Genomic DNA, 144,179 nt, shown 5'->3' with positions numbered 1-144,179 from the left:
AAGAATATAGGATATTATCATCTCACCAATCACTTGTGATACAATTCATGAAGTGATCCAAGTTAGCGTGAGTTTAATCCAATGCTCAAATCATATTCGTAAGCACTCATGAACGTTGCAGCAAACATTTGCTTATGTCTAATGCTCTTTAGACAATCCACACACCAATTCACGACAGTCTTCATTCATACCTACTTCCAACATATGAACGACTGTGGCCTGTTCGAATAATTTGACTGTTCTCAACCAATTAAATTATTCAGGAAGTCAAAACATGCAAAGTGAAACACAAGAATAATACTAATCCCATATGGCCTCAAACCTTTGAGTATAAATAAAACACCTTTTATTTATCACCATATCGATTACTCATTATTTGTTGTTTCGGGTAATCAACTTCTTACTTGAACTATTACAACACTTGTCCCATGCTCTTAGCATGCACACAATGTTTACCTACAGTTCTTACTTTGTGAAATAGATCAAATAAACACATTTTCAATCATACTCATTTCACAACTCCCAATCCCTTTTAAAAGTGTAAGAATATCAAATTCTTGCCACTTATAGAATATGCTAGATTTTAACATTTTATGCAATGATCCTTTCGTAATGTCATAGCACAAAAGTCACAATGACTATTGCCAATGAAATTACAAAGTTCTCTATGATTGTTACAATACAATTCCATAGACGTGATGTCTCTCACTCAAAGTACATTCCTTTGAACATCCTTTTGCATAAAATTTCTAATATAGATTCTCAATATCCAACTCCCAATATAGAAACATTTCCATATTTTTCCATATGACAACTCATTCTTAATAGAATCTTCTCTATTCATAATAATGTCGATGTGGTCCATCCAATATCATACTTCCAACTACTCACAAGCGACCAATCCTCAGCGAGCTTTGGATCGTCCTTTGATAGTTGTTTAATTATCTTAGTCAAAAACGATTCTTGTCCTTTTTCCCTCTAAATGCGCTAGACATTTGGAAAAATTTTAGAATGGTCAAATATTATAGCATTTGCAATCGATCCTTTACCCGAAGCGTATAGGACACGATGCATAATGTTCTTACATAAAGATACGATATTTTATCAATCTTTTGCCATAATATTTTATGTGTCATGTTCTCATAATTCGAACTATGAAGAGGGATGCCATAATCATAATCGAAATTTGAGAACGCACTATGTATCCTTGACTAAATTTATTAACATTCCACAACCTAATCCTTTAGATTTGAAATGAAGCATAATATTCTCTCCCTTAATTATAGAAAAACAACTATTCAACCCTTACAACTTTGCAAAGTATGACTCTTGTTTTCTATAATTAATATTGCTAACTTGCAATACTTGCCTTAATAATCATACAATCATAACATTTATGCTCCCACTATCACGATGATTATTATAAACATAACATTTATGCTCCCACTAGCTTTGACATGTATTTAGAAACAGCTTAACTTTCAGAAAAACAATACTTATTGAATTTCTTAAGTTCATGTTTCTAATACCTAATGCTTTGATAATCTTTTATCTAAGCTTATACACCTTTCCCTTAGATAGCTCATATGTGTGTCTAAACAATTTAGACTAATTGCCAAATCTCACAATTCGAATCATGGAAAGGGATACCGTAACCATAATCGAATTCGAGAATCCAATTTTCACAATTACTATCTTCTTAAAATCTCTCTTAGTGAAAGCATTTCCTCACAGTCATTTTCATGAAGGAGGGAATCTTATGACACTTAGATTTTAATGGTGTATGTGTTCCTATCCATGTGAATTTGTCAAAACCAAGGTTTGCGACAAATTCAAACTCATATGGACCGAACTTTCTCAATCTTGATTTCTTGCCTTGTGATAACACGGCTGCCCACCATGTCTTCCAAGTAGTTAAGCAGCTCGCCCTTTTCTATCAATGTACTTTTCATTGATCAAGGCCCTTGCCTTTTATGCATTCAAATGAGAACTCATAGTACTCACACGCATAATTAACTCGATTGGAACGGCACAGAAACAAGTTAATGTCAACACGATATGTTGTAAACCTCTACTCGTGTGCTAGTGATGATCGATAAGGTTTATTCTTGATTAGTTCTTAAACTTTTTCAAGACCATTAAGACTACCACTGACTCCTTGACATATCAGATTCTCTTGTCAATGAACATTTCTTGACAACCAAATATTCAAGAGTTAGTGCAGCTTTTATCAAGAAAAACACCACATAAAATTGGTCCTAGTTGGTCTTTGTCTTATCCAAGACATCACAACTTTCCAATTTCAAATGTACGAGAATAAGAAAACCTTTTCAAATTCCACATTTGATGAATGATATAAACCTTCTTAATACTTGTCACTCAATGTCACAATCTTAACACTAAGAGTTGTTATTGGAACGAAGTATGATTGACTTTTTGATTTAACCATTTCCTCAATTCTCGATTCCTCTTCTTAGACATACAATTGTACTAAGACTTACTTAGAGTATTAATTGAGATATGGTTCTTAATCATTAAGACCTATCATAAAACATAATAAAAGGTGCTCTCCCTTCTTCTTAGAATAGAGAAACTTTTATCTTTCTGCCTACTTGATTCTTCTTATTCGTTCTTGCTATTGATTTAAACCTTTTTCAATCAATTCATAATTACACTTAATCTTATAAGTATAATCATATTTACTAAGCCTTTAGTAAATCATGACGAATATCTTTGTTACTCTTGTGGTGGATTTGATCAACACACAACTTTGTGTACTCGATCTCCTAGTCCTTCACTTGACACTTTGTCAACGAATTCGTCTAATTTCCAAATATGAAATTTCTCATTCATCATGCAACCAAGTTGCATGATTCCAAGTTTCTGTCCATTTGAAACTTCGGTGATGAGAAACTCTCCTTATTTGGTAATTTTCGACATTTCCACAAACAACATAATTAAGAATAACATCTACTCGTTGTAGAAATATACGAACATCAATTTTTCATAACGATTTTATTGCAAGGAAGTAAATAAATAAATAAATGAGTCAAAACAAAATTTATTTTATTCATAAAAGCAGCGGAAAACATTTGTCCTTACAATGCAAAATCAACTGAAAAACTATGTAGTCAAATATTCCTAAAAACTCTATCATAACTCTCTAAGCTCAAAATCTAATCTTCAAATCCATGCGATCGAGATCCATTTCTTTGTGATTAGACTCATCTTGCTCTTTCATCAAGCTTCCTCTCTTTTCACTGATCCTGCAAAACATTCAAATGCAATCTTATCACATCATGTATTAAGAATCAACGAATAGGAACTTAATGGAGTTAGATAGTGGATTTTACCTAAAGTACAGCCATACTCTTTGACTCTCCCATCTTCTGGACTCTTCAGGCTCTTAGGGCAGACTTGTATCCAATGCCCTTTCTCTTGGCAGAAAACGCAGGTCGGTTCTCCTAGAACGTCCTCTGAAGTATGGTTGGTTGACTTTCCCAACAAATATGCTCTATTGCCTTGCCAAATCATTTCTGATTCAGCAGCAATGAGCATGTAAGTTAAGTCAATGAGGCTTACGTCATGATCCATCATATGATACTTTCTTTCGAACTCATTATATGATTCAGGGAGTGACTGCAGAACCCAGTCCACAGCCAACTTATCAGGGAACGACGCACCCAACATTATCAACCTATCGATGTGTGATTTCATTCCCAGAACGTGGGCACACACGGGTTTAGCATCTTCATGTTTCATTTCCAATAGGGCTTTAGTAACATTGAACCTTTCAATTATTCGATCTTGCGGGTTAAGGAGAATAATTGGAGGAGGTGGAGGAAGTGAAGCATGATCTCTTGTTCCTCGATCGAATCTGGAATACCATCTTCATGTGGAATGCTTGTTCCACGGGATTTGGGAAGACCATAGTTGTCGTACTTTTACATCTACAAAACGGGAGAAAACAAATTCAAGTTAGTTGATTGATTGAGTCCTTAATAAATCACCCAAATGTGATACTAAGGCTAAGACCCAACACAATATTCTACAACTCGGGAGAGGGATGCCGTAACCCAAATTGCAGAACATTCGAAGGTAAGTGAATGGCGATTCACTAATTTTCCACCATGAAAAACGAAAAAACCGATTAAGTTTTAAATGTATTGAAAATTCCTAGATCCTTTGAGATTCATTGAACCTTTCAATGGCATGTTTAAATCTCGATATGCCCCTCTAGTTTGTGACTGGGATACCGAGGATCACAAATCGGGTGTGAATAACCATGCAAACATATATGGTGCCCCCACATGTTACAGTCACCTATTTGATGTGTCGGTTAACCACACACGCTCCACCGAAGTATGACAAACATTGAGTCACCCTTTGCTACCTTTGATTAGAACCATTTAGTGTGTCGGTTAACCACACACGCTCCACTAACGTCTTCGCAAGGGTACAAAGTGTAATTTCATGGAATTGCATCAATTCACTTTTGCCTAAAGTAACTAAGATTGGGAATTTGTAAAAACATTTAGTTACTTTTGTACTTCATTATACTTATAATGGAAGGTTTCTGTCCTATCCTACCCGTTCGGCTAACGACCCTCCACTAGTCAAGAGTGCAGTGGGTAAGAGTGGATACCCATTCAATCGCTATTTTATAGTCAATTTCCTTAAACACTCCTTATAGACCAGCTTCGTGAATGAGGCCTACTAACGGTAAGACTGACTTTTACTCATACATATATATAATGTTAGACTTTTAATGTTATATATAGTATAGGGTGTATTTTACACTTTTAAAATACTAGGTGGTCAATTTTAACAATTATACTTATAATTCAATTAAATTGTGAACCAAAACTTTATGGATTTATTAAACCTCCTTTAATTATACACCTTAATCAATTAATAAAACCATAAGGGTGTGATTTGAACTTTTTCAAAACAATACTAGGGTTTTAGAATTTAACATTCCTAAATTAAACTTTTAATCAACTTTTAAATTCCAAAACTTGAGGGCAAGTTTTGAAACATTTCAAAACATTAGGGATTAGAATTTAAATATTTCAAAATCAAACCTTTTAATCAAAATTTAAATTCCAAAACTTGAGGGCAAGTCTTGAAACTTTTCAAAACACAAGGATCAAATAACAAATAACTTAAATTAAACAATTAATCTAATTATTATCTAATTTGACCTAAAATCATTTTCTTGCAAGATAAGTTACCCAATTAATACAAATAATCAAGATTTAATCAAATAAGGAAGTTATCATCTAATCAATTGGTAATTATCTTTTGTTTAATCAAGGATATACTCATAAATATGTTTAAAATCGGATTTTAATGACCTAAAACAGATAAGGCAAGTATTCATGAGTAAAACAGCAAGAAATCCCGAAATCCCCTCTTTCTGGCGCTCGAACTCGCCGAGTACCCCTATGGACTCCCCGAGTAGGGGCCTACTCGTCGAGTCCACAATGGGACTCGCCGAGTTCATCAGGTAGGGAGGCCAAAAAATGATTTTGCAGCTTGAACAAACATACAAGGCATCAATACAATAGAAACCAATCAAGGCTCTGATACCACTGATGGGTTTTAGTCACAAGAATATCCTATGTGCTCATACAAACCCTAATGCTTAGATCTAGATTTCTCTATTGTACATGCAATTCATCCAAGACTTTAAACCCTAGATCTAGCATATGATAATCAATATTAACATAACAATGGGTTTAAGATATTACCTTGATTGTTATGTAGTAATAACAATCTCAAATCCTCCTTGTAATGACTTTAGAAAGCATAGAGTCACAAATGTCACTCCTCTAATGATTCACAAACACCAAGAGCAAGATGATGAATAGGAGAAGAGAAGAGGCTACCCAAAACCGTCCAAAACCCTAAGGATTTGCTTCCCCACGTTTTTTGGTGCTCTAGGGGTCTTTAAATAGTGAAGCTATTAGGGTTATCAAACAAGGAAACCCTAATTTGGATGCTTAAGCCCTAAGCAACCCATGGACTCATTCCTCAAAGGCCTAGGACAATTTCTAATGGGTTTCCCCATAGAATTCATCCACTCCTTTAATATGGAGTCCATTAGCTCAATATTCAACTATCATACAATTGACAGTTCCAGTCCCTTAAGTTTAATTAATCTCTTTTAGCCACAAAACTAATTATCAATTAATTCTTGACTAATATTAATTAAACAATATGATTTCTCCTTTAATATATTATTCTCATAATATATTAATAAATCATAATTAATCCTTTCTCTCTCATAATTCATCTTATTAAGTTGCTTTGGTGAAGGCAACCCAAAAGGACCATGCACCATCGGGTCAAGTACATAGTTATGGACTTAGACACTAATCCAACAGGATGGACTTAAGCAATGGCTTGAGGAAGCACCTTCGTTGCATTCCTCAAGAAGGGGAAGTGAAGAAGAAGAACAAATCCAACACTCTGATACTTTTATCCATCAGAGTCCCCCTCTCACCACTGAAAAAATTCCAACACCGCAACCCTCACTGCAACCATCACAACATACTCCATCTCCCCACACTTCACCTCCAAAAGATACTCCCAAAAAGCCTGATACTCCTCCTCGCTTCAAAAATCTTGAGGAAAACATGTCATTCGCAAGCTCCACAAACTCCCCTGCCACATCCCAAAGAAAGCATGATTGGAAGGCGGCCAAGCTTGCTGAACTGATCTAGAGAGAATGCGGATTCGACATTATGATAGATGAGTCTTTGATTAACTCATGGGTCAATCTGCACCGCAGGCTATTGGATGAAGACTACACCCCCCCCACCACACATATGTTGAACCCCCTGCTGATGGATACTGGGATATTCCAATTTCTCCAAATGCCAAGTACTTTGCTGTATTTGAGTCATTTGACTGCAACCTTCCTGCTCACAAACGACTGCCAATGGAGTTTGAAAGACTTAACCAATTTTATGCCAAGCATGGCTCCCCCATTGAAAATATATGGTCTAACGATAGACCATCCGCAATCAAAAACTACAAGATGCGGAAGTTCATGAAGGCTTATTTCATCCAGTATACTCTCACCAGAAGGGAGCATGACTACATCCGCACCCAGGCAGACTTCCCTTGCATGAATCCAGAAGAAATCTTTCTTATTGCCAGGGTGTTCCAGAACAAGGCAGAAAAGCACCCTAAGATGCAAATAGTGCTTGAAAAAGCCAACTCTTTTTTGAGGGATACAGTCTATGACTTTGCCAAAATAGATGTGGATATCTACCACACCATCATCAAGAAGTTTGATCTCCCACCACTTGAACACACCAATGCCTACCGAAGGCTTCGAAGAAAGATCACTAAGCACAAACAAACTTCCCTGAACTTGGTATCATATTCAAACGAAAGACTGACAACGTCAAATACTTCATTCCGATGAATGCCATGCACCGCTTGCCCAAGAAACAACTTGACATCTGCCAGACCGCAGTTGAAAAAATCGAAGCATACTACTGCAGAAGTCAAGTTTGAAATTTCGAGAAGAATCACATGTTGGAAAATGTTAGGAAGTTCTGGTGGATTTTGAACAAGTTTCTCAAACTTGATAGCTGAACCGGAGTTAAAGAGGTCACTTAGGGGGAAATTGTTGAATCATAAAAGTGACCCTCTTGAACTCAGCTACCGCAACGGTTCAGCACCCGCATCCAATCCAGCACCCGGAGTCAGTTCTTCATCAGCAACCGCAATCAGTCTTTTGCTACCGCAGTCTACGTATCTAGATTACTTATTGTCTTTTATGTAATACACTCTATTATCCAGTATGCCTTGCATGGCTGCTTATAGAGTTGTAGTCTAGAATAGTTCAGAGTCTCTATAAATAGAGACTCATTGTATTGTATTAACTATCTCTACACTCAATCACTGATAACTTGAGTATTATTCTGAATACATTTCTCCAAGTTATCTTCTTCGTTTCTCTAGCTTTCTATTCTTCTTACTCTCAATTATTACTAAAGCATATCTGATTATAACCTCTCTCCGGAGCAAATCTTTAAGACTTAATCACTAAGTTTGATCTTCCTTATTAACTCGGAGTGATTTCATTCCTTGTTATGAATAAGCTTAAGTGTATTCTTGATATAACAATTGCTGTCATTTATATTTCTTTACTTTCCGCAACTAACTCTCTAACTATCTAACTATATTATTGTTGAGCTTTAGATCTTTTGAGATTAACTATTCCACAATATACTTGTTCTAACGTTTGTTCAAGTGTGTCTCCAAGTTTTTCTCTCAACAACTCTTGGGCCTTGTTAAAGGAATTTGGACCTAGTATTTGGGCATATGCCTTGAGTCATAACCATATTCTAATTAGGTTAAGTTTTGTATATTCAGTGTGAGATTCTCCAGATCACTAACGGAGTAGTATATCTTTAGCAGACTGAGGTGAGTCTTCTCATTATACCAATAGGTAGAAGGCACCAATATCGGCCCATTACTTGATAGGTGGTTTCAATAATTATTGTTGATACATAAAGTGACCCTCTTAAATTTGATGATTTGCATCCATATCTCCTATCGCAATATGCTCTTCCTACCGCAATCTGTTTTACTACCGTAACCGCAACCTGAAGATGCAACCGCAATCAACTCATCCACAGTAGAGTTTATAGTTACATCATCTGACTTGTTTTACTAGCATTGTATTATCCAGTGAACCTTGCATGGTCACGATAAGTCAATAGTTTAGTATTTTATATTCTCTATGTAACTTTTTGAGGCTCTATAAATAGAGTCCTCTTCTTGAAGTAAAACTTACCACTTATTATCATTTCTTTTCCCTTCTTATGATCTATTGTGTAGCACCCGGTTCCTGGTACGTAAATGTTATCTGAGTATTTCCTTTCTTTTAGCCTTGGACTCGGCGAGTCATAGGTCCGACTCGCCGAGTGGATGCGGGACCCAGGACACGTTTAAGTTGGTGACTCGGCGAGTCCATATCCTGGACTCGGCGAGTCATAGCTGTTGGATGAAACCCTAAGTTTCAGGGGTTTGCACCCTATTTAAAGGACTTATCAGCCCCAAGCCGGCCCCTATTGACCCTTAAAGCCCTGTATCTCTCGTTCTAAGCTATTCTTTGAGAGTTTGAGGTTAGTGTGTGTGTTTTTGAAGGTTTGGAAGGAGGAAGGAAGTAGATCCAGAAGAAGGGAAGCCATCCAGGCATTATTTGTGTTCTTCCAGCAGTTCCTTTGAGGTATAACCCGTTTTCCCCTTGATTCTATGCTTAAAACTTCATTTGGGTCCTTCTTGGTCAAATCCCCAAGCTTGTATGTGCATTGTATGTCGTAATAAGATGTTTGGCCTCTGGATCTAGGCAAGATTGAGCTCCAGGAGCTCAGATCTGTTAGCTTTATGGCCCCATGTTGCTTGTTAGCCCTAGATCTACCCTTTTGAGACATTTTGAGCCCTAAAATCCATATTGGTGAATATCCACACGTAAAGTTAGAAACTTTACGTGTGATTAGTGTCCTAGAAGTCCAGATCTATGAATGGCATGGACTGGAATCGAGCAAATCCGTGTATTCAGTAGGTGCATGGCAACGACTCGGCGAGTCGTTCATATGACTCGGCGAGTCTGTTCGCGAGTCTCCGAGTTTGTCCCCCTTTCGTAGTGTCGAGTGAGCAGTGAGTCACGGGGTGTGACTCAGTGAGTCGGAAGCTTAACTCATCCATGGAGGTACTCGGCGAGTCAATGCCCTGACTCGGCGAGTTCTAGACAATCTCCTTAGATCAAGAACAGACTCGGCGAGTTGTTCATACAACTCGGCGAGTCTTAGCATAAGTGTTCTTCGGATGAAGATGAACTCAGCGAGTTGTTCATACAACTCGGCGAGTAGAATGAAGGACTTGAATATTGGTTAAGAAGGTGAACCCGTCGAGTCGTCGCCTAACTCGACGGGTAGGATCGGGTTTCAGGGCAGTCGTTTGGGTAGGGACTCGGCGAGTTGGAAAGCCAACTCGGCGAGTCGGGTCAACTGAAAGTTGAATCTGGATTTGGCTTAGGGCAAGGTCAGGGGTAAAATGGTCATTTTACCCAAAGTTCAGCGAGAAGTGTTTGATTGAGTATATTGTGGGAATTGCAGCCGGAGGGTTTCCGGAGCAGCAGCAGCAGTAGTAGGTGATCAATTCCCACACAGACCAGCAGCTAATTCGAGGTGAGTTTCCTTTCCAGTAGGAGCGGGTCTAAGGCACCAAGGCCGACCCGTCTAGACGAGATGCTAGTACTAGAGTGTGGGCTGAGCCCGTATCTCTGGGTTTAGTCAAGTATGATATATGTGTTAATATGATAGAGTTGCTTATACTTGTTGTCTGCGTGATACTTGTATGTTATGGGTTAGCGGTTGAGTGTGGGCAGGGCCCGTATCTCTCCGAGGTTGGAGTGTGGGCTAGGCCCGTATCTCCCAGATAGCGAAGTGTGGGCAGGTCCCGTATCTTCACAAGTGTGGGCGAGGCCCGTATCTCCCGGCTAGCGAAGTGTGGGCAGGGCCCGTATCTTCCCGAGTGTGGGCAAGGCCCGTAACTCCTAGCTGAACATTGGTTGTTATATGTTGCATGGTATGGGGTATTATGGGGGAACTCACTAAGCTTTGTGATTACAGTTTCAGTTTTGGTTTCAGGTACCTCCTCAGCTAGGGGAAAGGAGCCGGCGCGGTAGCAGCATGTCACACACACACTCCCTTGTTTCCGCAGCTACGAGCTTCACTGGGATTGATACTCTGATATTTTGATTAGTTGTATGATTTGGTTTTTAGACATGGTTCACTTTATGTTGTGGTTGATCAAACGATGTTAGTTATTAATATTTTCTAAAGTAATGTTTTTAAAACAAAATTTTTGGACGTGAAAAATTGGGTCGTTACAAGTTGGTATCAGAGCCCTGGTTTGAGGGATTCGGACACATCTTCGGAAGTGTTTGAACTCAAATCGAGGGATTAAAAGATTTTCTAAAGGAAAATGTTTTCAAAAATTGGGAAAAGAGTTTTGAGAAAGAACGAAGTGTGTGATGTGCGCGACCGGCCGAGCTCAAGTAAGTATCCCCAAAGTACCCATACAAGTTTATGTTACGTTTATCAGCTTTTGTAGAACAGCATGCTAGAATAGGACTAAGGATCTAGGAGTGATGCCTTATGTGCCTGCTTAATGTGTTTCAGTTGTGTGAGAACTTGCATGCTAGTTTCTGAGCAGACAGTACGTAGGGTGGCCTGATTAGGTTATGCCTGGTAGTATGAGCTTAGCACTTTATGCTAGCTCAGTTCCTGAAAGTGGATAGAGTTAATTGAGATTGTTACCCTTATCTGAATGTTGCTTGCTTCGTGCTTCGTGGGACTCTGAATAATGGGAGTTAGCCATTAGGCGAATGCGTCACGTCACATGTGATCAGGGTTGAATAATCTTAGAGTGCCGGATTTGATCCTACTGTGCAGCTCTTGTTTGAGTCCAACCGTTGTAGGGACGAGTCCGATACTCGAAGGATTATCTGAGCCTCGTCACATGTGATGGTATTCGGGTAATGGCTAATTGGCATTACAAGGAGGCCTGCAGCAGCTGAGGACTGGTTAGAGTGGAATTAGAGATTTCCCTAGGGTAAGCCTAGGATGAGTATAGCAGTGATCAGCAATAGTGAAAGGGATCTGGTGGAGTCGAGGCATACCTTGGAAAAGGTACGGATAGATGTGGAAGGTAGTATGGGCCCGTACTACTGAAAGCAGAGGATCCGTACCCGAACCGAGGGAGGCCAGGATAAGACCAGGGAACTTGTGGTAGTTATGATCCCTCAGGGAGTGTCAGTATCACTAATGATTGTCATTTATGTATTGCAGAATGGTGGTACTTCGATCGAGGCCGGTGGATGGCGGTTCAGGAGAGGGGTCAGGTTCGGGATCAGGTTCCGAGCCGATTGATGAGGGACTACACGAGTTCATCGCGTCAGAGATCACCAGGGGTATCCTTGAGTCGACTCCCATTATCTTCGGGTCGATCAAGGAAGGGATCATCGAGTTGATGGAGGATCGCCTCAGGGCGTTCAGGAGCGACATGGCATCTGGCCAGTCGGGATCTCGCACACTATCCTTTAAGGACTTCAGGGGCAGTGGTGCGCCGGATTTCCATGGGGTGAAAGACCCCATTGCTGCCAGGCGATGGATTGCAGACATCGAGTCTGCCCAGTTGACTAGCTTCTGCCCCGAGGGGTCGAAGGTGAGGTATGCAGCAGGATGTTTACGGGACCGAGCCCGGGATTGGTGGGAGTCAGTGGGTGACTCGTTGGGAGCCTCAGCTATCGAGGCTATGACCTGGTCGGACTTTGTGACCAGGTTCAAGGCAGAGTTTGCGCCGGCTGTCGATCTTCAGCAGCTGGCCAGGGAGTTTCTAGACATGAGGCAGACGACGGAGACTGTGGCGGAGATCACCGCCAAGTTCCGGGAGAGGGCTTTATTGGTGCCCCAGTATGCTGGTGACGAGGACATGAAAAGGACTCGTTATCATGATATGCTACGAGCTGACATCCGAAAGCATGTTAGTTTTTCGGCTTGCCCTACCTTGGACTCTATGATTGCCAAGGCAAGGGAGAGGGAGCTAGATTTGGAGCACATCCGGAAACGGAAACTAGAGGAGGGTCAGGCAGGAGGGGCTTCGGGGAAGAAGTCCAGGGGATCAGATGGTAGGCCGAAAGGCCAGTCAGGACCGAGCCGCTGCGGGAAATGCGGCAGGACGCATGTGGGGGCATGTAGGACGGGATCAGTAGGCTGCTACAAGTGCGGCAAGACAGGGCACTTTAGCAGGGATTATACTACTCCAGTTTCAGCTATTCAGACATCGGAGTTGCTGTGCTTTCACTGCAACCAGAGGGGCCACAAGAAGGCCAATTGCCCCCAGATGACAGTTTCAGCGCCGGTGAAGGCGCCAGCTCCAGCGACCCTGCGGATCACGGATGGTCGGCAGGGCAAGGCAGAGGCTCCAGTGGTGAGGAGCCGGGCATTTCAGCTGACTACCGAGGAGGCACGCGCCGCACCCGATGTGGTGACGGGTATGATTCGTTCCCCCTATCTTATTTTATGATGTTATGTTATTGATATGTGCTTTGTATGTATATGTATGTATTAGGATCGTTCCATGTGAACGGCCTCCCAGTTCAGGTGTTATTTGATTCGGGTGCATCCCGATCATTCGTTTCCCTTGCGCTTAGCAAGAAGTTTCATGAGTCATCGGGCGAGTTAGATTGCCCTTTGGAGGTGGAGATTGCTAACGATCGACCGGTGCGAGCATCGATGGTATTTCGAGATTGCGTGTTGCGTTTGTTTGAGGAACGCTATTTGGTAGATTTGGTTCCCATTCCGTTGCGTGGGAACAAGGTGATTATAGGCATGGATTGGCTGAGCCCTAATGGGGCGGTGATAGATTATGCGCAACAGCTAGTGCGGGTCAGGACCCCAAGCGGGGGGGAGTTAGTGATTCATGGTGAGAGGCCTCAGTGTGGACCCACTGTATGTTCAGCTGCGAGGGCTAGGCGCTACCTTCAACAGGGATGCGCAGGTTATGTCGCGTATGTGATGGATACCCGGGAGACGGGTAAGGCGACAGTGAGCGAGGTTCCGGTGGTCCGAGACTTTGCATACGTTTTCCCAGAGGAGCTTCCTGGGATACCTCCAGAGTGACAGGTGGAGTTCAGGATTAACCTTGTTCCTGGCGCGGCTCCGATAGCCAAGGCGCCGTATCGGTTGGCTCCTCCCGAGATGCAGGAGTTGTCTACGCAGCTGCAGGAGCTGCTAGACAAGGGGTTTATTCGCCCGAGCAGTTCGCCCTGGGGAGCCTCGATTCTGTTTGTGAAGAAGAAGGAGGGGTCGCATCGGATGTGTATAGATTATCAGGAGCTAAACAAGGTAACGGTGAAGAACCGTTACCCGCTTCCGAGGATTGATGACCTCTTTGACCAGCTTCAGGGAGCATCTTGGTTCTCCAAGATTGATTTGCGTTCGGGTTATCATCAGATGAGGGTCAGGGAGGAGGATATGCAGAAGACCACGTTTCGAACACGCTATGGCCATTATGAGTTTGTGGTGATGCCGTTTGGGCTCACCAATGCTCCTGTCGCGTTCATGGACCTCATGAAGCGCGTATGCAGACCGATGTTGGATCGGTCTGTGATAGTCTTTATCGATGACATCTTGGTTTATTCCAAGACTCGGGAGGAACATGAGTAGCATCTGAGAGAGGTGTTAGAGACCCTGAGGAGGGACAGCTTGTATCCCAAGTTCTCCAAGTGTGAGTTTTGGTTGCACAAGGTGCAATTTCTAGGACACCTCGTCAACCAGAACGGGATTCTCGTCGATCCGGCCAAGGTCGAGGCCGTGATGAGATGGGAGGTTCCGAAGTCTCCATTTGAGATTCGGAGTTTCCTGGGATTGGCAAGCTACTATCGGAGATTTATCCAGGATTTCTCCAAGATAGTCGTGCCCCTGACACGGCTGACGAAGAAAGCCGTGGTCTTTCGGTGGGGGCCCGAGCAGCAGGCTGCATTTGAGACGCTGAGACAGAGATTGTGTGAGGCGCCGATCTTAGCCCTGCCAGAGGGCGTAGAGGATTTTGTGGTTTATTGTGATGCGTCCATTTCTGGGTTGGGCGCGGTACTGATGCAAAGGGGGCATGTCATTGCCTACGCTTCGAGGCAGCTCAAGCCTCACGAGGCGAACTACCCGACGCACGATTTGGAGTTGGGGCGGTGGTCTTTGCCCTCGAGATTTGGCGGCATTACCTCTACGGGGTTCGATGTACCATCTACACGGACCACAAGAGTTTGAGGTACCTCATGGATCAGCAGAATCTGAACATGAGGCAGCGTCGGTGGTTGGATGTGGTAAAGGATTATGATTGCGAGATCCTTTACCACCCGGGGAAGGCCAATGTGGTGGCCGATGCGCTTAGCCGCAAGGCGGCGCCGATCAGGGACGTCTGCTTGAGGATAACCGTGGTGACTCCCCTGTTGGGGCAGATTCGGGAGGCTCAACAGGAGGCTATCAAGGAGAAGCATCGGAAGAGCGAGCGCGTGGTGGGTCAGGTTTCCTCCTTTGATTATGATAGTCGAGGACTATTGACACTACACCGTAGGGTGTGGGTGCCATATCACGGAGGCGTGCGCCAGATTTTGATGGAGGAGGCGCACAAGTCCCGATTATCTATTCATCCAGGGCGACGAAGATGTATAGGGATCTTCGTCTGGATTACTGGTGGCCCTGCATGAAGCGGGATGTGGCATGGTATGTCGAGCGGTGTTTGACCTGCAGGAAGGTCAAGGCCGAACATCAGAGACCGCATGGCAAGATGCAGCCGTTGGATATTCCACTGTGGAAATGGGAAGATATCACGATGGATTTTATCACGAAGCTTCCCAGGACCGCACGTGGAGTGGATTCGATTTGGGTCATCGTGGATAGATTAACCAAGAGTGCTCACTTTATTCCGATTCAGGAGAGCATATCGGCAGAGAAATTGGCCGACATCTATATCAGAGAGATTGTGGCACGGCATGGGGTGCCAGTATCGGTGATCTCGGACAGGGATGTGCTTTTTACTTCTAGGTTTTGGAAGAGATTCCATGACGAGTTGGGCACTCGTCTGCATTTTAGCACTGCCTTTCACCCGCAGACGGATGGGCAGAGCGAGCGGACCATCCAGACTCTGGAGGATATGTTGCGGGCGTGCGTGCTAGATTTCGGTGGTAGCTGGGATACCTATCTTCCCCTGGCCGAGTTCTCCTACAACAACAGCTATCACGCGAGTATCGACCGCCCTCCCTTCGAGATGTTGTACAGGCAGAGGTGTAGGACCCCGATATGCTGGGGTGAAGTTGGCCAGAGGGTCATGGGGAGCACCGAAGTGGTGCTCAAGACGACCGAGAGGATCCAGCAGGTCCCCGGAGCAGGCTTCAGACTGCTCAGAGTCGGCAGAAAAGTTATGTCGACAAGCGTCGATCCGATTTGGAGTTCCAGGTCGGGGATATGGTTCTCCTGAAGGTGTCGCCGTGGAAAGGCGTCATTCGATTCAGGAAGCGGGGCAAGTTGGGCCCGCGATTCATCGGACCGTTCAGGGTCGTAGCCCGGGTGGGCAAGGTAGCGTATAGGCTGGATCTGCCAGCCGAGCTTAGCCAGATCCACAGCACTTTCCATGTTTCTCAGTTGCGAAAGTGCCTAGTGGACGATTCTGCAGTAGTACCTTTGGAGGATATTTAGGTTGATGACAGCCTGAATTATATTGAGCGCCCAGTCGCAATCCTCGATAGGAAGTCGAAGGATTTGAGGAACAAGAAGGTGGAGCTAGTGAAGGTGCAATGGCAGCACCGCAAGGGTTCGGAATGGACTTAGGAGCCGGTGGACGAGATGATGGAGCATTATCCCGAGCTGTTTCAGGATCGAGCAGCAGACTTCGAGGACGAAGTCTAAAATAAGTGGGGGAGATTTGTAGCACCCGGTTCCTGGTACGTAAATGTTATCTAAGTATTTCCTTTCTTTTAGCCTTGGACTCGGCGAGTCATAGGTCCGACTCGCCGACTGGATGCGGGACCCAGGACACATTTAAGTTGGCGACTCGGCGAGTCATAGCTGTTGGATGAAACCCTAAGTTTCAGGGGTTTGCACCCTATTTAAAGGACTTATCAGCCCCAAGTCGGCCCCTATTGACCCTTAAAGCCCTGTATCTCTCGTTCTAAGCTATTCTTTGAGAGTTTGAGGTTAGTGTGTGTGTTTTTGAAGGTTTGGAAGGAGGAAGGAAGTAGATCCAGAAGAAGGGAAGCCATCCAGGCATTATTTGTGTTCTTCCAGCAGTTCCTTTGAGGTATAACCCGTTTTCCCCTTGATTCTATGCTTAAAACTTCATTTGGGTCCTTCTTGGTCAAATCCCCAAGCTTGTATGTGCATTGTATGTCGTAATAAGATGTTTGGCCTCTGGATCTAGGCAAGATTGAGCTCCAGGAGCTCAGATCTGTTAGCTTTATGGCCCCATGTTGCTTGTTAGCCCTAGATCTACCCTTTTGAGACATTTTGAGCCCTAAAATCCATATTGGTGAATATCCACACGTAAAGTTGGAAACTTTACGTGTGATTAGTGTCCTAGAAGTCCAGATCTATGAATGGCATGGACTGGAATCGAGCAAATCCGTGTATTCAGTAGGTGCATGGCAACGACTCGGCGAGTCGTTCATATGACTCGGCGAGTCTGTTCGCGAGTCTCCGAGTTTGTCCCCCTTTCGTAGTGTCGAGTGAGCAGTGAGTCACGGGGTGTGACTCAGTGAGTCGGAAGCTTAACTCATCCATGGAGGTACTCGACGAGTCAATGCCCTGACTCGGCGAGTTCTAGACAATCTCCTTAGATCAAGAACAGACTCGGCGAGTTGTTCATACAACTCGGCGAGTCTTAGCATAAGTGTTCTTCGGATGAAGATGAACTCGGCGAGTTGTTCATACAACTCGGTGAGTAGAATGAAGGACTTGAATATTGGTTAAGAAGGTGAACCCGTCGAGTCGTCGCCTAACTCGACGGGTAGGATCGGGTTTCAGGGCAGTCGTTTGGGTAGGGACTCGGCGAGTTGGAAAGCCAACTCGGCGAGTCGGGTCAACTGAAAGTTGAATCTGGATTTGGCTTAGGGCAAGGTCAGGGGTAAAATGGTCATTTTACCCAAAGTTCAGCGAGAAGTGTTTGATTGAGTATATTGTGGGAATTGCAGCCGGAGGGTTTCCGGAGCAGCAGCAGCAGTAGTAGGTGATCAATTCCCACACAGACCAGCAGCTAATTCGAGGTGAGTTTCCTTTCCAGTAGGAGCGGGTCTAAGGCACCAAGGCCGACCCGTGTAGACGAGATGCTAGTACTAGAGTGTGGGCTGAGCCCGTATCTCTGGGTTTAGTCAAGTATGATATATGTGTTAATATGATAGAGTTGCTTATACTTGTTGTCTGCGTGATACTTGTATGTTATGGGTTAGCGGTTGAGTGTGGGCAGGGCCCGTATCTCTCCGAGGTTGGAGTGTGGGCTAGGCCCGTATCTCCCAGATAGCGAAGTGTGGGCAGGTCCCGTATCTTCACAATTGTGGGCGAGGCCCATATCTCCCGGCTAGCGAAGTGTGGGCAGGGCCCGTATCTTCCCGAGTGTGGGCAAGGCCCGTAACTCCTAGCTGAACATTGGTTGTTATATGTTGCATGGTATGGGGTATTATGGGGGAACTCACTAAGCTTTGTGCTTACAGTTTCAGTTTTGGTTTCAGGTACCTCCTCAGCTAGGGGAAAGCCGGCGCAGTAGCAGCATGTCACACACACACACTCCCTTGTTTCCGCAGCTACGAGCTTCACTGGGATTGATACTCTGATATTTTGATTAGTTGTATGATTTGGTTTTTAGACATGGTTCACTTTATGTTGTGGTTGATCAAACGATGTTTTTAGTTATTAATATTTTCTAAAGTAATGTTTTTAAAACAAAATTTCTGGACGTGAAAAATTGGGTCGTTACATATTGAAATCTCATGCAAATATCATTCTCTCTTATCTCTATCTTACATCCAAGATCCTCTTCATCTTAAACTGGTCACACTTACTAACTCGTGTTTGATTGCAAATCATGTTAAGAATCAGTTTGATGTATACTGGATATAACTTGTTGCTATTTACATTTCCTTTACATTTTCCGGAACTAACTATCTAACAATTCTAACTTGTTATTGTTGAGCTAATATGATCCTTTGAGATTAACTTATTCTGCAACTATATCTTGTACTAACGTTTGTTCAAGTGTTTCCCAAACTTTTTCTCTCAACAATGGGTATCAGAGCCAAAGTGGTTGCTTTTTAAACATAACTCAGATTTTGAAAAGCCTTCTATACCACTAAAGTTCATTCTTCAAATTAAAAAAAAAATTAAAAAAAAACAAAGGAAATATGGCACAAGCTTTCTCATTGAATGTTTCCAATAGTGTTGGAGGCTCTAACAGAGTACCAATACTTGTTGCAAATGAATACCACCACTGGTCACAAAGAATGGAAAGGTGTCTCAAGAGGCTTGGAAGAGATGTGTGGAGATCCGTGGAAGAAGGACCATGTGTTCCTGTTCTTACTCATGTTCAAACAGATGGTACTCAAGCAAGACTAGGTGGAGGTCCAGTCTCAATGAATTGACCAACCAAAGATGATCTTGACAAAATGGAAAATGATGTTATAGCCTTCTATGAAATCTCTTGCAGTGTAGCTCTAGACAACTTTTACATCATCATCAACTGCAAATCCGCTAAGGAGATTTGGGATGTGCTTAAAAATCTTTATCAAGGGTCCAAACAAACTCAAGATAAGAAGCTCACCACTGCTCTCAATGAGTTCAACAACTTTAAAGCTCTTCCTAATGAAATTCTTGATGATTCATTCAAACGGTTCAACCTCATCATCACAAAGCTATCAAATAATGGTACAGTTCGAAGCAACCATGAAACAAATCTACAGTTTCTTAATGGTTTGGGAAGACATTGGTCCACTGCAAAGATGGTTGTACAAGGAGATAGAGAGATTCATACTTTGTCTTTATTCAAACTGTACGGAGAACTTCAGGCACAAGAATCAACCGTGCCCAAAGATTGTGTTGATCTTGGTGGTCCACTTGCCCTGATAGCTCAAACTCCACAAGTCAAAACTCTATAGTTTTCATATCCTGTTGAACCATCTTATCCACTTTTATATGACAACTCACCGCAGTCATATGAAGTTGACGCTGAAATGGATGAAGAAGAAGAATTCCAAAATGCCATAGCTTTAGTTAGCCAACAATTCAACATGCTACCACCACCATCATTGTGTAAGAATCAACAGTTCACAAAACCACCATTCAACCGCAACTTCAATCCGTACTGTAATCACTCAATATATCCTCAAAACCCTCATCACCCAATGCAACCACAGAATGCACAACATTCCAAAGAGGCACCACAGTCCAATAAGCCATCAGACTACGGTACCTCAACTGAAGAGAAAAATGACATCATCATCTGTCACAAATGTCAGAAAGTAAAACACTTTGCCAAAGATTGCAAAGCAAATGTGATTAACGATGTGGCATTATATCTTAGAATGGCCCAAGAAATGGAAGAGAAAGAAAAGGCAAGAGCATATGTTGCTAATGTGAAAAGAGATCATCAAGTGTGGTCATCCGGAGATGAGGATGAAGACTTCAATAACAACAAGGGAAAAGGGAAGATTTGCATGTTTTTATCTTCTGAAAAGGATGGATCAACAAAGTTGGAAAGAAACTACTGCTACATGGCCAAAGATGGCACTCTCAGAATCGTCAAGCAGGCAATGTGCAAGGAGGGACAAGAAGAGGAGTGGTTAATTGATAGTGCATGATCCTTGCACATGACTGGAAGGTTAGAATACCTTTGCGACTTTAGGCCTATCTATAATGGTGTAAATGTTACGTTCGGGAACAATGCCAATGAAATAATAAGAGGATACGGTGTATTGACCACGGGAAATTTCTCAATTCAAAAGGTTGCTTACAAAGAAGGCCTTAAGCACAACTTGATTAACGTGGGCCAACTATGTAAAGTTGGTCATATGGTTGAATTTGATAATGCATACTACTACATAATGACAAGTGATAGAAGCACCTGCTTGGTCAAATCCAAATCCGAAGGGACAATGTACCCTTTGGATGTCTCACTAATCACTAGAAAACCGCATTTGTGTTTTCTATCCAAAGCAGTATCCGAAGTTAGCTGGTTATGGCACCGCAAGCTAGCTCATTTAAACTTCCAATGTATCAACAACCTAGTCACTGAAGAACTTATCTGTAGTCTCCCCATTCTAAAGTACAACAATGATACACTTTGCCCAACTTGTGAGTGTGGAAAGCAAACAAAGGGAAGCCATCCATTGGTTATTGAATCTTCAATATCTGAACCATTAGAGCTACTTCATATTGATCTCTACGGTCCATCTACCGTAGCCAGTCTTCATCACAAAAAGTATATTTTGGTTATAGTCGATGACTTCACACATTTCACTTGGGTCTTCTTCCTAAGACTCAAATCCGATACACCACAGGTCATGATCAACTTCATAAAGGAACTCGAGCTTCAAATCAAGTTACCAGTTAGAAGAATAAGAAGTGACAATGGTACTGAAATCACTAATCACCTCCTGAATAGTTTCTTGGTTTCTAAGGGCACCAGTCACAACTTTTCAGCTCCCTACACACCGCAGCAGAATGGAGTAGTAGAGCGAAGAAACCGTACATTGGTCAAAGCAACAAGATCAATGTTAAACTTTGCCAACCTTCCTCTATACTTCTGGGCCAAAGTAGTGGCAACTGCTTGCTTTGTTCAAAACTGAAGCATCACCTGCAAGCGTCTTAACAAAACTCCATATGAGGGTCTTAACCTAAGTAGTTAATATCGGCGATTTCCAGGTGATTTCCAGGTGGGATATCGGTTATTGGTACTTTTCAAAATAGCGGTGTCAAATATCGGTCCAAAATATTGGACCGCAAATATCGGTGATATTTACCGATATTTAACCGATATTTACCGATATTTACAGGCGATTTCCAGGTGGGATATCGGTTAAGTAATTTTACTTGCTTTTTTTTAGTGTTAAGTCATGGCCTTAAGTCTTATGGACTTAACTTAAGTGAACCTACTATTATGTTAAGTACTTAATTGTTAGTTTTAGGTCATAGACTCATGTTTAAAGTATTAACCGATCTTATTGTTATGTTAATTGTTACATACTTAAGTGTTAACTTGCTAGATTCTATAGTTTTGATCAGCAGATGTGTTAAGTACATAATTCTTAAATGATGATGATGCTATTAATTAGAGTTCATGTGGATGATCTAGATAAAATAATTGGATGCCTTGGTTGATGTGGACTTGGAGGAAGATTACATGGCTTACATAAGATTATGTTTCGAACATTGATAGTTTTGAATTTTGACTTTTTATATTACTTTTATATATGTTTTATGTTTATATATATTAATTATGCATGATATAAAAATATCGATATCCCACCGCGATAATCTATATCCCAAATATCGGCCCTTGACCGATATTTGATTTTGGACCGCTATAACTGCCTAGGTCTTAACAACCACAAACCCAATGTCAGATTCTTCCATATTTTTGGATGAAGATTTTTTGTGTGATCAACAACAAGGATCACCTTAAAAAATTTGCACCGAAATCAGATGAAGGCATTTTCCTGGGCTACACACCCAATAAAGTTGCCTACCAGCATCTCATTAGACGCACAAGACTCATAGTAGAAAGCATCGATGTCAAATTTGATGACCACTATGTACGCAACACTGCTCTGTCAACTGAAACAAAAGCAATCCTGGAAAGTGATATCCCAACCTCTTCGGGTCCCTTAAACATATTTGAAATAAACTATGATGACCTTTTTGACCCTGCAGAGACTGCTCGTCTCTCTGAAATCCTGGTGTCTCCGGTAGCTCAACAAAAACATGCTGAAGTATCTGGTCCAACCTTATCTGAAGATTTCTCACTCAATACTTCCACCTCACCGGTTGAGGGGGAAAGTTCAACTCTGGTTCCTATGACAAACATCGAGATTCCAGTACTAGAAGATGCAGCTCCGGTGTCTAACCACAGAATCTCAATTCCATCAAATGTATCTTCAAAATCTGAGGATGAAGAGGTTGAAAACAAAGACACATGATCATATCCAAAGGTTATAACTCAATCATCAATCCAGGGGGAACCATCTTTGGTTCAAGGGGAATTCCCATCCTGAATTACGTGGGAACCTCCATCAACTGCTATCGTTCAAATTCCCTCAGTCCAAGATATTTCTGCAGGCTGCTCCCAAATCGAGGGGAACGACCTTCTCCCACAGCAGAGTCATCTGACATTGAAGATATTCCCTCCACAACAGCTTTTGATCACCAACAAACTCATCTTCACATCTGGACGAAGTATCACCCACCGGGTCAAATTTAGAAACCCATCAGCAGGTATACAAACTCGATCCTCTAGTGATTTAATGGATCACTGCCACTATGTAGCCTTCATGTCCTCAGTCGATCCTCGAACCATAAACTAAGCACTCATGGGGCCCGACTGGATCACCGCAATGCAAGAGGAGTTAGCATAGTTTGAAAGAAACAAAGTATGGAAACCAGTACCGAAGCCAAAAGACTAGACAATTGGTGGCACTAGATGGGTATATAAAAACAAGCTTGATGAGTCTGATACGGTAGTTAGAAACAAAGCAAGGCTAGTGGCTAAGGGGTACAACCAACTTGAAGGCGTCGACTATGATGAAACTTATGCCCCTATACCCAGAATGGAAGCAATACACATTTTCCTAGCGTATGCGGCACACAAGAATATCAAAGTACATCAAATGGATGTCAAAAGTACCTTTCTAAATGAAGAACTAAAGGAATAATTTTATTTTCAACAACCTCCAGGCTTCGAGATTCAAGAATTTCCAAATCACTGCTACAAGCTAGAAAAAGCAGTATACAGTCTTAAACAAGCTCCAAGGGCATGGTATGAGACTCTTTATGAGTTTCTTGTCACGTATGGATACAAAAGAGGTGTGATTGATCCCACTTTGTTTAGAAGAGCAAATGGTAATCACTTAATGCTCATCCAAATATATGTGGATGATATCATCTTTGGATCCCCAGATCACGGTATAGTGAATGACTTTGCAAAGCTCATGACAAGTAAATTCCAAATGAGCATGAATAGAGAGATTATTTATTTCTAGGACTTCAAGTCAAACAAGTCCCTCAAGGGATATTCATTTATCAAGAGAAATATACCTCTAAGCTACTAAAGAAATTCTCAATGGACAATTGTTCCTCAGTCAAGGTCTCGATGGCCTTCGGATACAAGATTTTAGCTGATCCTACCGGAGAATCAGTTAACCACAAAACTTATCATGGAATGATTGGATCATTGATGTAACTCAACACAAGCAGACCGGATATTGTCTTTGCAACTGGCTTATGTGCTAGGTACCAAGCGGATCCCAAAGTATCTCACTTGACCGCAGTCAAGCAAATTATCAGATACTTAAAAGGAAGTAAAGCGTTAAGCCTCTGGTACCCCACATGAAATAACTTCAGGCAGCTCCCTTTCCAATTCCTAACCCTCGTCCGGCTTTTCAAGGCCCGACGCCTGATTGGGTGGAATGCTTGGAAACATGGAGCCAAGGACAAGATCAGCCCATGCCATTTAATGGTGACCGAAACTTCTATGACCTAAGCAATGGGGGCTCAACAGACAGAATCTTGCCAATCTTGGTCCGCAGAGTGGCCCGAAATAAGATTCAAGGCAAGACAGCCCTACATCAGATCACCGAAGTTGTCGCCGATGCGAGAATGCATACCCTCCGCACCATTCGTCTAGAAGATGCTCGCGAGGGATCTGAGAGAAACCATGAAACCCTGTTGCAAGCACTGGCTGAATCACGAGCCGAATTCATAGAACTCTACGTACGCCATAGGGTGTACGAAAGACACTTGCTTGATGTGGAACGTCAACTGGCTGAACTGAGAGTTCACCAGAGGGATGACCGTCGCCAGTAATAGATGTTTTACTTTATTTTCCTTGTTAAAAGGAATAGTTTTTCTGTCTATGCCCGATGTGGCATTTTCTATGAAATTATCTTGTATCGTAAGTACTTTTGGTTAGGTCTTTATGCTTTCAAGGACGATCTTCTCTAGATATGATGTAAGACCTTTTGCAAGGTCATCCTCCCGAACTGTTACGTCATAAATATCAAAGATATTGACAGTCGGCTAACTTCTGTGTCATTCTTTATTCAAGTACTCTTATCATACTTTTATTGGATCCTATCTGGAACATGCTTTAGTCAAGTCATTGGACTATAGTAATTTAACTCCGAAGACATTTCCAAGTCTCTTTCAGTGGTTCGATCATGTTATTCACCAACCAACGATACCTCGGCTTGAACGACAAACGTCTTGAGACCATTCTACGAACTCACTTCCACTCAGTACTAGGACTGCATCATAGGGATGTAGGTCAAACCTTCACGAATATACTTCCAATCCGTACTAGGACTGCATCATAGAGATGTAGCTCAAATTGTCGAAAACATACTCTTACTCCTTACTTGAACAATCGAAGTACATCTAGGGTCAACCAAAATCGCTCACAAAATCCTTATCTTTCGTGTAACATAACCATGTCGTCATCCGGAAACAATCAGCCGAGCAACGAAACCCCTGCCTTTCCTATGGACGCCGCTACTTTTCAAGCCGCCGTTACAGCTGCCGTGATGGCTGCCGTGACAGCTGTCCTTGCAAACCGCAACACTGTAAATGCAAACAAGACTGAAAAAGGGGTTGACAATCCCGATCGTGTTAACGATCCGAGAAATCAACAAATAGTAACAGTCGCCACCGCCCAAAACAACAACTCAGAGTTCAAGAAACGAAAACGTCAAGCCCAAGTAGAGCGCAAGCGATTTCAGAGAATTACCATGCAACAACAACAAGTGGAAACCGCTGCCATCCCAGTACAGAGCAGACCATATGAAGGAACACTCCTGAAGTGCGACCGGTGCAACTATCACTACAAGGGAATTTTCCGAGTCCAGCAATGCAATAATTGCAACAAGATGGGGCACATTGCTCGTTTCTATAGAACTACCTCCACCACTGGAGCAAGCCTAGTTTGGTATAGTTGTGGTGAGGCAGGGCACTATTACAGAAATTGCCCAAAAGAGAAGATCAACGAAAGCAACCGTGTCCCCATGACTCCTACTCGACACTTCACTTCCGCCACCAATGTTGGTGCTATCCAGATATGCCACCAATACGGTGAAATTGGACACCTCAAGGAGGATTACCCGATAGCGCAGAACTCTGGCGCAGACAGGAAGATTCTCAGGATCACAGCTACAGGAGAACCTACTCCGAAACCGCGTTAATGTAATTTAGGCGTTTTGATGTAACAGACTTATAAACCGTCCAAAACTAGTGCAACCAGAGTCTTACCTTTTACAAGATCCCGTCGGTAGGGATGCACGTGCTGCGTATACTTGTCTTTTGTAGTATACCTTATCCGCAGCAATAGTCTTGTAGTAAGTCTAAAGTACTATAACTCTGTTGATGGTTACACGGTTGTGTTTTGTCTGTAACGCCTTATGTTCAAATCTAATGTGTTTAAGTTTCCTTATGATTCCGACATTATCATACGACTCGGTTCAATTTGATCCGCACAAAACCAGCTTCATACGTACATCTCTTTCTTCGAAATCGCCTTTCCAGCGAAGCCGTCATATCAGAACACCAAAGTACTCATGCATGGAGTACCTCATAGTTCTTTTCCTTCCGAAGAAATCCCCGAAGTACCACTAGTACAGTACGTCAAGTTCAATCCAAAGATCCATACGGTTGATCTGTCGCTGAAGAATGTATACATAGGGGTGATATAAAATCAAGGGTCTACAGGTTTAGAATTGATGATTCCACTTTAACTTCTTTTTCCTCGATGGGATGTGAGCTTAAAGAAGAATCAGTTATTCGACTACCTTTTCAATCTTAATTGTATATGACTCGTATACACGAGATTGTGATTGTGAAACCATGTATGAATTCTAAAAGGAACTTCAGGACGGAGACTGCCCAAGACTACGAGTAATCGCATTGTCATGTGAACAAACTTAGAACCCAGTATGACTCCTGTAAACAGATCTCCCTACAGTCTAAACAACTACGGAGATACAAGAACAGTCCGGACAACTTAGAGAACTGCACAGAAATAGAATTGGAAGACTAGGCTTCTCACCCTGGAGAGCTCCGGTCTTATTCTTCCAGAAGTCGACGGATTGCATCATATGTACCTCGGCTATCGAGGACTTCGTCAAGATTTCCATTAGAGATCGTTACCTCTTCCTCGCATAGATGAATTAATTGAGCAAACACAAGGAACGAGTTACCTTTCAGAAATGGATCGAGATCCGAATATCAGCAGTTTCGAGTGTTAGGGAAGGATGTCCTGAAGACTACCCTCCGAACTCGATGCGGACGCTTCGAGCCCGTAGTGATACCCCTCGGATAGGACCAATACGCCCGAAGCATTCATGAGTTTAATGATTAGGGTCCGTCTTTCTTACTTGGATCAGTTCGTCCTTTTCCATGTAACGACTTACTTATCTACTCTCTGAGCACGAGTTTTGGAATTAAAGAGTCAAAATTTCCTAAGACACGCTATTAGTGAGGGGAAATTCTTGAGTACTCTGTCAATTTATCCAAAACCGTTGGGAAATTGTCGACGCCAGAGACGCCGACAGAAATTCGCCAAATTCTAGGTCTTATAGACCTACTGTCATAGTTCATCCAGAACTCCTCGCAAATCACAGAAACCCTTACGACTTTGACCCAGCAGGGGGTGGCCCTTGACTGGGAAGTTAAACAAGAGAAAGAACCTTTGGAATTCCAAGTGAGAGACCAAATTCTTTAGGAATTCTCACTCTGGGAATGGCTTAATACGCTTCGTAAAGCATGGAAAGCTAAATCCAAGATAGTGAGGACCTCCGAGATTCTTACCAGAATCGGTCCTGTATCTCGCAGACTAGATCTGCTCCGCGAACTCAGTAACGTACATTTTACCCTTCGCGTCTCAATCTTGAAACCGTACCTTTCCGTTAGGACTCTCGTAAGTCCACTAGAAAAGATAGAAATTCACGAGATCCTCGCCTTCGTATAAGAACCGTAGTAACTCTCGCCCGAGAGGTCAAGCGGACGAAGCAGCACCGCCTCCCTTTAGTGAAGGTTCGTTGGAATACCAACCGAGGACCCGAATTCACTTATGAGCGCGAGAACCAATCGATTAGGAAGTTTCCACCTCATGACTCGATCATTCATACCTACTTCCTTACCTAAATTCTAATTTCGGGACGAAATTCCCTCTAACAGGGGGATGATGTGACAACCCGAAATTTTCATTCGGTCAAACCCTAAAAGTCAATCACTCCATATTATAAGTCAAGTTCAATTTTACCTGTTTTTAGGAAATTAAAGTTCGTTTGATTATTTTAATAATTAATCTTTAAACGAATGGGTGATCGGATGGGCCGTCTCGGGTCTTGAAGTTTCTAAACCGCGAATACCACGTAGCTTAGAAGTTCACGGCCAAACTTTGATGTTTGGGTCGTAAACACCCTAAAAAAACCGTAAACTCATGCCTTAAGCATGAGTTTACTCCCCAAAGTAGGACACTTTTCATTTTTCCCCAAAAGAGTAAACTCCAAAAACTCTCTCAAGTATCATCCAAGTTTTTGCTCAATATCTTCAATCTAGTAAGTGTTTCTAGCCCTTTCAAGTTAGTATAACACTTAATCTAGTGATCATACATCTTTTCATCCATCCATTTATGTGTTTTGACTAGATTTCCAAAACACCAAGAACACACACTAGTGTTCTTGGACTTTAAGTTCATTTCAAGCTTCCACAAAGTAAGTACTTCTATCCTAGAGTCATTTAAAGCTTGCTATACATATTTATACCAAGGAAAAGTCCCAAGAACACCAAGAACAAGGTGTTCACGGTTTTGGGAGGCTCCCAAAACCATAAACACCAAGTTTAGTGCCAAAGGGTGCTTTAGGGTGTCTAGATGCTTCGCTATGCCTTAGGGACTTGTCTAGATCCATCCTTGATGTGTTTATCACATAAAAGAACAAGAAAACAATCATTTATATGTTTTTATGGTTTGGGGATCTCCCAAAACCGTAAACACCCCAAAAGGTGTTTAAATGTCCCATATTTACTCCTTATGCCTAGAATCTAACCTAGGCTATTACCTTGAAGTGTTTTGAACTTGAAAACACCAAAATACATAAGTCCATGAGAGTTTACAGCAGTAAACTCATGGAGAAATGGTCATTAGATCGTAAACTCCATTTAGGAGTGTTTTGATGCCACACAACACTTCCTAAAGCTTAAACATGAAGTAGGAATGCTTGGAATAGCTTAGAAGACTTCAAAACAACAAATGGTCAAAAGGTAAGGAGCTTAAGGCCGTAAACTCAAGAGTTTACGACCGTAAACTCAAGGGGTGTTGGTCTTTAGGGAGTAAACTCATATTAGGGGTTCCCTTGAACCCTAAAACCCAATAGCCTTGCCCTACAACACTTAGATGCACTCCTTAGCACTTATACCACTTATACAAAGTGTTTATCATGTCCTAGAGTGTCTTGACTTGTTTATTAGTTGTTTAAAGACTAATTGGATACATATATGTGATATTATATGTTAACTAGGATCATAGAGTGTGTTCAAGACTTCACTTGACACCTAGCATCCTGTTTCAGTCCGTTCATCCCAACCACTTGCTAACAGGTGAGTTCAGACCCCTTAATCAATGTTTTAAATGTTTTTAAATGTTTTATGGGGGGATACAAGTAGAATCATGCTAGTTATTATATCAATCACATGTGATTAATAAGCGACATTCAAATGATTTACTACTCATTAACTGTTTTACCAAACAGTTTTCTTCACATGATTTTCATAAACGTTTTAGATGTTTAAAACTCCTTATTAAACTGTTCATTTTACACTGTAGGTTTCATTTCAAACTCATTTACAATGGTGTTTCAAACAAATGTTTCTTTATACTTAAACTGTTTTATCAAACACATGCTTTCAACCCGTTTTATAGATTGACATCATGTCGACCTTTTCTTAGATAGTAATCATGTTCAAAGGTTTTACCAAACTTATTTTATGCTTTCATATTATCAATTGCATGTCTACGTATGTATATTTATATAAACAATGTTTAAAAGGCTTAGGAAGGCCTACCCGCCCTATTTCCTTTTCGCGCTTGAGATGTGGTCTGGTGGGATATCGGGTACCCGTCCGAAGGTCGTTTAAATATTAGTTATATATCATGTGTACATATATAGTCATAAAGGTTCTTCCAGTTCATTCAGTACCCTTGGGTAGCAAGGGTATACCTCCATGTTCATACGTACCAGTTACATTACTAGTAAGCTACTATATGGGTAGTTTAGGAAGATACTAGAACTATTACTAGAACGCGATATCATACAATGAGTCAGTTCATTCATGAGTCAATACTTGCTAGATAGAGAGAACACACAATACAGCTAGTACACCCAGAACATTACAATACTTGCTAGATAGAGAGAACACGCAATACAGCTAGTACACATAGAACATTACAACACTTGCTAGATAGAGAGAACACACAATACAGCTAGTACACACAATACATACAATACTATACAGAGAGAACATACAGGCTAGACAGAGGGAGAACATACAATACAGCTAGCATACATTACATATACATTACATTCAGTTATGTGAGCTATTAAACGGGTCATGGCACTACCTGCCATGACCGTTTCTGGATCCATAATCTCCTTAATTGGGGAGCGTATGAGTTTGCGTATAGATCTATACTGGATTGACTATCCTACACCTTGTTGCTCGCTATAGTGGGACTTGCAAGTCTACGGGTGCCAAATGTCATTTCTTACGGCGTCTTACATCGTCATTTTACTATTGAGTCGGTAGCAGGATACAGGCCGATCACATGTTACTTTAAATTTAATTTGGTTTAAGGTAGTTTGTACAGCAGTAGTCACTTAGTATAAAACTACAGTACTTTATTATTTCCCCATTACATTCACATCGTGAACATTCACACGATGCACGGTAATGTAAATACTATATTTTTGGTTAATGATAGTTAGATTTGGGAAAATACACACTCGTACAATAGACATAGATAGATACTAGATGCCTTGGTAGAAGGATACTTTTAGTAGGAAACATATGGTTTTCTAGGATGTTCAAAACGTTTTCATACTTACATTTCAAATACATACAAATACTCACATTTCAAATACATATAAATACTCACATTTCAAATACATACAAATACTTACATTTCAAATACATACAAATGCTTACATACAAATTAAGACACTAAAATACTTATGATCTCACCAGCTTTAAAGTTGATACTCTCTTTCAAAATAACTTGTATCCTCAGGTCAACAGTAGACAGGTACCGATGCAAGGTTTAGAGAAGATGGAGCTCGTTCAAGACTCATCTTTCATTTTGATTTATACTTTAGTGTTTATCATAATTTTACAGAACACACTTGTATTAAAATTATATTATTAATGCAATGGATGATGTTGTTGCTTGTTTACTACTTTTCATTGTTGTGATATTGTACATGACATCCTCCGCCCCAGAACGTTTCCGCCGTTCATGGTTTTGGGGTGTGACAATACTTACACAGATGAGCAGTTAATTTCAAGAAAAATCAGGTTTTTTGAGGTTTTAAGAGAGAGAGGTTCTTTCGGGTGTGCGATAGTACTCAGAAAGTGAAGAAAAAGAGTGAGTCCGGCCACACCCTCTTTATATACTCCCCCTTACACCTAGTAATGGGTTGCAACCCAACAACATTGAACTCAAGCCCAACAACCCAATAGACTTTAAAAATAATGCATTTCAAGGACTAAAAATAAAATAAAATGAAAAATAAAATAAAATTGAAATTAAACGAGACTAATTTCTAATGCAGATAATATTTTTGTGAGATTGGGATCAAAGTGATTGGATAGCCTTCATCCATTTGTCGGTATCTCCCCTTTCATGAATAAATCTGGTCGATCGCCGGTATTGAGGTCCACTTAAACACAAAATATTTGTGACAAATTTGGACAGACTATAAGTGACAAAGTATTTGACCCTATGTTCCTAGATAAACTTTCTAAAAGACCATTCATCTGACGGCGACCAAGGATATTGTTGTCCACCTAAATTGAGCAGCGAGATCTACAGACAACCTATAAATGTTCAATTTTAGTTGTACTAGAACGTGTTTCCCGCTTCCTGATATACCCCAATAATCAAGGACTTCCAGAATACTCCTTACTTCAGATGAGCAGACAATTATTAAGGAAGAAGTCAGATTTAGAATGCATATGCTATACACTCAGGTCGGATCTCTTCCAATCACGCAGAGAGTGAAACATATGGCTAACTAGAGTTTAGAGGTATTGAGAAGTAGAAGGTTGCATATGTTGTGTACCAGGTCAGATTGTTAATCACACAAAGGATACAACATATGGCTAACATGTAGAAAGAATAGCATATAAGAAGAAGCAGAGAGACAGAGTTGCATATGTTGCAATACAAGTCGAATCTCTTCCAATAAGCAGAGGAAGCAACATATGATTAACAGATAGAAAGAAAGAAAATAACTTTCTACAGACCTAATTTATCGGAATTCCCCAGTTGCCCCGTCGATACCGGAATTAAAGACAAAGTCCGCACATCGAGGAAAAGTTAATCCACAGTTCTAGATACATATTATTTAATGTATCCGCAGATTCCCATGTATATCTCTCTACTCAACCTACCCAAGCATTGTATTGTCGGGCTAAATGGAATTATCTAGGTCAAGATTTGTCAGGTCTCTAAATTCCTTAAGTTCATCTGATCCTAGTCAAGTCCATTTTAAAACTTTCATGCCTACCAGTGCATCAAACACAGAGCTTAGACAATTCAACTTTGGTACCTTACACAGATTCAGATTGCCTGTTATCACTTGTTTATATCATTTCCCAACACATCACCTATTGGATTTTGAGTGTTTTTTTAAATTTTTGTTTGTTTTTTTATTATCTCTCCCCCTAAATTTGTGCATGAGAGAGAGAATGAAATTAAAATGCGCAAATTTAAATTAACCTAAAACAAAAATTAGTCCTCAAAAGGTATCATTTTCAAAAAGCTCACAAGCACATCGAATCGAGCTTTGTTAAACGGCTTTGTGAACAGATCCACCACATTATTAGCAGTGGGAACCTGTTCGAGCCGAATAAGCGAACACTCATAACAATCTCTGATGAAATGAATTTTGATATCAATGTGCTTGGTTTTCGAATGTTGGATTGGATTTTTAACAATCTGAATTGCAGCCTCATTATCACAAAAAATAGGGGTTTCTAGATAGTTCAAACCGTAATCCAACAGCTGATGTTGGATCCAGATAACTTAAGAACAACAAGCAGAGGCAGCAACATATTCCGCTTCTGCTGTTGAGGTTGAGACGGTGTGCTATTTCTTGCACTACCACAACACCATACGATCACCGAGAAATTGACATCATTCTGAAGTTGATTTCTTGTCAAGCTCACAGCCTCCATGATTACTGTCAGCAAAAGCATATAAATCAAATTCAGAATTTTTTGGATACCGAAGACCCAGTTTTGGGTTGCCTTTGAGATACCGAAAGATTCTTTTGACAACAATAAGATGTGAAAGTTTAGGATTGGCCTGATATCGAGCACATTGGCAAACTGCAAACATGATGTCTGGTCTGCTTGCAGTTAGATACATCAACGATCCGATCATCGATCTGTAGTCGGTCTGATCTATAGTTTCGTCATCAGTATCCGGAGTCAGCAGGGGTCTTTCGGCCATCGGTGTCAGTGTAGGTTTAGCGTCTCGGAACCCGAAATTCTCCAGAATATCCTCCACATACTTAGCTTGATGGAGCAGGATTCCGGTTGACTTCAGTTGGACCTAAAGCCCCAAAAACATGGTCATTTCACCCAACACACTCATCTCAAACCTCTTTTTCATAATGTGACAACCGTCAATTCAATTCAAAGTCAAACCGCTCAAACTTAACTAGTACTTCTATGATAAAAGTTATTCAATGTATAAAAATGTGCATTTGTATGTCAAGAATTCAAGTGTCTCGGAGAATCTATGTGTTTATCAATGTAAAACCCTAAGAAGGGAGTTAAACGCATCAAAACACGACTATGGACCCTTTTGGGGACTTAAAATAATCATAAACGGCGCATAACGGGGTTCACGAACCTTGCATTGCGAGGCTATACAATAATATTGACTAAAAATAAATCTATCCCAAATCTCTCTCAACTTTTTATAGTCATCCAGGTCATCCCGACCCTTAGCTTGGCCAAAAACCGCTTGAAACGGGAAGTTTACTTGAAAAACAGCCATATAGGACCGAAACCCTAATGGAACCGAGCCTCTTGGAAGCGAAACCCTAAGAAGCGAAACACCTCTTTTGGGACCGAAGCTACTTATGACTGAACCCTCTCAGGACAGAAGGTCCCCTTTAGAACCGAAGTCAGCAGTCTCGGACCGAACCTCATCAGCAATCGAAATGCATCAAGCCTTCGGTCCATTTTGCTTCCATTTCCCTTCGGACCCGATACCCACCTTCGGTTCCTTCTTCTCCCTACCCTCGGTCCTTAACTCCAAGAACCGAACCCTCGCAGGTTCGCTCCTATTGTCCGGTTTTCAACTACTTTTGCCTGTTAAGCCCGTTTTTGACGGGGATTTTTCACCAAATTCATAGTTTTATCATTTTAAACTCCCTAAACTCATATTTTATTCATATATCAAGGATTTATTGAATATAAATCATTATTTTACAATAAAGAAAATAGCTTAGAATATCAAGTGGGTCAAGTGTGCCCACTTGCCTTCCATGCGTCTCCTCCTCATTAGCCAACCCTATCCACATCACACAAACCAAGGAAAACATCCTATCAATCTTGAAAATTTCTCCAGCAACCTCCTATATAAAGAAATCCATTGACGATTTATTGTTTTGCCTTGATCATTTCCTTCACCATCAAACACTTAAACTTCTCTTACCCCTCAAGAAAGCTTCTTTTTCTCTCTACTTCCAGCCACTTTTTGAAGGAGGTCTTGAGCTATTAATTCACTTTTTGGTAAGTATTTCATCTAAACTCAAGTGTTATTCCATGTTTTCATAACATCCTTGAATCATCTACACACATTTTAACACCAAAAATCGTTCTTAGGATCATCCAAAACTTCACGTGTTCATCAAGTGTTCTTGACTTGATACTTCTCATCTTCAACCTTCCGCTCTTCAAGAAATCACTCAAGGTGAGTTCATAACCCTAAATTTTTCAATTTTATTTAGTTTTCAGGGGGGGATACAAGTTAAAACACCAAAACATATTTAAAACTTAACTTGACAGCTTACAACAGAAAAGTTGTGACCTGTTCACGAACTGTTTGACCCGACTTAAACTTGATATTTTTCAAAACTGTTTAATATAAAAATATTTCAGGTTTATACCTTTAAAATGAATACTTGCACATCTCCATATGATTTTTCTACAATTTATGGTGATTTTTAGAAAACTACCTATCACCACAACAACAAAATCGAACCAGGCTGTGAAGATGAACATTTTCACACTGGTTTGTGACCACCAAAAATTATAAGAAAATTTATGAATACAGTAGACTCATTTTCCAAATTCTCAGATTTTACGGATTCAGTTTTCGACTTATGATGATTTTTCTATAAATATTCTAAAACAGGGATAGTTAAGGGTAAAACTGTCAAAAACAAGTTTAAGAGTTACTCACACCTTGTAAAATGTTGAGCAAGGTGTGTAAGATTTACACTTAGTAATTTCAATGTCATTTTTATTGTAATACAAAGTAATGCATATCAAGGTTTCATTAAATCATAAAACACTTTCGATAAACTATAATAGGTATAGTTTGAGCACCCCGCTTAACAAAGAAACGGTAATACAATCGATTTACAATACGAGTATTTCATTACAAACTACGTGAACTCGTTAATGAATAAAATTGTGAGACATTCACATTTAGGGTACCCTTAAGTACCAAAGAAAATTCCTTTAGTTATAACCAAAATCTCTTGTAGGGAGAGCGTGTCATTTGTGTGTAGATCTATATTGGGTCAGACAAACCCGCACCTAAGCTGCTTGCAACAGCTAGACCGGCAGGTCTGGGGTGACAAATGCCATAACATTCCGACGCCTGAAGAACATCCAGTACGAGGTCTTCAATTTTTAGCATGGTTATAACAACTCACATGGGGAATTAACAAAACACACAGTTCGCGGGGATTTAAGAATACCACACAAAGGAGTTTTATTTAAATATAAAACCACACATAAGTATGACAATTTACTTACATATACTAAGTCTTGGTTCAGTTAAGACTACAATAAACCTTTTAGAAAATATTGGATTTTCTGGAAACAAACTTGTAACAAACTTTAAGGAACAACATCCCTTTTTCATTCATAATTTGCTTATGAACTCACCAGCTTTAATGTTGATACTCTTTCAAAAACAACTTGTATTCTCAGGTATTCAGTAATACAGGTAACCACAAGATTTTGAAGGCAAGACGCGAAGGCGCATATTTTTGCAATATTTTGACATCATATGTAATTTATTTGGAAACATGTATTTTTGCAACGGTGTAACCTTTTAAATTATATTTATGATGGTTGTGTTTACTTTCTTCACTATGGTTATGATACTGAGCATGACGTCCTCCACCCCTGAACGTTTCCGCCGTTCCGGTTTGGGGGCGTGACAGATTGGTATCAGAGCTTTGTTTATAGTGAACTAAGTATATTGAACCACATAAGATATACAAACTATAAATACAACAGGACAAAATTCTCTGACGTAGCTTTTAAAAAAAATACTTTAACAATAAGAATTACTATTTTTATAAAAATATAAGTACAATCGCACTCATTAATTCGGTATCATAATGGCAATAACATAAAAGTATTGAGACAAGTTGGACACCATGATCTAGCTTCGGGGTATGTAGTCAGATCTTGGATGAATATAGTCTGATCAACTATATTTAGCCAAGGTATGACCGACGTATGCCAAAGAAGAATCATGATGAGCAACAAGTCTACAACTTACCAAAAACCTCGAGAATCAAATATAAAAATACTATCGAAGTATTTTAACACAAAAACTGTAATAATCACATTTTAAATTGCGATAACTAACTCCTTATACCAAAACTTCTCACGATATTCCTCATATCCCTATTCTCATACAGGTGCAATGGCAGGATTTCACGTACCGGGTGATCCCTACTTCCCCAACCAAGGGAATGTCGGTTGGATTGTGGAAGACCCAGAGGAAGATTCCGAAGAGGAACCCATGGAGGATGAAGAACCCATGGAAGAGGAAGAATCGGTAGACGGTGAAGAGGAAGAAGACTCAGATGGAACCGACTCACAACCCGAAGTTTACAATCCACACCCTGCCCCTATCCCTCCGCAACACTGCCAAGGCCTGACGCCCCGATGGGCCGAAACTATACATAGATGGAGCCAAGAGCAAGGTCAACGTCCTCCCTATGGCATGTAACGAGATTTTTACAACCTCAGCAGAGGAGGATCAGCTAACAGAGCCCTTCCTATCATAGTTCACTGTATCGCACGCCACGAGGAGAAAACAAGGCTAAACACCCACCACCTCATGGAAGTTGGTGCCACCAGCCAAGTCAACTCCGTTCGTCTTCGTCGGTTGGATGATGACCACAATCGGACTCGAGACCGCACCGAGGTTCTTCGACGGGAAATGGTCGCGACCCGAGGTGATGTACAAGAGCTCCAAGAACACCGATCCACTTTAAAAGGACGTCTGGCAGAAGTAGAGCAACAAGCAGCAGAATCCAGAGCTGAAATAAGGGAAACAAGGAACTTCGCGATCCTTAGAGCTTCAATCGCCACAAGTAGTGTTTTCACAGCTCGCTTCAGTTTTATCTAGTTTTGCGGATAAATATTACTATTATTTTCTAGTATTTTATGTTCGATCTCGCGATTTAAGTGTTTACACTTCCGGGATCTGATAGTCGGTCAAAAAATTTCCATACATTGATGTAGCATAGACCCCTCGTAGGGTCAAAATTTCCCCAATATTGTATACTAAGTTATATCAATGAAATTGACACGCTATTTGTTTTATTGGGAACATTACATCAAGTTTATGACAGGGATTGTTTTTAGACTAAATTTAATGGTGTCCGATTTATGATTGTTTGATGTATAAATCAAATTTATATATAATTAAGACCATGTCGACCTAGAAATGTTGGTTCTGCCTTGGATCATGTTCCTTGTTTGGTTGTGGGCCCAGGGCAGACCCATTAGATTCGAAAGTTTATTTAATCTTAATTATATATAAATATTATACATCAAACGATTGATGGATGGTCCCGGTATGGTACTATCACAGACATTTCATGTGAATCAAAACTATCAACATTCATAAAGTCTATATTTCATTATCTATAGACCTCTAGTATGAATGGATTCATAAAATATCTTTACAAGTTGGAATCATTATGCATATAAAGAATTAATAATGTTTAGTTTTAACTCTCGACTTGTGAGTGTTATCAAAGACTTATTGTCTTTTCATTCTTGATATGGCAGAAGATGCCACCTCGTAGAAATCCTAGACGTGGCGGCGCCACAGGGACTGCAGCGCCACCACCACCACCCCCTCAGTTCGACCCAGTTATGTTCCAGGCGGCCGTAACATCCGCAGTAGCAGCCGCAATGTCTCAAATCAGCACCAATAATGTGGATGGTGCGGGTAATGGTGCCACAAATTCTAACCACGGGGACATTCAGGGACGCTCGAGAGAGTGTACCTACAAAGACTTTACAAATGTCAAACCTAAAACCTTCAACGGAAGCGGAGGTGTCATAGCATTGCTGCAATGGTTCGAGAAAACCGAATCCATCTTCAAAATATGCACATGACCTAAAGCGGAGGTGTCATAGCAGCATGCACATTCTCTGAAAGGGCCCTCACCTGGTGGAATGGCCACGTCAAAGCATTGACACTTCTGGTGGCTAATTCGATAACATGGGAAGACCTGAAAACCATGTTAATGAAGGAGTACTACCCAAGGGGCGAGATACAGAAGTTGGAAGAAGAACTTTGGGGTCTCAAAATGACAGGCTCTGACATCCTATCTTATACCTCCAGGTTCAGCGACCTAGCCATGCTGTGTCCCGGGATGGTTCCTTCAGAAAGCAAAAAGGTGGAAAGATACATATGGGGACTATCTCCCCAACTTCAAGGAAACGTATTGGTCTCAAAGCCAACTACCTTTGACAGTGCCAAAGAACTGGCATAGCAACTCATCGACCATAAAGCCAGCCATGGCACTGTGACAACCACCCCCGAACAAGCGAAAGGGGGAAGTAACAAAAGGAAGTTCTGGAACAAGAAGAAGAGTCAACCTGCTCAAGACCCTGCCAAAAAGCAACAAGTGGTTGTTGTGCACGCTGCCACAACCACTGCCACCCCAACTCCGATAATGCAATACGCCGGCAACCTACCCAAGTGCAACATTTACCACAACGGCGCATGCCGTGAAATGCATTGCACCAACTGCAACAAAAAGGGGCACACCGCCCGATTTTTGTAAAGCTCTCGTCCAACAGAACGCACAAGCTGCCAACGTTGGAGCAAGTCGAACCTGCTATGGTTGTGGAGAAGCAGGACAATTCAAGCGGAACTGCCTGAAGGCTAGAAACCCCAACTCTGGTGAAGTGGGCAGAGTTCTGGCGATAGGTCATGAGGAAGCAGTTGCATATCCAACTGTGATCACCGGTACGTTTCTCCTCAATAATACATACGCATGCATTCTTTTCGATAGTGGTGATGAGAAAAGCTTCATGAGCCATCAATTTAAACGCTTGCTTAAACAAAAACCACAAACACTAAAAGACACATTCACCGTAGAAATGGCTAACGGAAAAACAGAGAACACTAACGACATTTACACCGGGTGTACCCTCACCTTAAACAATCACTCTTTCCAAATCAACCTTATGCCGGTCACCATAAAAAGTTTTGATGTCATCATTGGCATTGATTGGTTATGCCTTGACCATGCTGAAATCCTATGTCACAAAAAGGTTGTTCGCCTTAATCTGCCAAATGGCGAAACCCTCGTCATCTATGGCGACAAACCTAGCTCAAACTTTCAGATCATCTCTTGTGTCAAGGCTCAAAGGTATCTTCGTAAGGAGTACCGCGCCTTCCTAGCCCACGTCGTAGACAAGAACAAGAAGTGAAAAATATCAAAGACATTCCGGAGGTCTGTAATTTCCACGACATATTCCCGGAAGACCTTCCAGGAGTGCCCCCTGCTAGACAAGTCGAATTCCGAATCGACCTAATCCCTGGAGCTACTCCCGTAGCCAAATCGCCATATCGTCTAGCCCCAACCGAAATGCAGGAATTATCCATTCAATTGAATGAACTGCTAAGCAAAGGTTTCATTAGGCCAAGTTTCTCACCTCGGGGAGCATCGGTCCTATTCGTCAAGAAAAAGGATGGATCGTTCTGTATGTGCATTGACTACCGTGAATTAAACAAACTCACCATTAAAAATTGATACCCTTTGCCTAGAATCGATGACCTCTTCGACCAGCTACAAGGAGCAAGTTTCTTCTCAAAGATTGACCTTAGATCAGGGTACCATCAACTACGAGTTCAAGAGGAGGATATTCCCAAGACATCCTTCAGAACGCGCTATCGTCACTACGAGTTCGTAGTGATGCCTTTCGAATTAACAAATGCACCTGCGGCGTTTATGGGCATGATGAATCGGGTGTGTCAACCTTACTTAGACAAGTTCGTGATTGTTTTCATCAATGATATACTAGTCTACTCCCGAAGTGAGGAAGAACACAGCCAGCATTTACGTCAAGTCCTGGAGACACTGAGGGCGGAGAAATTGTACACAAAATTCTCAAAGTGCGAGTTCTGGATTCGAGAAGTGAGTTTCCTCGGACATGTAGTCAGCAAGGAAGGAATACATGTGGAACCTTCAAAGATCAAGGCAATCAAAAACTGGGCAGCGCCAAGAACACCCACAGAAATCCGACAATTTTTAGTACTCGTCGGTTACTATCGAAGATTCATTCAAAACTTCTCCAAAATCGCAAAACCACTCACCACCTTGACTAAAAAAGGAGTGACCTTCGTCTAGGGGGATAAGCAAGAGGCTGGGTTCCAAACACTGAAGCGAACTTTATGCAGTGCTCCGATCTTATCCTTACCAGATGGAACAGAGGACTTTATGGTTTATTGCGATGCATCAAACCAAGGTCTAGGATGTGTGTTAATGAAACGAGGAAAAGTCATTGCCTACGCCTTAAGACAGCTGAAGACGCACGAGGTAAACAACACAACGCACGACCTCGAACTGGAACAACAGTTTTCGCCCTAAAAATCTGGAGACATTACCTCTACGACACCAAGTGCACTATCTTCACCAATCACAAAAGCCTTCAGCATATCCTCAATCAAAAAGATCTCAACATGAGACACAGACGATGGGTGGAATTACTAAATGATTACGAATGTGAGATTTGTTATCACCCAGGAAAAGCCAATGTGGTTGCAGACGCTTTGAGCAGAAAGGAATACTCGGGCTGCTGAGTAAAGGCATTAACCATGACCATCCATTCACACCTGTCCGCACAAATTAAAGAGGCACAAGAAGAAGCCTTAAAACCAGAGAACGTGGCAGGTGAAGCGTTGAGAGGAATGGCCAAAAATCTTGAAGTCAGGGATGACGGGGTTCGTTGTCTCATGAACCGGATCTGGACACCAAAATTTGGTGGATTCAGGTACGTTGTCATGAACGAAGCTCATAAAACTCGTTACTCCGTGCATCCTGGTTCATACAAAATGTACTTAGACCTCAAGAAGTTGTACTGGTGGTCGAACATGAAAGTCAAAATAGCTACCTTTGTGGGCAAGCTCCTAACTTACACCAAGGTTAAGGTGGAGTATCAAAAGCCCTCGGGGGTACTTCAATAGCCAGAGATACCTGAGTGGAAGTGGGAGCAGATTACGATGGATTTCATTACCATGTTACCTAAGACAACGTGTGGACTTGACACCATTTGGGTAATCATCGACAGATTAACCAAATCCGCACACTTCCTACCAATAAAGGAGACAGATAAAATGGAGAAACTGACAAGGATCTACATTAAAAAAGTTGTGCGACTTCACGGAGTACCGATATCCATTATCTCTGATAGAGATAGTCGGTTCCGGTCACGGTTCTGGCAGTCACTACAGAAGTCTATGGGAACTAGACTGGACATGAGTACAGCCTACCACCCACAGACCGACGGGCATAGTGAAAGGACCGTCCAAACGTTAGAGGACATGCTAAAAGCTTGTGTGATAAACTTTGGTAAAGATTAGGATGCTCACTTACCCCTTATCGAATTCTCATACAATAATAGTTATCACACTAGCATCAAAGTTGCTCCGTTCGAATCCCTCTATGGCCGTAAGTGTAGATCCCCCCTGTTTCGGGCTGAGGTGTGCGATACGCAACTAGCAAGAGGGCAAATTCCTAACAACGCACTCACTGGCCTGGAGATCATAAGGGAAACAACAGAAAAGATCGTCCAAATTCGAGAACGAATGAAGGCTTCACAAGACCGACAAAAGAGCTAAACGGATAGGAGACGGAAGTCTTTGGAGTTCCAAGTTCGGGATCGAGTACTACTAAAAGTATCACCTTCAAAGGGATTAATACGTTTTGGAAAATGGGGGAAACTAAATCCAAGGTATATCGGACCATTCGAAATCCTAGCCAGGATTGGCCTGGTGGCATACAAGCTACGGTTACCATAGGAACTCAACCGCGTTCATCCTACATTTCATGTGTCAAACTTAAAGAAATGTTTGTCTAACGAGACCCTTGTTATTACTTTGGAACAAAATGAGATCAATGAGAACCTCCACTTCGTCGAGGAAACTGTTGAAATCATGGACCGAGAGGTCAAATCGACGAAACAAAGCCGCATTCCTATCGTAAAGGTCCGCTGGAACGCCAAGCGAGGACCCAAATTTACTTGGGAACGTGAGGACCAAATGAAGCAAAAATATCCACATCTATTCCCCAACCCTTGAATTCCCACTCAGAATGCAAATTTCGGGACGAAATTCCTTCTAACGGGAGGATAATGTGACAACCGTCAATTCAAGTCAAAGTCAAGGTCAACAAGTCAAACCGATCAAAATTAACTAGTACTTCTATGATAAAAGTTATTCTATGAATAAAAATGTGCATTTGTATGTCAAGAATTCAAGTGTCTCAGAGAATCTATGTGTTTATCAATGTAAAACCCTAAGAAGGGAGTTAAACGCATCAAAACACAACTATGGACCCTTTTGGGGACTTAAAATAATCATAAACGACGCATAACGGGGTTCACGAACCTTGCATTGCGAGGCTATACAATAATATTTACTAAAAATAAATCTCTCCCAAATCTCTCTCGGAATCTCTCTCAACTTTTTATAGTCATCCAGGTCATCCCGACCCTTAGCTTGGCCAAAAACCACTTGAAACAGGAAGCTTACTTGAAAAACAGCCATATAGGACTGAAACCCTAATGGAACCGAGCCTCTTGGAAGCAAAACCCTAAGAAGCAAAACACCTCTTTTGGGACCAAAGTTACTTATGACTGAACCCTCTCAGGACATAAGGTCCCCTTTAGAACCGAAGTCAGCAGTCTCGGACTGAACCTCATCAGAAACCGAAATGAACCGAGCCTTCGGTCCATTTTGCTTCCATTTCCCTTCGGACCCGAGACCCACCTTCGGTTCCTTCTTCTCCCTACCCTTGGTCCTTAACTCCAAGAACCGAACGCCCGCAGGTTCGCTCCTATTGTCCGGTTTTCAACTACTTTCGCCTGTTAAGCCCGTTTTTGACGGGGATTTTTCACCAAATTCATAGTTTTATCATTTTAAACTCCCTAAACTCATATTTTATTCATATATCAAGGATTTATTGAATATAAATCATTATTTTACAATAAAGAAAATAGCTTAGAATATCAAGTGGGTCAAGTGTGCCCACTTGCCTTCCATGCGTCTCCTCCTCATTAGCCAACCCTATCCACATCACACAAACCAAGGAAAACATCCTATCAATCTTGAAAATTGCTCCAGCAACCTCCTATATAAAGAAATCCCTCGAGGATTTCTTGGTTTTCCTTGATCATTTCCTTCACCATCAAACACTTAAACTTCTCTTACCCCTCAAGAAAGCTTCTTTTTCTCTCTACTTCCAGCCACTTTTTGAAGGAGGTCTTGAGTTATTAATTCACATTTTGGTAAGTATTTCATCTAAACTCAAGTGTTATTCCATGTTTTCATAACATCCTTGAATCATCAACACACATTTTAACACCAAAAATTGTTCTTAGGATCATCCAAAACTTCACGTGTTCATCAAGTGTTCTTGACTTGATACTTCTCATCTTCAACCTTCCGCTCTTCAAGAAATCACTCAAGGTGAGTTCATAACCCTAAATTTTTCAATTTTCTTTAGTTTTCAGGGGGGGATACAAGTTAAAACACCAAAACATATTTAAAACTTAACTTGACAACTTACAACAGAAAAGTTGTGACCTGTTCACGAACTGTTTAACCCGACTTAAACTTGATATTTTTCAAAACTGTTTAATATAAAAATATTTCAGGTTTATACCTTTAAAATGACTACTTGCACATCTCCATAAAATTTTTCTACAATTTATGGTGATTTTTAGAAAACTGCCTATCACCGCAACAACAAAATCGAACCAGGCTGTGAAGATGAACATTTTCACACTGGTTTGAGACCACCAAAAATTATAAGAAAATTTATGAATACATTAGACTCATTTTCCAAATTCTCATATTTTACGGATTCAGTTTTCAACTTATGATGATTTTTCTATAAATATTCTAAAACATGGATAGTTAAGGGTACAACTGTCAAAAACAAGTTTAAGAGTTACTCACCTTGTAACATGTTGAGCAAGGTGTGTAAGATTTACACTTGGTAATTTCAATGTCATTTTGATTGAAATACAAATTCATGCATATCAAGGTTTCATTAAATCATAAAACACTTTCGATAAACTATAATAGGTATGGTTTGAGCACCCCGCTTAACAAAGAAATGGTAATACAATCGATTTACAAAATGAGTATTTCATTACAAACTACATGAAATCGTTAATGAATAAAATAGTGAGACATTCACCTTCGGGGTACTCTTAAGTACCACAGAAAAGTCATGTAGTTATAACCAGAATCTCTTGTAGGGAGAGCGTGATATTTGTGTATAGATCTATATTGGGCTGACAAACCCGCACTTAAGCTGATTGCAATAGCTAGACCGACATGTATGGGGTGACAAATGTCATAACATTCCGACGCCTGAAGAACGTCAAGTACGAGGTCTTCAAGTTTTAGCATGGTTATAACAACTCACATGGGGAATTAACAAAACACACAGTTCACGGGGATTTAAGAATACCACAAAAAGGACTTTTATTTAAATATAAAACCACACATAAGTATGACGATTTACTTACATATACTAAGCCTTGGTTAAGTTAAGACTACAATAAACCTTTTAGAAAATATTGGATTTTCTGGAAACAAACTTGTAACAAACTTTAAGGAACAACATCCCTTTTTCATTCATAATTTGCTTATGAACTCACCAGCTTTAATGTTGATATTTTTTCAAAAACAACTTGTATTCTCAGGTATTCAGTAATACAGGTAACCACAAGATTTTGAAGGCAAGACGCTAAGGCGCAGATTTTTGCAATATTTTGACATCATATGTAATTTATTTGGAAACATGTATTTTTGCAATGATGTAACCTTTTAAATTATATTTATGATGGTTGTATTGGATTAATGTCTAAGTCCATAACTATAATTGGTAATACTTGACCCGGCCTGGCATGGTCTATTTGGGTTGCAAGGCATCATGCATTTGGATAGACTATAATGAGACAAATAACACTAATGGTTTATTAATATATTATAAGTTCTAATATATTAATAAGATTATTTAATTAGTATTGATCAAGAATTAATTAAGTGATCAAAAGAAGACTAATTAAATATATGGGTTGATTGTGTAAATCATCCATACTTGTATAGTGGGCTAAGACTCCATGGATTATCAAGTTGGGCTAAAACCCATAAGATGCTCCATGGATGCTCCATGGTATATTTGAACCCATAGATCCAAGGAAATGGAAATCCATGACAATTAGGGTTTACTCTAATTGTCACTAACTATATAAGCATCTTATTGTTGACAAAATCGGTACTAGATTATATGTGAAAGGGCTAGCCGATTTTATGAAGTGTTCCAATTTCTCTCAAGTCATTCCATGTGTATTTGATGTTGTGTGAACCATTTGAGGTGTCACACTTGGGGCACTAGGCACTCAATCTTCATGAAGACATTCTACATCAAATAGGTATGTAATTCTAACTTAATATATTCATATAAATCAATGTTATTATGCTAGTTAGGATGAATACCTTGGAAAGTTCATATTTGCATGTATATTAGAGAAAACATAGATCCAAGGTATTTAGGGTTGCATGTACACTTAGGAGTGTTAGAATGCTCAAAACCCAACAGTGGTATTAGAGCCTAGGCTTGTTTTCTTGTTATACTTGCAAAATTAACTGAAAATTGAATTTTGGTGCTGTCTGCACAGAAGACTCGCTGAGTCCACTGATGGACTCGCCAAGTCCAAGGCAAAAAGCATCCAACTTGCCGAGTTGGTTCGTGCACTCGACGAGTTGGACCCCCAGACAGCATATATTCGACTGTTTTGGCTAGAATTGGACTAGGAACATTACCCTAAGATGTTTTTGAACTTATAAACTTGGAATCCAGGTGAAGAAGGGTACAAGGGAAGCCAAATACGCGGAAATTACTAACAAATGGCTTGTGACCATATAGAATTTTGTACGGAGTCTTCATCTGGACTTTCTTGATCAAAGCACGATTATGAACATAGCATGTTGTGTTGATCGCCTCAGCCCAAAAGAAAACTGGCAGCTTTGAGTCACACAACATCGTCATTGCAGCGTCTTGCAATGTTCGATTCCTCCGTTTAGCAACACCGTTTTGTTGAGGCGTGCGAACAGAACTATATTGACGCACAATTCCCTTTTCTGCGCAAAAGTGATCAAGAACCGCATTCTTGAATTTTGTTCCATTATCAGTTCAAAGCGCCTTCACCCGGTTATTGGTTTTGCTCTCTATCATTATGATGAACTTCTTAATCAAATCAAATACCCCAACTTTGTTGGATAAAAAGAAGACCCACGTAAAACGCGAGAAGTCAACGATCACAACTAGATAGTATGAATTTATGTTGATACTTAGGAAATTGACCAGACCAAATAAATCCATGTGCAATAATTGGAGCCCCTGGCTGATTGAATTGACCTGTTTTGGGAGGTGTGGTTTTCGGTGATGCTTTCCCTGGGCACATGACACACACTTTTCGAATGTTATGAAGTCTCTGACAAGTAGACCACACACCATTTCATTTTCAGCAAGACGATTCAGATTTTTAGCGTTCACATGATCGATTCGTCGGTGCCACAACATAGCATTTTGTTCTGATACTTTTGAAAAGAGACAGGTGACTTGTTTAGGAATGTTGCTATTCATGTCGATGATGTATGCATTTCCATCCCACTTTGATTTAACAAGAATCCACTCATCCGGGATGACAATGCCTAGCTTTAGAATCAGACATTCCTTATCAGTGAAGTGAGTTGAATAACCCATGTCACAAATCTGAGAGACGCTCAATAGGATATGCTTTAACTCGGGAGCATATTTGACGTTCTCGAAACTCAGCACTCCATTTAACACAGTTCCTTTCTGAGTAATTTTTCCGCCTTCTCCGCCCGCAAAGGAAACGAATCCCCCATTAAAAGTTTGAATGTCGTTCAACTGGGAGATGTCTCCTGTCATATGTTGGGAGCAGCCGTTGTCGACATACCAAGGTCTGACAACATTCATCCGCAACTATCCCTGCAGAATGAGCGGGACCATTTAGATTTGGGGACCCAGGTCATTACTTTCCTGGGTTGACCCTTTATGATCACAGATTTATCTTTTAAAGTTTTTGATTTTGAATCATCATTTAAAACATTTTCAGAGGATGATGATGACTGGTTGGAAATTACTTTGGGCACCCACTGTTATTTAGTTTTCTTAAAAATCACGGGTGTTTTTGAAACATTTTTCCTTCCCGTTTGCTTTGGTCATTTAGATTTTCTACCAGAACTGGTTGAAGATCCAGATCCGCTCTTTGACGAAACCGACCTCGGCTTAGCCTTATTCGATTTTGGCAAACTATTTGTGACTTTATTATTGAAAACCTGTTTGTTCTTTTGAAAAAATGCCCTTTTCTTGTTTTGATTAGCCTTCCAATCATCATCTCGAGGACGAGATCTCGAGGGCTTTCTAGTTAAAGACCTTCCTCGAGTCTCGTTCTCTACTCTTTGAGATAAAAAAATGCACAAATTCCCTATTAGGACAATTCCTAGCGATGTGACCGACAGCGCCACAGTTAAAACAAATTTGCTTATTATTATTGTAACCGGTACTGCCTTTGTCTGATTTACTTTCTTTACTGACACCCTTACTTTTCCCACAAGAACATGTGCAAGAATTAGATTGTGTGATTGATGAGGGTGAACCATTTTGTGTGATTGGTGAAGTGGATGTGCTTGAAACAGAAACATCGCTATTGTCAAACAAATCATCAAATATATCGAAAAAGTTTGAGTTATCATTTTGTGATGCAAAATCATCACAAGATACATCATTTATTTTAACATCAGAAACAAACATGTTATCATTTGAAATAGAAACAGCAGGTTCAGAAACATTTTTATTTCAATAAACACATCCTTCAGCTTCTTGCTTTAATTGACTTAAAGATTGATCTGCATGGGAAGTAGAAACATTAGTATTTTCAACATTAATATTACCTCCTGACACAAATCCATATTTAAGAAATGGATCTCTGTCCATCTCTTCTTCAGTCAATGGTTTAAACTGATAATTATGATTAAAAGGAGGAGACACTTTATCATATCCTAAACCCTTTTGTTGGTTATTTTTGAATTGCAAATTATGTTCTATCATGGACGCAACTACTTCACTTGACACATCAAATTTTCTAAAATTAAAATCTGCATTTTCAAATTTGTTTTTCAATGTGTCAAGCTCAGCAGTTAACTCAGCGAGTTGTTCAGTCACAAATCTATAATTGGCACACTTATTGCTATACTCTTCCTGAAGTTTTCTAAAATCATTTGTTTTTGCTTCTAATTGAGCTTTTAGATGTTTTTGTCCTTTCTTAAGTTGATACCCTTCATATTTTAGGTCCTCGTTCTCTCTACGCAATAATTATATATGCTCAAGTAAAATTTTGACATTATCAATGCATGTTTGAGAACAGGAAGATTGACTTAGCTCTTTCATCTCAGGTTCTGGAGTAGAAGATACCATAAAGGCAAACTGCAACTCCATCATCTCTTCTTCAGGATCAACCTCAGCTTTCTCTTCTGGAGCATCATCGATTTGAGCAAAGTGAGCACTCTCAGGTCCTGAAATATTTAGTGCCTGAATCTGGTCCTCCCAGTCAAAGGACTGAGCAACCACTGCCAGATTAGTAGTCTCACTGTTCATAGCAGCACTTCCACGACTATTTCTCACTGGAACCATTATTCTATCATTGCTTACCCTTCTGTCTGGCTTTGGACACTCACGAGAAAAATGACCTGACTCGTGGCAATTGTAACATCGAAGCTTTCCCTTGTTAAACCCAACCTTCTTGTCAGCATTCATCCCCCAGTTGTTCTTTCCTATCTTCTTTGCAAATTGCTTTGCCCTGAACATTGTCATTGATATCTACCAAGTAATATCCATTTCTTCCACATCTTTTGGATGAATTAGATCCAGATCAGCAAATAAGAGTTGAGGTGGAAGCTCTCCAGCTACAAAAGCGTTGTAGCAATTGACAAGTCCAATGGCAAGAGCTAAGTTTTCATCGCTTTCTTTGGAATTGGGAGAAGGAACCATAACTAGTACTTTGGAGGAGGAAACAGGTTGTGGAACAACAAAATACTGACTTTGTGGATGAGACATAGATGATGAAGCAACAAATGGTGCAGTTGATGAAGCAACAAAAGTTTGATTCTGAGGTTGTTGAACGGCAAAAGCTTGACTTGGAGAGGAGGTAAAAGATGAAAAGGCATTATTTGAATAAATCCCAAGATTTGCAGTCGAGTGGGAATTCACATGATTGATCTCTCTTTGCTTATCATCAAGATCACAAGCTTTGATGATTGCCATAGTTTCAGCAAGACTGAGACGATTGAGATCTTTCGTCTTCTTGATGACAACCACGTTCATATCCCATGCCTTCGGAAGTGAATTCAGCAGCTTTTTGTTTATCTCAAACTTAGTCACGTAAATCCCAATTGAACTCATTTCAGTGGTGAGTGTGGTAAAACACTGCAACTGGGCTTCTAGAGTTTCTCCAAGAACATAATTAAACATATTGAATTTCTGTCTTAACATGTCTTGGCGACTCTGTTTCATGTCTTCATTAACCTCATAGACCTCAATTAAAGCTTCCCACATTGCCTTGGCTGAATCATACTCTTTGAATCCTTGAGTAATATCAGGAGATAAAGCCATAGTTAAAGTAGCCAACGCCCTTTCCTGTTCTTCAACCTTTTCGAAGTCTTCATCCGTGTAATCAGTATACACTTTGTCAATTATTTGTCCATTCGCAAGAGTAGTAGTGATTTTGGCTGGGCCTCTGAGAATGCTTCGCCAAACCTTAAAGTCTTTCATCTTGATGTATTTCTCGATCCGGTGTTTCCATTCCAGGAGCCCGTCTGCAGATAACAAGCGTGGAATGTGAGTGGTTGTTCCCATGATTGAATCCAATTCATGATGAGTTGTTGAGATTTGGGAGTCCATTCTTGTTTGTTGTTTTTGACTTTTCAGAGATGAACAAATAGAGAATCAATCAATAAAAACACTTAAAATTAAGAAGTTCAAACAACTGAGGAGTTTACGGTCGTACACTCCATCTGTACACACTCAACCGTACACTGCAGTTGTACACTTCCAACCGTACACTCAACCGCACACTCTTAACCGTACACCTTCAATCTTCAACCGTACACCTTCAACCTTCAACCGTACACCTTCAATCTTCAACCGTACACCTTCAACCTTCAACCGTACACCTTCAATCTTCAACGGCACACCTTCAACTGAGCTCAACCGTACACTCCAAAAGCACTTGATTTTCAATCCAAAGCCTTAAATGATGTTTCAGAAACAGATAATCTATAAGAAATTTCGAATTATCTTCAAAAATGGTGAATTTACTATGGCCGTACACTCACAAGAATCCAAATTGACACTGATTTGGCTCTGATACCAATTCTAAAGTCTCAAATCTTAGATCCAAATCAGTGATCAAATGATATTGTAATCAATCATAGTGTAGAAGGAGTAGAAGAAGAATTAAGTCAAGCCTGCACACATTTATATCACATAAACGTCAAATACACCTTGGGAAATACACACTTACGTCACCCTAAGACTGACACAGACACCTACTATTTATAGCACCCCTAGCAGTACACGAGTGTACAGACGCACATGCGTGTACGGCGGTACAAAGGGTGTACGCCCGTACACACATGTCCAGTCATACACAGCCACACAAAAGTTACAACCACCATTACAAACACCAAGACATACCAAGACCTATACAATATGGATGCCTAGCTCAAACCACTATATTATAACCTATCAGTTGTTTGTGGTAGTGTCGAAAATTTACCAAATAAGGAATGGTTCTCATCACCCAAGTTTTAATTGGACAGAAACTTAGAATCATGCAATTGGTATTGTATAATGAATGAGAACCTTCTTATTTGGGAAATTAAGACTAATTCCTTGTTCACATAAGTATATGAGTCAAGTGAAGGACTAAAAGATATAGTACGCATTGTTGTGCACCAGGTCAAGTCCACCAAAAAGAACGATAAGAATATTCGTCATGATTTGCTAAAAGTTTAGTAAACATGGGTATGCTTACAAGATTAAGTGTAATTCTGGATCATTGGAATAGTTTCGATGTATAGCAGAACGAATAAGAAGAATCGATTAGGAAGAAAGATAAAAGATTCTCCAATCTGAAAGGAAGGAAGAGTACTTATGTATCGTGTTTTATGATTAACTTAGTGATTATGAAACCGTTTCACAATTGTGTAACATCCCGAGTTCAGGTATACCTCGTAACCCTTGGTCTTTTGAGTAATTGGCCATTTTAGTCCCTTTATGAGAAAAGGTGGTGAATGAGTATGCGGGGCGTACGCGAGTGTACGCTCAGCGTACTCATATGCATGCATTTGACGCGGAAGACACCTAGTACGCTGGGCGTACTAGGCTCAAAGTGAAAACCCTAATTTAGGGTGAGACCCCTATTTAAAGGAAATGATGGCCTCATTCCTGGCCACCATTCTCAGTCACCAACCCTCCTAAACCCCAGTTTTCGTTCTTAGAGCTTGTGAGTGCATTTGAGAGCCTTGGGAGCATTCTTGAGTTTCTTTGGAGTGAAGAAGGAGTCTTGAAGAAGAAGGAGTGAGATTTCAGGCCTTGGATCTGAGCTTATCTTAGTGTGAAGCTTCATTTTGAGGTATAAAGCTCAGAGCTTTCTCACTCTTTTGGTTTTTGCATCTTAGTAGAGTATTCTAGGGTTTTGTCCCAAAAGTTGGAGACTCTATGTGATATTGTACTCCAGAGACCATGATCCACCCTCTTTGAGTATATTCAGTGGTGTAGTGTCATAAAAATCCTATCTTGGACGTTGGGATCAATCCATGCATGGGATATGTGCTTTTTGTCATAAGAGGGTGAGTGTTTTGTGTGTTTGGGACCTTTCCAGCCATGAAAAGGCTTAAAGTACCTGACTTTATGGGTTAAGAGCTATTAGAGAGTCTAGATCTGAAATATGAGCCAAGGTCTTAACTGTTTAAGACCAAACAAGTGAGAAGGGTGAAACTGGAGCGTACGTCGGGCGTAATTCCAGTACGCGCAGCGTAGGGGTCGCGCATCCCCGATGTCTGCATGGCAGCCGAGTACGCCCAATGTAAGGAGCTGGTATGCGCGGCGTACTCCTTGTCGTTGAATTTTGTTGACTTTTAGGGTTTGGTCAATTTATGGACATTTTGGGCCATTGAGGGTTAAAATGGTCTTTTGGCCTTCTGTGAGTTAGTGTAGCCTCTTGAGAGTCGTGATTAATTAGGGATAATTGTTGTGTATGTTAGGTGGAGGCTAGACCGGTGATTTGAGTTCAATTTTTTGCTGACTTCTTGCAAGGTGAGTCTTCTCACTATACTTTCCTTGAGTGGTACCTTGTGTGATTAAGTTGTTTATTGTGATTATCTGTGTATTTGATATTTTGCATTATGTCTTTGTGATTTATGATGAGTATTGTTATTATGAGCTTACTGATTTGGGACCGAAGGGTCCCACTGAGACACATTGACCGGAGGGTCTTATCGAGTTATAGCCTAAAGTGGCTAATGAGCTGTATGTGATATTTTGGGGAACTCACTAAGCTTCGTGCTTACCGTGTTATGTGTTATATGTTTTAGGTAGTTTCGATGATCGCGGGAAGGCTCCGGCTTGATTGTACACACACACTCGCATTGGAGATATGTCTTGGAGGATCCTAGTTTATGTGATAAACAACTTTTGATAAATAAATTGTATTAATGTTGATACTTGAGATTTTCGGGAAATACGACATGTGATTTTTATGTTAAAAATGAAAATTTTGGTTTGAAAAATTTTGGTGTTACAAATTGATCCTCCAAGGACACCTTAGTGAACTAGTATGACTAAGAAGAGGAATCGACAATTGTTGAAATGGTTAAATCAAAAAGTGAATCATACTTTGTTCCAAAATCAAGTCTTAGAGTCGTACTCCAAGATTATGACTTGAGTGACATCATCTCAAGAAGGTTTAAAACACTCATCAAATGTGGAATAGAAAAATGTTTTTCTTACTCTTGCACATTTGAAATTGGTAAATTGTGATGTATTGGATAAGACAAAGACCAACTAAGACCAATTGTGTGAAGTGTTTGTCTTGATAAGAATCCGCACTAACTCTTGAATATTTGTTTGTCAAGAAATGCTTCTTGATAGGAGAATCTTATATGTAAAGAGGTCAGTGGGAGTCTTAATGATCTTGAATAGCTTCAGGAGCTAATCAAGAATAAACCTACTGTCTATCACTAGCACACAACTTGAGGTTTATAACCTATCGTGTTGACATATTCTTGTTTTATGTGTCATTCCAGTTTAGTTAACTATGCATGTGAGTCCTAAGAGTTCTCAATTGATTGCATAAGGCAAATCACCTTGATTGGTGAAAGTTCATTGATTTGTATGGGTGAGCTCCTTAAATACTTGGAAGACATGGTAGGCCCTTGTGCTGCCAGATGGCAAGAAATGAAGATTGAATAGGTTCAGTCCATATGAGTTTGGATTTGTCACAAACATTGTCTTGTGATAATTGTTATGAAAAATTCACATGGATAGGAACACATATACCTTAAAATCAAAGTGACAAGTTTTCTCTCTGTTTCATAAAAATGATTGTGAGGAAACACTTTCACTAAGAAGATTTAAAGGAGATAGAAATTGTGTAAATTGCATTCTCAAATTCGATTATGATTACGGCATCCCTCTTCATAGTTCGATTTGTGAGATTTGGCAATTAGTCTGAACATTTGGGACTTATTGTTGTAAGTTCTAGAATTGTTTAGACACACATATGAGCAATCTAAGGAAAAGGTGTATGAGTTTGAGGAGCTTAGATAAAGCTTATCGAAGCTTCTTGTATTAGAAATATGAACTTTGGTAAAGAAGTCAATAAGTATTGATTTCTAGAAAGTCTAACTAATTTCTAAATACATCTCAAAACTAGTGGGAGCATAAGTGTTATGCTGGTAAGGATATAATTATCATGTTAGTGTGAGCATGATTATATGTTAAATGTTGCGAGTTAGCAATATTAATTATAGAAAACAAAAGTTTCAATTCGCAAAGTTGCAGAGGTTGAAAAATTGTTTTGCTATAATTAAGGGAGAGGAACTTATACTTCATTTCAAATCTAAAAGCTTAGATCGAGAAATTTTAATCAAATTTAGTCAAAGGACATATATGAACGTTATGTTGGAAAGGTTCAACATAAGGAAATTCCATATATGGCAATATTATAGCAGGAGACTGGTAAGTATCATGTCTTTATTATGTATTGTATCCCATACACTTCAGATATAGGATCGATTACATATGTTGTAATATTCGACCGTTCTGTCTATTCCAAATGTCTTAGGGCATTAAGAGGGAAAAAGGACCAGAACCGGTTATGACTAAAATAATTAAACAACTGTCAAGGACGATATAAAGCTCACTAAGGATTGGCCACTTGTGGGCAGTTGGAAGTATAGTAATGAATGAACCATATCGAAATTATTATGAATAAATAGGATTCTATTAAGAATGAGTTGTCATATGGCAAATATGGAAATGTTTCCATAATGGGAGTTGGATATTAAGAATCTGTGTAGATTAGAAACTTTTATGCAAGAAGGATGTTCAAAGGAATGTACTTTGGATGTGAGACTTCATATCTGTGGAGTTGTCTTGTAACAATCTCCAATAGAGCGTTTTGTAATATCATTGGCAAAGTCTTTGTGACTTCGGTGCTATGACATTACAAAATGATCAATGCATAAATTGTTAGAATCTAGCATATTCTAATAGTGACAAGAATTTGGTATTCTTACACTTGCAATAAGGATTAGAAATTGTGAAATAAGCATCATTGGAAATGTGTACCGTTGCTATATTTCACAAAGTAAGGACCATAGGTAAACATAGTGTGCATGCTTGGAGCATATATGGGACAACTATTGTTATAATTCAAGTATTAAGTTGATTATCCAAAACATTATACAATGAATAATGTGTAATCAAAATGGTGATTAAATAATAAGTGTTTTATTTGTACTCAAAAGTTTTGAGACCATATTGAATTTGATTATTCTTGTGTTTCATTTCACATGTTTTGACTTCCCGAATAACTAGATTTCGTCCATGGGCTCTAAGGAAGGAGTTCATGGGTTGCTTGTTGCCTAAGTTAGGTATTAGGGTTTACACCTGAAAACCCTAGCAGCCCACACAACTATAAAAGGACCCCTTTACTAGTGGAATTCACCCCTATGAGTTTCTGGGAAGCCCCGACCGAATTCTTATTCTCTCCTAAGTCATCTTCATGCATTGGGTGTTTGTGACTCCATTAGAGATGCAACACTTGGGGCACTAGGCTTTCAGAAGTCAAGATCAAGAAGGATTAAACTTGTTATTACTACATAACAAGAGAGGTAAAGATTATAACCCTAATCATATGTGATTTTTGATATATGTATGCTAGTAATATGGTTATTGCTTTGGTATTCATAGTTGTATGTTCAAATTAGAAAACCTAGATCCAAAGCAATTAGGGTTGCATGTACACCATAGGAATGATGTTACGCTCAAAACCTAACACATTCTTACATAATAGTATGTGTTTATGAAAACCATGTCTTACACTGCCCAAACGAATATCACCCAAAATAGTCAAATAAGAGTGGATGACTAAACATGCATTCTAGCCTGATTTCATATTCATAAGCAACACAAGTTCAACAAGCATGCTTCTTTTAACATACATTATGATTTTAGCAAAAAAATAATAATAATAAAATTTTGAAAAAAAAAGACGCAAGAGTACTTCGGGGGACAGAGGAATGGCACAGAGGGGTCGATGACAATATCTTAATTGAATTTTAAGTCTCTTCAAATTAAAGTATGTTATTTTAACCATCCAAACGTTTTCAATGTTTAATGGTTAAGAGACAATATTTTAATTGAATAGTTAAGAGATAAAACAAACACCTTTTTAGCCATAAAGACTACTTCCAATGAATTTCAAAATCAAAGACCATCTTTGCAATAAATTTATCGCAAGACCAACCTCGACAATATTCTATAAATATGTTATTTTGTTGTTTAAAAAAAGGGTTAATGTCATAAAACCCCTCAAGTTTTCAGGGTTTTGTGGGTTTTGCCCAAAGTTGAAATTTATGTCGATTTTGCAAAGTTAATATAATGGTAACCTGTTATCACCAGTAAAAGGGTAAACCGAACATTTTTAGAAAAATGTTAGGGTAAAAATTAACATAAAATTCAACTTTGGGCAAAATTGATAAAACCTTAAAAATTTGAGGGTTTTTATGACATTAGCCCTTAAAAAAAATGTAATTTAATTTCGATCATTTTATGTCATCATTTGGGCTTACCCGCAGTTCAAGCCCGGCAAATTATACCCTGAATCGGTGATCCGAATACAACAGAACACAAACACAAAGGCAGCAAGAACATGGCGCCTTTCATTTCAAATTAACCTCTTCTCCTAATCAGACATCCATAGTCCAATTGATTCCCCTTCCAATCTTTCGAATTTGGAGTTCATAACCGGAGACAAAGATGATCGTAAGAACGCCTTTACCTAAGAAACGAAAGCCTGAAACGACCGGCAATTCGGAGAGCCCTAACTCTGATGGCCATTTGGTGATATTCGAGGACTTGCCGGTGCCGGAACCCTCACACCAACATTCCGACCAGATGATGTGCACTTACCAGTGTCGGCAAATGGTAGTACTTTTTCTATTACTTTACCACTGATCAGTAAAGCTCATCTATCAATTTGCGATGCATTGATTCGATTTTATGTGTTACTCTCGTTACCCAAATCGAGAGATAGAGAGATAGTTTGGGTCGGACGTAGTACTTTTCAAATTCAAAGGATTTGTGCGTTTTTTGTTTTGATTTTTACTAAACTTTAGCGTAGTCCTGTTCCCAGGGATTTGGCCCCTTTTTTGCTGTACGTACCTCCATACGTGGCGTAGTATAAATACTTTGATACTTCTTATAGATTTTGTATTTTTTTATCAAATGTTTGTTTCACACCTAAAGGTGAAAATACTTTAACGGATGGAGCAATAGATTGTCACAAATCTTTTTTACTTTTGCACAGGTTTTACTTGTAACTGCTAATTGCTAATTTTCTGCTTTTCATCTTTTGGGTGTAACACCTGTTGCCATTACAGGTCAAAGCAGATTTCTTAGATGCTTTGAGTAGTGCAGAGAAGCAATCACAAAACTATCATTCCAAACTTGAGGCCATGAATGATGACTTATTGAAATCTGGTGAGTAATAAACTCAATTCTAATGTTGTTGAATGCCTACCTACATTTCCTTCGTTCAATGCTTTTGGCACATACATCATTCTTTATTGTTTCATAGTAGTTGCTGTTGTTTTTTTTTAACTATATCACTTTTTAGCCCACCACTTTTCATTATCATGTCTTTGAGAATTTACATTTACAGCCTTAGTTTAAGAGTGACTTTCACTTGCTGCAGAAGCTGAAAGGATGAAATTTCACGATCAGATTCTATATGCAGAACAAGAACTAGCTGCTGCAAGAGGGCGTGAAGAGGCTCTGCAAGACCAGCTTTTGAAAGAGATAAATGAATCTCAAGAACGACTAAGAAAGCAAATCCATATCCATAGTGAACTTGAGGTTTAATATTAAACCATAACTATTCTAATATACTTATTTTTCATTCAAGTTTAAGTTCATTGCATAAGGGGCTGTACCTTTTTGTCTCATGAAGTTTTGGATGGGTAAAGAATGGCTGAATGGGTAATGATGTTTGTATGGATAAAGTGTTATCTACATGAGGTCTTTTTTCTTTTCTAGACTGAATAAACCGTCTGAATGAGACTAAATTACCATTTTACTGTTACATTCCAAAAAACAAACTTAGAGCATTCACAATGGTGAGTTCAATGGGAGAGTTGAATGAGGTGGCAAGTCTATGTGTTATTCAATGGATGGAACTCTACCATTGTGAGATGCCACCATGGCATTCAATGGATTTGGAGTTCAATGGCCATTGAACTCTTCAATGGGAAAAAGGAAAGTTTTTAATTCATAAATATTTACTATAAATTACATTTTGTAATATTCTATTGAACTTTGTAGAGTTCAATGCATTGTAGGAAAAAAATTGTAGAGTTGTATGGATTGTAGATGCCCTTAACAATACTCATCAATTTTAACTGGAGAGGAGTTTGGGAGTAAAAAAGAAGGGCAAATAGGTAAAGTGTTAGTGTCTGAATACATTAAGCTAGGTTTTTTTGGCTTAATCCGTTAAGTCACTCTATCCAGATTAAGTCAAAAAAGAAATAACCATGTATAGCCATCCAGATTAAGTGCTTATCCATTAAGCCCATTAAGTAAAAAAAGAAACAGCCCCTTGGACTATCTAAATATTAGTTGATGTTTTTTTATAGAGTGCAATCTTGATATTTCTCTGATTCTCTTCTTTTAGGTCAAATTTAGGAAAGAGATGGATCTTCGCAAAAAAGCAGAATCTTTGTTATCCTCAGCTGAAGAAAAAGCAAGTCTTTTAGAGGGGAAATTGAGCCATGTCTCTGAAAGCACAGAGAGGGAAAAAGTTCGTCTTCAGAAGGATCTTACACAGCTTAAACAGGAATCAAAACTTTCAATTTCTAGAATTAGTGCAGATGTGAGTGGTCTTAATTCGTTAATTCTTGCATGATATGGAACTAATTACTGCTATTCTTTACTTAGCTTGAGAAAATGGAATGCAAAGCTATTAACTTTGAGAAAGAAGCAACTCTCCTGAAGGAACAACTTGAAAGTCTTCAAAGTCAACTTAATGAGGTTATAACTTTCTTCTGAATATATAATATATCAGTTATAACTTGTATAGAAATAGTATTGAAATTTGTTTGTTGTCTAATGGTCTATGCTACTAAATACTAATAATATTTAGTGTTATGTTCTTATTCCCAGTGCTTGCATGAGAAGAATGAAGTAGAGAAAAAACTTTCCACTTTAACATATCAAGAAGCTCCTTCCTCAGATGACAGTATCTTGGTGAAGCATTTGAGAGAAGAGCTCAGAAATTATGTACGTTTTTTTATCCTTCCTCATTTCATGAAATGTAATTTTGATAAAAGGGTCACAAGGGCAACATCAATTACAGTAATGGAATCCACTGGCTTTAAAGTTAAAGCAAAAACAATAATCATTGTTTTGTATATTTGTGATCAGGAATCAGAAGTCCGTGAAGCTAGGAAATGGAAATCCTCTCATGAGGACATTGAGTTGCTGAGGGAGAAATTGCTGGAAGAAAAGAGCAGGAGAGAGAGGGCAGAGTTAGGGATTTCAGAATTATCAGAAGCACAATTAAATGCAAAGAAATTGCAGGATGAATTGTCATGTTGGGAGTCAATGATGAAGGAGATTCCTGGTGTGACATGTGCTGCTGACATACCTCCCAAGTTTGCAGCATTGCAAAAGTTGGCACCAATAACTTTTTTCACAAGTTAATAAATATCTTTGGGGTGACTTATTTACCAAATTGACCTTTTTGGTTTTGCATGACAGGGATGTTATTGAGAGCATGATGAAGATGGGAGAGGTGAGTGCACGTTTGAAACAAGTAGAGGTTGCTTTTGATGCTGCTGAGAATGGTAGACAGACTGCTGAAACTGAGTCTGCATTGACCAAAGAGAAGGTTGAACTTTTGAAGTTGGATCTCAAAAGAAACGAGTTGCTGGTAAGTTTGTATCTTGTACCTTTTTTGATTTTGAAACTCTTTTTGATTTCTCTTTTCTAATAAGAAAAGAAGTATTTTACTAAACAATAAAATATTGATATTCTTAGGAATTGAAATATTATTGCAGCTTTCTTCAGTTACAGAGGAGAGGGATCGTTTGAAAACTGCTGTTGATCAGTTGAAGCAGCAAAAGAATGCTGAAGCAGGGGCTGCAAGTGCAATGACTGATGGAACACTTGAATCGTCTCTTGCCATTAAAGAAGATTATATAAAGAAACTGGAGAGCTCTATACTTGAGCAAAAAGACGTAAATGCCCGTCAGCATAATGAAATAAAGCTGCTGAATGAGAGGCTGAATAATGAATTAAGAAGAATAAAGTCGTTGGAGAGGGAGGATGATCGACTCCGCTCAGAGATAGCTATATTGGAATCAAAGGTTCAAATTTCTTCAATGTTTTTTTTTTTTTTTTGTGTTATCTTAAAACTTTTTTGTTATAGATTTAATTTATTGCCAGGTGGGGCATGGTGATTTTTCATCTGCAAGTACAAAAGTACTGCGTATGGTGAACAGCCTGGCAGTTGACAGCGAGGCAAAACAGACAATAGAGGCTTTGCAAAATGAATTACAGAAGACAAAAGAGAAGTTACAAGCTGTTGAGGAGTTGAAAAAGCAGTCAGGTATATTCTTTTTTTCTTGCCAAAGTGTGTGTGTGTGTGTGTGTGTGATGACAGTTATTGATGGATGTTGTGTTTATGTTGTTCAGCTGATGCTGGGACATTGGTAGACTCGTATATTTCTGGGAAAACAGTGCAGTTAAAAGAGCAAATTGCCACCCTTGAGAAACGTGAGGAAAGGTGAGTGAAATGTTTAAGAAATAGCAGCCTACTTTCATTTCTTTCTATTATATAATTTTTATTCTTATCAAGGCGTTGTAGTTTGAAAAGTATAGCAGCTTAGAGTGTTGGGACTTTGAGACATTATGCTAATGAAAAATCTATCAATTATAGCAGTGAAAATTTTCTTGTATTTGGATGACACTGTTATAATTGTGTAGGTTTTTTGAAAAAAAAAAATCAATGAATGTATTTTGCTATCTCTTATATTTAAGCCTATAAGTTATTTATGTTTGGAAATGTTTTGATGATACACACACAGGTATAAGACGGTTTTTGCAGATAGAATCTCAGTTTTTCGAAGGGCATGCTGTGAATTATTTGGTTACAAGGTAACATTATTACATTACATGAGGAAATTCATATTTTCACATTTGTTTTCATCAATATATTGATATTTCAGTAAATTGTTATCGTTTTTCTTGATATCTACAGATTGTGATGGATGATCACCAGCGATCAGATGGGATCCCTGTTACAAGATTTACTCTTCACTCAATATATGCTCAAAGTGAAGATGAAAAACTTCAATTCGAATACGAATCGGGGAACACAAAAATTCTTGTAAGATGATACATATTTATCTATTATTAATGGTTGTATTAATTAAAGAATATAAATAAAAGAAATACGCATTCATGAGGCTTACAAGGCAGATTTTGTTTTGTTTTCAGGGAAATAACTACACACAGCAGCGTGACATATCCAAGCAGGTTTCTACTAACCACCTCTATTCTAATAAGGAATTGTTATTGCTTTCTGAGCTAAAACAAAACATCCAACTTTTTTTTTTGTTAATGAGACAAAAATTGCAAGTTATGAAGATGAGTAAACAGTTTTGGGATGGATATTGCAGGTGGAGATTTTCATTGGGAAGATGAACTCGATTCCAGCTTTCACTGCCAATTTGACGATCGAGTCTTTCAATAAGCGCACACTATCATGAGAATCAAATGAAGCAACTCCTGTTGTTGCTTTGCATACAGATAGATACACTCACTCTACCCATCAATCTATCATTTTGTACCAAATTGAACTATGTTTTGCCAATTTGGGGCAATGGTGTTAGAAACTTATAGTATGTTGTTGCTGCTTACGTGTGTGTGTGTGTGTGTGTGTGTGTTCTTCCAAGGCTTAAAGGCAAGGAGTTGGAGAAATTATCTTTAATATAGTTTGTGTTCTTCCAAGGCTTAAAACAGTTTAGAGATCTATATCTTTTCCCTCGTCTCATCATGAAATATTCTAAAACATTTATATTAGATCTAGATAACAAATTAAAAAAGTCCATAACTATGTCAACAAGTTGGGGTTAGCTCACTTGGCTAACAAGTTGTTACTAACAATGAAACCTTGGGTTCTATTATCTTGCTGTTTTAACAAAAAAAATAAATAATAATAACTATGTCAAGTGACACTCTTCGATTGATCACTATTGTTTTCGGTGTACAAAATAAGTAGAAACGCATATTTCAAGGTGTTGCTATATTTTATCTTTTTTTTTTTTTCTCTTTTTGTTTCTTTCTTTGTCTTTTTGTTGCTATATGTATCTTGAATCCTTGATCTGATCACTATTATTATTATTATTATTATTATTATTATCTAATAACTCCAAGAACAATTTGTGTAAATTACTTGCAAAATAGTTAAACAATATGAACATTTTAAAGTACATTCTTCATAACTTCAATGACCATTTACGTAAACTTTGATTCACACTTTCAAATCACATGTTAATACTTTCAAGTACTTAAACAACACGAAGAGTCTTACTTTATCATGTCATGACTTTGTAACTCATACTTTCAAATCATATACACATTTACACTTTCAAATAATATAACTCCGTATTAATTCATATTTTCAAATCACAGATGCACATATTCAAATATTTAGAAACCTAGATTCTCATATCTAGTTACCTCGAGGTTTTTATATTTCATGTCTCTATATGTATCCATATATTTACAACAATTGAATCATATGAGAAAATTTCAAACTAACCAAGTATGTATTTTTATTGGATAGTTCTAGTATATTTGTAGGTTGTTATACGTTATATTTTTGTTGTATAATTTTCAAATTGTATGCATTTTTAGTGGATAGTTTTAGTATATTCGGAGCTTGTTATATATTATATTTTTGTTGGTTAATTTTCAAACTGATCAGGTCTGTATTTTTAGTCAACATGTGTTCAGCACTCGTGAAAATTTAATGGAGTGGGTTCAAAATGACGACGGTTTAGGGTTTGGGTGGATGAAGACCATCAGTGTCTCCTCCGCCTCTCTCCACCCCTAAATCTAACGATATCGGAGATAAAGACCATTGTTCATTCTTAATGTACAGTATGTACTTGACTTTAACTTGTTTGGTATGAAACCATTGTTTTGAACAAACTTCTTGTCGGCTTTGTTTATTGCTCTAGAAGTAAAAACCAGGGTAACTTGTTATATCTATCGGCACATAAATTTATTTCCCTTTTGGTGCATCATTGGAACTCACGCATTAACGTAACCGCATTTTACAAATAGAATTTAGAGTGGAGGTTTCTACCTATCTTGGTATTAATCTGGTCGGGAAGGTAGATGCATTGTAACTCATCATCAAGAGGTTGAGAAAACAAAATTATATTATGATAAAATTTGACTAGTTTGGTTATAATATAACAAAATAAAAAGGGAGGTGTATAATAACATGGAAATTGACAAAGAAATAAAGAGAATTTTAAAAAAATACTTAACCATTGGTTTTAACAGAGTTACAAATAACGACCAAAAATGTTTAACGTTGACCAACGTTGTACTGAAAGTGCCACTTCTCAGAAACCGCAATGACCATTCGTGAAATTTTGTTTTAAAATTTAAAGAAATAATAATAATAAATTCAATCAAGGTATAATAGTAATTTTGGACCAATTTTGGGAAAAAAAACACTTTGAACTAACCATCGCAAAGAATGAAGCCACATGGACCAAGAGCATAAGGGTTGGAAAACCACAGGGAGCAACCACGTAATTTTGTCTTTTTTGATCAGCAATATAAATTTCTAAATACACAGAATTGAATTCTAAATGCAAGAAAAATCGACTGAGTGGATATGTGTCGGTACCAAATTTTACTATTTTTAATCTATTAAATTAAATGTGACTCATAAACTGCCTGTTACTTAAAGAGAAAGTACGCAATGATTGTAATTTAAAAAAGTATTTATCTATCTATAGTACTTTCAAACTTAATTACAAAAATATAGTAAATTGTTTTTATTATTTGAAACAAAATTGTTACTTTTCCTTAGTTTAACGCCACCATCACGATACATAGTTTCTCTCGGTTAACATCATATCCGGCTACAACCATTTTTCCGGCAACGAAAAGCAAATAAATACATACAATTTCAAGAATACTCAAAATTAAATTTAATACTAAACAAAAACACTACATGTGTCATGAATCTCATGTATATGATTTCCATCTTTTAAATCTGTCGACGCGTGACACTTGGTTCCCACACGTAATGATATAAATATGTCCTTATATTTAATTAATATAAGGACTAATCTTGACAAACACAAAAAAAAAAAAATGAGAAAGTAGATTTACACAAGTTATACATAAATCATAATTCACAATTTCTGGTTAGAACATTGATCTTGTAAAATTGTTTTGGAGTTTAAAATAGAAATCACATGGATTGGCAGAGGGCATTACTTTACTGTACTTTATGTTTATGTACCGAGCAGCCGGAGTAAAGAATATGAAGGTGAAAAATGATGGAGGAAAAATAAACCGATCATCCTTAAATTGCACTTTATCCATCAAAAACATCACGATTGATGCCTCGTCGGTTGTGCTTCGTGGGAAGATGGTTAGTTCGGAAACGGGATCGCAAGGTTCATAGTGTTGTAGGTTTTCCAGTACGGCAATACTACACCCATGTCGGAGGTTCATCTCCCGTACTACATCAGTGTTGTAGGACTTTCCGCCACTACGTGAAGAGAGCTTCTTTGTGGACCTTACATCAACTTTCCCCATGTTTCCTCTGATTTAACGACAAAGTGGTGAATGGATGAATGCACCGGCAAGGTAAAACATAAACCGAGGAGGGAATTTTGTAGGAGAGAAGGCAGATGGGGGAACCGGTGGGTCCAATAATTTTATATATTTGTTAATAGATAAGTAATAAGTAATTATAAGCATTAAGCGTTCTACGGTTATTTTACCAGTATTTGGTAAATATTTTAAAAAGTACTATACATTTGTAAATATTTTTAGTGAATACAATGTTTAGTACTCGTTATTTAAAACTAATGAAAATGTTACTTTTTAATTTACATTAAATATCTTTATATTTGTATTAATTTTCAAATAAAACCTTATACTTTTTAAAACTTTATATATATATATATATATATATATATATATATATATATATATATATATATATATATATATATATATAAAAGTGACTTATCGATATAACACAGAGAACGCATTCCTATACAACTGTAAGAAATTGTTTTATTTATAAAGATCTTAAAAACTATACATAGTAAAATATAAATTTGATGTTATTAATTAGATAACTCAACTGTTGAATTATTATAATTACTATGTGAAATAGAGAAATGTAGGAATTCAGTCGAGCAGATGATCTATAGTAACGCCAAAGTGGTAAAATAGTAGGCATGATATTTGTAAAAACTTCAACTAGTATTTGATTAGTTTTTAGATTGCACTTCAAAATATTTAATCTTTTTTTTTTTACTTTAGAAACATCAAAATCGCACATATATAAATTTGCTAAATTTGAGATAGATACATTTTTCAGATTTAGGTTTTTTAGTGTAGATAATATATCTTTTGGTTTGCCAATTGTTTTCAACAAATTTTCTACTATTCGACATTTATTTTCAGTTAGCCGTCGTGGATAAGGATGACCTTCCAAATATAATGACGGCTGATGGTTATGAAATTCACATATCATTTTGATCTTCCAAGAATTAACTACTGACGAATATTTATCTTGTAGGCTAAATGGACGATTAATTTTTTTTGTCCCCCCTTTTTTTAGATTTGTGTACTTTTGTATGTACCTCCACAGTCACATTGAAATACAACATTAAAGTTACGTTTAGAATTTTTTATGACGATGACATAACCTAAAGTATTTGCCACATTTTGCACCCAATCCATCAATTCTTGACGAGAATCGAATACATGACAATTATATTATTATTAATAGCTAACAATTATATTATTATTAATAGCTAACAATTATATTATTGAACACCTGGCAATTATATACTAATGAATTTATACCTTATCCATTTTGAATGGTGATGTGTCATCCAAGAAATAATTATTTTCATTCAAACTTTCATTTTCATCTACTTCATTTGTGTCCATTGGATGGATATCCGTTTCGAATGGCGATTTGCTATCGAAAAGATAATTACTTTTATTCAAGCTGTTATTTTCATCTAATTCATTTTTCTCTATTGGATGAATAGCATCTCTCTAAACATAACATAGAGAAAAACATACATTTAACAAAAACACAATAAAAAATAAGAAAGGTTAAGTACAAATACCACATAATATGTGTCACTTATCCATTCTTCCCAACTTGTCATTTAATAAAATCTATATTTATAACAAATATTGTATGTTTGCTTTTAACGAAAGTTACTTTCAAAATGACACTGCAAGTCACTTTTAGTTTAACAAATAAGAAATATCAATGGTCTATATATATATATATATATATATATATATATATATATATATATATATATATATATATATATATATATAAAGAAATTGAAACCAAATTTTCATTTTTATCCCTTCTATTTTTGTTAATGTTTCATAGTTTATATTTCTTATTTAACATATTAATTTTTTATTAATATTTAATAATATGCATTATTACTCTTCTTGTAAATGTATTCATAAGATAATTTTAATTATACAACTTTTATGATTAAATAATATGTTTCTATTTGTTAGTTTTCAAAATTAATAAAGTTTCAAGGGTTTAAGATATAAATTAAAAAGATCTAAGATCTTTTTTAAGGCTACAACTTAACCTGGAGGTATAAAATTGTAATATTACATTTTATCGATAGATTGATTGGCAATATATTCAATATGATCATTGAACCATATAGTGATACTAAAATTAAAAAATTATTCACATATATTTTTAAAAGTTTTAAGATTATTAACATGTATTTTTATATATGTATTTCAAATAACTAAAGAATAAAAACATAAGGATTTGTTTTGTAAGTTACGTCTAAGTCTATAGTCTAAACTAGGGGTGTGCATCAAACCGCACAAACCGCATAAACCGCCCACACCGCACCAAACCACACCACATAATGCAGTTTAGATCTTTTGTGGTGCGGTTCGTGGTTCGTAATTTCGATAAACCGCACTATATGGTGCGGTTTGCGGTTTTTAGTTTCAAAACTATGGTTCAAACCGCACCGCATATATATATATATATATATATATATATATATATATATATATATATATATATATAATCGATAACAATTCGATTTTATCAATAAACCTTATGTAATAGTAAGATTATGCGAGTAACTAAACTGAAGTAGTTCATTAAACGTGGATTCTTCAACAAACCACAATTTACATTAGCTCTTGGTAAATTACATTAGCGTTTACAAAGAAATTATGTTTAACTTCACCTCATGAAAATATATATTAATTGTAAGATATTGTGATATAATATGTTGAATAAGATGTATAAAGATTTGGCAGTATTAAGCAATGACCATAAATATATGTTAAAAAATTACAATATAGTATTTCTTTAATAAAATATAAAATTTTAATTTAGATCAAATGATTGAAAATAGATTAAAAGTTTAACAATTAATCAAACTGCACAAACCGCACTAAAACCGCAAAACCGTCCGCAACAAACCGCACCGCAAACCGCGGTTTACACCTTTCGCGGTGCGGTTCGTGGTTTCCAAAAATCTCAAACCGCATATGCAGTGCGGTCTGCGGTTTTGACTGTAAACCGCACCAAACCGCACCGCGAACACCCCTAGTCTAAACTCTAAAGGGAAGAAAAGGAAAAAGATATAAAAAGAATTGAAATTACGAAAGTTGGAAAGCCTGATAGGATTGATTGTGCATTAATGAAATTAATATAATAATTGTTTATTGATTTCAATGTAATACACGAATTAGTTCGTGTGTATAGTGTATAGGAGGACCCATAAACTTTTAAGAAGCCAATGTGATAGCCACCAATCATGTACATCATGTCATAGTTGATTTATGACCTTTGCACTGTTTTACATAGCAAACAAACAGACAGTAACTTTAAAAAAAAAAAAAAAAAACACAAAGAAACAGTAGATTAATAGTAAACTTGTCAAAACTAACAGAGCACCCCGAAATTCCGATTCCAACATTCTAAAATTACACTTGAAGGCCAATGAATAATAATAATAATAATAATAATAATAATAATACATAGAGAGAATGTCTGTCATTATCGTATCTATGGTATGTTTGTCTACTACAAATATAGTGAGGCTGCAAACACAATATCTCTCTTGATCTGTGAAACTGCATCCTCAAACTTGGCTTCAAGTTCAACTTCCCCAATGGATTTTGCTGCAAGTATCAACTGCTGAAGTATTTCTTCCAGCCTCCTGATCCCTCTGATCAAACTCCCTTCAAACACCTGTGTGATTTCCATGATCTCGTAGAATTTTGACCCTTTTGCCCATGAATAAACAGCCTCCATGATATCAGGCCGGAATGAATTTACAAAACTCTCCACATCAATTTCAACCTGTCAAAACTCAAATCATTCATATAAGGCTAAACAAACTACTTTGCTATTTTTTTTTTTAATGAAATCATAAGAATGTAACCTTGCACTCTAGCTGCACTTTTGCAACTCTGCGTGCAGTATCTTGCAACTGTGTGAAAAGCATGTCCAGTTCTTCCCTGGGCTTTTGAGCATCCTGAAGCTTCTCTTGCCACACAAAACATGATAAAAGGGACACCATTTCTTCTATCTTTATATCTTTGAAAACCCCATTGAACATGAGCTCTGTTAACACCAGTTCATCAGCACTGCTAATTTCACAAGCAACTTTCCCCTTCAACTCCACAACATCCTCCCTAGTTACATATCTGAAAACAATTCAAAGTAAAAACATTGTAATTTATTTATACAGGTCAAAGTAAATAACATAATAAATATTTTACCCGAGTCTCCGAAGAACCCTTTTCCTTGCTTTGAGCTCATCTTTGAAGGCAAGTGCAGAGGAAGAACGCATTGACTTCTTGATTGTTTTAATTTGAGAAGTAATTTCTTTCTTTTTGTGCAACACTTTGAGTTTTTGCTCAATAAGTGGAGACTTTGAAACTTCATGTTTATCAAACAGGTTTTCTAAAGCCTCAATCCTGCGAACAGCCTTCCTATACGACCCACTTTGGACCTGTTGAATATCATATAAAAGAAAATGAGAACATGACCATTAATTGGAACTAAAGAATGCAAAATTAATACCAAAAATCAAACCTTCATGTCTTCTTCAGGGTCTAACAGTGGCATTCCTTGTTTGGAAAATCTGGAGAGAACTTCAGATACCTTTTTCAAGGTGTTTTCCCGATTTTCTAATGGCAAAAGATCCTTTGCGATTATAAGACGAACACTACTCAAGTTAACTATCTGTTCATAACAAAAAAAAAATCAGATGCTTATACATCAGGTAACATCATCATACAACAAGAAATTGGGGCTATTTTCAAAAATGAGGATGAGGAGGGTATTTATGTCTTTTGCACACATAGATCTATAACAAGTTAGAATCTTACCTGAGAAACAAGAACAGAAACAACAACAGGTTCCCCAGGGGATTTTAATGGAACAATCTTGATTGTTTTCTTTGAAAGTTCATCCTTAGAAACTGCACATCTTGTAAGAATATCAACTGAATAGTTTGCATCTTCTGGGCTTTTATTTGCATCATCTGAATCACATACATATATATAAAAGTCATTTGCTATTCAAGCAACTAATTTTGTAAAAAAATCCTCATAGAAAATTAATATCCAACCTTCTGAAAGACCCTTCAACCTTTGAAAGTTGACAATTACACCCCATGTTACGTTATCCTCGGTTGACAAAGGAAGGGCATTTTCGTCATTATTTCCACAACGAACACAAACAAGCCTGCCAGGCTGCAAAAATGGCAAACAATATCTAGGAGAAAAGACAATATCACGAACATCATTCTTTAAGCTTCTATACTGCTGTAGCAGAGAGTAATAGTTTTCCAAGCTATCCTCCTCTTCAATGTGAATCGAGTCCCTTTCCTCCTGTAAAAGCTTCATTTGTCTCTACAAACAAATTAAACAAACAAATAAGTAAAACCTAATATGCAAATTTATATATACAATAAAAAAAAATAACCAACCTCAAGATCAGGGATGGCTCGGTCAGCTTGGAACTGATAGAATGAATTCCTAAGCAAATTTTCTGGATTACCATCTTCACATCTCAGTTGATTCAAAAGCATATTGTAGTTTAAATGAAAAGCACTGGAAAATGGAAACCACATCAATTAGTTAGGGGTAAAATATAATTGAACATTTTCTGAAAGGGGTAATGGTAGGAAATGCAAACCTGTTTAAACAATCAGCACTTCCTTTGACCATCATTTTAGCAGTTGAAGGTTCGAGTTTTTCATCAAGCATAAGAATGCAGACACCACGATCATCTATTCCTCTACGCCCTGCACGACCACTCATCTGTATGTATTCACCGCTTGATAGCCATCTGAATTTATCTCCATCAAACTTCCGGACATTTGAGAACACAACTGTTTTTGCAGGCATGTTCAGACCTATGCTGAATGTCTCTGTGGCAAACAAACACTGATATAGAATATTTCAATGTTAGAAACCGATGAATCTTGAAGGATATGCTACAAAAATCACATTCTTTCAAGCATCATACTAAACACTACTCTAGTCTTAGTGACTTAGTCAAAGATAAACTTCAGTATAATCGAACAAAAGCAGAATTGTGAGGGAAAAGAACATAATACAGTGTTAATCAAGATTCATTGAGATGAAAACCAGTTATAACCACTCAAACCAAAATGAAGGGATCACAAAGATTAATGAAGTATTATCTCATTCCAACCTTAATTAGACCTTCTTGGAATAGTATTTCAATGACTTCCTTCAGTATGGGGAGTAAGCCAGAATGATGCACACCAATCCCACGCTTCAAGAGGGGAAGCATATTTGACACCTGGCTAACCAAAAAGTATGAGAAAACAGAGCATTTACTTCCAAAAAGATTAAAAAAGAGTTTTGCAACTTAGGGTGATGGAAACATGTCAGTACTTAAATAGAAGTAAACAAATAGGTAAGATAATCTTGCCTGAGGTAGCTTTTTGTCATCATCTGATAGCATGTCCATAGCACTCCAAAAGATGGTTTCGATGTTCACTTTCTCATCATCCTCATTCAAGTCCATTTTCGCCATCTACAAGATGTTCAAGATTAGTAATTGCGAATTTGTGGTTTAATCAATAAAACAACCACAAGTGCAAAAAAAGATACCTACCTGCATTGCAAGAAATTCACATTCCCTTTTGCTGAAACTAAAGATTATAACAGGATCATATTGGCGTTGAATTATCATCTTCACCATTTTAAATATATCACTATCTTCACCACCTCTACCATTAACCAACCCTTTCTGCTTCTTCCCATAATCTTTCTTCTTGTCACCATCATTGGCAGGAACAAGAGCATTTAAAGCTTTTTGGAAACTATCTTCACGAAATTTTCCCTTTTCATCCACCACCAAATATAACCCATCACCACCAGTAGGAAAAAGGTAATGTTGAAGAGGTGTTGGCCTATAATCCGTATAAACAATATGACATGGTTGCTGATGAACCTTTGCAACCCAATCAGCAAATTCTTTAGCATTTGGAACTGTAGCAGAAAGGAACACAAAACGAGCATTTTTGGGAGCCATAACAATGCTCTCTTCCCAAACTACCCCTCTTTCTCTATCGCGCATATAGTGTACCTCATCAAAAATGATCCATGCCACCTCCCTTGTGAGTTCTGATCCTTTGTACTGCATACTACGCCAGATTTCTGTGGTCATTACCAAGCAAGAAGCATTGGGCTCAATAGTAACATCTCCAGTCATCAACCCCACATCAGAAAACTCTTCTTTGAACTCTCTGTACTTTTGGTTACTCAGTGCCTTTATAGGAGAAGTGTATATTACTCGTTGCTTATTCTTCAGTGACATTGCAATAGCATATGATGCCACAACAGTTTTCCCTGCTGATGTATGTGCTGATACCTGTAAATTTGATAATTTAGTAAAAGCAACTTCCATGTATATGAATTGTATGACTATGAATAAAGAATTCTGAAAACCAAACGACAAATTGCTCTTCATAAAATAAAATTTGTTACCATAACGGATTCTCCTGCATTCAAGCAATTAATTGCCTCCGCCTGAAAAGGGTCGAGTGTAAAAGGAAATTCCTTAGCGGGCTTTGAGTCTTCCTCGGTATTTGACCGCCGAGGAACAGCAACGTAGTTCTCCGGGTATGAACAATCATGAACACACGCCACCCCGGCCTCCGCCTCATTGTTTGTTCCTATTAATCTGTTATCATTGTTCTTGTTGTCTTTCTGTTGTTTGTGCGGCGGAGGTGTAGAAGCTGAAGGACCTTCTTCTAACGACTTCCTCTTCACCGATCCCATTTATGGATTATGAACAAACTCTACGATGTTATGGTACAAAGGAATCTTTAAGCCTTCAAATTCAAGGGTTTATTGGAGTCCCAATTGCGGACAAACCACAAACCCTATGTGCTTCAAAACCAGTCGAAACGGAAAAAGGCGGCGAAGGTTTATGTTAAAAGGCTAGTAACAAATGGCTACTCGTGCGGACCTGAGAAACCATGGTTTCCAAATAAAGAATGAATAAATTACACATTTAGACCCTTTGTTCCGCTCAGTTTGCAACTTTAGTCTTAACAGATTTAATTGTTATAATTTCAGTCAAACATAGTATTTTACAACCCAATATTTGGCTTGATCAAAATTAGGTTGTTACCTCTCTTGGTTGGAAACCCATAACATCCATATCTAAATATGTTTCATACATACATACACACACAGCATAAATACATTTCATATAACAATTAAATAATTCATTATCATATATATAAATAGTTACATTCAAGTGTTACTATTTTCACTAAAACAACTATTTTCGACAATTGTTATTATCTTCCAAAAAAATATTCTTCAAAATGATTTGACGTTGACCTTCTTACTTGCTAGTGTAATACCCCCGTTACCTTCACCTTCCAGACAAGAAACAAATCTTATATCTCTTGATATTGCCACCATAACTTTCTTTTAATCTTCATCTCCTCTATATATATATATATATATATATATATATATATATATATATATATATATATATATATATATATATATATATATATATATATATATATATATAAACTATCCTACCCTTTATTGTAGGCCTCTACCCAACAAGTGGTTCTTTGTTTTTTAAGCAACGCTTTTTCCTGAATTTCGACCTGTCATAGACCATTTTCCATGTACATATGTTGGTTACTACTTGACGAAACCACATTTTATTCCCTCAAATAATCAAGACCATTGCAAATTTCTTCCACCAAACAGCTCCATGTTTGCAGTACATTGTCCTAATGGATTTGTTACGCGTCCCTTTCTTGACCAATCAAAATTTGTGAAAATCTCAATTGATCCAACAACCAACCGCCTCGAGTTCACCCCTTTGATTAATCCAATAAAATCGTTGCCTTTAAACGAACTAAAACATTCATTTTTTTAATCAATAAACATATATGAAAATCAAATCGATCACCACCCAAATGAACCCTTCAATATTTAAATTATCTCTTTTAAAATGGAAACCAAACCTTATTCTTGAACTCCAAGAAAAACCAATTGGTACTCTTTTAGACCTTTTATCGAATACCTTGTGTCCTACCAAAGCTGGAGCTTTGCAACCCAATTGGAATTCTATCTTTCCCAAAAACACACTAGTATAGATATTGTTGTTATTTTGATTCCGCTTTGAGAAATCTTATGAACATAATCCATCAGTCACAATTATCCATATAGCAAACAACTTCAAAGCTGTCTTTTGTAGATTTTTTCCACTTTATATTGGAAACCTTCACTAATACTTTTCATTCCTAATTTAAGCTTAAGTGCTTATTTGGTTTTGAAGAATTGGTACAACTTCATATGGGAATTATAGGTGTGCATTGTGACCCTTTTACGATTTTGTTGAGCTAATTTGGGTAGTGATAAAGGTTCAGGCATACCCCAATGAGTGGGTTGTGTTTCTTCAGAATCAGAAAAAAAAAAGGAAACTTTTCCTATTATGCTTTTCGGGGTTGTAAGAGATTAGTTTCTTCCTCTCCATCTTCATGATCATCCTCATCAAATCCAGTGTAACTCTGAAAAATGTTTAACTAGCTCTCCATATGGAGTTATATTACCATCATCAACCAACATCATTAGTTTTGTCTCATCATTCGCAGATTCATCAACAACAACAGTAAGGCCAGCGTGAACAACAACATTACCTTTAGACCTATAATCATCCCCATGTATAGGGTCGTTGTAAGAAAAACATTATTGGTTGTCATATGTAATAAATTACAAATTTGGTTACTTCCAGCAACGAAATAACTATTTACAAAACGATTTTATCGGGAAATTGATTTGTAACACCCATAATCAGAAAGACCAAGAAAGGAACGGAAAACCCTAAGTCAAGGGGGTCAACTCGTCGAGTCCAGGGTGGAACTCGACGAGTTCGAGTAGGATCCGGTTCGAAGAGTAAGTGACCGACTCGACGAGTCGGCAAGAGGACTCGGCGAGTCCAGTCTGAAGAGGAAAACCCTAAATCCGGGACTTTGTGCACTATATAAACATCTCATTCTCTCCCTTAGGGTTCTTTATAGCCTCTCTTATCCAGAACACAAAACCCTAAGCCTCCATTTTAGCACATTCAAGCTTTCTTGCCATTTTGGATGATTTGAAGGAAAAAGGAGGAAAGGAACCTTTGGTGATTCAAGAATTGGCTTTAGACCCATAATTGGTGGGACTTTTCAGAGCATTAGGAGGTAAGAAGTCGTTACCTTCACTCTTTTGCTTAAAGTGTTACCTTTGTTATGAGATTTGGGGCTTTTATGGCATGATTAAGAGCCATTTCGAGTTAGAAGTCCAGATCTGAAGTTGCTACTTCAGATCTAAGTGTGTTTCGGCCTAGAGAACCATAAAGTATCAGTCTTGAGGGTGTTGGTGAAGCATGCTTGTCTAGAACCCTAGCCCTAGAGTGTTTTGGGCTTTTAGCTTCTTGGTTTCACGTAAAGTTTGCAACTTTACGTGGGGGATAGACTGTAGAAGAGTGGATCTATGGTTTGGAGCCCCTGCATGGCTCGAAAAGCCACTGTATGGATTAAGAACTGAAGCTACTCGGCGAGTCACATGGGTGGACTCGGCGACTTGGATGAAGATAGGCAGGAACTCGACAAGTTGGAAGAACAACTCGGCGAGTCTGTTGAGTATTGCCATGGACCCGACGAGTCTGTTCTTGGACTCGACGAGTCGGATCGCAAAACCTCAACCTTTTCTGGTTAAGACTTAGATTGGTGAGTTTAGTGGTGACTTAGTGAGTTGGACAGGATGGGACTCGGAGATTGTTGAACTCGACGAGTCGTCGGGGTGACTCAGCGAGTTGAGGCGTAATGTGTGAGTTTATGAGTATAAGGACTCGATGAGTCAACGGGTTGACTCGGCGAGTAGGGTCAGTCAAGAAGGTTGACTTTGACCAGGACTTTGACTTTGTCAAGAGTGGACTTAGTTGGCTTCTAGAGTTCTGTTTGGATCTGAGTGTTATATGATATTGATATTGATAGCTCGGGGAGCTAGAGGAGCAGCGGTTTAAAGAATTATCGGACAACAGCCAGAGGGTTATCGGCAAGTTCAGCAGTGCAGGTGAGTTTCCCTTTGTGTGGATGGGTCTAAGGCCACAATGTCGGCCCATGTAGATATGAGTAAGAAGACCCAGGGGTTATCCCTAAGCACTGTATACCAGTATGATATTTAGGACCAAGGTCCATTGATAGCGGGCGGGTGTCCAAGGAATGGTTTGCATGATAGAGTATACTTGTTGTCTGTGTGATACTTGTATGTGCCTGGTAGGGAGGTGAGTGTGGGCGAGGTCCCATATCTCACCAATAGCAGAGTGTGGACGGTGTTCCACATCTCATTAGCAGTAGAACAGGGGCGAGGCCCAAGCTAGGGAATGAGTGAGTGTGGGATGGGCTCGTATCTCACTGTCAGTAGGAGTGTGGACGGGGTTTCATGACTCATCAGTAACAGGACAAGGGCGAGGCCCAAGATAGGCGATGCCTTAGGACAGGATTCATTAGTATATGTTTAGCTTATGTGTTGTGATATGTTTATGTGTTAGTGTATGTTAGCGGGAGAGGCCCAATGACAGGCGAGGCCTAATTGAAACATATTTGTATCTGAGCGGGGCTCGAAGCCAAGCGGGGCCTGGAGTGGCGGGGCCGTTGTAGCGGGCGAGGCCCGAAATAGTGGGCGTGGCCCAGTATATGCAATATGTGTTTATGCAGGATATGTGGTAGGTTGGGGGAACTCACTAAGCTTCGTGCTTACGGTTTTCAGTTTTGGTTTCAGGTACTTCCGGTAGTGGAGGGAAGAGCTCGGGGTGATCGTATGACACACACCATTGATTAGTCAGCATGGGATGTTTTACTCTGATAATGAAATTATGTTTTGGAATTAATACTCTGAATTATGGTATGTTTTATGATATGTTTTTATAAATATGGTTTTAGTAATGATTTAAAGAAAAATTTTCAGTCGTGATTTTTGGGACGTTACATGATTAGTACCACTTTCTGTAACATTATTAGCAACAAACAATTGTATTGTGTTGGAAGGCATAGTAGTAACAAAACTAAGAAAATATCTAACATCTCTATCATCAAGAATCTGTATAAATATATTTTATCCAGGACATTGAAAAAAGATAGATGAATTTGATTAGTGTGTAACATGGACTTGGAAGCAACCAATGTAACTAACCCAACGAAGTTGATATCATTGCTTATATCTACACCAAAGCATGTGTAATCTGAAGCAAGATATTGCATATATCCGTCGATACGCTGCCATTGCCCTCCATTAGAAACTGAAACTCGAAAAAACTCGTATACATACTCATTTCGGAACGTTTATGGAAAGTATCGAACACATAAACATACTAAACACACAAATGTATTGCATATTTAGAAGAAAAACATACATAAACCCTAATTATAGCTCTCCGAAACACCACTCCGAAATGTACAACCATTCCGGACTTCAATCTGGAATACACTTTTTCAGTTCGGAAGGTAGAGAGTGTCAAATTCCGGACCTCATCCACACCAACCGACACCCACTCTGGAACAAAACTTCGTGCTCCAGAATATGGTATTCCGGATCATATGGTCATTTTTTTTTTAAAAATGTTGGTTATTTTTATTAAAATGGCACAACAATTTTATTTTTCAACCACATGAAAGATAAGAAATGATTCCTTTTTTGATTTGATCGTAACTGTTTCATTTTCTTGGTTTCTTTTAAGATGCAAAAAAATAAATAAAATTAATGTTATGGATTAGATTGGTTGAGAGGTACTCTATTGTTGTGTTATAAGTTGTAATTTCTAACCAACTACTTAGTTGTTTAAAAAAATTCGTTTTGGTGTAATAAAATTACAAGTTTATCTTAATTAGGCAATTCTTATTTGGTTTGCTTGTAATTTCGCCAACAGATTTTTTCCTTTTTGGCGTTTGGCTACTTTACTAGCAATTACTATTTATATTATTATTATTATTATTATTGTTATTTGAAGATTTGAAGATATCTCAGCCGAGTCTCCCACCGACGACCACCACCGTCTCAAGATCTACGCCTCCCGAAATTGCAGGTCGTTAGACTATTGCCATTTACGTTTTCTACTCCAGTATTCAACTTAGATCCATCAAACTGATCTACGCCATATTTTGGAGGTCCCTTGGTTGCCAAAATTCAAACTAGATGGGGGCCGTGCCTTCAACACCGCGGTGGGGCAGCGAGTTGTCGCAGGACACGGCGGAGTATTTAATCGGAACATTTGTTGGTGATAAAACGTTTCCGCTCGTTTCTGATTACTGGCAGAAATTACTGGAGCTCCCTTTTGATCTCCATTGGCCGGCTAATCGTGTTGAACAAGCTTGCCAGGAATTCGGTTAGTTGTAGCGTTCTGTTTCCATCAATATAATGTACTTCTCTGTTAGGGGTTTAGATGAATAGTTGTTCTATACTTGTGAGCTTTTAAGCTGATGGCGCGGAGGGGTTCCGGTATGATCTGGAGAACTATCCCTCCAAATGCTACCTCAAATAGGGGAATTCCTAAGATTTTTTTCATTTCATGTTTAAATTAGGCGTAAAAACTGGTTCGTTTTACTTTCATTCTCTTGATAATCTGTCAAGCCACCTTCCTTACAAAATAAAACTGGTTCGTTTTACATTCATTCTCTTGATAATCTGTCAAGTCACCTTCCTTACAAAACCTTTGACAAAGTGTAGTTACTATTTGGTTTGCTTCTGATTTTTCTGTTATACCATATTGAGTAATTCGGTGCTTCTGCCCAGAGTGATAGCTGATAACACCTATATGCTTCTCATAAGTTTTCCGCAAGCTTTAAGAGGTCATTGCTGGAATTCTATCCCTCCACCTATTCAAATTGTTGGCACAGTATGCAAGACTGGACCCTAATGTTTTTGTGTTAGAGATTGCATTATCTTGCTGCTATTTTCATTTCAATTTCTGAGCTCCTATTTAATTAGTAGTCTTAACTTTATCCATTTAGATGTATTATAAGTGATTAGTTTAGTTTTTTCTTTCTGAAATCTAAGCTAAACTTGATTTTGTAGACTAGATATAGATTGCATTTGCTAGGGTCTTATTTTGGATATTGATTTGTTCTATTTCACAGCACGGAATAATGGTTCTACAAGGCACCTCGCAAAGATGTTAATCCACTTAACCTGGTGTTTGCAAGAGTCACTTTCTAACCCTGGTGGCCTATCTGTGTCTTCAATGAAGGCTGTAAATGCATCTTACATATCCTCTGTATTTCTTAAGTATTCAATTGAGAATTCAACAAGTGAGAACCTTGAAGATTTGTATTTGTCCCTAGATGAGAGTGAAACAGTACAAAGCAATATCCGTAAAGGTAATTCATCTAATATGTTAATACATTTTTTCTGATTTGAAGTGTCTTACATAAATATAACAATTAATTTGTATTTTCAACATTTATGTATTCCATTGTTGACTGCAGATGAGAGCATTATAAGTATGGTTATGCATGCTGTGCTTAGCTATATCGGCAGAGTCGAAATAAGGTATACTTTTGATTATTCTTATTATTATTATGTTCATTATATAAATTGCTTTTTTCTAATTGTGTATGTATAAATACTATTGTTTTTTGGAAGTCCCAAGACATATCTCCTACATCATGAACTGCTGAACTTCATGCTCATTGCCATGTCTACACAGCTTCTTTCTGGTCCATCACCTGGACCAAATGATGTTCACCCTTTCATTGATGCAGCAATGAGTGAGGTAACCACTAACAATGTCAATATATATATATATATATATATATATATATATATATATATATATATATATATATATAATGAGGGTATTTTGGTCTATTAATAAAAAAAGAAAGAACGGAATTGAAATCCTTCCACCCTACCCTATATAATGACATCCTTCAAACATGGAATTTGAAGGATTCCTATGGAACTGAATTCCCTCCATATAAGAATGCCAATCCTTTCTTTTCTCTTATCACCATATTTGCAGGATAGTTCTCTAGTAGGTTTGGTTGTTCACAAACTGCTACATAATTACATCACACGCCCTCGATCCAAAAGTAGTTCATCTTATACCTTATTGTCTGAAGAAAATCAGCTTGGTGTTCTGAAAAGAGTTGGTTCAGCAGCTGGTAATAATATATAATCTTCCGAAAACTAATAATCTTTTTTTTTCTTCCCAATGTGCATATATCTTGTATGTCTAAAAGAATGTTCTTTATACCTCATTTGCAGCAAATATAGTGCTATTACCACTTAGTTACTTTGTGAATTCAAGTGTGGAAGCTTCAAGAAGTCAACTAGCAGACAGCAGTATCAATATACTACTTATACTCATTCATTATCGTAAATGTATTCTTGTGGAATCTGTCAAGAACATCAATGTCAGTGTCACTTCTGAATCTCTTCTGAAAGATGAAACATATTTTGCTGAAAACCCATATTGCAAAGCCTTAGAAAATGTTAAGGATGTTGAGTGTAAGAAATATATATTGAAAGTACAATGTTCCCTTGTTATTTCTAAGTAACTGACATAGTTTATCACCACCACCTCCTTGCAGTTGATAGGGTGGATATTGAGGGAAATGTACACAGTGGTCCACTTGTCAGATTGGCTTTTGCTTCTCTCTTTGATACACTTGGCATGTAAGACCTCATTTCACTTCAAAATTTTATTATAGCTATTGTATTTTACATAAGTGATTGATCTTTGCAGGTGTTTGGCTGATGAAACTGCTGTTTTGCTACTGTATGCTTTGGTTCATGGGAATTCAGACTTTTTGGAATATGTGTTGGTGCGAACTGATATTGATACATTGGTATGAATCTATTATTTCAAAAAGCAAAATACATTTAGTGTTGTTTGTTGTCTATCTTGTCTGAGTTTTATTCTTTTTCAATTAAAATGGCCAGTTAATGCCTTTGTTGGAGACACTATATGATGCTTCAAGGAGAACATCAAATCAAATCTACATGGTGCTGATTATTCTGCTTATACTTAGTCAAGATGCTTCTTTTAATGCTAGCATCCACAAACTGGTAAATTTGTTTTACTTTTATCAGATATAATATGGTCTTTTATTTACTTTAGTCATAATCTTGTTATTTGGGGAACTTATCCTAATTTATGGACATTTTTTTTAAAGATTCTGCCTTCTGTTCCATGGTATCAAGAGCGACTTCTTCATCAAACATCTCTTGGTTCTCTTATGGTCATCATCCTAATTAGGACAGTGAAGTATAACATGTCTAAGATGCGGGTAAGACAATATATAACAGAATCTAATTGCACTTATAATAATTATTATGTGTTACATAATGTTTGTATAGATGCAATACGTATTATATAATATAGATATAGCTGCATGTATACGTGTGTGTGTTTATGCTTTATAATAGTTATATTTGAAGTAACTTTTTATAAATTGGAACAGGATGTTTATCTACATACAAATTGCCTTGCAGCTTTAGCTAACATGGCTCCTCATGTGCATCGATTAAGTTCATATGCATCACAACGCCTTGTTAGCCTTTTTGATATGTTGTCACGCAAGTAAGCAGCATCTTCCCGATTATAGCGTTGTACTTTGATTTTTTATTTATTTTTATTTTGTAATCACTGACTGTTTTTCATGGGAATAATATACAGATATGCAAAACTAGCAGAGCTAAAGAACGATAAAATGCAGATAAATGATGGTGAACTCAAAGATGATGATAAACTTCCTGAAGATACGGTATTTAATCTGAACTACATGGTTAAATTGTTAATTATAGCATACTACTTTTATTTTATTCTATTAAAAGCATTATACCTTTGAAAAGCTTTTCTTATAAAGCATTGTACTTTGAAAAAGATACTCAATTATAGCAGTGAAAATTGCTGTGTTATGTGTTTGGTGGATGACATTGCTATAAATGGGTGAGATTTTTCAAAGTACAATTCTGTAATTAGAGCTATAATAGATTTTAAAAAAAAAAAAAAAAAAAACTGAAAGTAGGTTGTTATTTGTTGCATTTAAGCTTTTTTTATCTTTATTCACCAGTCAGCAGAATTGCATATCTATACGGACTTCTTGAGGATTGTGTTGGAGATACTGAATGCAATCCTGACTTACGCACTTCCAAGGAACCCAGAGGTACAAACAGCATATTGCCCAAAAAGACGTAAATGCCCTTTGAGATTGACTTTGTAAAAATTTGGCAGGTGATTTATGCAATTATGCACAGGCAGGAGGTTTTTCAACCTTTCCGGAATCATCCACGCTTCAATGAGTTGCTGGAGAACATTTTTTCTGTATGCACCAAAAATACAATTCAAGATGTTACTTTTATCATAATAAATAATATAATATTGAAAGAAAATCATTGAATTGATGATGGTTGGTAGGTGTTGGACTTCTTCAATAGCCGAATGGATGCACAAAAGTTGGATGGTGAATGGTCAGTTGAGAAGGTGCTTCAAGTAATCAACACAAACTGCAGATTTTGGCGAGGAGATGGGATGAAGGTAATAATAAAAATCCTACTTTTTTTTTTTTAAATGTTTATATTATTAACAATGTTATGTTGTAAATTCAGATGTTCACCCAATTACGCTTCACATATGAACAAGAAAGCCACCCTGAAGAGTTCTTCATTCCATACGTCTGGCAGTTGCTAATCTCTCGCAGGTATATCTATAAATATCCATTTTTTTTTAACTTTTCTAAATTAATAAAAATACATAATTTGCACTTTATTTATTCTACTTTTTTAAAATCAAGTTTGTTACATGTGCAGTGGTTTCAGGTTTAATCCCAGTAGCATAAACTTATTCCCGGTTGAGCTGCCTGTTGAGGTTTGTTTTATACTTTTATTGATTTATTGAGTTATTGAAAATGCAATTGGATTGGTTTAATTTAAAAATAAAAATAAATAAACGAAATGCAGGTTAGTTATGGAGCTGTGGATGGGAATACAGAAGAACATATGCTGTTAAATGTGAAGGAGGCTGTGGAGTCGTCTGTTTAACACAACACATCCTTTTATGTACATATATGCATAGAGAAAAATAAACAACACATAAATAAATAAAAGAATGTATACACATTGTGATTTTCTATTTCCAACACAGAGTTTTGAGTTTTGACAGCCATATTATCAATATGATAGGAGTAGTTAATTGTTTTAGCCAAAACCATTATTGATTGAGGTGTTTGCTTATTCTATTATTCTTTGTTGATTAAAAACTGTGTAGCTTCATTTCATTTTCTTAGTTGCTGGGTGAGATAGTAATGATGCTTGTCTGTTTATTGGCTATGTTGGCTTCTTCACCATTTGTGACCTTGATTTGATTTGTTGGATCTTTTTCCCCATTAAACTTGTTACAATTTTACAACTTTTTTCACAAAATGTTGAAGTACATTTACATTGCTAATATGAAAAAAGAATTGCAAGTATGTGGCTCTACTATCCTTGGTAAAATAAAATTCGTAATGGATAAAAAATCTAATTACGAAATACATTGCTATTATAAAGGAAAATTTAATATTTTCTATATATTAATAAAAAGAACACAAAACTACAAGATTGGTCCCCGTGATATTAAAAAAAAAAAAAAAAAAAACTTTAGATGGGATCCAAAAACTTTTTCATTTATCTAAAATCAAGGTTTTTCCATGTTTTTAGTTGTTGGTAAACTTGAAATGATATTTTTAGTCTTTTAATTTTCTTTCTTCTTTTTTGTTTTTATTTTAATGTTTTGTTAATTTAAAAATAAAAAAATAAATAAATAAAAGAAAAAGAAAAAAAAGCCCACCCCACCCCAGTGCTCTCTCTCTCTCTCTTATTTATTTATTTATTTTTTAAATTAACAAAACATTAAAAAAAAGAAATTAAAAGGATAAAATGTCATTTCAAGTTTATTAGGGACTAAAAACAAGGAAATTCTTGATTTTGGATTTTCTAATGCAAGTGAAATGGGAAACGGTAAGTAATAGGGAGAAAGAAGAGAGACTTGAGAGAAACATATCAAATTGGGGTGTCGAGTTCAGCATGCTGAACCATGTCATGATGTCCAGCCATACCCTTCAATCTTATAAGTTCAATATACGTACACCTTAATTTTTTAATATACATCCCATAAAATTCATCAAAAAGGGAACAGGTAATCCGTCACCCCCTATCCTTTGTTTATCCCCCCCTCCCCCATGATTTGACATTTGACACACCCACACCCACACACACACACACACACACACACATATATATATATATATATATATATATATATATATATATATATATATATATATATATATATATATATATATATATATATATATATATATATATTAATAAATATTATTATAAATAAATAAATTATAAATAATTAATCAACATTGCAATTAAATTGTAAAACAATAATAATTATTATACATATTTATCTGTTAAAACTAGAACGATAATAATGATTATAAATATTTAGTCGTTTAATATACGGGTGACCCGTTCAGCTATAGTTAAAAAAATTTAAGTTCTAGAAAATAATAAATTATTATATAGAAAAATAAATATATAAAAACCAATTTATAAAAACGTTCAAATAAATACAACAAATTAATAGAGATATATAAAATATAAGTTATTTTTGTAGAACTAAAAATTGAAATAGTTAAAACCGTAAATATTTAAAAAAAAGTTAATATATATATATATATATATATATATATATATATATATATATATATATATATATATATATATATATATAAAAGAGAGAATAAAAAATTATTAAATCAATCAAATCAACATTATTTTTTTGTCTTTATTGTCTTGTATTTTTTGTAAAATATTATTATTATTATTGTTTTACAATTTTTATTGTTTTTGTTTTGTATCTGATTCCATAAAAATCGTTGTAGTTCAAAAAAAAAATCTGATATAACCATAAAGATTTTGATTTGTTTTTAAAAGCGTTGTGGGGTTCAAACTACGTTGATTTTTATAGAAAGTCATTATTGATTTATAATACGAATAATATTTAAGAACAAAAAACAAAATTTAATAAAGTTGATGCTCAGTGAAGGTAGTAACTAGTAACAAATAACTGGTCTATGTTTTAATAAAATCATCAACTCTTTTTTTATCAACTAATTTATAGAAAAAAATAAATTTGTAGATGCCTCATTGTTAAATTAGTACCCATTCTACACGTTTTATGTCTTACTATCTCATACTCTTTCCGTTCCAAAATTATAGTTCATCTTTTTTTTTTTCCGTCCCAAAATAATAGTGCACTTCTAAAAATAAATAACACTTTTACCAAAAAGCCCCTCATTGTTACTTAACCAACTAAGCATTTAATGAAACATTAAATACAAAGTAAGGACAAAATTGTCATTTTAATGTATAAAGTTAGTGGTAATTAATGTTTCCTTAATCTGTGTATTTTTTGTCTGTGGACAATAATTTTGGGATTTTTTGTCTGTGGACAATAATTTTGGGACAAAGGGAGTATTTATATATATATATATATATATATATATATATATATATATATATATATATATATATATATATATATATATATATATATATATTACCAAAATTGGTATGTGAGGGGATTCACTATTCATTCCACGGAAGCAGCAAAAGGATTTCATACTTTCAATTATTTTTTTATTTTCCTCCCTTTACTTTTATTTGTTTTTATATTTTGTGCCCCTAAACTAATTTTTATGTAACAATTTTTATCCTTATATTTTTAAATTTTATATATATTTATATTCTTTCTCCTTAATTAATTTTTATTTAACAGTTTTCAACCCTTATAATTTTAAAGTTAAATTATTAGTATTTTATACATTATAATTTGGTAGCTTACTATATTTTAAAGTTACATTTTGACCCCTTATATAATTTTTTAATAATCTTTTTTTTTTATTAATTTCTTAAAGATACACTTTCAAGTCAATTGTTTGTATCCATGTTTTATTTTGATATTTTTGTACTCCACTTTATATGATTTAATCGTCTTCGTTGTATATATGGTGTCAAACTAATTTTTTAACATACCGGAGCTTCCGCAGCAACGCACGGATGGTCCAAACCCTAGTTTAAAATTAATGTTAAAGATATCTATTAATAATACAAATTAATCAAATGATAAAAAATTATAAAATAATAAAAAAAAGGATAAAATTGCAAGAATGGTCCCTGTGGTATGTCAAAACTAGCAACTTTGGTCCAAAATGGGTTTGGCTCGCAAGGATGGTCCAATAGTTTCGTTTTGTTGCGAGTTTGGTCCAATTTCCTATTAACTTTTTTATAATGACGGATTTGCCCCTTACTATTTTATTTTCCATTTTCTTTTATTACAACAATTAAAAATAAAACAAAAATAAAATACCCCCTCCCCCTCCCCCCTCTCCCTCCCCCCCCCCCCTCTCCCTCTCTTATAAAATACCCACCGTACACTACCAGTCTCCTTCCCCTATTCCAACCTCCACCTTCATAGCCACTGTCGACCATCACTGCATCACATACTACTTATCGACTCCGACGACGACATCACTTCCTAGAAACCCTAACGCCATCGATTTGGATTACATCTCTCGACCATTGTTGGCTGCTTATTGTCGTCATCGACTTGTGGACGCGATAATCACCGCCCTTTCCCATATGTGCGTGCGTGCTTTTTATTATTTTGTCTTATGTTTGTGTCTTAGACTAGAAATCACAAGTGAATCGTGAGTAGTTGACCCACATTCCAATTTCCATTTTTGAAATCGTTGTCAACGATGGTGGTTAACATAGTTCTAGGGTTTTCATTTTTATGAATATAAATGGCAGGTTGAACAACAGTTGCAAGGGAGGAGAAACGACATTATGTTCTGATCTCCGGTAATTGTAGTTCACGTGGATGACCATTAATCTAAGAAATCGATTATCACAACCATACCCTTGATCCAAGAAATCGATTATCACAAGCTTATTAACAAATGAATTGAAATTACAGCCACGAAATGTATTAGCAAACTATTAATTGATGAACAAAGTGACTATGTTTCAGTTGCTATCCTCCATGCCCAGAGCTTCAAGAACACAACCCAATAAAAAGGAAACTAATTGGAGGGCGAGGGGACATTATGTTTTCTAATTGAGAGAAAAGTCATTGGAAGAAGGTAAGCCGAAAACTGATCTTGCCCCTACTCCGAAAGAAACTCGGGATCACATTCAAGGAAGATGAAAAGGGTGTGTAAACCCAGTTTAAGAACAGTTTAATATTTTGTTTTCTGGGTTCAAATTTTTTCTCTATGGGTTTTTGTGGTGGATCGATTTTCTATCATTTTCAAAACCAAGTCAATTTCTTGCAGATCTCTTTATAGGTGGAGGTGTGTGTAAAAGATCGTGAACTTGGTTGTGTGGATTTGATAATGACGAAAATAGTTTCAATTCCTAAAACAGAGAGAGAGAGAGAGAGAGAGATAGAGAGAGAGAGAGGTATTTTATTTTTGTTTTATTTTTAATTGTTTGTTAATTAGTGTAGTAAAAGAAAAATAGAAAATAAAATAATAAGGGGCAAATCCGTCATTATAAAAAAGTTCATAGGAAATTGGACTGAACTCGCAACAAAACGAAACTATTGGATCATCCTTGCGAGCCAAAACCCATTTTGGACCAAAGTTGCTAGTTTTGACATACCACAGGGACCATTCTTGCAATTTTGTCTAAAAAAAAGGACGATATATTAATATTAAAATCAATATTATAGTATAATTTTGACAAAATTGCAAAAATGGTCCCTATGGTATGCAATTTTTTAGGGTTTTAGTCCAAACCCCGACTTTTTTTGATTGGTAGTCCTTTTGAGCTAGTTTGTTTGCAGTTTTGGTCCCTGACAAAACTAAAAAGACTATTATACCCTTAATGATTTTAGACAAAATTGCAAAAATGGTCCCTGTGGCATGCAATTTTTTGGGGTTTTAGTCAAAACTCTGACTTTTTTTATTGGTAGTCCTTTTGAGCTAGTTTGTTTGCAGTTTTGGTCCGTGACCAAACTAAAAAGACTATTATACCCTTAATGATTTTATTTTCCATTTTTCTTTCAGTTTTTAATATTATTATTATTATTAAATATAAAAGTGGGCCCACTTATCCACCCCTGTCCCCACCTCTCACTCTCTCTCGAATTATGGTCAGAAGGACAAAACCCACCAACTGGTCACACTACCTCTTTCTCTCTTCCACAGATTCCGATGAGAGCTCTGATCAACGACCCAAAATGACGATGTCAACTTCCTTCCTTTCGATTTCTTCTCCTTCTTTCTTGGTCTTCTCCATAACGTTGGTCTCTGTATCTCTCGAGTGTTTGCTTGATACCTTCGGTCACCAGAGATGGTGACTGGAAATCTTTGAGTTTTCTCTTTCAAATCTACCTATCAAATCCTCTATTTCTCAGTTCTTTCTTTCTCCCCAAATCCCCTTCTCCAGCTCTTCATTACTATAGAGATTTAAGGCCAAGGTAAAAGGTATTTTAGGTTAAGGATCACATGACTTTTGTTGATATCTCGATTACAGGTTCAAATTTTGTCTTAATATTCCTGATCTCAAGAAGGAGACAATCGATTTTTTGAAAAAAATAAGAGAACTACTCACCACTATTATTGTTCACACCAACTCTTTGACATCGCCAGAAAATACACACATACGCATCTGTCTACACCAACTCTTTGACATCACCAGATGCCTTATACAACCATACTTTCTGAGAAAACGAAGATGTAGATGATGGTCTGACCAACGACTACAAACAAAGATAACCCCAGATGCAAAAAAGGATTACAAGCAAAATTAAAAGCGAACCTTTTGGGGGTCAGGTTCTATTAGTAATTGAAAACCAGACATTTTTGGTGGAAAGTCAAATGCGTCCATGGCAATTGCTTTAGCTGTTGTAGCCTGTACATCACTTGGGGACGATGAAATAGGTTGGTATGTTTCGTGCCATATTTGTGATTTCTTCCTTGGCTCATGAATTTTAGACACCGAATTGATGGTTCTTGTTTTAGGTTGTTTTGGTTTCTGATTAGGTGAAAAAGGTGTTGAAGTGAAGCAGTTTGAGTTGGTATCATGTTCTGTATTGGGATTTAGGGGAAAAAACGATATATATATATATATATATATATATATATATATATATATATATATATATATATATATATATATATATATATATATATATATATAGGGAAAAGTGAATATACCCTTAAAGGTATATAAGCTTAGGTACCCAAACTCATCATAATACGTTGTTTTGTATCATATAATACATTCTAATTGTCTAATGTTCTTATAATTTAACTTCTAACTTGATTTACTTCCAAGATTTTTATGAATTACACATTTATCTTTCTCTTACATAATTTTCATTTTCATCTACAATATATATAGTCTAATAAGTGTTCGGCAAAAAGATGTGATGTAAGAGAAAGATTATACGAAAATTTCGAATATCTTGAAAGTAAATCAACTTAAGATTGAAGTTTATGAACATTATAATGAATATATCAAACAAAACGACGTATTATGGTGTGTTCGGGTACCTAAGCTTATGTACCCTTAAGGGTATATTCACTTATATATATATATATATATATATATATATATATATATATATATATATATATATATATATAGAGAGAGAGAGAGAGAGAGAGAGAGAGAGGCCAAAATTATTTATTTATTTTATTTTTTATTTAAATTAAATAGAAAAAAATAAAAAATATATCAGAAGGGCATTATAGTCATTTCAGTTTTACGAGAGACCAAATCTACGTACAAACTTGACCAAAAGAACCACCAATACAAAAAAGTCGTGGTTTGGACTAAAACCTTAAAAAAAAAAAAAAAAAAAAAAAAAAAAAAAAAAAAAAAAAAAAAAAATGCATACCTACCATTTTTTGTGCAGTTTTGTCTATAATTTTTTTGTGAAAGATAGTTGCCCATGCTTGCATTAAAACCGCACCTGTTCCATCCTTTCAATCAGACATCGTAAGAGACGGTAATCGTGTTGGCTTCGCCGATGAGATCTCAGGTGCGGATGAAATCTATAGCTACTCTTGATGCCATGAACTTCATCGGTAGAAGTTAAGTGCTAAGAATGTGGAATAATTGAATTTCGTTCCCGGCTATCTCCTCCACTTCAGATTGTTTCTTGTGCTTGAGTTTGTAACATTCTCGTCGTTTCTCTGAATCAAATCCGTTATTTAAAGTACTCCGACTTCAGAGGTAATTACTCTTTTTTTCTTGATTCTTTCTTATTTGATATTCTGGGTGTAGCTCTTCGTGGACACCAACTGTTCGATGTAATGCCTGCCTTGATGGTTGATACAGTGTACTTCTAATGAAGTCTTTTCACCATAATGGGTAAGCTATGTAGGTTTCTACACTCGTAAAGTACCTAAAGCACTACAATTATATCCCCGATACATAATAAATTAAGTTGTTATCGTGTCAAATCCAAAACTGTAAATGCTGAAAGAAGATTCAGTTCCCCACTTCAACAAACTTGATCCCAAATTTTAGTTTTGTAAGTTCTAGAGAAGTGGGAAAGAGACAGAGGAGCGTTTTGGGGTTTTAGAGCATAACAATAGGAAAAAATAGAAGGTTTATTTTTTAAATGATTCATACGATTGGATTTAACACAAGAATGATTTCAAATTGAATATTCTTAATCGAGTCACATTGTCACAAATATCACCTTGTTACTCCCATTTGAAGAAAAGAGTTGTTCATTTTTGCTTCAATATGCTAAATCAACATGTTTTGCAAAATCATGTTATCTAATATAAACTAAATTGTAGCTAATTCGTGATTGCAATATACATGTCTTTGAAACCAGGGTATATGAATATCAGATGGCCACGTGTACTTACACCAACATACCTATCTCAGATCATCCAGAACCAGAAAAACCCATTGAAAGCCCTCCAAATCTTTAACCAAGCAAAAAACAAATACCCAAATTATCATCACAATGGCCCTGTATATGCCACCATGATCAACAAGCTCATCATCACAGATCGAATACTTGATATGAAACAAGTGATTAACCAAATGAAACACGATTCATGTGAGTGTCAAGATTCAGTCTTTTCAGATGCAATCAAAGCCTATGCGAAATCCAGAATGATAAATGAAGCCATCTCTCTCTTTAAAAATCTCCATCACTTCAACTGTGTAAACTGGACACAATCTTTCAACACCATATTGCAGATAATGGTGAAAGAATCCAAATTCGAATCTGCTCATCATCTTTTCTTGGAGAATTTCAGCAAATGGGAAGTGAAATCAAGAACCCATTCACTAACATGGTTAATTGATGTTCTCTGTGAAAACAAACGTTCCGATCTTGCCCTTCAAGTCTTCCAAGAAATGAATCATCAGTACTGTTATCCAACCAGGGACACCTATCAAATCCTAATGACAGGATTATGTGAAGATGGAAGAATTAACGAAGCAATCCACTTGTTGTACTCAATGTTCTGGAGAATTTCCAAAAAGGGTAGCGGTGAAGATGTTTTAGTGTATAAAATCCTGTTAGATACTTTATGTTCATATGGGCATGTTGAGGAGGCTGCAGATATTTTAAATAAGGTCCTTAGGAAAGGTCTTAAAGCCCCTAAAAAGAAACGTATGCCACTTGATTTCAATCAGTGTAGGAATGGTAGAGACATAGAAAAAGCAAAGAGTCTAATGAGTGATGCCCTTATTAAGGGGGTGATTCCAAGTTCTGAGAGCTATAACACAATGACTGTTGACCTTTATTCAAAGGGTGATCTAAATCTTGCAGAAAAAGTAGTTCAAGAAATGGAGGGCAATGGATTTACACCAGGGGTATTGGTTTATGAAGCTAAAGTGATGGCTTTATGTAGGGCAAATAAGGTTGATGAGGCTGAAAAGGTGATTGCAAAGTGTGTTCCAAGTGTTAATCTATACAACAGTTTGATTAAAGGTCTTTGTAATGAAAAAAGATCTGTAGAGGCTCTTGGGTATTTCAAGAAGATGTGTAGGCAATTAGGGTGTGTTCCAAATAAGGAGACTTATTGCATATTGGTAGATGGGTTATGTCATGATGGGAGTTATATTGAAGCAAGTGAGGTTTTGGAGAAAATGTTGGTGAAGTCTTATTGGCCAAATAGTGATACTTTTAGTATGCTTATAAAGGGTCTTTGCTTGATAGGAAGATCATATGAAGCAATTATATGGCTGGAAGAGATGATTACCCAAGAAAAGATCCCTGATGTTTCCACATGGAGTTCTCTGGTTGCTTCTGTTATATATGATACAGTGGTTTTTTCTGACATATTGGAGTCTTGAGAAATTTATGTATAGTTAAAAAAAATTGTTGTTTTTGAATGAGATTGACTATTTCATGTAATTGATATTATGCTTAGGGAAAGTTGAATCGAGACACTAAGAAATTGAGGGCCTTTTGGCCATACTATTTAAAGAAGAGAAAATGACATTTTTTTAACAGAATAGCAAAAAATCATAAAAATAACCTTAATAATAGCTATAATTTTCGCATTTAATTGTAACTATAAAAATTCTTCCTCCACCGTGTATTAATTATTTCTTTTAATTTTACGTTTTACATGTAGTTTATCGGTTAGTTATAACATAATGTTATTTCTAGTCGGTCTGCCAAACATAGTCTTGTAATTTTTTCTATGTATATCATTATCTTATAATAATTTAGTAAAGGATAAATGTAATTTTGAATCAAAAGGAACTTGGTAAATTTTTTACAAAGATAAAAAGGTGTTAGGAACATTTTACTGCATCATGTCTGCTAAAGAAATGTATTTATCCATTTTAGGCTGTTTTAAAGAATACAATGTTTTCTTCTTTTGGTAACGACATAAAAAGGGAAAATACCGTAAATAGTCAAAAAAATGGGGGTGTTTTCAAAAAATAGACATAAAAATGGACTTTTCCGGATATAGTCATGCATTCCGCGGAGGTAGCTTCATTTTTTGATATAGTCATCCATTTATGTCTATTTTTTAATATAGTCATCCATTTCCGGATATAGTCATCTATTTATGTCTATTTTTTGAAAACACCCCCCATTTTTTGACTATTTACGGTATTTTCCCACATAAAAAACTTTATCACCAATTTAACAGGTTTTGTTATTTTGCTCTTGAAAATGTTTTATGTATTTAAGCAATAATGTATATTTGCATTACATTATATGTTTAGACAAAGAACTAACTTACATATTGATAATTTTGTAAATCCATTGATTGTTGCCACGACACTCCACCACAAAGAACTATGAATAAGTCGTAAGAACTTATTTTGGATAAAAAAAATTTAGTTGAAGATTATAGTTGTGAAGAATACATTTACAAAGTCTTTTTATGGTTTTTTTTGCCAAGTTTGCATGGCATATGGTAATTTGCATTCTTAACAAACCAAATTCCAATAAGACAATTTGGCAAAGTAAAATATATTAGAAGTGGTGTCACTTTTAATACATCCCTTTTGCTGTCACCTAAACGTCATTTAGGATTTGTCAAGCTTTTTCAAAACTTTGCCATTAGATGCGCGGTTTGCCACCACTTTTGTCACATTTTTTTAATTAAAACTAATTTATATAAAAAATAATCAATTTAAACAAATTAATTTTTATAAAAACTAAAGTTTCATTAACTTGAAAGAAGAATTCCAAGACAATTAAAAAAAGAAAGAAAATCGGTATTAAAAATATGAAACATACATAAACCCACATATTATATTTTTTGCAATCTCGTCTTTGGCCTTTAACGTTAGTTCTCTTACGCGTCCGGTAAGGTTACTAGTATTTTTTTCAATAAGTTTGTCATGTCATGAGATTTTTCTTTTTTTTTGCGACACTCAAATATTGCTCAAAAGTAGTCTTTAAAGTTGTCTATTTTGTTTGTCATTTGCTCGAGTCACTCGAACTACTTGCAACCCTTTATCCTTTCGTTTAGCTTGGTCTCTTCCCATGGGATCAAGGGCGGATCTTTATTAGGGCTAGGGGGTTGTGCCCCACCCCCCCCCCCCCCCCCCCCCGTGTTGATTTTTTTATCACAATTAGTCCCTATACTTTAATTTTATACATATTAGGCCAAAAAAATATAAAATTTTGGTTGTGACCCCTTGTTTATCGATTTTTATACATATTATATTTCTGGCCCCCAAATAAAATGTTGAAGCTCCGCTCCTGCATGGGATGACTAGCTATTGGAACCTCAATATGATCATCTTTATTGAGGTCAATTCTGATATGCGTATCCGACGATTGGTTATAAGTGATTTTGGATGTTTTGGTTCTTTTAGAAGAACCTCTCGTGAATGATTCTGAAGTTTGGATATCTTGCCAATTTTTTGACGTCTTCATAATAATCCAAAAATGAAGAAATTTGAAAGGTGCCCCCTTATCATTCTGGTAAAGTGCCTCCTTATCGAGTAAATTTGATTTTCTTTTATGTAGTCTCCAAACTTCATTTCCGAGAGAAAACGTTAAGTAACTTTCCGGTAAAAAGTTGACGCGTCTTGGTTGTTGTCGACCTTTAGGTCTTCCGAAACATCTACCCACGCATGAGGCAACAACACTTCTTCCTCCGGTGTCCAATTCTTGGAAGGTGTCTTTCCTTTTTTTTGGGTCCCAGTTAACGTAGACTCTCTTCTAGCTCGGAATCCGTTTCAGGTACGACTTCGGGTTGAGAGTGATTTTCGAGAAGGGCTTGGTATTGGAATTGGAATTGCAAGTCGAGAAGATTGTCAAATGGGTTAAAGTCATTTTCCAGTTGGAATTGTACTTGAGATCGGAATATAAATTAGGGTTGGGATTGAGATTGAGATTGTAATTGTGGTTGGTTATGAATAGAATATGTAGATTAGTATGCACCAGGATAATAATAATTAGAAGATGAATAAATAGGTCGATCACTTAAATTTTGGAAGAAGGTAGGTGATGAAGGTGAGTTTTGAATTGGGTATTTTTCTTGCTTGTTCTTGAAGTTTTTGAGTTGGATGGAGAAGTCATTTTTTTCATAAAATATAGACTGTGTGAAAAGTTGAGGGTTGTTGTGTATTATAAAAATAAGATAGTTGTTGGTATTTATAAAGGTTGTAAAAAGATTAAGATTTTGAATTAAAAAAAAAACAATAACTTTTTGATTAAAAAAATAGGCATATTTTTAAATTATGAAAAATTTAATCTTTCTCTCTCATCAGTAATGACCTCCCGAGTTCTAGACGCGGTGTTTGCCAAGTCCAACTTGGATTTGCTGAGGGGGTACCAAGACAACTATGTGCAGCCTAAAGGGTCCACAAAGTCCACGATGAGAGGTGAAGACTTTTTACCTTCCAGAGCTTCTCAAGAAGGTAATGATCCAAGATCCACAAGCTTGCTTCCACTTCTATCCTCCTTGATGCAACACCTTCTTCCTTAAGCACATTGAAACACACTTTTTAGCTCAAATAACACTTGAGGGACTAGGGTTTTGCAAGGGACGACTCTAAAGATTTGGAGGCTGAAAAGGTGGGGATAAATGAGCCATAAGGATGTTTAAATACCCCTCAAACCCTAAAACTTAGGGTCTCTTACGGACATGAGTACACCTAACGTACATATGTGTACGCCCAGCGTATTAGGGCGCGCCCTAGTATGCTTAGCATACTCCTCCTGCCTCAATATTACAATCTTGCCACTAGGGCTTCTTATACCAAAATGTCATAAATTAAAACCAATGGATGAATTTGAAACTACCTGAAAATCGGGGTGTTACACAATTGAATGGAGAGTGAAAGTTAAGTAAAATGTTGTACATTGCTATTACATTACTAATATTTTTTAAATAGTCCTTGTTAAATGTAATGATAGATAAGTGATTTATAATAAATTTGTATAAATGGACATGCATTTAAAAATATATTATAAATAAGAAAAAAAAATATGCTAAGAATGCAAGTAATAGCATTTTACTTTCATTACTTTTTGTTTGTCTGTCATTTGTACAAAAAAAAAATGAAAATAATATGCTAAATTGGGCATAAATACAATAAATGGAAAAAATGGAAGTAAACGACTAATTCCTGGATGTATCAGAAAAATCATGGGCTAAAAGCACGAAATGGCAATCTACTTTCATTTTGATGTCCAGTATAGCATTTTACATAAATGGTCCATGATTAAATAAAATCACACAGATGGTAAATATCATAAAGTAATGCATAAATGAGAAAATAAAATAAAGTATGTAAGTACATTACTATTTCCTACTAAAAAGTCATGTGTAACCTGATTGGATATCATAAAGTAATGCAACTATAATTTAAATATTATAGTTTATATCTGAAAAATTAGAAGTTGTATAAGAACAATCACAGGTTAAAAGCATGAAATGGCAATCTACTTTCATTTTGATGTCCAATATATCATTTTACATAAATGGTCAATGATTAAATTAAATCACATAGATAGTAAAAATCATAAAGTAATGCATGAATGAGAAAAATAAATTAAAAGCATGTAATTACATTATTATTTCCTACAGAACAATCATGTGTAACCTAAGTGAGCCTGCAATTTAGATATTATGGTTCATATCTTAAAAACTAGAAGTTGTTTTAAAATGGACATGGGTAAAAGGGTCTTTTTCTGTTTGATAAACCAGGATTACAGGAAAATAAGGAACGGTTAAAAGATGTTAACCTGATTGCAATATATTATGGATTTTAAACTTTAGATATATTACGTTAAATAAGATAGTGGTCATCAGTTGGAATAGATAACTATTGATAGTAAATGTGGATTTATATTGATTTATACGTAATTGAATAAGGTTTAATGAATTTCCATTTAAAAAAAAACATGCAAGAAATAAGATATGACAATCTGTCTTATTAAATCATGAATAGAGTATAACAAGCACTCATTTATATCGGATTGAACCGAAGTTGCTAAGAAAATTGAATCTAAGGGCAATTTTCAGGAATTCAGTTACATGATATGAGCGGTAAAAATTGATTGGGGGGGGGGGGGGGGGGAGGGGGGGGAGGGGGGGCTGTATAGAGAATGTTACGTGGCAATGAAGATACTTATTTATTAGGATACGGGATTTTGTAGTGGCCCTATCCGGAAATGTGTGACTATTTTGAGTGATAATGAAAACTTTATGCTATTTTATAGCAAACCATTAGTTATAGTAGCTAGATTGGTCATTTTATCTTGAAATTGGAATTACAATTATTATTAACTACATTTAAGTCGGTTAAAAAACACTTAAGAGATAAAAATTTGTTTAAAGCTAATTTATAGTTTCGTTAGTTATGAATTGTCATGTCACGATTTTATACATGTGATGTGATGCACGTGACATATTACTCAAGATTATAAAGCGTTTTGTTACTTTTGTGTAGATAAAGTCATACAATTTTTTTCTATTTAATTTTGAAAATGTTTAATTATTCGTTAGCCTAAACAAAATTTGTTACCTTGAACAATAATAAAAATAACAAAAAAGAAATACTAATATAGTTAAGAATGATAAACCTTCGAAGTTATTGAGGACAAGGTTTTATGAAATCAGACAGGAAACCACATGGGTATTTTGTTAAGTATTAACTCATATTTTATATATGGCCGTTGAAATTCAAAATTCAAACCATTTTCTTTGTCTCTCTCCATTCTGATCCAAGTTTTAAACCAGATCTCAGAAACTAATGTTTATCAAATGCTAATGGGAACCACTGTGCAAACACCCAATTCCTCCGTGAAATCGTCTTCCCCCATGGAAGACGACAGCTTCTACTTAACCCGTTGCCGGAGAGATGCCAACTGCAAGTGCAAAACCTGTGTCGCCAGCATCAATGCGACCCTTGATTTGATGAGCGCCCATAGAAGCACGCTCACTAAGCTCTCCTCTTCAAAACCATCTCCTCCTCAAACCCCACTTTTCAGCAATCCTTCAACCCTCTCCACTCCTATATCCGAGACTTCTCGTCCCATGGTATCTACACCCCTCAGTCCAGCTATCAGGAAAAGTTTCCGGCAGAAAATGAACAGTAAAAAGACAAAACTTGGATATGTCTTAAAGATGATGAAATGGGTTCTGATTCTTTGCTTGATTGTAATAGGGAAACTGGGGTTTTCTTTTTTAACTTCTAGAGTCATGAAAACCAAATTTTCCCCAGAAATAGTCAGAAACCTGAGTGAGAAATCATCCGGACTTCAAGATGTGAAAGAACGTTTAGTGTTTTTGAATAATGAACTACAAAGCTTTATGGGAGATGGTGTCTCAGAAGCTAGCTCTGCATATCCCAATTGGGAAATAGTTCAGGTGCTCTATTATATCATATGTATGCAATGTTCTTTGTGTTTGTGTGTGAAAGTAGAACATTTGTGATTAAGGAAATGTGTTTATGTGTTTAGGATGGTTTGATCTTGAGATCTCGTTGTCAACTCCACAAATCCTGGATGGAAGAAGTGAGCATATGGGGATGGCCTTTGCAAACTTCTGGATTGCTTTCAACTGAATTTGCTTCAAGATCATTCACTATCTTATCAGGAACAGTTACAGAGGTAAGCTAGTTTTGATTTACAGCATCGTCTTTTTCATTTATTTGTGATTTTGTATATTGTAGGATCACACTTTCATTTTTTTCCCCTTATACCATTGTACTTTTAGATTTTTTTTCCTTAAAACACTTTCATTTTTTTCCCCTTATACCATTATAAGAGTGAAAACTATTTTGCGTTTTGTAGTTGGATGACATTGTTATAATTATGGCCTTTGCAAACTTCTGGATTGCTTTCAACTGAATTTGCTTCAAAGTTTGTGTTGAAAAATCTACTCGTTTATGGCAATATACTTCCATTTTTTCTTATTAAAAGAGTGAAAATGACATTGCCATAATTAGGAAGATTTTTCAAAGTAAAATGTATGAGGTAAAAAAAATGAAAGTACAATGCTCTCATAAACAAATGAATAAAATATGTTGCTATTTCTTCCATCTAATCCTATGAATATATGTAGTGGTCAAATGGGGAGTCGAGTCATTCGATTCGAAAAGCAAATACTTCATGGGAACAAGGAAAATGGAGTACATCATTATGGCATTTAGATCAAAACACATGGATCCTCGAGTATACACAAAGCTTTATCTTTGAGAACACAAGGCCTTTTCTATCAACAATGGAGTTCTTCAAACTCATGATGATGAGAGTATCTCGATGCATGAAGCAGTTGTGTATGTTTTCTGGTGGCAATCATTTAGCTCCCACATGACAGAATTCAAGTATGTTTGTGTTCTTAACTCGTATCATTCTTCATTAGAAGTTAGAACTAACTATGTTTGTTAGTTAGTTGTGTACATGTCAACTAATGTTTCATTGTTTCTGATGATATATGACATGTTCAGTTGTTATCATGATAATCAATCAAATCATTGACCATAATTTATGTTTTTATGATAAGCAAACACGAGCTAAGAACATCATCATATTATTATTTTACAAGCAGAGTTGTAGTAACCTTAATCTTAATAATAAGCAACCTTACAACGACGACATCAAAATTAAAAATTAAAAAAATATAAAAAGAAAAAAGAAAAGAAAAACTACACAGTAACAACTAAAGGCATCGAAAGTGGTTGATTGATTTGCAGCATATCATCAATCAATGCTTAGAGTTGGGAGTGAGACATGGAAATGAAGGAATGGATTGCAATATCAATTTCCTGCTGCTTCTTTGTCCAAGTCCTGAGTGTGGTGGAGACACCCTTTTGCTGTTTGGTGAACAAGATTTGACACCACTAATTGGGGAACCATTTTCTTCAAGTATTTGAGGTATCTTATCTTCTCCAACTGTCTGCAATTGCTTATTATCTGCTGCTGTCTTCATTCCAACTTTGAATGGATTCAGCTTTCCAAATCTTTGGCTAGATGATGCTGATGATCCAATGGCCAGAAAAGATCGGGGTGGTTTGCCCTTTGAAGAGCTTATCATAGAAATAGATTGCCTGCTTTTATATATCATATATGTAATTAGACATCTTTCGGGTGGAAGTGGAATGGAATGAATGATGAAGGAATGGAATTAGTTATTATTACCTGCCAAAACGTGAAGGTGTTGGTGGAGTAGCAGAAATTGGCTCGACTTCATGGTGTATTGCCATCTTCTGAAACCTTCCATCGGTTCCATTCCCTTCACACTCATCAACAACATTCATTTCTGGATCCATTTCCGAACCTATAAACCAAAACATCTCAATTAATGGACTTAATAACAGTTGTTTCTTTTTTGACTTGATGCAGAAAAAAAAAAACAGCTTGATAGAGAAAGAAAGAAATACAAATACAAATACTTACCATCCTTCCGACCAAATGTATTCTTACAGCCTTCACATCTGCAGTTGATGGAGCATCCAACACCACCCTTCACAAAAGAACCACATATACCCTAAATTAGAATATTGCCTTTGACTTTGACTAATGTCAATAGACAAAATGTCCATGTAACAAACAAACACAAGCAAGCGAAGTAGGGCAAGAGGAAGAAGAACCTGAAAGCATTCACAGTATTTCTTCAAGCAACCTGATTTTTTGCAATTGCATCCTCGTTTATGTCGAGCTGAAGCTGGAGTGTTGCTAGATTCATCCTGCAAGAAAAACAACCCATCATTCATATTGATAGATACTTGTAATATATATAAAAAAAAGAAAATGTGTGAATCCAATTCCAACGAACCTCTTGCATGGAATCAGAGGTTTTAATAACTTTGGGAGCAAATGCAAGAGGGTTGCGGGATTCAATCTGCTTGCGAGTTTGAAGAACTGTATCTTCATGTATCGGTTTGTTGAAACATTCTTGACATGAACATGGCTCCACACAGTAAACCCCAGCAGCAAAGCATTCACAGTAACTGAAAATAAATTTTATCGATTAGCAACCTAACTATTAATCTGTAACTTTTAAACCAATCAATAATAAAGGGATTTAAAGAACTTACAGCTTCAAGCACTTTGATTTCTTACAGTTACAACGCTTGCAAGCCTCTGTTTCTCCTGCATGTTCCATTCTACGCCTGTAAATTTAACAAAAAATGTCAAACAAAGATGCAATGTGGCAATCAATAAATAAAGAAATGAAAGTGATAACTTGCCTCTTCTTTCTTGGACTACTCTGACTTAACTCTTCATTAACTACAAATCCAAGTGCTTTAGAAACATCTTCTGTAACCGGAACTCCACTCTGATCATTCTCCAAACCAGATGCATCACCCATTGATGTTATCAATTCTTGACCGGAAGGAGTGGAATTGTAGGCGGCAGAAGGTGGTGCAATTATAAGTTGTCCACCGGATCCCGAGCTTTCATGCTTAACAACTTTTTGATCCACTAAAGTTGAAGCAAGAGCATTTAGATGCAATCCAATTCCAGGCAGAATACATCTAGATGATTCATTTCCATTCCCATTTCCGTTTCCGTTTCCGGTCCTCATTGGAATTAAAGAGTTGTCATTTGGAAGACCGGTTTCATTGGAATCAGTTACATTTGAGATGTCTTCTAAGTGCTTTCTTCGAGACCCCATCATCTCAAAAACTAGACAACGCCTTCTCATGCCACGATATAAATTTGATCCAACCTATTGATTTATATAGACAATTAGAGACATTAAAAATGCATTTTCAAAGTTAAATCAAACTTTTATTACTCTTCTTTAAATTCTCACCTCGTTATCCTCCATATCATCTGCCAGCTCACCGACCTCAAAATTGTTTAAAGATGTACTAGCACCTTCATGCTTTTCTGAAGGATTATCATTCTTAGCTTCGGGTTTTTGGTCTAAAGTGGTTTGAGTGGGGCCCTTATAGGGGATAGTATCACTAGGTGAATCAAAATTAAGCAACTCTGAAGCATCGGATATCAAACTGTCCCAATCACATGCGGATACTTTATTATGGAGTGAGTCAATCCCTTCAATATCTGATTCTATTCTTATTGGATCATTTGCAGAGTGATTATTGACAAATGGGACAATTGATGATGATGATGGATTATCCATTTTTGATGTGTTTATTGTGTCGGGGCTAACTGCTTCATAGCTTAATTTTCTTGATTCAAGATTTGAGGGCCTGTTTGATGGCACAACAGAAGTTTCAGAAACGGAATCGGAATTGAATTCCGTTTGTGGATTTAGTGAGTTCTGAGTCACGTTTGGATTCCCTTCGTTGGTATCGGATTTCTTTGCATCTTCGGATGTAAGTTCCGGTTTTGATGGATCGGAAAACTGGTGCCTGAAAAGTCAAGATTGTAAGTGACAAAAAAAAAAGTCTAGTGGGGTTTTGTTTAGTTGGATGGAATGGAATGATGAAGGAATGGTTCATTCCAATTTATCTGACAAAACAAACAGCTTTTTATTCATTACAATGGAATTAGCCATTCCATTCCTTTTCCAATTCCATCATGCCATACCCTATCAAATGGAATTAGCATTTACTTTATATCCACATTCTTCAATCCCATTACCTTCTTAGGAATCGAGAATCTTTGAGGGAACTGACATGAGGCGAAGTGAAAACAGATGGAAGGGATGCAAAACTTAAAGCGCTAAATGTCTGTGTGAAATGCACAGATTTAACGGGCTTGATAGGTGAAAGACTATTGATATAATTGAAGACTGGGGAATCCTGCAAAAAGACAAGAAAACCCTTCAATTAGACATCCAAAAGAACAACAAATCAAAGATCATTGATGTAATTGATAAAATCAGGTGCGTAACATGAAGGATAACTAAGTAATTTAACATCTATCAGTTCCAAACATCTCCTAGTAAAACCCGAACCGACCAATTCTGGGATTTTTAAACCTAGAGAAAATAAAAATAACAAATTGAGCAAAGAATTGGTAGAAAACTGCATATATCTCTATAGATCTAGAGAGGAAAATTTCCAAATACATCATAAAGAATAATTGAGACCAAAATCATATCTTACTTTAAATTCGGATTGAAATTTACAAACAAACCCTAATTCTCAAGAAGAAGAAGAAGAAAAAGATCCGTAGAAGGGTTGGTCAATCTGCCATAAAACCCTACGGAATTAATTAGGGCAAGGGAGGCAGAAATTAAACCCACGAGTATATCAAATCGAAAGGGTAATTGGTTACCCCATAAAAGAACATACATTAAACAAAAAATAAAAACCAAATTCATCGAATTGACTTCACCAAAAAAGGGCGAAATGCCGCCGAACAACAAGAAATCAATAATCAAACTTGATCTAAGATCAATGCTATGAAAAAGACGCAAAATTGAAGAAATCGGAGAAACCCATGAACATCCAAAGCCAAACCCTACTAAGATAGCGAAATCGCCGCATCGGTTCACTAAAACAAACCATAAACACAAAACTTTCCCAGTAACAGAAGCGAAGAACCAAATCGCGCACACGAAAACCCAATTCACCTCGAATTTAGAAAGTGGAGTAGCGATCTGGGTTCTTTCCGGAGTATCCATTACAACAACAGCACTTTCTTTGTCTTGATCTTTCTCATCACCCATCTTCTTCTTCAACCTGAATCCAGTGTCGTCGGCTCCAGCCTCGTGAGTCTTGGAGTGACTGCAGAGTGCAGAGTAGTGTTGTTGTTTTTTATTGTATTCTTTTTTGTTTTTGTGGTAACAGTAGAAGACTAGAAGATAGTAGATGAGAATGAGATTCAAGAAGAAGCGGGAAGGGCGGGAAGTGAAGCAAGTTTTTATTTTTTTTCCTTGATGCTGATGAAATATGCACAGGCCCACACCCACGCCACGCAAGGAACAAAGAGAGATTGGTTATAAAACAAATGTTAAATGTTATGTGGAAAAGTAAAAGGTAACGTAAACTAATGATGATGATTTGCAATTAAGATTTAAGATTTAAGGGTGTGTCAGATATTATTTAACATTAATTCACCCAACTTATGTTCTTGTCGCTCGATTCTTTCCTTTTTTTCATCCCACTTGGTTTCTTGTGTCTGTCTTCTAATGCATTGACTGTATAAAACACTCCATATTTTAACGCTTACTTTCATTTTGTCAAATTTTCATTATTTACTACTTGGTTTTACATTGCTTGTTTTTATTTGTTGGGTATATTATTTTTATTATACTTCAAAATTATGTAACATTTTTTTAGTTATCTTGTTTTCTTAAAAAGATGCAACCTCTTTTACTGAATAATCTAAACAAGTAGTAACGATATTTTATAGTTATTTCACATTGGTTAAGCAATCAGGTTTTAATTTAGAATATATAACAAAGGTATAATGATTATTATTTGAAATTGTTTATGTGGATTAAAATGTTTCATTATTATTATGTAATATAATGACAAGTTGACAAAAATCAAAATGTTTTTTTTATGTTTTAGCTATGAAAAAATCTAATCATCATATATGAATATGTCAAAACGCATCTCAAAAAGTTTGATGTGAGCATATATATTATTATAATAAAATTTTAATCCAATTTTATCTGTAATCATCAGAACATATATTTTATGTTTATTATTTATAGAGGACATTTTTAGTAGTTCATAGAAATAATTTGTTTCTTTTTGTTTGGTATGAGAGGGGAGAGGGGGATGGGGATGAAATAGGAAAAGATTTGTTCAACTACGCTTCCTTCTCTTATTTAGGTTGATGGTCAAATACTTTTTGAAACATAAATAGAATCAAAAACATATTAAATTTCAAGTTAAAAAATTAAAAAATAATAATAATAAATAAAAATAAATAAATACCCTACAAACATAACATGTCAGTATCAAAATTTAACTGATTAGTTAAAATATAATATAATCATGTTAATAAAAAAGTATTTATAAAATGTGATATATTTTATAAAGATTGAAACACAAAAATAAGACAATAATTAGATAGCAAAAAAGCAATGTAAAATTTTCCATTCACTTCATAAAAGTGTAAATATCTACTTTATTGAAAATCTCTCATATTATTATTCTATATTTGATCTTTATTATTATTTATTATTATCGGTAAAGTGGATTTTTTTTATTTATGATCACGAGATTTTTTATTTTGTTTTCATTGAATGGATTTATTTTTAATCATAAAGCATTTGTATTCCTTTTTAGTTCTCATGCATTAAAGGGATAATGACTTGTTTATTAACCAAAATACAAGTTTTTACTTGATTTATGTAATATAATAAATTCAATAGTCATTTTTTTATAATATAATAAATAAATGTAATATAATTTGTATTATGATCTTTATACTTTTAATTTTAGGCTGGCTAAAGGTGTTTAACAAAAAAAAAACTTATTAGATATCAAGTTAGAGTAAGGTGACTTATAAAAAATGGTTTATCAGTGGTTTCTCACTGCAATAAATTATTTTTATCCATATAATTTTTTAACTTATAACGGTGTGGAACCGCTAATAAGTTGATAAGCTCCTTAAATAAGCTTAACCAAACACCTCCTTACTATTCAAATAGCTAAAAAGAAAGTAAAATAATTATAAATAATAATAATAATAAAATAATAATAACAACAACAATATTATTGGCCCAACATGGTGGACTTCTTGAGCATCACCAACTTCTAAGCATTATATAGGACTTCATAGCACATGTGGTTCATCAAAGCGCACCCTACACCAAGATAGTGCATCTTGCATGAAGATTGCTTGCTCAACATGTTCCCAATGTGATGCAACTTCCTTCAATGTGGTGCAACTCCTTCCAAAATTGGTGCAACATCTCCACTTGGCGCAACATCTAACAATTTGGCGCAAGATCTCCCATGAGTGGCACAACTCCCTTCCTTTTGGCACAACTTCATCATAAACGGCGCAACACCCTTCCACTTAGCGCAACTTGTATCATGATGGCGTAACTTCTTCTTACATGGCACTACGTGTTGCTCCAAGTTACTCCAAATGAGTCCCAAGTGCTCCATTGAACTCAAATGCTCAATGAGAATGCTTCAAACGCTCAAGTCACATTTAACAATCTCCACCATGACTTGAGCATCCTTTAAACTCCACCTTAAACAAAAACTTCCTCTCCCTTCCTACCATCAAGCCTCAAAGGGGATTACCTCCTGCAAACATCAACCAAGTCCAAGCAAATCTTGAACTTCTCTTTAGGTAACGACCTTGTCACCATGTCTTTCGGATTCTCCTTGGCACCAAACTTTTGAATGCATAACTTATCATATAACACGATAGGTTTCTCCACCTTCAAAAGAAGAGTTTGAATGAGACCAACCACCAATGATTTTATTGTCTCCATATCACTTTCATGGTCCAAATCTATCAATCCAACCAAATTTGTATGTCATGCATTGGCACCATACACCAGACAAACATCAAGCGTTCCCTTCAAGTATCGCAATATCCACTTGACCACTTCTCAATGGGTTTTCCCCTGATTGTCTCGAACCGCCAAAGAAGTACCAACACGTTTGGACTGATCACGATAGAACGACCGCATGACTTTCTCAATGTAGTGAGAAATGTATAACCATCATGCTCTTCAATCATTCTGAATCTCCATCTTTGTTATCTTCCTTTTAGCTCCTAGATCCTTCATCACAAACTCATTCTCCAAGAGCATCATCAAGTTGTCTTTTCTGATATCAGCATCACCATACACTTATTTCCTAGGTTGTTTAAGGGATTCCTCGTGTGTATATTGTTCCATGCCTCCCTGTTGTTCCTAATTTATCATAAAATTGTGTGGGGTTTCTATTTCAAACTCTACCTTCTGGATAACAACCTGATCATTCCCTGCAACACTTGTATCACTTCCTATTTGGTTCCATATAGCGGATTCAAAGGTCACATCTCTACTAAAAACGAATTTTGGAGTCTTTCCTTTTTTTTATACACCACAAACGATGACCTTTACCTCCATATGCATATCCTAGAAATATGTACTTCATTGGCCTCGACTCTATTTACCATCATTCACATGGGCATAAGCATGGCATCCAAACATTCGTAAACTAGAATTCTCAAACGCTTTCCCAGACCACACCTCTCGAGGAGTCGTATAATCAATTACAATTGATGGATATCTATTCACCAACTAACAAGCAATGTTAACTGCTTCCCCTATAATTGCTCCAATAAATCAACAGATACTCGCATGTACTGAGCATGCTCCACTAGTGTTTGGTTCATCTGTTCTGCCACTCTGCTTTGTTGTGGTGTTAGTTGTACAGTGCGATGCCTCACTGTACCTTTTGTTTTGCAGAAGTTACCAAACGAAGCCTTGTAAAACTCCAACCTATTTTACGTTTTGAGTGACTTGATATGGTTGCCGATCTATTTCTCATCCATCGTCTTCCACTCTTTTAACCGCCCAAAAACTTCATCTTCGTCCTTTGTATTCAGAAAGTACACCTAGGTCTTCCTTGAATAATCATTGATAAAAGTCACAAAGTACTGGCATCCACCATGAGACTTCACAAGAGAGGGACTCCATAGATCTGAGTGAACACACTTGAGGATCTTAGTGCTTGAGTGTTGAATCATATTGAACTTTACCCTGCATTATATCTCTTGAACACAAACTTCACCATGTTTAGCATTTCCAGATGCATCTCCACCAAACAACCCCTTCTTGCTCATATGTCCCAACTTGTGATGCCATTGTTGGATTAAGGTGTCTAAGTCAGTAACTAAATTGGTATGTTCTTATAATTAGAAGCAAAGTCCTTTTTGGGTTGCCCAGAAATAACTAGAAATGATATTATGATAGAGGAGTGTGATTTATTAAATTTTTATATGATTGATAAACTAATTGGAAATCATAGAAAAATGTTTTGTTAATATATTATGCGATTAATATATTAATTGGTAATAGACAGATGATTTGTTAATTTATTATGTGATTTAAATTAATACAAGATCAATTGTTACATAACTGATTTGTTAATTTATATGGTTAAAAAATTAATAAGAAATCAATTAGTCTTGATTAATTATTAATCAGAGTTAATATGTAATTAATTCGGGATTAATTTGAATTAATTGACGGTGCAAGGGATGAATTTTAATTATTCAATAGTTGAACAAAAAGTCATTTCTAGAAGCATTCATATCATGGATGATTTTTTGGAGTTCCTTAGCATTTCCGGAAGCCTCTTGGTTGTATAAAAGGAAAATATTTGAATTATGATTAAATCTATTATTTAATTAATTCAAATCTTGTTTTGCCTGCAAGTTAACTAAACTATAAATAGGACCCCTTTGCTTGCAATTTTCGTTCACCACATTACCTAAAGGCATAGGAATGAAATTTTCCTTATATCTCCTTTATCATCCTCATTATAGGGTTTCTGGTTTAGGGTGTGGGTCATTAGAGGCATCATCATTTTGGTGCTTGCTTTTCAAGGAACTTCAAGAGGATTTGATGTGATTATTTGATATAATAATCAAGAGGTGTCTAGCACTAATCTTTATGTTAATGTAGTTTTTCATAGCCTCTTTCTAGGGTTTATTGATGTGTTACACTCGAGTCTTGGTAAGTTCCCTTCTAACTCTTTAAATTGTGATTTTTGCACTTCGGTCCTTACTCGAGGCGTATCTGGATGGTATGATGAGCGTACGGAGCTTAAGGTGAAACGGCGGCGTTTTGGGAGTATGTTGGTCGTACTCTGAGAACGTTTGGCGTACTTCGTCTGGACATAAATCATAATCTTTAGGGTTTGGACCTTATATATTAAACCTTAAGTCCCATTTCCAGCCTCTATCACTAGAAACGTTCCCCCTTGCAAACCCTAGCCCCATTGTTGCATTTGAAGCTCGAGAGTGTGTTTTCGTGTATTTCAAAGGAAGAAGAAGAAGGTGGTGAAGCTTAGGAGTTAGAAGTAAGCTTGGATCTGGAAATGTTGCATCATCCTCAATCTCCAGTAGGTATAAAGTTCACACCGTGATGATTAACTTAATAGATCTTGTTGGTATGATGATATTATGAGCTTTTATCCCTAAAATATGACTTTCTTGTGCATGGCATGCTATAGAACGTATAATCTGTCCTTGTGGACGTTTTTCTATGTCTAGAGTAATAAAAATAGGATCTTGACTCTTGGTTCTTCCCCATGCATGAGTATGATTGTGTTAATGGATTAAGGTGTTGGGGTTTTTAGTGTTAAGCAATTAATGGCCATGCAAGACCATAAAGTTGGAAACTTTATGGTCAAGGACAACATTTAGGACTTGGATCTATAATTTGGACGTAAAGGCTTAAGTATTAAGCACTTAATGAGTTGGGAAAGCATTTAGCTGCATACGTGGTTAAGTCCCCATTTCTGGTCAGAGAGCGAGTACGCCCCACGTACATCTGAGTACGCCCCCGCGTACGAGGTTGGGTCGACTCGACTGGTTTGTTGAGTTTGACCAATTTTGACCAAAGGGTATTATGGGTAATTTTATATTAGTTTTAAGTTAGGCAATAATTTGAATAATAGGTGTCGGGTAGAGCCAGTTTTCAGAGCAGAGATTTATTCAATTTTTGTTCGGACCGAAAGGTAAGTTTTCGTCACTGTACCCGTGGATCGAAGGCACCAATCCCGACCCACTAGATTATGTATATTGGTTATAGGATAGTACTATGATAGTATATGATCGATTAGTAGATCTGTAAGATTATCTGTATTTGTTGGCTCTGTGTTTTTGTTATCTGTTACATATGTCGACATACTGTGGTTGGGTTGAGGCAGTTCTACTTTGTGTTGAAGGCTAAGACACCTGGGGCTTCCTGTAACATACATGTTTTGAAATCGTGTTTTGTAACGAATAAAATTGTGAAATACTATGTGAAATTGTGTGTTGAGTTCTAACAAATAGTTTTTACTAGTAATGTAGTAAAACTATGTTTATAATCACTCAGAAAATATTAGAAGTCTTATGAGATTCCAATTAAAAGTCAAATAGTGAAACTTAGCGAAAATATAAAAATTGAAATAAGTAAAATTTTATCATTGAAAGTTCTAAATAATCTCGTTAGAAACTTGTAGGCGAAAACCTCGTCGAAATCTGAGTTATAACGAAGAAGTTATGATCAATCGAAGATCCGTGACAAAACCGGCACGACGCCGAATGACGTAAAAAGTGAGTTTTTGATAAACTACTTTTTAGCCTTAGTAATCTAAATGAAATTCGTAGTATTCATTAAAGCGAGAAGTTCGATAAAAAGAACGTCAAAATCTGACTTCGTATGAGGAAATTATGATTTTTCTAAATTTCGGAATAGCAGTAGACAGCTAAAAACTCGAATTTTAGATCGAGTGATTTTTAGCCGGCACAACCTAAACAAGAATTGAAGATCTCGTCAATAGTAGTACAACGGTAAAAAGTCTGACGAAAACGGATGTCGGATGAAGAAGTTATGAATTTTTAACGGATTTTCCTGTCCCGGTCTGTTAAAAATAATAATATTAAAAATAAATTCAAAATTAGCCAATGAAGTATAAATGAAAGTTGTAGATAATAATTTTACCTACGCGTTCATATAAAGAACGTCAAAAACGGAGCTCGTATGCGAAAGTTATGAATTTTAGAAGATTAGGGCTCATTTTCCGAGGAATCTCTCATGGATAAGCCTTATCCGGAAGAGCCATGTCACCTTGCATGAACAGTAGCTGCGTGTCGCGCACCCGTCGCCTTCCGATTGGGCCGAGCTTCGGTCTGGTATGCATCCGACGCGCCTTTTGACGTCCTAGGCAACGTCTAAGACGCCTCCTAAGACGCCTCGCATATGGTTGCCACTTGCCCTTCGCATACGAAGCCACGTCCGAGCCGAGCCAGCTGCTGCGTCCGAACCTCGCTGCTGCGCCATCTGCCTTCGCATCCTGTTTCCGCGTGTCCCTTATGCCAGCACATCATCCGAATCTCGGCCCTATAAAAGGAAGGCTGCGAGCCTTCCCGGGTAATCTTAGAAAATTGACAATTTTGACCCCTTTTTCCATATTTTGACTATTTCCATATCCCCCGAAGCCCCGGTATCATTTTTAAAGCCCGGAATACATCCCGAAGTGCCTGTGAAGCCCGAAAAATTTATCTTTTCGGTTTTGAAGCCTTACCTTCGTAGAGCCCGGTTTTCAATTAAGCCCCCGGTTTTCAACATAGAAAGTCATATTTAAAGCCGAAGTGCTGCCCAAATTACTATTTTGACCCCCGGTTAATTCAAGGTGAGTTCAATATATAGGAACAATTGTATGTTATGTTTTATATGTGCTATGTGCTTTTCAGTGTTATTATTCCGAGTTATTTTCCCGTTATATTTTTATTCGCTATTTTTGTAGCAAAAGTTATACCTTTGACCATGTGATCAGTGAAATGACTTAGATTCACATTGGTACTGCAATGTAGCCTCTGGCCATGTAGAGCATGTCTCCGTATGAGAATGACTTCTATTCTATGGCATTGACAAATGGTTAGACAGGGCTATAAGCCTGAAATCTACCAAGATGTTAATCAGAAATCTTATGTCTTCTGTGCCATTTGGGTCGAAGCTTTATTGATGTATATCAAGTATGGAAATTGTTATGTCTCATTGATTGTATACCTTTGAATGAAGTCATTGATTGATATGGAAAGCTTAACACATGATTCACATATGCCTTTGTTGTTCCTTGTTTCTCTTTGCTTCTGCTATATTTAAGTATATATATGGCATAACGTTATATTGTATCTATTATTGAAATCACTAAGCGTCACCGCTTACCCTATCAATATTTAACAATTGCAGGAGATAAGTAATTAGTATGATCGTATACTGTTGGAAGATTTAGAATAGTTTGTAATAGTACTTTTGTACTTCAGTTTATGTTTGTATAAATTACAATATCCTGGGTAGTCATGTAATATATAACACTTTGTAATAGTCGGTTTGTATCCAGTCGTTTGTAACCTCTTTATCAATGTAAAGTATTGCTTTTATGAATATGCAAGTAGCATGTTTTGGAGTAATAATATTGTAAAGTATGAAAATTTGGGTCTTTCAGAAATACGAAAGTTAGAGTCTTTCAGAATGTTTGGTAAAATCAAAATCTTTGCTAAAATCATATACTTATATGCTGAAATCATAAACTTATATGCAAGTTTATATGCTGAAATCATAAATCTTACATGCTGAAATCATAAATCTTTGCTGAATATGTTAAAGTCTTTGCTGAAATGGATTTTTTTAAACTTATTTGCTCAATTTTTATCACTTGTATTTCTTGAATGGAGATCAAGTTTATGTTTATATGCATGTTTGTGCTTAAATCATTGAATATGCTAAACTTATTTGTTGATTGTTGTTGGATTAGTGTCTAAGTCCATAACTATTTTGGTATGTACTTGACCCAATTATGAGCATGGTCCTTTTGGGTTGCCTTCACCATATCAACTTGTAGGATGAATTATGGAGAGATGGGATTAATTATGATTTATTAATATATTATGAGAATAATATATTAAAGGAGAAATCATATTGTTTCATTAATATTGGTCAAGAATTAATTGATAATTAATTCTTTGGTCAAAAGAGATTAATTAAACTTAGGGGTCTGGAATTGTAATTATAAGATAATGGTATTTGGGTTATGGATCACCTTGGAATATAGGTTGGACGAATTCTATGGGAAAACCATGAGGAATTCGTCCAAGGGATGTTCTAAAAGGAGACCATGGGCTGCTTAGGGCTTAAGCAGTCAGATTAGGGTTTCCTAGTTGAAAACCCTAATGGCCTAACATATAAGAACCCCCTAAGGCCCCAAAAACGTGGTGAATGAATCCATTAGGGTTTCTGGATGTTTTTGTGACTCTCCTTCTCCTCCTTCTTCATCCTTATTGCTTATGGTGTTTGTGACTCCATTAGAGGTGCAACACTTGAGGCACTAAGCTTTCTGAAACACTACAAGAAGGAATAGATTTGTAACACCTGTTTATTTATTAGTTAAATAAATAAGCTAATGAGCGAATAGAAGCCCTAAAATAAATAATTATATATCAAAGGATAATCTCGAAGGGCTAATTGTCATAATTTGTGGAAGGTTGGGGGTTAAGTGTATATTTTGGGAGCCTTTGTAAAGAATTTTCGATGGCAAGGGCTAAAGTGTAAGTTTTGGAGTTAATTGGAAAACAAAATGGTGAGGAGGGGCTGAAGTTGGATTTTTGGATTTAAGTTTGGATGGACACGGGTTTAAACCTGACACCATCCTTCCCTCCCGTCACCCTCTTAAGCTGTAACATATTTAAACAATGAAAACCTATGCTAACCCTAGCCCTAAGAAAATCGGATGCAACCGCCACTATCCACTTCGTTCGTTTTTCCCGGCCGCCTAACATCAACGGATTTCCTTCGTCACTGTCAACATCAGAGGCCGACTAGGGGCGGAAGACAGCCACCAAACGCTGCTACTTCATCAAAGATTCATTGATGTCGGCAACCCCATGAACGATAAGGACCACCATGAGCCACTGTTGTCGGACCGACAACCCCCCCCTGTAACACCGTGAATTTCAAAATAATTTTTCGCATAATATAAAAACATAATTCATTTACTATTTGTAAAAACATCATTCGTTTCAAGTTCAGATTCATAGCACATAAAAATCCCAAGATCTCATAACATAAAATCCCGTGTGTGTACTGATCAGACCGGCGCCTTCCCGCGATCCTCACTGGTACCTGAAACAATAACACCAAACACTGTAAGCACAAAGCTTAGTGAGTTTCCCAAAATACCACATAACACATGTTAGCCACTCGAGGCTATAACTCTGTGGGTCCGTGCACCCATACTCTGTGAACCCTCAGGTTCTAACTCTGTAAACATGCATAGCATAAATCACATAGAATAATGCAGTGCAACACATAATATACATAGCATACAAATACTCTATCACATAACTCTGGTTACCTACTCAAGGTAAAGTATAGTGAGAAGACTCACCTCGCGTATCTCGGTAACTCGCAGATCCCTGAAATCACTCGTGCTCGATCCCCCGATCTATAGTCCTCCTATAACACAATATATCTCTAAATAACACTTCACAACTAAGGTTGACTAACCCTATCAAGTCAACACTGGTCAATGGTCAACGGTCAACTTTGACCGAACTGGGCAAGTGCACTATAGCGACTCGGCGAGTCTATACGCATCCACTGATTCCCTAGGATCCTCTCTCGACACGTCGAGTATTTTCCTAACTCGACTAGTTCCACCTGGCATGAGTTGCGGGGCCACCACGACTCAACTCGCCGAGTCTCAAGAACAACTCAGTGAGTTCCAGCTTGACTCAGTCCACCCGCCAACCCTCTCTGACTCTCCCTGACTCACTGAGTCAACCCCTTAACTCGGCAAGACCACTCGTTGAGTGGTTATGGACAATCTTCATGCTACTCGCCGAGTCTATGCCATGCATAAACTCAAACTCACTCCTGAGGTCAGATCTGTTCCAATAACTCATATATCAAGTCCTTCCAAGCACATACATCACGTAAAGTTACTATCTTGGTGCTCATGCAAAGGTTCAAAGGCCTTATTTGATGATATGGTCTCTAGAATGCTATTATAAGCTCATGGCCTCCATTAACACTCATAAAGCTTGAGGGAAAAGGCTCTCTGGACCTCTTTGGGCCCAGATCTAAAGCACCAACACGTGAGGAGGCCAATTACTCCATGGATCATTCCACAAAGAAACCTTAACTCTAAGACTTACACCAAGGACTGAGAAAGGAACGAATGGATACCTCAAATGAAGTCCCTGAGCTCAGGAATCACTGGATTAGCACCTTCTTTGGTCTCCTCTTGCCTTGATCCTCTTTTAGATGCAAAACACCCACAAATAGTCAAGGATCTTCCTTTTCTCTCTCACAAAACGCTCAAAGACTCTTTAGGGTTCTCTCTGGGGTTGGTGGCCGCAAATGACGACCATAAGCCCCTTTAAATAGATCTCATACCCTGGAAATTAGGGTTTCATTAAACAGCTTGCACTCGCCGAGTCCACTCTTGGACTCGCCGAGTCCAAACGCGAACCCATGCCCATAGCCGCGATCATACTCGGCGAGTTTGGGCTCAAACTCGCCGAGTCTCCTCACAAAACACCAAAAATATATATATATATATATATATATATATATATATATATATATATATAAATGAATAATACTTGGGAATCCGAGCTGTTACAATTCTCCCCCACCAGAACTAGACTTCGCCCTCGAAGTCTCGCTTTGCAAATAACTCCGGATGCTGCTCACGCATCTCACGCTCCGGCTCCCAAGTCATCTCGGACCCCTTCCGATGCTGCCACTGAACAAAAACCAAGGGTACCTCCTTGTTCCTCAGAACCTTGATCTTCCGATCTCTGATTGCCACTGGTCTCTCCGCATAATTCAGGCTCGCATCCACCTGAGTATCCTCTAATGGAACCACTACCGACTCATCGGCTATACACTTCCGCAATTGCGACATGTGGAAAGTGTCGTGAATCTGCCCCAACTCTGTTGGCAAATCCAGACGATAGGCTGCCCTGCCTACCCTTGCGACCACCCGGAATGGACCAATGTATCGGAGCCCCAACTTGCCCCTCTTCCTGAATCGAATCACTCCTTTCCAAGGAGAGACCTTCAGGAGCACAAGGTCGCTGACCTGAAACTCAAGCTCGGACCGGCGTCTGTCTGCATAACTCTTCTGGCGACTCTGAGCGGTCAACAACCTCTGTCTGACCTGATGGATCTGCTCTGTCGTCTGAAGCACGATCTCTATACTGCCCATCACACACTGTCCAACCTTTCCCCAGCAAATGGGGGTCCGACACCTTCTCCCATACAACAGCTCAAAGGGCGGCATACCAATGCTCGAATGATGGCTGTTGTTGTAGGAAAACTCTGCCAAGGGCAAGTACGTATCCCAACTTCCCCCGAAATCCAACACACATGCCCGGAGCATGTCCTTGAGCGTCTGAATCGTCCGCTCACTCTGTCCGTCTGTCTGGGGGTGATATGCGGTACTAAAATGCAGTCTAGTACCCAAATCCTCGTGAAACTTCTTCCAAAATCTAGAAGTGAAACGCACATCACGGTCTGAAACAATCGAGATCGACACTCCATGCCGTGACACCACTTCCCTTACATACACCTCTGCCAATTTCTCTGCCGAAGAACTCTCGCTGATAGCAAGAAAGTGAGCGCTCTTCGTCAACCTGTCCACAATCACCCAAATTGCATCGACTCCCCTGGCAGTCCTTGACAATTTGGTGATAAAATCCATGGTGATTTGTTCCCACTTCCATTCGGGAACCTCCAACGGCTGCAACTTACCATGCGGTCTCTGGTGCTCGGCCTTAACCCTACGGCAGGTCAAGCACCTCTCAACAAACCACGCAACATCCTTCTTCATACAGGGCCACCAATATTTTTTCCTCAGGTCCAAATACATCTTAGTGGCCCCAGGATGGATCGAGAATTTCGACCGATGAGCCTCTTCCATCAAAATGGTACGCGTTCCTCCCACAAACGACACCCAGATACGCCCCTGGAATGTCATAAGCCCCCGACCATCGGTAACGAACTCTGAAATCAATCCAACAACTCGCTCTTTCTTCTTCATCTCAGGTTGCACAGCCTCGGCCTGTGCCCCACGAATGGCATCCAACACGGGAGCTATCATGGTCAATCTCAAACATACATCCCGTAGTGGGGTGCTCTCCGCCCTGCGGCTCAGTGCATCGGATACAACATTAGCCTTGCCTAGGTGGTACAGGATCTCACAATCATAATCCTTGACCACATTCAACCACCTCCTCTGTCGCATGTTTAGGTTGGGCTGATCCATCAAATACTTCAAACTCTTATGGTCCGTGTATATCGTACACCGAACCCCATACAGATAGTGACGCCAAATCTTGAGGACGAACACTACTGCCCCCAACTCTAGATCATGGGTGGGATATCTCGTCTCATGAGGCTTCAGCTGCCTCGATGCATGTGCTATCACATGCCCTCTCTGCATCAGCACCGCCCCCAACCCCAAAATCGATGCATCACAGTATACCACAAAGTCCTCCATCCCTTCTGGGAGGGCTAACACCGGGGCTTCGCATAACCTTTGGCGAAGCATCTCAAAGGAGGCCTGCTGCTCGGGGCCCCATGAAAAAGCGATACCCTTCCGGGTCAACCTGGTGAGTGGCACAACGATCTTGGAGAAGTCCCTAATAAATCTCTGATAATAACCCGCCAACCCTAAGAAACTCCTGATCTCGGAAGGCGACCTCGACACTTCCCAACTCATCACTGCCTCGACTTTGGCCAGGTCGACCAATATCCCTTTCTGGTTAACGAGATGTCATAGGAACTGGACCTCTCGCAACCAGAAATCACACTTGGAGAATTTGGCATAAAGCCTCTCCGATCTCAGAACTTCGAGGATCTCCCTCAAATGTTCCTCATGCTGCTCCCTAGATCTCGAATATACCAAAATATCGTCGATGAATACAATCACCGACCGATCCAACATCGACCTGCACACTCGGTTCATGAGATCCATGAACACTGCGGGGGCATTGGTGAGCCCGAAAGGCATCACCACAAACTCGTAATGCCCATAACGCGTCCTGAATGCTGTCTTCTGGATGTCCTCATCTCGAACCCTCACCTGATGATATCCAGAACTCAAATCAATCTTGGAGAACCAAGATGCTCCCTGTAACTGATCGAACAAATCATCGATCCTTGGAAACGGGTAACGGTTTTTGACCGTTAGCTTGTTCAACTCCCGGTAATCAATGCACATCCGGTGTGAACCATCCGTCTTCTTGACAAAACGGATAGGCGCTCCCCATGGCGAGCTGCTCGGCCGAATAAACCCTTTTCCCAACAGCTCCTGAAGCTGCGAGGATAACTCTTGCATCTCTGGAGGTGCAAGGCGATAAGGCACCTTGGCGATAGGCGCGGCACCCGAAACCAAATCGATACTGAACTCCACTTGCCTCATGGGAGGCACACCCGACAACTCCTCTGGGAATACATCCGGAACCTCACGCACTATCGGAACCTCCTCAAATGACCTTGGACTCTCTGAATCAACCCTCGAATCCATCACATACGCCACAAAGCCCTTACAACCCTGCTGTAGACACTGCCTCGCCCTAGCGGCCGAACAAAATGCTGACCCAGAACGGGTACCCTCGCCGTAAACCGTAAGAACTCCCTCACTAGGGTCTCGTATGGTTACCAGCTGTCGTTCGCAGTCGATAACCGCACCGAATCTGCTCAACCAGTCCATGCCCACAATGACACATACACCGCCCATCGCGATAGGAACCAGATCAATCGGAAACTCGACCCCGAAGATCTCGAATACACACCCGTGGACTACCTCCGTGGCATATATCACCCTCTCGTCAGCTATGGAAACTCTCAGAGGCCGACTCAACACCTCACGACTAAAACTGATATGCTGACTAAAAGCTAAAGACACAAAAGACTGACTCGCACCTGAGTCAAATAACACCAAGGCAGGTACATAATTCACAAGAAAAGTACCTACGCATAACATAATATAAGCATGATATCTCAACATCAAAATAAATACACGAAAGAATACATACCAGCCACGACATCGGGCACTACGCGGACCTCCTCTGCGGTCAACTGAAAGGCTCTCCCTCGTTCTCTCGGCGCCTCGGCCTTCACTGGCCGACTCTCGGTAGCTCTGATGGCGGCAGGGGCAGATCCCTGAGGTGCTCCCTGAGATGATCCCCGCAATTGCGAACACTCTGCCTTCCGGTGTCCGGTCTGGTTGCAGTGGAAACACACCGCAAACCCCTTGGGACAGTCCTTGGCCATATGTCCCTCCTTGCCACATTTGTAGCAAGATCCCGCTCTACTGACTCCACCATGACCCTTGCCGCACTTCCCACAAGTGCGGCCCTTCTGGCTCCCTGATTTGGGATCAGTGGGCTTGGCCCGCTTGGCTTCCGGCTGAGACTGTGCCGGTCGTCGATCCCTCCCCTGGGACTCCGCTTCCTCCCTAGCCTGAGTCTCTAGCTCAATCTCCCTCTTCCGGGCATTTGCCTGAAGCTCGGCAAATGTTCGGTACGAGGAGTTCGCCATGAACTCCCGAATGTCTCGTCTCAAGATACTCAAATATCGGCTCATACGTGCCTGCTCAGTAGACACGTGCTCAGGGCAGAACATCGCCCTCTCGTGGAACATCCTGGTAATCACCGTAACAGACTCAGTACCCTGCTTGAGGGTCAGAAACTCCTGGGCCAAACGCTGACTCTCCACTTGGGGAACGTACTCGTCTCGGAACATGGCAGTGAACCTCTCCCAGGTCACTGCCGTAAGCTCAGCAGGCGTAAAGTGCGCCGTCACAAACTTCCACCAGTCCTTCGCTCCCAAGCGAAGCTGGTTCAACGCGAACCATACTCTCAAATGCTCAGGAGATGAGCAAGTGAAGAAACACCCCTCTATGTCTGAAATCCATCTCATAGCCGCCATCGGGTCCTGCGTACCATCAAACTTTGGCGGCTTCGTGTTGCTGAACTCCCTGAACAACAACGAATCACCACCCTGCGGCCTCGCGGCAGCAATAGCTGTGGTGGCCGTTGCAACAACATCCTCAGAAAGAGCAGCGTAACGCTCGTCAAAAGTCTCAATCAACGTGGTCTTAATAGACCCAAACATCTCCGGTATCTCTGCCCTGATGGCCGCAGCCACCTCCTCATGGATGATCTGGCGGATCTCCTCATCACTGGTCCCGCTGCTCTCTGGCGCTTGACGTGTTCTCACCGTGATCTCCCTCTGAAAAACAACGTAAGATATATTAGAGACCTTCTCGAGTATAATCGCACTCGATAACCCCACCCAACTTATTCCTTGGTGCCCTAAGGATTCTTACTTGGTCCGCACACCAACCCGATAACTTTAGTAGTACGGGCCCAATACTACCGTCAATGCCGCATCGGCATTCATCCCAAGTCCTCTTCCTTGAGCCCCAAATCCCAAGTACTCTACTCTCTCTATCATGTGCTACTCACTAGCAAATCCCTCATAAGCACCTCACTGCTATCCAATCCATCTTTAGCATCCCTAGCAGCAAAACCCCTAGACTAAGGCATCATATATCAGGCCACTCTAGTCCTAATAAGAATACCTAGTCTACTCTAGCATGCATATCGTACTCATTATATAACATAACATAGCATCTCTGATAATTACTTATCATGAGGGTATTCTGGGAAATCACCGTTCGGGCGCTGGTTGATCGTACACACGACTCTACTCTGTGTTTTTAAAATCTTTTACTCTTTTCTTTTTGAAAATATTTCTCAATTCCTCAGTTTGAGTTCAAATACGCTCGAAGGTGTACTCGAATCCCTCAAACCAAGGCTATGATACCAAACTGTAACACCGTGAATTTCAAAATATTTTTTCGCATAATATAAAAACATAATTCATTTACTATTTATAAAAACATCATTCGTTTCAAGTTCAGATTCATAGCACATAAAAATCCCAAGATCTCATAACATAAAATCCCGTGTGTGTACTGATCAGACCGGCGCCTTCCCGTGATCCTCATTGGTACCTGAAACAATAACACCAAACACTGTAAGCACAAAGCTTAGTGAGTTTCCCAAAATACCACATAACACATGTTAGCCACTCGAGTCTATAACTCTGTGGGTCCGTGCACCCATACTCTGTGAACCCTCAGGTTCTAACTCTGTAAACATGCATAGCATAAATCACATAGAATAATGCAGTGCAACACATAATATACATAGCATACAAATACTCTATCACATAACTCTGGTTACCTACTCAAGGTAAAGTATAGTGAGAAGACTCACCTCGCGTATCTCGGTAACTCGCAGATCCCTGAAATCACTCGTGCTCGATCCCCCGATCTATAGTCCTCCTATAACACAATATATCTCTAAATAACACTTCACAACTAAGGTTGACTAACCCTATCAAGTCAACACTGGTCAATGGTCAACGGTCAACTTTGACCGAACTGGGCAAGTGCACTATAGCGACTCGGCGAGTCTATACGCGTCCACTGATTCCCTAGGATCCTCTCTCGACACGTCGAGTATTTTCCTAACTCGACTAGTTCCACCTGGCATGAGTTGCGGGGACACCACGACTCAACTCGCCGAGTCTCAAGAACAACTCGGCGAGTTCCAGCTTAACTCAGTCCACCCGCCAACCCTCTCTGACTCTCCCTGACTCACTGAGTCAACCCCTTAACTCGGCAAGACCACTCACTGAGTGGTTATGGACAATCTTCATGCTACTCGCCGAGTCTGTTCTTCAGACTCGGCGAGTCTATGCCATGCATAAACTCAAACTCACTCCTGAGGTCAGATCTGTTCCAATAACTCATATATCAAGTCCTTCCAAGCACATACATCACGTAAAGTTACTATCTTGGTGCTCATGCAAAGGTTCAAAGGCCTTATTTGATGATATGGTCTCTAGAATGCTATTATAAGCTCATGGCCTCCATTAACACTCATAAAGCTTGAGGGAAAAGGCTCTCTGGACCTCTTTGGGCCCAGATCTAAAGCACCAACACGTGAGGAGGCCAATTACTCCATGGATCATTCCACAAAGAAACCTTAACTCTAAGACTTACACCAAGGACTGAGAAAGGAACGAATGGATACCTCAAATGAAGTCTCTGAGCTCAGGAATCATTGGATTAGCACCTTCTTTGGTCTCCTCTTGCCTTGATCCTCTTCTATATGCAAAACACCCACAAATAGTCAAGGATCTTCCTCTTCTCTCTCACAAAACGCTCAAAGACTCTTTAGGGTTCTATCTGGGGTTGGTGGCCGCAAATGACGACCATAAGCCCCTTTAAATAGGTCTCATACCCTGGAAATTAGGGTTTCATTAAATAGCGTGGACTCGCCGAGTCCAGACGCGAACCCATGCCCATAGCCGCGATCATACTCGGCGAGTTTGGGCTCAAACTCGCCGAGTCTCCTCACAAAACACCACAAATATATATAAATGAATAATACCTGGGAATCCAGGCTGTTACCCCCCCCCCCCCCCCCCGTGTTCGTTGTCGCTGTGGTCGCTACTGATGGAATACACGTCCATCGTTGGACGCCATGACCTTCTCGTCGGAGGAACGAACTGGGGGGAGCCCCTGCCGTTGGTCGAAGTTCGCTACCGCCGTTCTCCTTCTTCTTTGCTGTGTTTTGGGTGCCGCCGCCATGAGCCACCAGGTGTGGCTGAATTTATCTCGCAAATGGAGGTGTTTGAGTGTGTCTCCATTATTATGGTGTGTTATGTGTGGGTTATGTAATCGGAAATTCATGGAAAGCTCACCACCACCACTGCAAGGTGGTGGCTGCCACCATCTGCTGTCGCCGGCCAACACAAGGTGGTTGTGTGTGTTTATTTGTATAGTGTGTGTTATTTTGATATTTAGCGCTGTAAAATGTAAATTACAGCTCAGAATAATGGAATGAAATTAGAAACCACCACCCTAGGGTGGTGGCTGCCGCCACCGGCCGCCGTGTCGAGTGGCGGTGTGCTTGTCTTGTGAGTCGACTCGATTGGGGATGCTTGAAACCCTAATGGGCTCAAAGGAGCTCTAATGGGCCCAATGATGCTTAATGGACTCTAATAGACCCAATAAAACCCTAATGGGCTTAATGATATTCTAGTGGGCTTAATAGGCCCAATAAAGCCCTAATTGATCTAAAAGCCCAACAAATTAATTAATGGACTAGTATTGGGTTGGAAACCCTAATTTGGGTTTGAAAAACCCTAATGCCATGAAATCCTAATTTGGGGGAATTAATCGGGACACACGGAAATTATTTAATAACTTGAGATATTAAATAATAAACTTTGGCAAAGATTAATCTAAGCGATAATGGACTTAATGGATTAAGTCCTTAATAGGTTAAGTAGGAAACTTAACCCTAATCATCATTTTATGTGAAACCCTAATTTCATTTGGGTTTATTGTTGGGCCTTTCTATTGGGCCTTGATGATTTGGGTTATTAAATGGATTATCCAAGATCAAGCAAATGGTCTAGAGTAATTTAATGGGCGTAGAGTAAGGCCCAGGTAAGGGGCTTGGGCCCAATTTGGAAAATTAGGCCATAGATGGGCCAAGGTTTGGGCCTTAATTAGTATATGATGTTGGTCCTTAGAATGAGACCATGTATAGGCCTAGGCCCAATTTGGAAAGTCGGGGCATGTGTTGGGCTTTGATTCCTAGTTGACTTTGGGCCTATAGATTGGGCCTTGGGCTTGAATAATCCAAGCTTGGGGTAATGTAATTATCCAAAGTAAGTGTTTATGGTTATGTAGTGGGAACCAATTATTAATTGGGTGTTATTTTGGTGTTGATAGTTCGAGAATCTGTTAGCCAGCAGCTGGGGTCGAGTCTGCGGGACTTCAGCAAGTGTGGGATTGTGTCTTCGGGACTTCAGCAGTGTGAGGTGAGTTACCTTCCAGTAGCGGTGGGTCTACGACCACAATGTCGGCCCACCAGTTGGAGTTGTTGTTAGATGATTGTCTTTGTGATAATTGTCTATATTTGCTACTAACTGTTATGTTTATGTGCTAGTATGATATGATGCTATGTGCTAGTGACAGTAGGGGAGATAGTCCCCGGATTACCGGTCGACAAGACCGAAGGGGTAGGCCAGCACCCAGATATGCTAGGCAATATATGTCTTATGTGTTTATGCTATGCTTTTATGTGGTAGTGTCAGGGGGTGAAATAGTCCCCGGTTACCGGTTGAAAGATACCGAAGGGGAGGCCAGCACCCAGATATGCTAGGCGGTATCCGGTCGAGAGGACCGAAAGGGAGCCCAACACCCAGATATGCTAGGCGGTATCCGGTCGAGAGGACCGAAGGGGAGCCCAACACCTAGATATGCTAGGCAGTATCCGGTCGAGAGGACCGAAGGAGAGCCCAACACCCAGATATGCTAGGCAGTATCCGGTCGAGAGGACTGAAGGGGAGGCTAGCACCCAGATATGCTAGGCAGTATCCGGTCGAGAGGACCGAAGGGGTAGGTCGGGTACCCAGATATACCTGACAGTATATGTATGTTATTTGATTGTATGGTATGTGGTATGATGGGGGAACTCACTAAGCTTTGTGCTTACGATTTTCAGTTTTGGTTTCAGGTACTTCGTGTTTAAAGGAAAGGAGCTGGCTTGATCGTAGCGCATCACACTATGGTTTTCCGCACATGAGATCTCTGGGATTACACTCTGATATTGTTTTATGATAACATGTTTGATTATTTCTACTTTTGTTTTCACATGACATGATATTACAAATGTTTTATTACACTTTTGGATTTATAATGACGTATTTAAAAATGAAATTTTTGGCCTGTATTTTTGGGATGTTACAAGATTGTTATTGCTACATAATAATCAAAGGTAATATCTAAACCCTAATTTCGATTATAGTATATTAGATATAGGGTTTGAAAGTCTTTGATGAATGCATGTACAATTAGAGAAACCTAGATCCAAGAATTAGGGTTTGCATGAGCACATAGGATGTTCTTTTGGCTCAAACCCATCAATTGTGTAGTATAATCTTTTCTTATATGGTTTTTTTTGTTCATTCATGATGCATTGTTGTTGAATATGCTAAACTTATTTCTTGATTATGTTGAAATATGATTAATTTATGTTGCTAAAGTATGTATTATATATATATATATATATATATATATATATATATATATATATATATATATTAGCAATGGGAGATAAACATACATGGACCAATGAACAAACAAAATGCTTATCCCTCACTTGTATTGAAGAAGTACAAACTGTGGGTAGAAAAGGTTTGAGTTTGCACAAACAATCATGGCACAAGTTAGGAACAACCATTAAGGAAAAGTTTGGCATAGATTTGAATTAACGACAATTAAAAAACGCCTATGATAATCTTAAAGCCAAATACACAGGATGGTTATACTTAAAAAACAAAACTAGAAACCTTTACAATCCACAAACAAATGCTTTTAACTTAACTAATGAGGAGTGAGAGGACTTTAAAAAGGTATATATATATATATATATATATATATATATATATATATATATATACACACACACACACACATACACACATACACACACATATTTATATGTATATTGTTTATATAGTTGCCATTAATTCTTATATTACTTTTGTTACATTGATTGGGTTTAGGGACATCCGAAAGCCGCTTCTTTGAAAACCATCCCATTATTGTTTCCAGAGCTTTGTGCAGAACTCTTTGATGGAAACAGTGCATCTGGTAATCTCAGTTATGCCACATCCTAAACACCATCGGGAAATGGATCATCTTCTTTCCATGTCATACTACTAAAGCTTATGGACTCCCCTTCAATTAACATAGATGAAGATGATTCTTTTACAATCATACTAGTGAGCATTTTACTCAGCCACCACCTTCTGCTGATCCACCTACTGCTGCTTCACCTTCTAGTAGCCCCAACAAAAGGGCTAAACCCTCAACTCCTAGACCGCGAGCTCCTAGTGCCTCACCTGATCCACCTTCTTGTGCCTCGCCTAAAGCTTCTATTACTATTGATGATTTAGCACTGGAGATGCAAAAAGCTCTACGCCATTTGACTCAATGGCCAACAGTTCCCTAATGTTTAGAGAAGCTTGAGTTGCTCGAGTTAGACCCAGTAGACCCTTTACGATTTGTTGCGCATCACATTTTTGGAGGGACCATGAATATAAGAGAGATGTGGGTAAATTTACTCAATGATCCACAAATATTAAGAGGGTGGATCAAGATGACAGCTACAAGTTTAGGAGTTTTAAAGGATGGAAAGATTGTTCGTTAAGTTTATATGTTTGAGCTGTTTAGGTTTTAATTGCATGTTTTGGAAATATATGGTTATGTTTTTTGGTTATTTGCTACTTGAAGGTTATTTGTAGTATTTAGTACTTGAATCTTATGTTATTTGGTATTTGACTTTTATGTTATGTTTTTCTGTACTTGAATCTTATATTAGTTGGTACTTGAGATTTATGTTATGTTATTTGGTACTTGAGCTTTATGTTATGTTAGTTGGTACTTGAATCTTATGTTATATTAGTTGGTTCTTGAGTTTTATTTTATGTTATTTGGTACTTTTTTTGATTAATAGGTTCCTAATGGATTACGACAAAAATATACTACTCATAATTCTAATGTATTTGTACGTCCGCTACTTTTGGAAGAGGGGTGTCAAACGAGTGTGGGACAACGATTCGGAAATGACGGGACATGAATTTACTTTAGAGTTACTTCACCGTAATCCTCTATAATGTGTTGAAGTGCTACACATGTCCCATGAATCATTTTTCCGACTATGTGCTCATCATTATCATTATATACTTATAAAGCTAGCATTTTTCCTTTCACCACATTCATTTGAAACTCCCATGACTTTTCAATTTCTTTCTAATAATGATTATAAGTTGGTTAATAAGGTTAAATAAATATGAAACCTAAAGTGTAATCATATATAAACTAAATCTCAATATTAAAAGAATATATTTTCTTCTACTTATAAAGTTGTGTTTTTAACTTTTAACATATTATACTTAATTTATTAGGTCTAATATGTTGTTGTATGTAAACCATTATCATTTTAAAGCTACAACTTTTCAACAATTTGTATAAAATACTTAAATTGTTAATTTAAATATAACCTTACAGGATCAACTTAAATATAAATTTTTGTTCAACTTAAACAACCTAAAGAATATTTTGTAAATAATGTCTTTCTAATAATGATTATAAGTTGGTTAATAAGGTTAAATAAGTATCAAACCTAAAGTGTAATCATAAATAAACTAAATTTAAATATTAAAATAATATTTTTACTTCTACTTATAGATTTATGTCTTTAACTTTTAACATATTATACTTAATTTATTAGATTTAGTATGTTGTTGTATGTAAACCATTATCAATTTAAAGCTACAACTTTTGAATAGTTTGGACAAGATACTTAAATTGTTAATTTAAATATAACATTACAAGGTTAACTTCAATATAAATTTCAGTTCCACTTAAACAACCCAAAAAATAATTTGTGAATAGTTAAAAATGATAAATTGTAGTGCTAAATGCAAAAACTAAATTGTAATATCAATTTAACTAAAACATTTCATAAAGATATTTTTATAATCGTTAAAAGTTTTCAAAATAATTAGCTTAAAATAACTTACAATAACAATAGTTAAAAATAAATCTATATAAATGATTATATTGTTAGCTTTAAATTAAAAAAAGTTATTTGATGTTTTAAATAATTACAATGACAGAAATTAAAATGTTAAGCAAATAAATTTTAAAAAATTAATTAATAATAACTACAACTATAAATAACATTAAACTATATATTATATTTTAGTTTATTCATGAGTAACCCGCGGGTAAAGGTTATTCAAAAGATTGAGATTATGCAGTTTTAATAGATATATATATATTCTCATATAATTCAATATAGAGTAAATTACATGAATGGTCCCTATGGTTTAGAGTAATTTGTGTGTTTGGTCCCTGACTTATTTTTTTTAACTCGAAAGGTTCCTACTATTTGTTTTTGGTACGCACTTGGTCCCTATCTTACCTAAAACGACTATTTTTTCCCTTGATTTTCTAATTTATTTAAATAAACACACCCCCAACTGCACCCACCTTACCTTACTTACCCCATAATTTTTTCCTATTTAAATAATAGTCTTTTAGGTAAAACAGGAACCAAACGCGTAACAAAAACAAACAGTAGGGACAAAGCACGTAACAAAAACAAATAGTAAGGACCTTTTGAGTTAAAAAATAAGTTGGGGACCAAACGCGCAAATCACCCAAACCACAGGGACCATTCGTGTAATTTACTCTTCAAAATAATCAATATATTATATCTCCTTAGTATATGAATTATTATATCAAATTTAAAAATAACATTATTGTTATATTTAAAATAAAAACATGTAAAGATTTCAGTTATATAAATGCTTCTGCGCAACGCGCAGGCATTCACCTAGTTTTAGAGTAAACTACGCATTAAAGAATAGCAAACATGTATCGGTTGAGGAAAAGATGACTATGTTTTTGATGATGATCGGTCATAACCAATGATTTGTGATTATCAAGCAGATATTTCAACACTCAAAGCAAACAATTCATAAGGTTTTTCATGAAGTGTTGGACAAATTGTTGTTTTTTTCGCACATGACATTATAGTACCAGCTTTTTTTAATCCGAATCCAAACATTTCGTGACATAATAGGAGCTACGACGGGTGTTCAAGGGAGTAGTTGGTGCACTTGATGGCACTTTGATACATGTTGTTGTCCCTGCAAACAAACAAAATTTATATAGAATTAGGGGAAAAGACGATTGTTACCGAAACGTATTGGCAATATGTGACTTCAACATGATGTTTACATTTGTTGTGGCTGGTTAGGAAGGGATAGCACACGATTATAGAATATTATCAAAAGCATTAGCAAATCCACATGCACCATTCCCGTTACCACCATCATGTAATTTTATGGTTATTTAAATAGTTTGATCTTAGTTTGAAAAAAGAAATGATTTTTATATATTTATTTATTTATTTTTCCTTTTTACAGATAAATATTATCTTTGTGATGCCGCCTATGCAAACATTTGAGGTTTTATGGCACCGTACCGTAATGTGAGGTATTGGCTTGGAGATCTCCTTCGAAGACGTGCATTAACGAATAAAGAAAAATCTAACCATGCACACGCAAAACTTCGGAACGTAATTGAGCGTGCTTTTGGTGTCTTGAAAGCACGATTCCCTATATTGAAGAGGATGACATCATTCTCGTTGGTTACACAATGAAACATTACCCTTGTATATTTCGCGCTTCATAATTTTATAAGAAGAGAGAGACTACGTGATGAGTATTTTGCACGATATGATGAATCAAATGTCTCGGTTCAGAATAACAATGCAATCGTTGTTGATGATGATGATGAGATTCCAACACATAGTACTGCAGCGGAATGTGAATATATGACCCAATTACGGGATGAAATTGTCGAACAATTTATGCAAAATATCGAATGAGAATTATTAATGTTTGGTTGTATGAACTTTATTGCAAAATGTTATTGTAAGACTAAGTTGGTTGTATGAAATTTATTTCGATGTTTTAAGACTACAATTATTAAATTTTATGTGCTTAAAAACCATTTTCGGTTTATTAAATTAGTTTATTTTAATTTTTTAATGTCTGCAGCAGTCTGCAGATGTTAACAAAAACAAACACGTTTCTTATTACAGTCTGCAACCGTTTGGTCCACCTCTTCTGTTGCAGAGGTTTGCAGATGTGGTCCACAATCTTTTTGAATTTTTACTTCAGAAAAACAAACAACACCTTACAAAATGAAATATACAACTAATAGATTATTTAATCGTATATTCGTGGAGTACATAGTTGAGAAATGAAATAGTTGGTTATTTAAGGACCAACGTATTAGTTACATATTCTATTGTGAATTTACTAATAAGCTCCTTAATTATATTCCATCGTTAATATATAACTAACTAGTGTATTAGTTTTAAATAACCAACTAGTTCATTTCAATGCGGTCGTACTAATAAGTTAATTAGTCTGTCTTTCAAATACTACAACTATAAAAAACCTATCTTCATTTGTTGATTTTTATTGAGTAATTGGTCACGTCATCAATCAATTGACTTATTTGCAAGTAGAAAAAACGTGACATAGGAATCGTGATATGTATCAAGAGATATAGAAAAAAATAGAGAAATTGTATCTACATGTTTGCTAATGCCAAAGAGAGTAATGATGTCGCATAATAAGTATCCATGTATGGCGAATGAAGGTGAGGATGTGAGAGGGATTTAAAGGAGGATGAGAACGGACAAAGTTGTTGGGCATACTAAATCTCATCACTATATGTCTATGCTCGAGGGGCTGGTTAATGAACATCTTTAACATTATCTTAAAGTCGGTCAAGATACAAGAAGAGTGGGCATATGGCATTGTAATATCTATGTATAAAAACAAAGGAGACGTCGTTAACTACAACTTGTACAAAAGTATTAAACTACTTAGTAGTACCATGAACATGTGAGAGTGTTGGAGGCTAGGTTAAGATAGGAAAAATAATATTTCAAAACTAATTCATATTAATCTATGGGAGGTCGACGACCGGTGTGTTCTACCTCTTCATTCTTTTTATGTAAATATAGAGAAATAAATGTAGGTATTAACTTGGCATTCATAGACATGGATAAGGCCTATGATAATGTCATAATGGATATAATATTAAGGACCCTGGAAGCTAGACGAGTGTCATGTTGTTGTTCAAGTGTTATATAAGTGTAATTGAGTTGATTTAACTTGTAAGATACTCGATACCTTCTGAAAAAAATACATGTAATCAAATTGATTAAAGTCGAGCGAGACCTACTCAAATGTGTTATCGATTCAAGCCCGAGTATTAAAATACTCGGCTCATAAATTGCGCAAGCTTAATTGTTTTCTTAGTCAAAGTTATATTTTTACCTTTATTATATCCATCTTCACACAATCAATTGAGGCCGTGAGCTTAATCATACTAATATTGCAATTTAATGTCATTGTGTTTTTAAAACTATAATAATCAAGTTGTGCTCGAGTGTATCAATTACTTCAACGGGCTCGAATTTCAGCCTTTTAGGACTGATCAAGCTCGAGTTGAGTTTTGAGCTTCGAGTTTTAATTATATCATGCTTGAAATTAACAATATATCAACTCACCTACGCTCCATTACAACACTATGCATGACATGTTTTGTAATATTTATTTGCAATATTTTTGCCCAAATTTGTTTTAAAAAATTGGTTAATGACTAAAAACAACTATATTTTCATTATTTTGTCATTTTTTCCGGTTTATATTTTCATTATTTGTGCTAAAAAAACCATTCGTTTTTAGATAAAAATTTTATTGCAACCACTACGACTTGTATTTATGCTAAAAAAAAACACTAATTTTCATTTTGTGTTAAAAAAACCACCCATAAATTGGTGGTTAAACTGAACTTTTAAAAAAATATAGTGATTTTTTTTGTAATTAAAACCAACTTTTATAGGTACAGTGGTCGTGCCAAAACATTTTACCAAAAAATGATGGATTTTCCGGAACTTATTAAAAACTTGATGGTTTAACCGTATTTTAAAAAAATATAGTGTTTTTCTCGTAATTAAAAAAAAAAAATCCTAACTGGTATAGTATTCTAGTTGTTTATTTTTACAAAAAATAATTAAGGTCGTTATTTTGATGTACGGTACCTTCTTTTACAAACACTCAACCAAAGAGAAAGTTACCTTCTTTTACAAAGACTCAAACAACAAGAAAGGACAACAATTAGATATCATCAAAACATTTAAGATCTTTCATTCATCACATAAAAGTGTAATATTTACTTTATTGAGAATCTCCCATATTATTATTTTATATTTGACCTTTATTATAATGTTACATGAAGTTATTTTATTAATTTGTGTATGTAAGATGTTTTGTTTTATTTTCATTGAATAGTATCTTGTTTAAAATATTTATTATTCATATTTAAAAAAAAAATTCTCATACATTGATACAATGATTTATACTAAAGGACTTCTCAACGATATCAATTTATACAATAATATTCTATAAGGGTTCAAATTGCAAAATTTTGACAGTTCACATTTATGCATGTCAATAAAGACTTTGAAGTGCAAACCCAAGCTCCTTTGTAAGAAACACCTTGATAAATAGTCAATACCTACCGACGAAAAAAAGGTACTCCTAATAGTAATATAGAAAATAGACCAACTTAGAATAATGATGATGAGCATACCAATTACCAACCATATATTATAACCATTAATTAAATGAACGACTACCACATGTTGTATCTTTAATTTAATAATATTAATCCATCATATTTAATCCTAACACTACAAATTTATGAAATGATATTTGGAAATGTTAAAACTTAAAATTTAAATATCCTTTAGAGGAGAAATAACAAAAGTGGTTTTGACTTGGTCTAAGGTCAAAGTGTGTACTTAGTACGGTGTTTGGGAATAAAAGTACGTTTTTAGCGGAGAATGGTGAAAATGGTAAATGGTTCCAAACTAGAGGGGCCATACATTTATGGTAACTTTCAAAAGTTAGATTTAATATTTGGGCTATCCCGAGCATACCGCGATCAGTATGTGGTAAATAGGGATATCCATTTGGACCTAATACCCGAATCCGAATCGAAACCAAAATTCGGACTGGGCCGACCCGAATTAAGACCAAATAAGTTATTTGGGTCGGTTCTCGGGTATCTATTTTTGCCTAATTCGGGTTTCAGGATATTCGGTTCGGGTTACTTGAATAAAAGTTTAATCCGGCCAAAAAAACTGACTCGAAAAGTAAATAGTCACTTGAACCGAACAACCCAAATAAACCAAAATAACCCGAATAATCAAAATTAATCGAATAACTTAAATAAGGAAATTTTATATTTAGTTTAAGAAAAAAAATATATTAGATTAATATTTTTTTTTGAACTAGATATAGAATTTTCTTAATTGGGTTAATCGGGTCATTTCGGTTTATTTGGGTTGTTCAGATTATTTCAGTTTATTTGGGTTATCCGGTTAAAAAACATAATGTAAATGTTTATTTGGGTTATTTCGGTCCTTTCGGGCTAATAACTGAACCGAAACTCGTATTACCCGAACCGAACCGGTCCGTATTAGTATAATCAGTCCGGGTTTCGGTTCCCATTTTTCATCAAATTCGGGTTTCGAGTTATTCGGATTCGGGTCGCTTCCGGCCCAAAGCACATCCCTAGTGGTAAATATCGCATCAATGGGAAAAAAAAACGGTAAAGGTGGTGTGTGGTATGGATTTGCCACACGGGAAAAAAATGCATTCCTTCACATGTACGTCATGCATAAAAATATATATTGTGGTGGATGTGGTAAAGTGTGGTATGACATCCACCAATTTTGTGGGATGTTGTAAAAAATAACGTGACACTTAAAAAGTGTGGTGAGAATGATATGACACCTACCAACATTACATTACATGGTTTTACTGGCATTGTACATTTAGAAAACTTATATTTTTGGGACAATGCTTTATTTTTTACTGGTTTTATTTTTTAATTTTTTAACTGGTTTTACCTTATAAACTTTAAAGAAATCTTTTGAAAACTCATAATACTTTGGTTCACTTTATGAAAATAATCCTTAATTTTTATTTTGTTAACAAAAAAATTCGGATAAAAATTTCAAATCAACCATTTTTTACATTATTACTTCCAGAAAATTCCAATTATTTTGGTAAGTTTATGTAAAAAATCCTAAAATTTTATTTTATTTAAGTTTTTTTTACTCTTTTCACAAAATTGCATGGTTCTAGCCATTTGTTACACATCATGACTATTATTTATGATGTAAATGGAAAATGACATTGTCGTCTTTTGTAATAACTAGGTCGAAAACAAATTCATCATCGCATCACGTAGCATTGTAACACCCATTTTCTAGCCATTTTACCTTAGTTTCTATGACATCCCTAAATTTATGGTCATTTTAATAATTTTGTTTATGCTTATTTTATAATTAGAGTATCCTTTTTGAAGAATATTATTGCAAAATTTGTTCCAAAAAAATATGATAAATATATTATCAAAGCATTTCCGAAGAAATGTATTTTATTTATATTAAAACATCGGGATGTCATCGTCAATGCAGAAACATAAGCATAAACAGACCTTACATTCATTTACACTAATGAATTACATATCATTTAATCTCTTAGTGTAATGTATCTTCGCATCGATATATGTGATACAAATAAACTGAGCGGGTCAGGTGGGAATCCTGGTGAGTACATAGGGTTTTCAACCCACAATAATATAGTTAATTTGTTTCTTCATATACTTCATGTCAAACAATTAACCTGATTACCTATCCCCATTATCTTTATTTATACTTCCCTAAAGATTTACCTTAAGGGTCATCTACTACGTCGTATTTACCTCTCATCGCTTACATCACATTTTCTTATATGTTTGTTCCTAAGGACTTTTCCTAAGGATCATTGCCTACATCACATAAACAGTATTGATTCGGGGATTACTCCCCCAATAAGTGTCCAGTAAGGGTTAGAGTATCATCGCATGAATACGTAGTTAGTACACCATCTGATGTAACATCTGGTTCCTGGTATGTATTTAATTCATAATTATTCATTTTTGTATAGAAACTCGACGAGTTGGAGGCCCCAAACTCGTCGAGTAGAGATGGATTGGGACGCGGGTTAAAAAGTCTACTCGACGAGTTGAGAAACCTTAACTCGATGAGTAGGTTGGCATAATGAAACCCTAATTTTCCAGGGTTTTGCACCCTATTTAAACACCTTAACCCCCAAAAACTGGCCTCATTTTCAGCCTCCATTGTCCCAAACCCTAGCCTCGAAAACCTAATTTACTTTTGAGAGTTTTGAGCCAACTTTTGTGCATTCTTTGTGATTTTGAAGAATAAGGTACTTGAAGAAGGAGCAGGGACGTATACGAGGAGAGTATATCCAGAAGTTGGGCTTCATTTATGGTTCATCTGAGGTATAAAGCTCCTTCCTTGTCTATAGCATGTTTAGATCTAGTTTTAGGATGCTTTCTTCATGTTTTGGTCCAAGTATGTTGGTTTTGGGATTTGGACGTCCCATGTGGACAAACCCTTCAGATCTAGGGTCTTGAGGGGACTTTATGGCATAAAGGTGCCAACTTTATGGCCATGGAAGTCCCATGCAACTTTTAGACCATATTTTTGGTCTTTTGAGCCAATTAGGTCATGCATGCAAGTAAAGATAGGAACTTTACGTGACCAAATTGTCCCTAGAGTCCAGATATATGACCACATGGTCGATCTTGAAGTTTTGATGGCTTTTGAAGGTTGATAGAAGCCATTGTGAGTTAGGGTTGGAGATCATTTCTTCTATGATGGGTTTTAATGGGTAAAGTTGGAAACTTTACCCTCCTAGGTGTGTTTCCGACCCATATCTGGAATATGGGACTTAGATTCGAAGAATGATGGCTTAATACACTAAGAAGACTTAACAGACTGAGATCTCGACAAGTTCATAGAGGAACTCGACGAGTTAGGTCGAACTGTCTCGATTCTGTTAAAAGGAAGAACTCGATGAGTTCAAGGATGGACTCGACGGGTGCTGGGTCTAAAACATGGTTTATACTTTGCTTTTCTAGGCAATTGGGTTTTTGGTACATGTGGTGTGTGCGATTAAATGTATTCACGACCCGATGGGTGTTTACAGCCGTGAACTGGTTCACGGTCGTGAACCTGGTCACGGCCCATGTGCCTTATATATATATATATATATATATATATATATATATATATATATATATATATATATATATATATATATATATATAGGTGTTAGATGGTAGAGTGTGAGAGTGTACGGATAGAGGAGCTTAAGTGTGTGAAACTTAAGGTGTGTTATAGAGAGAGAAAGTGAATCTTGCGTAAGGAACTTCATTCTAATCATCAAAACATTCAAGATTCATATTATTCTTCTTCTCCTTCTTCTTTATTTTGATCTTGCATCATCCAATTGATTGGGTTTCCACACCGTCAATTGGATCTGATTGATACGTCAAGCGAATTTGGGACTTACAACGGGTTGATTTGAGAAGTCCCGATTTTGTTGATAGGGAGGAACTCAACGAGTTCATGAAATAACTCGACGAGTTGGATCGCGATTTCATGGTTTTATTATTTATGGAACTCGACGAGTTGAGTCAACTCGGAATGTTGACTTTGACCATAATGTTGACTTTGACCAAAATGTTGACTTTGACTTTTACCAAAGTTGACCCTTAAGGGGTTATGAGTATGAAAGTGGAATTAAGGAAATCTTCTATGTGTAGGGACTGAGTTAGGTTGATTTCAGAGCCGAAGATTTTTTAGCCACTTTACAGCATTCGAGGTGAGTTACCTTCCTATAAAAGTGGGTCGAAGGCACCAATGTCGGCCCACTAGTAGATGATTACAGTAGACATGATTGTCATTGTGATAATTATCTAGTATGTCATTGTGATGATTACAATAGTATGTCCTCGTAACCGGTCGAAAGGGCCGAAGGGGTAAGCCAAAACCTAGATATGTTAGGCAGTATATGATTTGTGTGTAAGTACTAGGAAGTTATATGGTAGTGGTAGGGTTGAAATAGTCCCTGCAACCGGTTGAAAGAGACCGAAGGGGTAGGCCAGCATCCAGGTATGCTAGGCGGTTACTGGTTGAAAGAGACCGAAGGGGTAGGCCAGCACCCTGATATGCTGGGCGGTTACTGGTTGAAAGAGACCAAAGGGGTAGGCCAACACCCGGACATGCTACGCAGTATGTGAATTATATGGTATGTGGTATGATGGGGGAACTCACTAAGCTTCGTGTTTATAGTTTTCAATTTTGGTTTCAGGTACTTCTTCTTCGAAAGGAAAGGAGTCGGCATGATCGCAACGCATCTCACTATGTTTTCCGCACAAGAGATCTTTGGAAGTGATACTCTGATGATTTTTTATTATGACATGTTTTGGATTATTGACATTTTGGTTTTGATATGTGATGACACGATGGATGCTTTTATACTAATGGTTTTATAATTTCACAATTAAAAATGAAATTTTTGGTCTTAAATTTTGGGATGTTACATCTAAACTCGTAATTCATCACCTACAGGTTATAAGCCTGCCGGTGTTTCCACATGTCTTGTTTAGATTAGTCAGTGGTCGCCATCTATACTTTGGTAGATGACTACATCGGAACATCGCATGTCAAGGTTATGACATATCATAGTCATCTCCTATCGCGTATCACCTATTCATCATCACATATAGATCATCACATTTCTATCATCACCTATCTCTCATCACTCATCTACCCATCTTTACCCAATATATTTATAGGTATAAAATACATATACAGTTTAAATCACGTAAAACATGTATAAATTGTTGCATCTAGCATAGATATCAGGAACACAGATAATATGCACATATAACATGTATTAATATTAAATACTTCATATCTATGTGTAAGATGAAAGTAACTATGCACTCGCTTTTTAATGTGATGACTCAGAATTTGGGCAACTCTTCGCTTCTAACAATTGTCTTTTCCTTTGACATAACCTAGTGTCATTATTACTGCGTCTTATTTTATTATATATTGCGACTAATTATTAGTCTAGATTCATCATTAACTCAAAGTCTACTTCATGATCTATCAATTAAGGAACAACTAGGTCGGGTCCGTTTGGTATACGAAGTATATTGTTTGGAAATCCCACTTTAAATACCTTAATAAATTCCAGCCTATAAATCATCCTCGTAAGTAGATCAATCAGTATAACGACTTTGAATTATTGATAAATCTTGTTTATAGGTTCATAATAACGATAATGAACATAAACATAAGTTATACTTAAAGTAGGGTAAGCATAACTCACTTACAAGGGAGTTTAGCGAGGAATCGGGCTCTATGCGAGCATAATTTATGAGCTGAAAGTTCTTCTTCTTGGAGCCTTCTGGCGCTCCGGGACTCGCCTCTAACACTTAGGAAGTGCTACAGAAAAAATTAGAAGGTTTGGGAGTATTTGGGAAAAGAGAATTTGAAAGGTGTGAAGAAAATGAGAGAGTTGCGTCTCTATTTATAGGCTGGGAAACTGACCAACACTATGTGTTATTGGCTCAACACGACATGTTGTTGTGCCAAGTGTCGCCATCTGGTGCGAAATCGTGGGGAAGAAGTAGTGGCTAAGATCGCACCACGTGTCACACGCTGGTTACTCCAAAAACTAATTATTTTCTAAAATCCGTAACTTTCTCATACGAGCTCCATTTTGACGTTCTTTATATCCACACGTAGGTATCGATGAGATCTACGACTTTTGTTTAGACTCCGTTGTCTAATTTTAACTTTATTTTCAAAGTTATATTTTAACAAACTTAGACAGTTAAAGTCCATTAAAAATTCATAACTTTGTTATCCGACGTCCGTTTTCGACTGTCTTTATAACGTTGAGGTCCTATTAATGAGATCTTTAATTATCACTTAGGTTGTGTCGGCTAAAAATCGATTGATCTAAAATTCGATTTCCCGGTTGTATACTGTTATGCAAAATGTTAGAAAAATATAACTTCCTCTAACGAAGTTAGATTTGGACGTTCTTTTTGTGTACGTTCTCGGTTTAACGTATACTAAAACTTCCGATTAGATTACTAAGGCTAAAAATTAGTTTATCAAATATTCACTTTTTACTATACAGGGCGTCGTGCCGGTTTTGTCACAAAACTTCGACATGTCATAACTTCTTCGTTTTAATTCGGATTTCAGCGTTCTTTATATGTACAGAATCCTTGTGACATATAATATACTTTGGTTAAGATTATTTATTCTAAGCAATCTTCTATCATAAAGTCATTTTTAATGCTTATTATCTTCCAATTGACTAGCCCGAATCTGCGAGCGTTACAGTTTCTAGTATATCGGTGAAGTCGTGCCACCCCTGATTGGCCGACAAATAGTAGCCATCATGTAGGAACTCTTCTAGTGTAATTTCCAGAATTTTATCTTGGAAATCTCTATAAGTTAAATTACAGTCTATTTTATTTTAGTGTAATATATATATATATATATATATATATATATATATATATATATATATATAACTCATAGTCGTTGTTATGAATATATATAAATAAGATTTGTCAGTGGTTACAACGTCATATTACTGACTGGTCTACTTACGAGGATGATGTCTAGGCTGGATTTAGTGAGGTGTTTAAAGTGAGATTTACAAATAGTATACTCTGTGCACCAAACGCACCCTACATCCGATTTAATCCTACCTGGTTGTCTCTTATCAGCTATAGATCAGTAGACATTGGAATTATTGAGGAATCTAAACTATTAATTACTCGTAAGAAAATAATAAACTAAGACTTAGTGATAATTGAACCTATGTCACATCAAAGGAAAAGCCAAGTGTTGAAGCGAAGCGTTGCCTAATTTTCCAGTCATCACTTTAACAAGTGAGTGCATAGTTATTTTCAGCTTACACATAGATATAAAGTATGTAGATGATTAAATGCTATGTGTGCCTATTATCTGAATTACTTGATATATGTGTTAGATAAATTATATGATGTCACTTGGTTAATCATATATGTATTTTCTTATATATTTATATAGAATATGTTGGGTGGTAATGGGTGATGAAAATGATGAGATGATGATGAGAGGACTTGACCTTTGATGAACCTGTAATCTAGCAGAATATAATTGACAACCACAGGCTATTCTAGACAGTCCAGTGGACACGTTAGCAGGCTCGCAACCTGTAGGTGTTAGTTATGTTCAATGATGTACTCTATCCCCCTATGGTTGCCTTATTGACGCATATTGCTATAGGAACCCCCAATGCAGTATTTTCTACCATTGATGATGATGATCCATTGGATAGGTCCCTTGAGATCCGTATTTTAGAACCAGTATGTGAGAATAACGGGAATAGATAACCAGGTAAACTATTTGTTGTGTAATATATAATTAAAACACTTAATTATTGTGGGTTGAAAACCATATGAGCTCACCAGGCCCCCAAGTCTAAACCACCCAGTTTCTTTGTATGATAGGAAGCGGTACGAAGGCCCAAGGATGTTGAGTGATTTAAGGAGTTTGTAGGCCATAGTATAATAAGATCTTGTGAGGCCTGTAATATTTTCGTTATGCTTATGTTTTTGTATTGATGATGACATCACGATGTTATTAATGAAACACATTTATTCAGAAATGCTTGGTAATAATATTATCACATTATTGGGAAAAAAAATTCAGTTTATAGTTCTTTAAAAAGGATACTTTGAAATAAAACAAGCATAATTAAATCGGTCTTTTCTGGCTATGAAAATGGGAATGTCACAATTGGTATCAGAGCATTAGTTTAAGCGAACTAGGAATATTTGAGGATTTCTAGACTTAAACTTAGAATGTTAAGAGATGACTTTAAGATGAGTGTCAACTATATTCTAGGTAGTATGCCTAAACTGACAGGAGGACTAGCTTATTTTAGGAATGATGCTTATATTGTTTTTATGTGCTAAATGATTTATGATAAAGAATGTTATAGCAATAAGATGCCTTAAGATGCTTTTGGTTTCCTACCTAGGATGTTATTATTTGATAAATTGATGGTCTGTTTCCAACCTAGCTTTAGAAAATGTATGTGTTCAGGATTCTAAACGTTTAAGTACGGTATTAGAACTGACATGCAATATTTCAGTGGAATAAGGAGGATTATACATCGAATAAAACCTTCATTATCTTAAATTCTCAGCTCATTACACTAAACATATGCTTTGGTGTATAGAACATCATGGTGAGAACACATAACAAATTAGAAAATGTTAATAGAAACCAACAACCTGAGCCAGGAGTGATTGAGCGTGCACCGGAGGTAGCAACAACACCTGAACCTATAACAATGACAAATAATACAGGCAATGTTGGATCATCAGATAGAAGAGACAAGGCTTCTACTCCAAAAAAATAGAGATGAACCTACCGCAACTGTTCAACAACCTGATATGAACATAGAATCGTCAGAGGAAGGAAACTATAGTTGAATTGTCAGTCAAGTTGAGAAATGGGTAGTTAGAAGAGACTAACCCGATAGAGGAAACGATGCACGTGGATGTTGTAACGCCTGTGTTTCCGGGATCGTCATTAATATTGATATAGTAGTCCAGGTTAACCTTTGTAACCCGTTTTGAAATAATAGAAGTGTATTATTTGAGTATTATGTGTTATGTGCTTAATTGTGTATCTTAATTTAATTAAGAATAAAAATAAGCGTCAAAATGAAATTTTAGATAAAGCCAATATCTATGGATAATGTTGTAGTAGTTGAAACGAGGTTTCCGAATATATAAAGAATGCCAAAATCCGAGTTATGACGAAGAAGTTATGACTTGTCGAAGTTTCGCGACAGAACCGACAACGCTGAATGACGTAAAAAGTGAAATTTATGTTAGTGCGATATTTAGCCTTAGTGATCTAAACGAATGTTGTAGAGTTCCTTAAACCGAGAGCGTGCATGAAAAGAATGCCCAAATCTGACTTCGTATGAGGAAGTTATGATTTTTCGAAGTTTCGACTTAGCGGTATGCAGCCCGAATACTCGAAATAGAGATCGAGTGATATTTAGCCAAAAATTTCTAAATGTGAATTTAATATCTCATTGATAGTATTCCAAGATAAAAAGACAGACAAAAACGGAGTTCAGATGAAGGAGTTATGAATTTCAAACAGAGTTTTCCTGTCCCGGCCTACTAAAAATAATATATAACTAATATACTTATAATATATTAAAAATCAAATCAAAATTAGCCAATGGAGTCTAAACGAGAGTTGTAGAGCATAATCTCACCTTCGTGTCGATATAAAGAAAGTCGAAAACGGAGTTCGTATGCGAAAGTTATGAATTTCTGAAGTTCGGGGCGCGAAACCCCAAAATTGTCAGATACCACGACGTGACAAGCAGTGCCACGACGTGGCCAGTCTTCTGACACCTCCGGGAGTCCCCCAGATGCAACTTGCGATGACGCATGCAGTGACGACCAATCCCACAACGTGGAAAAAGGTGCCACGACGTGGCAAGGGCCAGTTTTGCCCTATAAATAGATTTGAAGGGCCAGCCGAGTTTGGTTGCTCATTCTCTCATCTCTCACCCATATTACCTCGATTTACGTGCAAAGAAGTACCCCCGAAGCCCCGATATCATTCCCGAGTCCCGAAGCAAGTTTCGGAGTCCCAAAGATCCCGAAGAGCGTTATTCCCGAGTCGAGGCTCTGCTTGCGAGAAGCCCGGTTTTTGTGAAGATCTTCCAGATCTACTGAAGAATACTACTTCTGCAAGTCGTAGTGCTGTCCGATCATCTTCTGATCAAGTGAGTGTGTAGTTACTTTCTTCTAACGCATAACTATGAATTATTTTATACAATATACGTGTTATGTGTATATTTTGTTGTTATATGTGTGAATGTATATTCACTTTCTTCTATCTCATAGATATGATTTATTTTTTATGAAATACATGTTATGTGTATGTGTCTCATCTGTTGATTGGAATATGTATTGAATGAGAATGCTATACATGTTTTAAACTATGTATAAAAATATATATTTTTATCTACTAATATGTTGGGTAGAACATGGGTAGATAGTTGATGTGTGATAAACAGATGAGAGGCCTCGATGTTGTTGTTGTTGATCTAGTTATTCAACGGAGTATGGATAACGACCATAGACTCTTTCTAGACAGTCCTCTGGAACGCTAGCAGGTTCATAACCTGTAGGTGTTGTGAACGATGTGTTCACCGGTGTACTCTATCCCCCTCATGGTTGCCTTTAGGATATCTATTGTTGAGGAAACCCCTTAGCAGTAATGTCCGTCCCGATGAAAATCCTAGATTAGGTCCCTTGAGATAGATGTTGTTTTAGGGACATAAAGTGAGGATAACGGGAATGGGTAATCAGGTTATTGTTGGTTGGTGAAATTAAATATAATTATTTATTGTGGGTTGAAAACCCTATATGCTCACCAGGCTCCCAAGCCTGACCCACTCAGTTTATTCGTATTACAGGTAGTGGCGCGAGGGCATAAGATGGTTGAATCATCAAGTTGTTTTGTTTACAAGTCTGTATATATGTATATATTTGTTGAATGACTTGTAATGTTATCGTTTATGCTTTATGGTCTGTATCGGAACATGACATCCCGAGTTTTGATTATATAATGAAAGTGCATCTCTTGATGAAATGCTTTGATAAATATTATTTTATCATGTTTTGTTTTGGGAACAAATTCCGCAACTCTTTTAAATCAAAAGGATTTACTCTGAAATTATTTTAAAAAGCATAAATGAAATCGGTATTTTCTGGCCGTGATTTTGGGGATGTCACAGTTGGTATTAGAGCATTAGTTTAAGCGAACTAGGAATTTGTAGGATTGATTCTATTTCACAAAGTAAGAACCATAGGTAAACATTGTGTGTGCTAGGAGCATGGGACAAGTGTAGTAATAATTCAAGTAAGAATTTGATTACCCGAAACAACAAATAATGAGTAATCGATATGGTGATAAATAAAGGTGTTTTATTTATACTCAAAGGTTTGAGGCCATATGGGATTAGTATTATTCTTGTGTTTCACTTTGCATGTTTTGACTTCCTGAATAATTTAATTGGTTTAGAACAATCAAATTATTCGAACGGGCCACAGTCATTGATATGTTAGAAGTAGGTATGAATGAAGACTGTCGTGAATTGGTGTGTGGATTGTCTAAAGAGTATTAAACATAAGCAAATGTTTGCTGCAACGTTCATGAGTGCTTATG

The 144,179-nt window shown here is 37.3% G+C and overlaps 6 protein-coding genes across 8 annotated transcripts; 4 read left to right on the top strand and 2 right to left on the bottom strand.

The window, feature by feature from the left end:
* Positions 1 to 57,332: 57,332 nt before the first annotated feature.
* Positions 57,333 to 62,743, top strand: MAD1 (mitotic checkpoint family protein). Its single transcript, XM_079001929.1, has 15 exons — positions 57,333 to 57,652; positions 58,108 to 58,207; positions 58,422 to 58,582; positions 59,397 to 59,594; positions 59,660 to 59,752; positions 59,885 to 60,001; positions 60,146 to 60,393; positions 60,482 to 60,653; positions 60,781 to 61,089; positions 61,169 to 61,331; positions 61,418 to 61,508; positions 61,810 to 61,879; positions 61,983 to 62,111; positions 62,222 to 62,260; positions 62,404 to 62,743. Exons 1-15 carry the CDS (start codon positions 57,485 to 57,487, stop codon positions 62,491 to 62,493), a joined length of 2,148 nt encoding a protein of 715 aa, XP_078858055.1. The 5' UTR covers positions 57,333 to 57,484; the 3' UTR covers positions 62,494 to 62,743.
* Positions 62,744 to 68,921: 6,178 nt separating this feature from the next.
* Positions 68,922 to 73,533, bottom strand: MTR4 (RNA helicase, ATP-dependent, SK12/DOB1 protein). Its single transcript, XM_079001928.1, has 12 exons — positions 73,055 to 73,533; positions 72,180 to 72,938; positions 71,994 to 72,098; positions 71,751 to 71,861; positions 71,229 to 71,479; positions 71,020 to 71,143; positions 70,660 to 70,942; positions 70,418 to 70,572; positions 70,122 to 70,271; positions 69,806 to 70,038; positions 69,466 to 69,730; positions 68,922 to 69,383 (listed from the first exon to the last, which is right to left on the bottom strand). Exons 1-12 carry the CDS (start codon positions 73,346 to 73,348, stop codon positions 69,105 to 69,107), a joined length of 3,009 nt encoding a protein of 1,002 aa, XP_078858054.1. The 5' UTR covers positions 73,349 to 73,533; the 3' UTR covers positions 68,922 to 69,104.
* A 5,047-nt stretch (positions 73,534 to 78,580) lies between these two features.
* On the top strand, positions 78,581 to 83,844 carry LOC145053820 (dyggve-melchior-clausen syndrome protein). Its single transcript, XM_079001927.1, has 18 exons — positions 78,581 to 78,968; positions 79,720 to 79,959; positions 80,068 to 80,131; positions 80,225 to 80,354; positions 80,604 to 80,745; positions 80,849 to 81,091; positions 81,175 to 81,259; positions 81,330 to 81,432; positions 81,527 to 81,652; positions 81,760 to 81,873; positions 82,048 to 82,166; positions 82,263 to 82,350; positions 82,660 to 82,752; positions 82,821 to 82,910; positions 83,004 to 83,123; positions 83,195 to 83,286; positions 83,396 to 83,453; positions 83,546 to 83,844. The coding sequence occupies exons 1-18, from the start codon at positions 78,779 to 78,781 to the stop codon at positions 83,624 to 83,626; spliced, it is 2,178 nt and encodes a 725-aa protein (XP_078858053.1). The 5' UTR covers positions 78,581 to 78,778; the 3' UTR covers positions 83,627 to 83,844.
* Positions 83,845 to 88,850: 5,006 nt separating this feature from the next.
* On the top strand, positions 88,851 to 93,035 carry EMB3101 (Tetratricopeptide repeat (TPR)-like superfamily protein). 3 transcript variants are annotated; one of them, XM_079001926.1, is made up of 3 exons: positions 88,851 to 89,583; positions 90,642 to 90,883; positions 91,497 to 93,035. In XM_079001926.1, exon 3 carries the CDS (start codon positions 91,502 to 91,504, stop codon positions 92,972 to 92,974), a length of 1,473 nt encoding a protein of 490 aa, XP_078858052.1. In that variant the 5' UTR covers positions 88,851 to 89,583; positions 90,642 to 90,883; positions 91,497 to 91,501; the 3' UTR covers positions 92,975 to 93,035. The 3 variants fall into 3 exon arrangements, with proteins under 3 accessions (XP_078858052.1, XP_078858051.1, XP_078858050.1); XM_079001925.1 differs by lacking the exon at positions 88,851 to 89,583 and having other exon boundaries at positions 90,473 to 90,883; XM_079001924.1 differs by lacking the exons at positions 88,851 to 89,583; positions 90,642 to 90,883 and adding an exon at positions 90,890 to 91,021.
* Positions 93,036 to 98,283: 5,248 nt separating this feature from the next.
* On the top strand, positions 98,284 to 100,481 carry LOC145053818 (C-8 sterol isomerase). Its single transcript, XM_079001923.1, has 3 exons — positions 98,284 to 98,973; positions 99,066 to 99,215; positions 99,670 to 100,481. The coding sequence occupies exons 1-3, from the start codon at positions 98,368 to 98,370 to the stop codon at positions 99,919 to 99,921; spliced, it is 1,008 nt and encodes a 335-aa protein (XP_078858049.1). The 5' UTR covers positions 98,284 to 98,367; the 3' UTR covers positions 99,922 to 100,481.
* On the bottom strand, positions 100,119 to 104,379 carry LOC145053817 (protein tesmin/TSO1-like CXC 2). Its single transcript, XM_079001922.1, has 10 exons — positions 104,101 to 104,379; positions 103,164 to 103,324; positions 102,367 to 102,931; positions 101,798 to 102,279; positions 101,645 to 101,719; positions 101,383 to 101,557; positions 101,198 to 101,293; positions 101,004 to 101,070; positions 100,746 to 100,884; positions 100,119 to 100,654 (listed from the first exon to the last, which is right to left on the bottom strand). The coding sequence occupies exons 1-10, from the start codon at positions 104,194 to 104,196 to the stop codon at positions 100,312 to 100,314; spliced, it is 2,199 nt and encodes a 732-aa protein (XP_078858048.1). The 5' UTR covers positions 104,197 to 104,379; the 3' UTR covers positions 100,119 to 100,311.
* Between the last annotated feature and the right edge of the window lie 39,800 nt (positions 104,380 to 144,179).

Source organism: Lactuca serriola, chromosome 5 (assembly GCF_051521515.1).
Source record: "Lactuca serriola cultivar US96UC23 chromosome 5, Lser_US96UC23_V15, whole genome shotgun sequence".
Lineage (NCBI taxonomy): Eukaryota > Viridiplantae > Streptophyta > Magnoliopsida > Asterales > Asteraceae > Lactuca > Lactuca serriola.
This window is presented reverse-complemented; position numbering and strand designations above follow the sequence as displayed.

What these genes read in the sequence shown, in the direction of transcription:
- MAD1 (XM_079001929.1), top strand. Translation starts at nt 57,485, where the DNA reads ATGATCGTAAGAACGCCTTTACCTAAGAAACGAAAGCCTGAAACGACC. An exon ending in AAGTTTGCAGCATTGCAAAA is followed by an intron (nt 60,394 to 60,481) that starts GTTGGCACCAAT and finishes TTTGCATGACAG; the next exon opens with GGATGTTATTGAGAGCATGA. An exon ending in CTTGAGAAACGTGAGGAAAG is followed by an intron (nt 61,509 to 61,809) that starts GTGAGTGAAATG and finishes ATACACACACAG; the next exon opens with GTATAAGACGGTTTTTGCAG.
- MTR4 (XM_079001928.1), bottom strand. Translation starts at nt 73,348, where the DNA reads ATGGGATCGGTGAAGAGGAAGTCGTTAGAAGAAGGTCCTTCAGCTTCT. An exon ending in AGTGCTGATTGTTTAAACAG is followed by an intron (nt 71,144 to 71,228) that starts GTTTGCATTTCC and finishes TCCATTTTCCAG; the next exon opens with TGCTTTTCATTTAAACTACA. An exon ending in GTTGAAGGGTCTTTCAGAAG is followed by an intron (nt 70,573 to 70,659) that starts GTTGGATATTAA and finishes TATGTGATTCAG; the next exon opens with ATGATGCAAATAAAAGCCCA.
- LOC145053820 (XM_079001927.1), top strand. Translation starts at nt 78,779, where the DNA reads ATGGGGGCCGTGCCTTCAACACCGCGGTGGGGCAGCGAGTTGTCGCAG. An exon ending in TGCTGGAGAACATTTTTTCT is followed by an intron (nt 82,911 to 83,003) that starts GTATGCACCAAA and finishes GATGGTTGGTAG; the next exon opens with GTGTTGGACTTCTTCAATAG. An exon ending in CGGTTGAGCTGCCTGTTGAG is followed by an intron (nt 83,454 to 83,545) that starts GTTTGTTTTATA and finishes AACGAAATGCAG; the next exon opens with GTTAGTTATGGAGCTGTGGA.
- LOC145053818 (XM_079001923.1), top strand. Translation starts at nt 98,368, where the DNA reads ATGCTAATGGGAACCACTGTGCAAACACCCAATTCCTCCGTGAAATCG. An exon ending in CCAATTGGGAAATAGTTCAG is followed by an intron (nt 98,974 to 99,065) that starts GTGCTCTATTAT and finishes TTATGTGTTTAG; the next exon opens with GATGGTTTGATCTTGAGATC. An exon ending in TATCAGGAACAGTTACAGAG is followed by an intron (nt 99,216 to 99,669) that starts GTAAGCTAGTTT and finishes GAATATATGTAG; the next exon opens with TGGTCAAATGGGGAGTCGAG.
- LOC145053817 (XM_079001922.1), bottom strand. Translation starts at nt 104,196, where the DNA reads ATGGGTGATGAGAAAGATCAAGACAAAGAAAGTGCTGTTGTTGTAATG. An exon ending in CCTCTGATTCCATGCAAGAG is followed by an intron (nt 101,294 to 101,382) that starts GTTCGTTGGAAT and finishes TTTTTCTTGCAG; the next exon opens with GATGAATCTAGCAACACTCC. An exon ending in ACACCTTCACGTTTTGGCAG is followed by an intron (nt 100,655 to 100,745) that starts GTAATAATAACT and finishes ATATAAAAGCAG; the next exon opens with GCAATCTATTTCTATGATAA.